Source organism: Amphiprion ocellaris, chromosome 24, assembly GCF_022539595.1.
Source record: "Amphiprion ocellaris isolate individual 3 ecotype Okinawa chromosome 24, ASM2253959v1, whole genome shotgun sequence".
In the NCBI taxonomy this organism is placed as follows: Eukaryota; Metazoa; Chordata; class Actinopteri; family Pomacentridae; genus Amphiprion; species Amphiprion ocellaris.
This window is the reverse complement of record NC_072789.1, coordinates 19,951,438-20,095,616: the sequence shown is the minus strand read 5'-3', so window position 1 is coordinate 20,095,616 and position 144,179 is coordinate 19,951,438. Positions and strand designations below refer to the sequence as shown.

The following is a 144,179-nucleotide window of genomic DNA, read 5'->3' as shown; positions in this document are numbered from 1 at the left end:
GCTTCATACTGGAACTCAGCAGCACGACAGCCCGCTTTGTGGGGCTGTTTATGGTCCAGGAATGTGAAATAGTTCAATGTTTTTCTGGTCACAGTGAAGCAAAATGTGGTAAAATAATTCACAAACAGAGAAAGAATTCCACAAAATGAATACGGACACACAAAATGACATGAAAGAAGAATGTAAGACCACAAAAAGAGAGAGGAGGAGAACATGAAATGACACAAAATGACCAACAGATGGCCACAAAGAGACATAAAATGGTCAACAAAACACAAAATGAAGACAAAGACACCTAGAATTATCACAGAGATGAAGAGCGACGACAAAAATTCACAAAAGGGAGACAAAATGGTCGCACACAAAACACAAAATGACTATAAAAGTTCTAAAAAAAAACAAAAAAATCACCACAAAGAGAAAGAAAATTACTACAAAAGAAATAAATGAGGCACTAAGGGACACAAAATGAGTACAAACGGAGGTAAAAATTACCATAGAGAGAGAGAAAATGATCCAAAAAAAACATTAAATACTGCAAAACAGATCCAAAAAGATGACAAATAGAGGAAGACTACAAAGAAACACAAAAGAATCACAAAAAGACCAGAAATGAACACTATGCAAAAAATGAAATTACTACAAAAATATATAAAATGTCTACAGAAAGTTCCAGAATGATTAAAAAACATGCAAAATCACTACAAAGAGAAAGTCCCAAATTGTCTACAAAAAGTCCCAAAATGACAACAAAAAGCCACAAAATCTCTACAAAAGCCATGAAATTACAACAGAAACATGCAAAATGACTAGAAAAACTCACAAAATGACTAGAAAAAGCCACAAATGACTCAAATTGATGGCAAAACGCCATGAAATTACTATAAAAAAGATGCAAAATAATTAGAACAAGTCCCCAAATAACTACTAAAAGCCACAAAATTAGTACAAAAAGATGCAAAATGACTACAAACAGTCCCAAAATGACGACAAAACAGATCGAATGAATACAAAAAAGATTTATAATGACTTGGAAAAAAGATGAGAAAAAGCCACAAATGACTACAAAAAGCCACAAAATGACTACAAAAGCCACAAAATTAGCATAAAAACATGTAAAATTACTACAAAAAGTCCCAAAATGACGACAAAACAGATCAAATGAATACAAAAAAGATTTATAATGACTTGGAAAAAAGATGAGAAAAAGCCACAAATGACTACAAAAAGCCACAAAATGATGACAAAATGACTACAAAAGCCATGAAATTACTATATAACAATGCAAAATATCTACCTAAAGTCCCAAAATGACAACAAAAAGATGCAATATGTATACAAAAGGCCTAAAAAATGAGTACAAAAGCCATGAAATTACTACAAAAAGCCACAAATGATTACAAAAGCAATAAAGTACGATAAAAAAGTTGTAAAATGTCTACAAAAAGTCCCAAAATGACTACAAAAAGATGTAAAATGACCACAAAAAGACAAAAAAAATCACTACAGAGAAGTAAAACAGCTACAAGGAAACACAGACAACAAAACAGAGCGACAGCAGCAGAGACAGCAGCTAAATGAGTCCGAGTTGTTCAGCATGTGCTGTTTGTTGTGTTTTCTCACCGTCCAGTCCTGACAGAGCGTCGTACTCCTTCTCCGCCTTCTTCTCCGCCTCCTCCGGCTGCTCGCTCATCTGGGACACAAAGTCCTCGCCGTAGTCCAGCGGGAAGTCCAGGTCCGGGAAGAAGGAGGACGAGGAGGACGAAGAGGGGAGGCCTGCAGCCGGACCTCGGTGGGGTGAGGAAGAGGAGGAGGAGGAAGGAGAGGTGAGGTAAAGGGACAGCAGGTCCTCCAGAAGCTGCCGGTCCCGGTCCAAAGGGCTTCCTCTGGTTCTGGACCTGGACGAGGGAAACGACGGGAAGCCGGCGCTGTCATCCAGAGAGTTGAGGGAACGTTCCTCCTCGTCCTGGTAGCCGTACTGCTGCTGCAACAACAGGAAGTGGAATTAACAACATGTTAGAGTTGGTATAGACGCAAAACAGACGACTACGGAGAGACCACAAGGAGACAAAAGTGACAAGAAGGAGGTTTAAACTGGTCATGAAAACACGAACGACAACACGACTGAAAAGAGACACAAAATAACTACAAAGAGACGCAAAATGACCACAAAGAGACACAAAATGACACAAAGAGAAACAAAATAACCACAAAGACACAAATGACCACAAAGAGATGCAAAATGACCACAAAGGGATGCAAAATGACAACAAAGAGACACAAAATGACTACAAATACACACAAAATGACCACAAAGAGACACAAAAAGACATAATATCACAAAAAGACATACAAGGACCACAAAGACACAAAATGACCACAAAAAGATATAAAATGACTACAAAGAGAAGTAAATTGACCACAAAGAGGCACAAAATGACCACAAAGACACAAATGACCACAAAGAGATGCAAAATGACCACAAAGAGACATAAAATGACAACAAAGAGACACAATATGATGACAGGGAGAGACAAAATGAGCACAAAGAGACAAAAGCATTCACATAAATTACCAAAACACACCAAAGACGACCACAAAGTGACACAAAATGACCTAAACACATTGAAGACTACCACAAATAGACATAAAAATGACATAAAAAATGACCACAAAGAAAAAGAGACAAATGATGATCTTGAAAAGACACAAACCACCCAGAGACAAACCTCCCTGTACCTTGTGGAAGCTGTAGGGGTCCAGTAGAGGCGTCTGCATGTGGACTGAGGACCGGGACGGATCCAGAACCATGTAGTCCAGGTACTGCTGCATCCTGTCGGGGTCGGCTGGACCTTTGACTCTCTGAGGACCCATCAGCCTGGAGGACCTGCAGGTAAAACACCTCAGTCATCTCTGGAGCACATTGTGGTTTGTTTTAATGCAGACGACTACGGCTTGTTTCTTACTGTTTGGACGACCTCTCAGGAAGTTTGGACCGCGAGCCGCCGACGGTGGGGACGTGACTCAACTCTCGGCCGATGATGGCCTGAGTCACGTCGTCCTTCCAGGTCAGACCTGAGCGGCCGCACACAGAAACACCAACCTGTCACACCTTTATTTTGAAGGTACACTGGGCAGGATGTGTTCATGGACTCACCCTGAACCATCAGGTCTTTGAGGACCTCCTGTAGTTTGTGCAGGATGGGTACTGAGACTTGGTACTGGACGGGCTCCTGCTGAGGGTCCTGGCATTGTCCGAACAAACCGTCTGCACACAGAAACATGGAACAGGTTCATTTATGCTACTTCTGTAAGTTCATTTACTCCGAACTCTAAGCACAGACTGAAATCACAACAATAATAATTTCTCCAACTTGTTTTTCCGTCTTTAAACCAAATCACAATCATCTTAGGCAGAGCAGAGACGAAGCTACAACGCCGCCTCTGCAAAAAAGCGTTGAGGCCCATCTTAGGACCACAATGTGACACAAAATGACTACAAAAAGAGACAAAATTACTACAAAAGATCCAAAAAGTTAACACAAGATCATACATGTGACCACAAAGAGGCACAAAATTTCCAAAACACACACAGGATGTCTGCAAAGAGATAAAAGAAAACCAAAAAGAGTAAAAAAAAACACAAAATGACTTCAAAGAGCTCTAGAAAGACCACACATACAAAAAATGTACAAAAAAGCATAAAATGATCATTAAGGGAGACAAAATGACCACAAAAAGACACAAAATAACAACAAAGAGACACAAAATGACTACAAAGATACACAAAATGACCACAAAGAGACACAAAATGACCACAAAGAGACACAAAATGACTACAAAGACACACAAAATGACCACAAAAAAATCACAGATTGTGTGTTGTGTCATTGCATGCTGTATTTTGCCCTCCTCTCCTTGTCTGTGTTGTATGAGGTTTCAGATCATATCCTGAGTGTGTGTTGTCCTACAGGACAGGGACTAAATGTTCCTGTTCCTGAACACTGGCCTTCTATCCTGCAACAAGTTCCACTGCTCACAATGGAAATCAGGAAAACATTTGGACAAAGGCAGAACTTTCTGTCTGGATTTATTTTGTGAAAGAAGTGCAGCTGTGTGGTGACGTTTGCCCCGTTTGCCCCATCTGCCCCCAGGCAGGACCAGCTATGTGGGAGTGTTTGTTGGACCAGATAATCCGGTAATGTGAGATGTGACACTGCGATGAGCTTTAAAGGAGCAGGACTGCTGCTGTGAAGTCTGTCTGGAGATTCTGTCTGGAGATTCTGTCTGGATGGAGCAGCCACTGAGAGCACTGGGAGCACTGGGAGCACTGGGAGCACTGGGAGAACTGAGAGCACTGGGAGCACTGAGAGCACTGAGAGCACTGGGAGCACTGGGAGCACTGGTCCTGCTGGCTTTTTGCAATGGAGCAAATTCAACAGATGAGTTCTGTCTGAATAAGAGCTGTCCTGAGTACACAGTGGTGGAGGCGAACGAGGTGGACACACACACACACACACCTACACACACACCTACACACACACACACACACACACACACACACACCTACACACACCTACACACACACACACGCACACCTACACACACACCAGTGTGTTCTGCTACAGCGTACTGCATGTAGAGTTTGGCTAGTCTGGCGTTTGTGTTGCGTTCAGGACTTTGAGGTGCGTCGCTACGCTGCTTCTGAATGGATCACCACCAGGATGGACGCTGACGGGACGCATGACGTCATGGCTGCACATTCCAGGCTGAAGAATGCAGGTACGTCAGCGTCTCTAACCACGACTTTCACTCATACTGTACTTCTGTTGTGCCAGCGGTTAATAGAAGAGTTAGTTTAACAGTACGGTTCATGGGCTGCAACAAAAGGGCAAAAAAATGAACTTAAAAAATAATTTGGACAATTCATGTGATGTTGAATAAAACTGAATCCTCCGTAACAGTGAATGTACTGGCAGCTCATTGCATGAACAATTTCCTGTAATTACACATTGAAATGTTTTGTTATGGGCGAGTCCTCGGTTTATGACCTACCTTCCATTGTTAGGTGGAACTAGTTGGCGAGCAGAGCGGATGAATACGTCGACATGTGGTGCTATTAGACCGCTTTGTTTACATTCACTGATTCACTGCTTGACATTAAACCGCATTTTTACTGAAAGGATTAAAAGCATTTTGTCTGTTGGACTCGTACAGTGAAAAACAGCCTGCAGCACACAATGATTCAACAAGTAGAGCTGGCAGAAAACTGAAGTCGAGGTCTACAGAGGTCAAATTAACACAAACAAACAAAGAAAGGGACACTAAATCACTAGAAGGAGACAAACAACGACAATAAAGGCATAGAAAAGGTGAAAAGACAGACAAAAGAGCACTTTGGAGGAGAAAAATTAGCACAAAAGTATGCAAAAATTACTAAAAAGTAAAAAATGAGGCCACAAAGAGACACAAATGCTCACCAAAAACCATAAAATTACCACAAAGAAACACAAAATTCCTACAAGGAGACACATATGACAATAAAGAGACAACAAAATGAAAATAAAGGGACAATGAAGTGCTAGAGACAAAAAGCGACCGGAAAAGACGCAAAATTTCCAAAAAGAATAAAAACAAGACCACAAAGACACACAAAATGGCCACTAAAACCATAAAGTTACCACCAGGAGACGTAAAATCATTACATAATGAAAGTAAAGGGACAATAAAGCACTAGAGAGATGAAAAGTGACCAGAAAAAGATTTAAAATGACCAAAAAGAATAAAAAATGAGGCCACAAAGACACAAAATGACCACAAAGAGACATGTTCTGTTATGGGGGGGGTCCTCGGTTTACACTGACGTTGTTCCATCGCTACATCAGAACTGGTTACAAGGAACTAGTTGATGAGCAGAGTGGATGAATACATCGTCACACGGCGCTATCAGGCGGCTTTGTTTCCATTCTCTGGTTGGACGCCATCTTGGATTGTGCTACATTCGCTAACTTTTAGTCCTTCATTATGGCTCAGTCAGACTCTTCTGATGGCAGCTGTACTGAAATGTAAACCGATGGATATTATGATGTACGAAAAGGCTGCTTGGACTTACAGCAAAAATCGTCGAGAACTTCTTGTATTTAACAGTGAGTCTACAGCAAAAAGAAAAATAACAAGAAAAAGAAACAACTGTTGGTGTACTTTTATTTATAATAAAAAAACAAACATTTGTGAGCAATGAATGGTGTATGTATGACATTTTCTGTTATTTAATGATAAATCTACAGTTTAAAAACTGAAAATGTTCAATAAATCCATAAAATAACAGAAAACGTGGTGACAGCTGATTAACATAAAAACTTCTGGTTTTCCTACTAGATTTTTTTCTAATGCTAGCGAGAACAAAAACTGTACTTGTGTTAAACATGTACTTCCTCCTCAGAAAGCTGCCTTTGGTCCTCATGCTTGCTGCTGTTTTGTATCACCTCTGTCTGCTCCAGGTTTTCAGTTCCATTCTGCTGCCTGGCCTGCACTGATCACCCACACTGAAGCTGAAGACGGACCTCAGTGGTTCCTGTCCTGGTTTGTTCCTCCAGACACCACAAAGCCTGAAAGCTCTGATCCATCAGTCACGCTGCAGAACAAACCTGCAGCCACCGTGTACGTCAAGTGAGTACAAACCACTTCTATTCTTTGTACCACCACTTTTATTTCATGCATTTACAGCGGACCAAGAAAAGTTTTGGGACGCTCCACACATTTGTGAAATATTGCATTAAGAATCACTCTTAGGTCTTCAAGTGTTTTCTTTTAGTACACAAAATGACCACAAAGAGGAAAAAATGACATAAAAAAGGCACAAAATGACGGCAAAGAGACACGAAATGATCACAAAGAGGAAAAAATGAGATAAAAAAAGGCACAAAATGACGGCAAAGAGACACAAAATTATCACAGAGACACAAAATTATCCCAAAGAGGAAAAAATGAGATTTTAAAAAAACCCACAAATAACCAGAAAGTCACAAAATGACTACAAAGACACAAAATGACCACAAAATGACCAGAAAGAGACACAAAATGACCACAGACACAAAATGAAAACAAAGAGACACTAAATGGCCACAAGGAAAAACAAAAAGATTACAAAGACACACAAAATCACCACAAAGAGGAAAAAGATTATAAAAGTCACAAAATGATCACAAAAACACACACAATTAGACAAAGAGACACAAAATGACAACAAAGAGGAAAAAATGAGAATCAAAAACGACACAAAACAACTACAAAATGACACAAAATGACCAGAAAGAGACACAAAATGACAACAAAGAGGAAAAATGAGACTAAAAAAGACACATAATGACCACAAAAAGACACATAATGACCACAAAAAGACATAAAATGACTACAAAGACAAAAAAGAGATTCAAAAAAAAGCACAAAATGACTAAAAAGAGACACAAAATGATCACAAAAAGACACAAAATGACCACAAAGAGGAAAAAATTTGAATAAAAAAGACACAAAATGACCACAAAAAGACACAAGAGAGTTTAGTTTTGTTAGTTTTTCTTGTAAACCACAAATAAATGAAAAACACAATTTGTGTGTGTTTCTTTCTGTCTAATGCAGTCACACCTTTTGAAACAAAAGAAAGATTTTTCCACAAATATTTCATGATAACGTTTGAGATTGTGTAAAATTTTAAGGGTGTCTGAAAACTTCTGAACTTTTCTTAAATGAGGACATTTCTGAGTGACTTCAGACTTTTGAATGGTAACGTTTATGTATAGATTTGTTTTTTAATGACACTCAGAACTAAATCGCACAGCGAATGATGAATTATGAACTAACAGTCTATGGTTTTGTTGCGTTGTTCGTCCTCAGGGTTTTCGACGGTACTCCAAGTCGTGAGCGTGGTCTGGAAAAGGCAAAGCTTCTTCAGAATGCCTTGGAAAAAGCTGGGAAAAGCTTTGATTCCAGCACTTATGTTGGGGCTGGCTATGAGAGCTACTTCTCTTTGTTCCACCACAATGAAATCTGGATCTACGCTGAGTAACAGCAGCAGACTGTCTGCTGCGATTGTTGTTTGCTTGTTGTAAAATGTCAGGAACATCCAGCTAAATCCCAAACACACTGCGCTCTTCTTACAGCAGCAAAGTGTCACTGATCTGATGCAGCTGCAGATAAATACGCTGCACTGCTTCTCCTGAACGACACAAACCAGTTTCTGGAATGTTGTGCCATTTACCAGCAGTCGCTTCCTACATACTAAAAAGAATTGGTATCTGTGGGCTACTGCTGCGCTATTGATGGAACCGTATCTCTGTGGTGTTAATGCAGATGATAAATGCTGTCCGATCAAAGTTTCTGCTGTCAATCAAAAAACGTGCCAATAAAGTTCAGTTCCTGCCTGAACCTGTGAGCTCCATGACAGTTTATCTTTGAATGCAAATGTGAAGACGTTACTCTGTGTGTCAACTAAAAAATAATGCAGTTATTGAGAGGTGACGCCACAGGAAACACAAAAAGATTACAAAGACAAAATGACCACAAAAAGACACAAAGCGACCACAAAGAGACACAAAATGACCACAAAGGGACACAAAATTACCTCAGACACAAAATGACCACAAAGAGACACAAAATTACCTCAAACAGACACAAAATGACCACAAAGAGACACAAAAGGACCTCAAACAGACACAAAATGACCACAAAGAGACACAAAATTATGACAAAAAGAAACAAAATTAACTTATATAAACACAAAAAGATTACAAAGACACAAAACGACTACAAAGAGGAAAAAAATTGATTAAAAGTGATGCAAAATGCCCACAACAAACACAAAATTACCACAAAGAGAGACAAAATGATCACAAAGACAAAAAATGATCATAAAGAGACACAAAATTATGGCAAATAGACACAAAATGACCACAAAAACACACAGAATGACCATAAATAAGCACAAAAAGATTACAAAGACACAAAACGACTACAAAGAGGAAAAAATAAACAAGACAAAAAATGGTCACAAACACAAAATGACCACAAAGACACAAAATAACCACAAAGAGAGAAAAATGATAAACAAAAACTTCCATTTTGTGCTTTTAGCATGCTAGTTAAAAGATTAGCATCCAAATATCAGATGGTTTCTGCAAAACAGACAACAAATCAGACGGTTGAGGACATTTTTAAGGTGTGTTTTTAGCCAGTGTGGCTAATCTGCTAGCATGACGGGGGCGGAGCTTATATTGTTTGTTTACATGCTCTGATTGGCTGTTATCAGACTGTAGCTGGGGTTCTCTTTGTCTACTCAGTGTCTCTGATAAAAGTAACACACATCTGCAGTGTATAGCAGGGATACACCACTACACACACACACACACACACACACACACACACACACACACACACACACACACACACACACACACACACACACTCCGTATATATGTACAGAAACAGAAACACAATCAGCTTCACACATGTGGACAAAAAACACACACACTCTGGTACTCTGTGTGTGTGTGTGTGTGTGTGTGTGTGTGTGTGTGTGTGTGTGTGTGTGTGTGTGTGTGTGTGTGTGTGTGTGTGTGTGTGTGTAGGCCGTGTGGTGAGTCATCACTCCTGCATCTCTTTCAAACACACATGAGGGAGACACACGGTCGTCAGGCAAGTGATGTCACTGTTGTCATAGAGACGGCCAGGGCGGGCTGTGATTGGCTGAGGGCGTGTGATGGAGGGAGACCTTGTTTACTCTTTTCCTCTCTCCTCGTTTCTGTGTTCACTCTGGAAAAGATGCTTTTTAATCTCACCAGCCGGTGATAAAAACGAGAAATAAATGAAAAGTAAAAACTCCTCACTCAGCAGCTCGTTTTTATCTCTTTTTTCCGTCTCCGTCTTCACGTCCTCCTCTTCCTGCCGCTTTATCACCACCTCCATCTTTCCATCTCTCCATGACGAATCTCATTTTTCACATTTCATCGCTCGCACACGTCACTTCCACAGATAAGTGTGAAAACACACAGTGACGTTCAATTCGGTCTAAAGAATTCAGAGATTCAACAAGAATTACAGCAGATTAGAGAAACAAAATAGGTGCTTTGTTAAAGCAGCTTATATTAGTGCTTTAATCCAGATTACAGATGTTTTAAGACACGATACTTGATGATTTGATGACCCACAATGCTCTCTGCTTGCTTGATAGTCTGCATAACTACCTCCTGTGGCTGCTCCAGCACCAAACAGAACAAATAAGCTGCAGTACCTGGAGGCTCCACCTGGTGGCGCCACCAGATACTGCAGCTAATTCACAATGACACGCACCTCCTTCGTCTTCTGCCTTATTACTCAACGCAGCTTTAATTTAGTAAATTAATAAAAGAGGCGAATCAATAAAGGAATAATGATTAGCATCCTGAAAGATTAGTGGCTGCTAGCGGACGAGCTAGCTAGCTAGGCTGTTAGCTTGTTAGTTAAAAGATTAGCATCTGAATATGCTAATCTGACTATCAGACACAAAGAGACACAAAATGACCACAAAGAGACACAAAATGAAAACAAAGAGACACAAAATGAAAACAAAGAGACACAAAATGACCACAGAGACACAAAATGAAAACAGTCACAAAATGACCACAAAGAGACACAAAATGACTACAAAGAGACACAAAATGAAAACAAAGAGACACAAAATAAAAAACAAAGAGACACAAAATGACCACAAAGAGACACAAAATGAAAACAGAGTCACAAAATGAAAACAAAGAGACACAAAATAAATACAGAGACACAAAATGACCACAAAGAGATACAAAATGACCACAAAGAGAAAAAAATTACCACAAAGAGACACAAAATGAAAACAAAGAGACACAAAATGACCACAAAGAGAAAAAAATGACTACAAAGATACACAAAATGACTACAGAGACACAAAATGACGACAAAGAGCCACAAAATGACCACAAAAAGACATAAAATGATCACAGACAAAAAATGACTATAAAAAACACAAAATGACAACAAAGAAACACAAAATGATCCTAAAAAGACACAAAATGACCACAAAGAGACACAAAATGATCACAAAAAGACACAAAATGACTATAGAGACACAAAATGACCACAGAAAGACACAAAATGACTTCAAACAGACACAAAATAACAACAAAGAGACACAAAATGACCAAAAAAATACACAAAATGACTACAAACAGACACCAAATAACAACAAAGAGACAAAAAAAATGACCACAAAGAGACACAAAATGACCATAAAGAGACACACAATGACCCCAAGCCATTTTGAATCTTTTTGTAGTCATTTTGTGTCTTTTCGTAGTTTTTGGAGTCCTTTTGCAGCCTTCTATAGTTATTATGTGACTTGTTGTAGTCAAATTGAAATCTTTGTAGTAATTTTGTGTCTTTTTTCAGTTATTTTGCAGCATTTTGTTGTCATTTTGTGTTTTTCTGTGGTCATTTTGAATGTTTTAGTAGTCATTTTGTGGCATTTTGCATACATTTTTAGGCTTTCGTCATCATTTTGTGGCTGCTTTGATTAATTTAGTGGCTTAAATTTTATTTATAGGCAGGAGAGTTGACGATGGAGGACTACTAAATGTTCCCGTAGAACAAAACATCCTGGAGACGGAGAAGCAACGATGCAGCTCATCGTTCAGACATCCTGGTGCTCGTTCTTATCATGGCATCATGTCTGATTTCCAGCTCCTGACCGGGTGATGGACAGAAGCCACGTCAGAGCTTCCTGCAGCCTTGACAGGAACCTGCTGCGATTGGTCCGTTTGCTATTCGCATCACGCTGCATTCAGGGACAATACGAGCCGTCGACGTCAGCCTCACGCAGGGAGTCAGACGCTGGAAAAAAGGGATTTTCTACCCAGCGGCAGCAGGAACTCCAGACTCTCCTCAGCAATGTGGCCCAGTTTCTGCTGGTCTTCCTGGGCCAGATGAGATATATAATCCCTCCACAGTGTCCAAACCACAGCAGCTTTCAGTCTGTTTCACCTTCAGTAGAAAATATTCTACAAAATCTGTGAAGATTGAGGGACGTGCAACAGTTCTGTCATTTATTTATGTGTTCTATTTGTGTTCTCTCCTACATGTAGACTCTTCCTTAGGATTTATACCGTCCTTCCAAATATGAAATTCACTCTATGAGGCTCTGGAATGAACTGTCACGTTTGTGAAAATAAACAAAAGCCCAGAGTTTAAATGATGCAAACCAACTGTACAGAAAAGCAAGCGACAAACCAACAGACTCCTCCTGACAAAGAAGCACAAACTAACTACAAACAGATACAGAATCAACAAAACTAGTTTAAAACAAAAACAGGAAAAACAAAAAAGGCCAGAAGATGCTGTCAGTATAAAATGTTCTACCTTGCTTGGATGGAGGCGTTTAACTAGAAAGATTTAGCAACAAAACTGATCTGACTCTGTAAAACGTGAAAAAAAAGAAACCAGTGTTGCATACAAGCCCCAAAAAAACAGCCAAAAGATGGAAAATTATGACAAAAAGTCCCAAAATGACTCCAAAAGCCATATAATGACTACAAAAAAATGCAAAATCACTACAAAAAGCCATAAAATTACTACAAAAAAGCCACAAATTTATGACAAAAAGACATAAACCAACCACAAAAGACATAAAATGACTACAAAAAGGCCTGAAAAGATAACAATGTTTGTGTTTATGGACTTTAAAAACAACACTCACCATCGTTGCACAGCTGACCTCGGGGACAGAGCTTCTTCTCAAACAAACAACCTGCAGAGACAAAATAAAGGAAAAATTTCACACAAACTGACATTTACAAGCAACCTCCTGATAAAATGAACATGAAGTTTAGAATAAAACTCAGTTTTACTAATAAACACATCAAATAAAGCGTTTCCTCCCTTTAAATCCAGATCTTTTAATGGCTTCAATGTTATTGTTTTTTTATTTTAAACCATTTTTCACATGAAAAGCAGCAATAATTTTGGACTTTAGGAGAAAATGTTGCTACTTTTCAACATGTTTGGTGTTCTTTTTGGAATTTAGGCCTCGTATATGAACAGGAACATGTCAGAATTAGCATTGACATTTGATTCCAAATGACTACAAAAGCCACAAAATGATGACAAAAGCCTGGAAATGAAAACAAAAAGGCAAAAAAAATGACTACAAAAAGCTCCAAAACAACTGCCAAAAATGCAAAATAATTACAGAAAAACACAAAATGACAATTGGAAGCTGCAAAATAACTACAAAAAGTCACAAAATGATTATAAAAAGATGCAAAACAACCACAAAAGCCACAAAATTAATCAAAAAGGCCATAAAATTAATCCAAAAAAGCCACAAAATGACTACAAAAAGCTCCAGAATGACTAGAAAAGAAAATAGGTGGAAAACCCAGACAAAAAGTCACAAAATGACTAAATGACAAAAAGATGCAAGATGACCACAAAAGCCACAAAATTAATCAAAAAAGCCACAAAATCGCTACAAAAGACACAAAATGACTACAAAAAGCTTTAAAATGACAACAAAAGCCATAAAATGACTACAAAAAGATTAGAAATGACAACAAATCACAGAATTAATGCAAAAAAGCCAAAAATTACTACAAAAAGCTCCAAATGGCCAAAGAAAAACAGTAAATGACTACAAAAAGGAACAAAATTAATTTAAAAAAGCCTGAAAACGACTACAAAAGTTACAAAATGACAACAAAAACATTCAAAATGACTACGAAAGGCATAAAATGGCACGTTGGGAACCCTTCAGGACGGATGCTGTCGTCAGTTTTGTGTTGCTAAGAGTCTGCAGATGGACCTGAGAGCTTGTGTTTGTGTTACTGCTGACCTTTTACCAGCAGCTGATCTGTCGCCAGGCAGTAAACAGCAGCCGCTCTCTTTATTTCACTTCATTAAGGTTTATGTAATCCTGAGATAACTGGAGGGAGGACGGCAGGAAGAACGAATCACCTGTTCTACCAGGATTCCTGCTCTTCAGTTCTAGTTACTGTCACAGAGGCTGAACATTTCACATTCCTTCAACAACAAACATCTGTAAAAACGCTAATAATTAAACGTGCAGCCTTAAAACGGAGACGTAGGTCGATCAGAAGCCTTTAGAGGAGAGTGTCGTTGGATTTCACAGGTTTGGACAAAGTGAAAGTTGGCCCAGTAACTGTTGCTAGACTTTGGTTTCAGTTTCTCTGTCTTAGAATTTCTCAACCAGAAGAGTTGGCTTCATTTTTTCAGAAAAGCCATAAAATGACAACAAAAGCCTAAAAATGTATGCCAAAAAGCAACAAAATGACTACAAAAAGCTCCAAAACAACTACAAAAGATTTAAAAAAACACAGAAAAACACAAAATGATGACAAGAAGCTGCAAAAAGCTATAAAATGACTCATCTCTTTGTCATTGGTTAGCATCTCTTTTTCATTGGTTAGCATCTCTTTCTGGTCTTTTTACATGTCTTTGTAGTCATTTTCCATTTATTTACGTTGGTTTACCAGCTCTTTTCCATGGGTTTGTGTCTCTTTCTGGTCGCTTTGTGTGTCTCTGCTGTTGTTTTATACCTTTTTGTATTAATTTTGCATCCCATTTAGCCAGTTTTAATCTCCTTTAGGTCATTTTTGTGTCTTTTTCAGTCCGTTTTACATCTGTTTTCATTAGGGAGGATGTCGTTCTGGTGGACTCCAGGTTCTGATCCTGGTCTCAGTAATCTGTCCCTGCTTGTGGGTCATTGTTGGAGATAATATGGAAAATGTTGCTTTGCATTGCAGCTGTTTTCTGAACCTCTGAGTGTTGGTCCCATTACATAATATTTCCAAACATTTGCTAAAAACCTGTGGAGAAGCTGAACTCCACCCTCAGATAATCATCTCCTTTTATCGTCCATTAACCTGCTGCCAGACTGATTCCAGAGCTGTTTTCATAGCGGTGCTGTGACAGGGTGAGTCAGCCTGGAGGGAGCAGACTAACGCCTGGACAGCGCTGCAGAGTGGCAGCCAGGTTACAGCCTCAGCTCGGTTAACCTTCCAACTCCTACCTTTATCTCGGCTCGGACTAATCGCTGTGACTGGAGTTCGCCTTGCAGTTACTTCAGAAATATAACCCAGTGCTGAAATATCACAGACCTCCACAGCTACCGAACAGATAATCTGGTTTCAGTTCCTGCAGGAGTCGTAAATGAATTCAAGAGACTCATTTTTTCTTTTTGCTCGCGGAGTTTCCAAATAATAAAGTATCAGGATGGTGGATCTGAAAGATTTAATATTATCTGTTGTTCACTGTCTGTAGTGCTGAAACAGACTATTTACTGTGGTGCTGGAACAGTCTAATGACTGGCTGTGGAGCTGAAACACTCTATTTACTGTCTGTTGAGCTGAAACTGTCTATTTACTGTCTGTTGAGCTGAAACTGTCTATTTACTAGATATGGAGCTGAAACAGTCTATTTAATGTAGAGCTGAAACAGTTTATTACTGGCTGTGATGCTGAAACAGTCTATTTACTGTCTATAAAGCTGGAACAATTTGTTTACTGGTTGTGGTGCTGAAATAGTCTATTTACTGAATATGGAGCTGAAACAGTCTATTCACTGAAACAGTCTATTTACTGGCTGTGGTGCTAAAATAGCCTATTTACTGAAACAGTCTGTTTACTGGCCGTGGTGCTGAAATAGTCTATTTACTGAAAGAGTCTATTTACTGGCCGTGGTGCTGAAATAGTCTATTTACCATGGAACTGAAACAGTCTAATTACCGTGGTGCTGAAACAGTCTATTTAATGTCTATAAGGCTGAGCCACTTGTCTATTTACTGGAATATTCTATTTATTGTCTATTTGCTGAAACGGTGTATTTGCTGAAGAAGACTATTTGCTGGATAAGTCTATTTCTTATGCATAAAGCTGGACCTGTCTATTTACTGAATCAGTCTATTTACTGTCTATAGAGATGAAACTGTCTATTTACTATAAAGATGGACCTGTCTATTTGCTGGAACAGTCTATTTACTGTCTATAGAGCTGAAACAGTGTATTCACTGAAGTAGTCTATTTACTGAATCGGTCTATTTACTGTCTATAGAGATGAAACTGTCTATTTACTATAAAGATGGACCTGTCTATTTGCTGGAACAGTCTATTTACTGTCTATAGAGCTGAAACAGTGTATTCACTGAAGTAGTCTATTTACTGAATCGGTCTATTTACTGTCTATAGAGATGAAACTGTCTATTTACTATAAAGATGGACCTGTCTATTTGCTGGAACAGTCTATTTACTGTCTATAGAGCTGAAACAGTCTATTTACTATAAAGCTGGACCTGTCTATTTGCTGGCACCATGCCCTTCCATGGAGGAGGAGGAAACCATCAGTGAGCAGACGGAGATCGGCTCTGACTCATATCTGATGGCTTTTATTTTGCTTTTAGTGATTTTATTGACAGTAACAGCAGCTGCACGTCGACTCACAACCAGAAAATACTTCACCTCTCCTGGAAGTGGGACCAGAAAGCACATTTTCAGATTGTTTTACTAGTTTCTGACTACCGGAGCAGCTTTCAACATCTCATTTTGGGTTTTTTTGGTCTATTTTTGGTCATTCCTTCTATTCCTGACTGTTTTCTGTCTGTTTTCAGCAGTAATTTGTCTATTTTCTGCTTGCTTTCAGTTGTTTTTGTCATCATTTTGTCTCTTTTTCATTATTTTCATGTTTTTGTGGATGCTGTGTGTCTCTGTGTGGTTTTTATGACTATTTTTGTTCATTTTGTGTCTCATCAGTGGGTCTTTTTAATTTCTTTTTCCTTCTGTGATCATTTTACATGTATTTTGTTCAGTTTTTTTTATTAGATTCTGCGTCTCCGTGGTCATTTGGAACGTTTGTGATTGTTTGCAGTTGAGTCATTTTCTCTCTTCTTGTTTGTTTTGGGTTTTTTTTTTGCATTTTTTGGTTGTAGCTTTACATCATTTCTCATCATTTTGCATCTTTTTCTAGTTTTTTGTTATCAGTTTGTATGTTCTGTCACATTTTTGAAACCTTTTGTGGTCATTTTTGCATTTTTTGGTTGTCATTTTCTCTCCATCAGTTTTTTTTTTTGCATTTTTTTGCAGTAATTTTACATCTTTGTGTAGTAATTTATGGGCTTTAGATATTCCCTTTTCAGCTTCTTGCAGTAATTTTGCATCATTTTCTTATCATTCTGCATGATTTTCTAGTTAGTTTTTAGTCATTTTCTATCTTCTGTCACGTTTTTGAAACTTTTTCTGGTCATTTTTGCAGCATTTAGTCATCACTATCTCTCTTTTTTCTCTTTTCTCATCATTCTGCATGTTTTTCTAGTCATTTTGTATCTTCTGTCACATTTTTGAGGCTTTTGCATTTTTTTAATCATAATTTTACAATTTTTTGTAGTAATTTGGGACTTTAGATATTCCCCTTTCAGCTTCTTGTACTAATTTCACATCATTTTGCATCTTTTTCTCGTCATTTTGTAACTTGTTTCACATTTTACAGCTTTTATTTGTCATTTTCTCTTTCTTTTTGTGTTTTGCTTTTTTTGTAGTATTTTTGCATCATTTTCTCATCATTTTGCATGTTTAGTCATTTCTTATCTTCTGTTATACTTTTGAGTTTTTTGTGGGTTTTTTTTTTGCAATTTTAGTCGTCATTTTCTCTGATTTTTGATTTTTTATAAACATTTTTTGTATTGATTTTCCAGCTTTTTAGAGTAATTTGGGGCTTTAAATATTACCTTTTCAGTTTTTTACAGTCATTTTGCATCTTTTTCTAGTCATTTTGTCATCACTACGCATGTTTTTCTAGTTATTTTGTCATCATTTTGTATATTCTGTCACAATTTTTAGGCTTTTTGTGGTGATTTTGTTAGATTTTTCAATAGTTTCTTGCAGTAATTTTACAGCTTTTGAAAGTAATTTGGGGCTTCAGATATTCCTTTTTAGCTTCTTGCAGTAATTTGCATCTTTTTCTCATCATTATGTATCATCTTTCACATTTTTGCAGCTTTTAGTCATCATTTTTTCTTTTGTTTTGTTGGGGTTTTTTTGCATTTTTTGTAGCAGTTTTACATCTTTCTATAATAATTTGCGCTTTAGAAATCACCTTTACAACTTCTTGCAGTAAATTTGCATATTTTTCTAGTTATTTTTTAATCTTCCGTCACATTTTCTTGCAGCTTTCAGTGGTAATTTTTCTCTTTTTTTGTGTTTTGCTTCTTTTGTAGTAATTTTCCAAGTTTTTGCAGTAAAATTGCATAATTTTCTCGGAAATTTGCATGTTTTTCTAGTTATTTTTTTAGTCATTTTGTATATTCTGTCACATTTTTTAGGCTTTATAGGGTCAATTTTGCAGTTTTTAATAGACATTTTCTCAGGTTTTTCATTTTTTTGTTGTAATTTTGCATCATTTTCTAGTTATTTTGATGTAATTCTGGGCCTTTTTAAAAATAATTTTGCAGCTTTTAGTAGTCATTTTCTGTCTCTTCTTTGTGTTCTGCTTTTTGTTGCAGTAATTTTCATGTTTTTCTAGTTATTTTCTAGTCGTTTTGTATCTTCTGTGGTCATTTAAGCGTCTATATGTCGTTAATAATTCATGTTTTGGCCTCGGGGCTCCTGTTAAACTCCTCCATCCTACACATTTACTTCCTGCTGCTGCTGTTCTCCTGTTTGTTGTTGCTCAGAGAACAACAAAATGATTCATCCAGACGCATCCAGGCGACCCTCGGTGACGCAAGAAGACAGATGAGCGGATAAACGGGAAAAGAAGACGCAAAATAAAAGAAGCTTGAATGAGAAGTCTGGAGGTTTGGTGCACAAAAAGCGACACGAATCACACATTTTGCAGGGATGCAACAGCAAAAAGGCAACTTATTGTGGTATTAAAATGAGAATTTTACATCCAGGTTGGTGTTTTTCTGCTATTTTACGCGTCAACAATCCACTTTAACGCACCGACATGCGGAGGAAAAACTGACAAATCCTGCAGGGGATTTAGGAGAAAACCTGTTTATCAGTTTATAAATGTTAAAACACGCAGCAGAAATGATAAAAGAGGCAAACTCCAAACTCTCCGGTGCTACAGGAGCACCGCAGCAGGGCTCAGCCGGAGGGCAGGTCGTGATTTACGCACCGCGCCTCTCCAGCAGGTTCATTAAGGAGGGGAGTCAATCCGTCTCCATCCGACCGGATCGGGGGCTTACCGTGTCGGGCGGCCGCGCACAGCCGGCAGGAGGCGGTGAGGAGGAGGCACAGAGCCGCCCAGAGCCGCGGAGACCGCATGGTAGCATCCAACATCCACCGGAGCGACGAGGGGGAGAGAAGCCGCCGCTGGAGCTCCTCTACTGGGTCTCCATGTCCGGGGAGACGCCGCTGCTGCTGCCGGAGGTCTGGAGGAGAGAAGAGGAGAGAAGAAGAGGAGGAGGAGGAGGAGGAGGAGGAGGAGGAGGAGGAGGAGGAAGAAGAGGGAGGACATGGACCACAGGGGGCGCTACAGCCGAGGAAACATCCACCATAATAATAATAATAATAATAATAATAATAATAATAATAATAATAATAATAATAATAATAATAATAATAATAATAATACATCCACTAGAATTAAAGACCGAACATTCCGAGTCCTTTAAATTCATAAATAACAAAAGCAAACCTATATAAATATCCTATTCTGTCCAGTGATAATTAATGATGTCCAGCATAGGGTTGGAGGACCTCCAAAAGGTCACCAGATAAACCTGAGGGGTCCTGAGATGATTAATAGGAGAGAAAATTACATTTTCACCCCCTTATTTGGGATGAATATTAAAAAATAAGCCACTTTAGGCCTCCAAAGTCAGAAGTCTAGAACTGAAATGTCTCATTGGAGAGTCTGATAATAACTTTTAGTGTTTTAACTAAAAATAAATGATTAATTTTTCTCAAACAGAGGGAAAATTTGTAAAAAATAATGCAAATGGCTGCAAAATAAATGAATTTTTTTGCTGATTTAAACTGAGGAAAAACGGTGTAATTCTACAGTCTTCTTGTAAAAGAGAAAATTACTTAAATAAATAAATCCCTTTAAAAAAAAAAAAAACTGTATCTGGCAGTGAGGGAGCCAAAAAAAATGTTAGGCAAAAAAAGGTAAAACATTGTAAAATTAAAACTGTAAAATAAAATAAAATAAAATTTAAAAAGGAAAAAGAATTCAAATATATGTTAAACATTTTGTTTTAGTATTTTCTAGCTGATTTAAATATAGTAAAACTGTATAAATGTACAGTCACACACTACAGAAAGTTACTGAAATCACTATTTTCCCAGGTTTGTTTACATATCTACATAGAAACAATTTAATATCAACTTAAGAATAAACAAATGGAAAAAACATTCCTTATTATGTTTTATGAGAGCCTCTGTAATGTATTTAATGCAGTTTTGCCACCAATATTGTCAAATATTTGGTAAAAATGACAAAAATGTCCAATAAGTTTTATCAACAACTCTGACAGTCTCAACAGCGTTATGATCTTTAAGTAAACTGGATTAATTGGAGGGTTATTCTTAAATTATGAGGCGATCTGTTGCTGTCATTTTACATTTATTTACGTTTGGTTAGCATCTCTTTTTCATTGGCTAGCATCTCTTTTCTATTGGCTAGCATCTCTTTTCTATTGGTTAGCATCTCTTTTTTATTGGCTAGCATCTCTTTTCTATTGGTTAGCATCTCTTTTTCATTGGCTAGCATATCTTTTTCATTGGCTAGCATCTCTTTTCTATTGGTTAGCATCTGTTTTTCATTGGCTAACATCCCTTTTCTATTGTTAGCATCTCTTTTCTATTGGTTAGCATCTCTTTTTTATTGGCTAGCATTTCTTTTCTATTGGTTAGCATCTCCTTTTCATTGGCTAGCATCTCCTTTCTATTGGTTAGCATCTCTTTTCTATTGGTTAGCATCTTTTTCATTGGCTAGCATCTCTTTTCTATTGGTTAGCATCTTTTGTATTGGCTAGCATCTCTTTTCCATTGGCTAGCATCTCTTTCTGGTCTTTTTGTATGCATTTTACACTTATGTTTAGTTAGCATCTCTTTTCCATTGATGAAAAAAAATCCAATAATGTCCATTTCATCAGAGTCTCAACAGTGTTATGATCTTTAAGTAAAGTGGATTAATTGGAGGGTTATTCTGCTAAATTATGAGCAATCTGCTTGTTTTTTCACTCTCTACATTCTTTATTTCAGTAGCTCTGCTGCTTTCTAAGATTAAAAAGGTGATAAAAGTCCAAGTTTCTCCTGTCGCTGCATCACGACGTGGCTCAGAAGTCCATCCTGTTCTGCCAAAAACCAGCCGAGGCGCTTGGCAGCGTCGACAAAACTGAGGAGGTGAAATTAAATTACTGCAGCAGGACGAGGATAGAGCAGCATTTCACCAAACAGAAGGAAGAAACAGAAAGCTTCAACACAAGAGAAGGATTTTAAACATTTTATTCTAAATGATTTCTGTTCATACGAAAGAAACTGGTGTTTTACATCTTTGTATGTGGATTTTATTAAAATTACAGCATGTTAAGTGTCGTCATTTTCATCACAAACAAACAGAAAATGACGCCTTTAATACTTTCTGTCCTTCGGTTGTGGTTCTTCTAGTCGACGACCAGCGAGCTCCTCACGGTGGGAAACAGCTCGAAGAAACCCTGAGGAGGAAGCAGACAGGAAGAGACAGCGAGGTTTAAAAAAATACACTTAAATAAATCGACATAAAAACAAGAAAAACAACAGTTCCAAAGCTGAATTCCTGAATCCTTCAAAGCTCACAGACCTGAGAAGAACAGTGAGAAAAATCCCCATCTGCTAAAAACACGTGTGATATAAATAAATAAACAGAATCTGAGAGAAATTTTATTTCAAATTCACACGACAGCTGGAAGCTTCATAACCGTAATGTCCTGATTAATGCTGCAGCTTGTTTTAATTGTTTATTCTGAGGATTATTTTCTTGAATATTCAGTGAATAATTCAGTCTAAACAATGCAGAACAATGACAAAGAGATAAAAAACTACAGAAAGATGCAAAATGACCAGAGATGCAAAATGTCCACAAAGAGATGCAAAATGACCACAAAGAGATGCAAAATGACCACAAACAGATGCAAAATGTCCACAAAGAGATGCAAAATGACCACAAAGAGATGCAAAATGACCACAAAGAGATGCAAAATGACCACAGAGATGCAAAATGACCACAGAGATGCAAAATGACCAGAGATGCAAAATGACCACAAAGAGATGCAAAATGTCCACAAAGAGATGCAAAATGACCACAAAGAGATGCAAAATGACCAGAGATGCAAAATGACCACAAAGAGATGCAAAATGACCACAAAGAGATGCAAAATGACCACAAAGAGATGCAAAATGACCACAAAGAGATGCAAAATGTCCACAAAGAGATGCAAAATGACCACAAAGAGATGCAAAATGTCCACAAAGAGATGCAAAATGTCCACAAAGAGATGCAAAATGTCCACAAAGAGATGCAAAATGACCACAAAGAGATGCAAAATGTCCACAAAGAGATGCAAAATGACCACAAAGATATGCAAAATGTCCACAAAGAGATGCAAAATGACCACAAAGAGATGCAAAATGTCCACAAAGAGATGCAAAATGACCACAAAGAGATGCAAAATGACCACAAAGAGATGCAAAATGTCCACAAAGAGATGCAAAATGTCCACAAAGAGATGCAAAATGACCACAAAGAGATGCAAAATGACCACAAAGAGATGCAAAATGCCCACAGAGAGATGCAAAATGACCACAAAGAGATGCAAAAAGACCACAAAGAGATGCAAAATGACCACAAAGAGATGCAAAATGACCACAGAGATGCAAAATGACCGCAGAGATGCAAAATGACCAGAGATGCAAAATGACCAGAGATGCAAAATGTCCACAAAGAGCTGCAAAATGACCACAGAGATGCAAAATGACCACAAAAAGATGCAAAATGACCACAAAGAGGTGCAAAATGTCCACAAAAAGATGCAAAATGACCACAAAGAGATGCAAAATGACCAGAGATGCAAAATTTCCACAAAAAGATGCAAAATGACCACAAAGAGATGCAAAATGTCCACAAAAAGATGCAAAATGACCACAAAGAGATGCAAAATGTCCACAAAGAGATGCAAAATGACCAGAGATGCAAAATGCCCACAAAGAGATGCAAAATGTCCACAAAGAGATGCAAAATGTCCACAAAGAGATGCAAAATGACCAGAGATGCAAAATGACCACAAAGAGATGGAAAATGTCCACAAGGAGATGCAAAATGACCAGAGATGCAAAATGACCACAAAGAGATGGAAAATGTCCACAAGGAGATGCAAAATGACCACAAAGAGATGCAAAATGTCCACAAAGAGATGCAAAATGACCACAAAGAGATGCAAAATGACCACAAAGAGATGCAAAACAATAAGAGATAAAAAAACAGACATGAAAAACAACTACAAACAGATGTAAAATAAAATAAAGAGATGCAAAAGAACTACAAATAGATGCAAAACAACAAACATAAAACAAAGATGCAAAACAATGACAAACATGCAAAATGATTGTAAAAAGGCACAAAGAGACACAGAACTACAGAGATTAAAAAAACTACAAAGACACAAAAGGCAACTACAAAGATGGTAAACACTATCAAAGAGCTATGAAACTATTGCTGCGATACGAAGTTTTCTTTTCCCGGCATTCATATTTTGCGAACAAGTAAAACAAACAAACAAACAAACAAACAAACAAAAAACAATAAGTTCTCACATTTGAGAAGCTGAAACCACAGGTTGTTTTGTATTTGCAGATAAACTAACTCACCTGAGAAATTTGTAATCAAGGACACATAAGGTTTAATCATCTACTGATTTCTTCTTATTATTGGATAAAACATCTGATTATTTAGTCCAATGATTAGTCTCAGTTTCTCAAAGTTGGCAGTGACTCTTCAAATCTTTAGACCAAAAGTGAAAATATTTTAAGGTTTGTTCCATTTCAGAAGCTGAGAAGAAAGTGTGGATTGAAATCACTGAAACGACTGTTGAAGTTTTTGTTGAGACTGTCAGAGAGTTGTTGGTTGAACACTTTCTGAGCGATAAAGTTTGTTACCTTGAAGAGGGCGGTGCTCTGCAGGACGCTGGAGGTGCAGCACATCTCCCTGATGGAGTGCATGGACAGCTGAGGAGCTCCGATGTCCACCACCGGGACGCCGAGCCGGGCGGCCAGGATGGGACCGATGGTGGTTCCACAGGGGCTGTCGTTCCGAACCATCACGTCCTGCACAAGACAGAAGGAAGTCTCAGTCTGACATACTCTGAAGATGGCAAAAACACTGAAAGGGGTTAAAAATGATTATAAAGAGACACAAATGACTACAGAGATGAAAAAACAAAAATATGCAAAACCAAAGACAGATACAAAGCAACTACCAGGATGCAGAAGAACTACAAAAAGATGCAAAACAACGACAAAAAGATGTAAAATAACTACAAAAAGACGCAAAACAATTTCAATGATGGCGAATGACTATAAAATGATGCAAAACGGCTGCAAAGAGATCCACAACTGCGGACTCAGAGATATTCCAAAGACAAAAACCATGGCAATGGTTCTAAATGGTTACAAAGAGACACAAAATGACTACAAAGAGACAGAACTACAAAGATGCAAAACTAGAATGGTGCCAAACCACAGAGAGATATAAAGCAACTACAGAGATGTAAAACAACTACAAAAAGATGCAGAACAACCACAAAAAGATGCAAAACTACAAAAAAAATACAAAACAACTACAGAAAGATGTAAAACAACTTCACAGAGATGCAAAACAATGCAAAACTACTTCAAAAAGATGCAAAACAACTACAAAAAGATGCAAAACAACTACAAAAAGATGCAAAACTATTACAAAAAGATGCAAAATTACAAAATGATGAAAAACTACTTCAAAAAGACGTAAAACGACTACAAAAAGATGCAAAACATACAAAAAGATGCAAAATTACAAAACGATGCAAAACAACTACAAAAAGATGCAAAACTACTTCAGAAAGATGTAAAACAACCACAAAAATATGTAAAACAATGACAAAACAATGCAAATTACTTCAAAGCTGATTTAGGCGTGTAACTTTTTAACCACACCAATAAATGAGGTACTTTTGGCTGAGTTCCACATCCAGAGGAATTTGAATATTCACATGGAAGAAACAGTACTTTTGTGTTTTTTTTCTTCAATGTTTGCTGCTGTATGAATGCAAATTTATCCACTGTGGGATCGATAAAGGCTCATTATCACATCTATATTTTATAAATGTCTGCCAATTTGGGTTTTAAAGTTTTAAAACGACTCACAGGCTGCAATTTCTTTCCAGATTTCACCAAATCAGGCAGATTTTTGATTTTTCGAGTCAGTCGAATTGGTGGTGAAGCTGCAAAACAGGAAGTAAGTTTGGATGCTTTCATCCATCGAAAACAAACATCAGGATCCAATTTTGAAGAGGAGAAGCAAAAGCCAACGACTGCTGAAGGTTCCAGCGTGAAAAAGAAACTGTTGCTCACACATTGTTTAGTAATCCTGTTGATTTCTTAGCTCTAAGTTACTATCAGGAACCTGGAAGAACGTTAGACGATTTTCTCAGTTTGGAGGCACCAGATAAAAATACAAACAAGATTAAACAAACTTATGTGTTCACAGTAGATGTACAGTAAATTACCATCATCATTTAACTCGCTGCTGACGCTCTTGTTATGAAACTTTATCACCTCCCTCGTTCGCCGTCTTCTTATCACAGATGGCATTTAGAAGCTTTTGTGCAAGACTGAAAGAAATAATCATCTGTCACTTTCTGGCGCTTTCACAGGAACACAATGAAGAATTCAAATCTCACTGGTGTCCCATCCTATTTCTGTGTCCAGAGATGTTACGTTTAATATCATTAGCATCAAGACGTCTTTTTTTCCATTAAAACATGTCATGTTTCTGCCATCAGACTGAAGCGGATCCCATCGTGTCAAATAAACTATGATTAAATGCCAACTAAGAGAGAAACCTTCCTCGCTCGTTTTTTCTTATATTCGCTGCCCCCTTGTTTTCCTTCATACATTAATTCACACGTTGCTAGGAGATCTGCGTTCGCCTCCGAGCGACTCAAGACACACAAAGAAATTAAAATCTTCCGTCTGTAACCACCTGAAGGGGCACGTCGACCCGACTGGCGACCTCCCTGACGACGGCGGCGGTGACGGCGGTGGTGGCGTAGCGCTGGTTGCTGTTGAACTTGATCACCGGGCCCTGAAATGAACAAAAGTCACATTAAAAACAGCCAAAAAACTCAAATAATGTGGGTCATTTCAGCTCAATTCAACAGATTTTAACTCTGCATACATCGGTTATTATGTAAAACGTGTAGTTACAAATCTTTAAAGAAGTTGGAGTCATGTTGATTTTTGCGTCATTTTCTTTGCACCAATGTGTGAATCAATGTTTGAAGAGAACATAATGAGAAATAATGTAGTTAGAGTCCTGAAATTTGGCACATCCATTGATATGAACATGAGGTCTTTAATGGTTCAACCCTGCTTTGATAGAATAATACAAACCAGTTATATGAAGGTGCAAATTTGATAAAAATGTCCATTTGTCTGTCTAATCCGATGTTCCACCAACCATAAAACCTTTATTTTTCACCCTAAGAGGCTCAGATTGTTTCCTGTCATTGGCACCAATAGGAGCTTCAGAGTTTGGTGCCATTCAGATGCTACTTCATGAAGAAAAACAATGGTTGAAACTATGTTTTTTGCATTTATGACCAATATTTGAACATTTATTGAGTAGGTTTGATGGTGAAACCACTTCGATAGAGTTCTATAATATTGTTACTGGGATAGTCCTTCAAATAACTTTATGTACCAGAAGCAATGACATTCATGTTTATTATCTAAATATTTCAGAAGCAATTATCCCAATAATACAAGTTATCACTATATAGTGTAGAGTAGTTTTGTGGAGGTTCATTGATATGAACATGTGGTCTCTAATGGTTCAACCCTGCTTTGATAGAACAATACAAACCAGTTATATGATGGTGCAAATCTGGTTAAAAATGTCCATATTCCTGTTTAATCCGATGTTCTACCAACCATCAAACCTTCATTTTTCACCCTAAGAGGCTCAGATTGTTTCCTGTCATTGGCACCAATACGAGCTTTAAAAATGTAGAGTTTGGTGTCAGTCAGAGGCTCTTTATGAGAAAAAAAATTAAATTAGGAGTTTTGTTTGCATTTTTTTCTGCCATTTTGCCTCATAGTAGATATTCAGAAAATAAAAACCCAAATTGTATGATATCTTTTAAATATCCAGGAAAATCCATCCATTATGTAACAACATGGGCACCAAGATGCACAAAGAGGAAGTGAACTGGGAAACTTTTCCATCTATAATTGAACAACTTCAAAAACAGCTTCAATGCTGACATCAGTTCATCATGTATTATTAACTTTATTACCAACTTATCAACTTCCCCAACCCAGTGTTTCTGTGTGACTCTTTGCTAAAGAGGTTATAATGAATTAAAGCAGATCTTCATAAAGGAATCAAAAACAAGTTAAAATATATAGATAAACTTGAATGAAAATGCTTCTGGCAGAACATTTCATAAAAATGATTTAAAGCACTTTGAGTTGGAAAACCAAGATTTTTCTTTTAGCCCAGCAACAATATTATAGAACTCTACTGGAGTGGTTTCACCATCATACCTGCTCAATGCATGTTCATATATTGGTCAAAATGCAAAAAACATAAACATTTTTCTCATAAAATATTCCTCTGCCTGACACCATCCTCTAAAGCTCCTATTGGTGCCAATGACAGGAAATAAACTGAGCCTCTTGGGGTGAAAAGTGAAGGTTTTATGGTTGGTGGAATATCGGAATAGACAGATATATGAACATTTTTATCCAAATTTGCACTGGTTTGTATTTTTCTATCACAGCAGGGTTGAACCATTAAAGATTACATGTACATATCAATGGATGTGCCAAATTTCAGAACTCGAACTACATTATTTCTCAGGTTATGACTCTTCAAACATCAATCCAGAGATTGGAGAGAAGAAAATGATGCAAAAACTAACATGACTCCAACTTTAAGAATATTTAACTCAATAACTAATGAGGTCAGATTTTTCACATCATCAACTCAATCAATATTCACTACTTTAAAACATTATTCAGTAAGTAAATGTCGTCACCTTGTGGAAAGCTGGTCGGTGGTTTTCCTCGTGCTTCTCCCTGACAGAAAAAGGTCAATAAAATTAAAATTAAACCTGATAAAGTTACACTCAAATGAGGTGGCTTTAATTAAAGTAATCACTCCATGGAGCTTTTCTTTGTACATGCTTTCTTTAAACACAGCAGGAAGTCCTAATATCTCCAGATATCCTGTGCTACATCCATCCATTGTGCTAGACACACCTCAGGAAAAGAAATTAAGCTAACGAGGCTAACAGGTAGAGAGCACTCAGTTTATCCAGAGATAACATGCAGAATTTTTACTGGCTGGTCTGAATTGTATAAAATGTAACAATAATAAAAACCACATGTTTTCATTCAACAGTGACTGATGTCGCTGGTACTGACTGGTAGTTGGGGTGCACAGCGTGAGCCATGTCAGCGCTGATCATGAAGGATCGCGGCGCCGCCTGCTGGAAGGCGGTGAGGTTGGAGGGGGAGGCGGCGAGGCGGCTGAGGATGAGCTCCGTCAGATTGGACTGAGCTCCCTGAGCGCTTTCTGATCCCACCTGCAGGGAGAAACACAACAAAAAGCCTCAGAAAGTCACCAGAGAAATTAATAAGCTGCATCTTCAATCATTAGCAATGTAGGGTTCGTTTTCAGGTATACAAATGCTCTCTATTGCTGAATTTCAGATTTAATTCATGATTAGATGTAACATCTCAGTCACTAGAAAAAAAGTCCAAAAAGTACATTCTGAATATGTTCACATATAAGGAATTATCTTTGTAAAAAACATCAAGAACAACCTGAAATTTCTAAAGAATAATAAATTAAATTTCACCAATATTATGCCTCAGTTTATCATTTCCACATTACAACTTCCAGATCACAGTGTGTCTACAAAGGAACACAACATTTAGTCATCTGGAACTGAACAATACAGTATTTGACTTTAAAAGAGACAAAAAACAAAAAAAACAAGACAGAATATTACAAAAACAAGACACAAAATGACAAAAATAAGAAACAATATGACAAAAAAATGAAACAAATGACACAAAACAAAAAAGAGACAAAAAACCTTGACAAAAAAGTTGAAGTGACAAAAAATGGACAAAGACAAGGCAAAAAATTACATATATGACAAACCGGACAAAAAAAGGACAAACGTGAGAAACAAAACAACAAAAAAAATAGACAAACACAAGATAAAACAGACACGCAAGATGACAAAAATGAAACAAAACAAAAAACATGAGACAAACGACAAAAGTCGGACAAAAAACAAAAACAAGGCAAAATATTACAAAAGCGAGACACAAAACCACAAAAACGAGAAACAAAATGATAAATGACACGAAACAAAACAAAGAGACAAAGAAATTTAGACAAAAGAGTTACAAAGCGACAAAAAACTAAAAATTACACAAAAAATTGCACAAATGACACAAACAAGACAAGAAAAGACAAAAGCAAGAAACAAAATGACAAAAAAAATGACCAACAACACAAGCAAGACAAAAAGAAAACAAAACGACAAAAATGAAGCATAAAAACATGAGACAAACTACAAAAATATGACAAAAAAACGACAAAAACAAGGCAAAATATTACAAAAACAAGACACAAAATGACAAAAGGGAGACAAAAAAAATTTGACAAATGACAAATGATGAACAATTTGATAAAAAATTTACAAAGCAGCAAAAAAATGGAAAAATGACAAAGACGAGACAAAAAATGACAAAAGCGAGAAATGAGAAAAAATAGACAAACGACAAAAGTCAGCAAAAAAGTCAAGAAAACAACAAGAAAAAATATGACAAAAACAAGACAAAACGACAGGCAGCAAAAAAAATGGGACAAATGACATGAAAGAGGCAAAAAATTAGACAAAAAGTAACAAAGTGACAAAAAACAAGAAACAAAATGAGAAAGACATGAGACATGTCAAAAGTCAAACAAAACAAACAACAAAAACAGGACAAAATGTTACAAAAATGAGACACAAAATGACAAAAGACCAATGAACAATCTAGTATTTTACTTTCTGATCCAAGCAACTTGTCATGGTCTAGAAATGATTTTAAATTTATAGTTTTACTAATTTACAATCTGCAGTTAATGTCTTCTCTGTAATTTTTACACTTGGAGGACCGGATTGGACCCTCTGGAGGGCCGGTTTTGGCCTGCGGGCCTCGTGTTTGACACCCCTGCTTTAAATCATTGAATTTTGCAGTTTCAACCCAAATCAAAGCGCTCTCTCATTTTCCACAAATGCTTTGAAGCTTTTGATGCAGTAGCAGCTGTGGTGAGACGTTCAAAGCCACCTTCAGGATGAATCTCAGACTGATTCTCCTCCATCAATCCTCACCTCCTCGTTGTCATACAGAGTGATCATCCGGATGTTGGGATCGTTGGCCAGAGAGTCTCCAGAGCAGGACTCCAACAGCCCCTGAGCGAGAACAGACAGAAAGTCTTCAAAATACTAATAAAAAAGACAGTTTATTTACAAAGTGCAATAAAAAAGCTCATTCTGCTTGTTGAGAAAAGATAAAAAAATTCAGAGAGAAGCAGAAATTGCTGCCAAGTTGATTTAATTTAATGTTTTGTGACTTTTTTGTGCGAGTAAAAACGCTGAAATTACTTTTAATTATTTCAGTTTTAGGGTTGAGGCAGATGTTCACCCAAACAGTGCAATATTAGGGTAATAAAACAACCATTTTTAGTACTTTTTAGGACAAAACACAAGAAAAAGAATTCGGTTGCAGCTAATTGCGATGCTTTTTTGAATAAATGAACCGAGAATGTGCCTGACAGAAGCCAAACAGCATGAGTGAAATAGAGGAAAATATCACAGGTTTTTCCAGGTATAAAGAACAGAATTATTATTATTATTTAAATGTACGAGTGTTAAATGTGACCTTTAGGGCGCAGTAGCAGCTGTGCAGATTGTCCAGACGAGGAGAGTAGATGAACTCCTCGTACACGCCTCCCAAAGCCTGCAGAAAAGAGAAGGAAATAACCAAATAATACCAAGACATTTATCTGGCTGCGGATCCCTCATGAATATAAACATAATTACTGATAATGCAGTTAAATAAAGGAGCTTCTTGTTTTGTTTCTCATTTCCATCTCTGAAATTATCACATTAATGCAGTGTTAATCTGGAACCAGATATTCAAAGGCTACACAGAAAGTATAAATTAGCCTCAAGCTAACAATGCTAGCAGGTAGAAAGTACTGCGGCTCATTTAGTTTATCTCCAGGTAACCTTCAGATTTTCTTTACACGCTTTATAATGCATAATTAACAGAGTTTTAATTAAAGTAATCACTGGATGGAGCTTTCATTTCTACATTCTTTCTACTGGCAGAGTGTAAACGCAGCAGGACGTCCTGATTTCTCCAGATATCCTGTGCTACGTCCACCCACTGAGCTACAGCAGAATCTGTCACCAGATAAAAAATATTCCTGTGTGTTTTTCTGTGTGGGAAATTCAATGCCTGCATTGGTTTGCGCACAGAAAGCATGAATTAGCCTCAAGCTAACAATGCTAGCAGGTAGAAAGTACCATGACGCATTCAGTTTATCTCGAGATAACCTGCAGATTTTTTTCCCAGATAATTTATAATTCATAATTAATTAAAGTAATCACTGGATGGAGCTCTAATTTTAACATTCTTTCCATCAACGAAGTTTAAATACAGCAGGAAGTCATGATTTCTCCAGATATCTTGTGCTACGTCCGCCCACATTTAAGACTACTCCGTTCTAACAGTGGTTTTTAAATCACATCACAAAAACTTCAATAAAAACAGTTGTAATTTTTTCATTTTTAAAGTCGTTTACCATCAAAGTGTCGGTTAGAAAAGACAAATGTCAGTGTAAAAGTGTTCCTGTGTGTAATTACACCTCGTAAATATGAGTTAGCACACAGTGTTTTTAAGTTAAATAATGATATTTCAACATATAATCTGCTCTCTTATCGTTTCACTGCTACTCCAGACTTTCTTTTTACATGATTTAAACGCCTCTGTGTGTGTTTCTCCAGCGGGTTTAACCAGATTTCAACAGATTTCTGCAGCTTCAGAGGGTCACAGTGGATTTTTTACCAGCTCCAGGAGGTGAATGTTTGACTCACCGCCGGCTGAGTGTCGGTCAGACAAAGCTCAAAGTCCAGCAGAGCTTCCGGCTCGACGCCCAGCTCCGAACACAAAACCTTCACCAGAGCCGGGTGGTGCTTCTCAGCCTGAGGAGAAGAAAGACGCAGGAAAACACTCTGATTTTCCCATTTCATCGCTTCATTTTAAGAGTCTGTGATAGAAGCAAATTCAATCTCTACTGAGATTCTTCTAATCCGTCTTCATCAGAAAATCTAAAAGACTATGAAACTTTAGCTGCAACTTTAACCGCTTTGATCTGATTTCAGTATTTTTTGAAACGAGCTTCTATTTATTTTGCAGAATTATTCCTAGTTTTAAATGCAACTTCTGTTCTTCTACAACTTTTATCATATTTTATCTGCTTTAGTTCAGTGTAATTCCACCTGTTTGTGCTTTTTTCTCTTTTCTTTACATTTTATTTTATTTAATAATTAGAATTTTTATATGTACCTTCTGAGCTACATCTTTTTAAATTTAATTTTAAACATCTAGCATTTGTCTAAATAATAGTTTCCATTTCCAGTTTCCGGCTTAAAACTTAGATTACACAATACAAAGAAATAAAATATTAATAAATGGTGAGAAAACTGTTGAAATTATTTTAAAAAGAGCAACACTCACTCTTGTTTTTATTCTGGAGAATTTGGAGAATTCTAAGTGACAAACATTTTGAATAATTTTTTTTTCATATTTTAAGACATTTGAGGGAAACAAATTGTACCATTTAGAAGATTTCTTAAGGTATTTGATCATTTTGGATAAGGTTGGAGTCATTTTTGTCAATTTATGTTATTTATTATAATTATTACTTCATTTTTTTTCTTTTTAAGTTATTTTGAAATGATTTTTAATCATTTTGGGAGAATTCTGAATCATTTTGGAAAAGTTTTGGGTCATTTTAGAAAATTGCTGAGTAGTTTTTTTCACATTTGTAGTCATTTTGGACATTTTTTCCACCACTTTTTTAAAAAATTTAGTCACTTTGGAAACATTTCGAGTCATTTTGAACAATTTCTAAATCGTTTTGCCAATTTTTTTTACTAGTTTGAAGTTTTTCTTGAGGTTTTTAATCACTTTGGAGAATTTTGAATCACTCTGGAAATGTTCAAAGTCATTTTAGAAAACTGTTGTCATTTTTTTTTGGTCAAAGTTTTGACTCATTTTAGGGAATTTTAAGGCCTTTTGTCAAATTTTAAGTTGATCCCAAATAAACAGAAGAGATAATTTAATCTCTCCTGTTTCTATTTTGTAGAATGTGGAGAATTCTGAGTGACTTAGGAAACACTTTGGTCATTTCTTTAAATTTTTAAATCATTTTGGAAAAAATTTCCAACCATTCTGAAGAATTTTTGAGTTATTCTGGATAATTTTGAATCTCTCTGGAAACATTTTGAGTCATTTTTTCAGACTTCAAGTCACTTTGAAGAATTCTTTACCTTTTTTTAAAAAAAACAAGTTACTTTGGAAAAGTTTCGAGTCATTTTAGAGCATTTTTAGGAGTATTTTTACAGTTTTTTACCGTGTTGGCGGCAGAGGAGGCGTCTCCAGAGGACGTACAGCCGGTCTCCAGCTCCTCCTGGACGGCCGTGGCGATGATCGGCACGCTGAAGCACAAACCAACAAAATGTCTCTTCAATGTTTGACAACAATAACATTTTCCTGCATTCACAGTTAAATTTCACAATATTCTGTTGTGTATTCAAACTTGGCCAAGCTGTAATATTTGAATAAAGTCCTTAAAGTGCGGAGTTTGTGGACGTACAGGTGGTTCTCCTTGTTGGGGCCGAAGGAGTCGTTGATGTCGCGCTGCAGGTGGATGGCCAGGTGAGGGATCCTCAGCAGAGGTCTGGAGATGTGGACCAGACGGTGGACCAGCCGGCCGTCCGTCTGCAGGAAGAAAAACACGTTTCTGTCACTTCAAAGGATTTCACATTTAATTTACTGGAGACTCACATTAACTGGAACCAAACTACTACTTAAATGACATTTTATGGATTTGAATTAAGTAACAAAAAGGAAGTTTAGGCCTTCAAACACACAAAAGGAAAATAATGAGACGGGGAAACTGCTTAAATCACATGATATGAAGAATTTATCTTGTCAACTTGAATTAATCAGTCAATTCTCTTTTGGTACCCCTCAGCATTTGGTTTTCTCTTTATAAAAATACTAGAATCCCAAAAAAATAAAAAGGCATTTAAAAAAAGCATAAATATTATTAAAATCTATTCAACATATATTTTTTTAAAAGACAGATTTTTTGGGAGGTCATTTATTTATTTATTTTTGTTAAAAGAGCAAAACTCAAAATTATTTTCTTCCAGCCACAGGAGAAAAATAATGAAATACAATAATTAGTTCACCTGCAAAATTATAATTCCATTTTCAAGCTATCATTGATTTTATATATGTTTTTTAAATTAGTTTCTGTGCAACTAAAATAATACAAAAATAAATTAATAAATAAATAAAATAAATATATAATATTCTTTATTTATGGAGTCCCTTTTAGATTTTTTTATTTGTCAAAAGAACAAAAATTTGAATTATTTTTTTCAGGTCACAGGAGAAAGGAAAAAAAATTGTAAAAATTGCAAGACATTTAAAATAAAATAAATACATCAAAATTATATTCAAGTTTTTTTAATTTTATTTTATATATTTTTCAAATTAGTTTCTGTAGCCCTAAAATACATAAATGAATAAATACATGATGTTATTTATTTATAGAGCCCTTTTCAAAATCCACACAATTAAAAAAAAAGAGTGTAAAATGACATAAAATAAAAATATAAATATCCAAGCTTTAGTTTTTATTTTCTAGTTTTTTTATTAGTGTATGTGACACTGAAATAATTTTGTTTTTACAGTTACTGAGCTTATTTTAATTGATTTATTTTGTGCAATTTCTTTGCAGATTTTATTTATTTTACTTGTGTCTTCGATTGCTCTTTTTAAGATTATTTTAACAGTTTTCTCACCATTTATAAATATTAGATTTATTTGGATTGTGTAATCTCAGTTTTATCAAATGGAAAATATTATTAGGAGAAGTGCGAGACGTTTAGAATTAAATTTCTAGTTTTAGCTACCTCCACACCAGCAGCTAAAACTGAAAATGGTAGATTTTGTTTTATTTTTATTGAACAGATCCTACTTTAACCATGACGCGGCCGGCGATGGTTAAGTCTCGGTCGAACCAGGTGTTCCAGATGCCGCCGCCGTAACACTCCACCCCGACCTGCAGACAGCCCTGCTTCGTCCTCTTAGACCTCGGCTTCACCTGGAACCGCAAACAGACCATAATAAACATGACACCAAACTGGAAACACATCATGTTTCCGGCTGGATTCCAAAATAAAAGTGAAATTATTGCTAAATTAAATGCTCAACAGTCGGCATTTAAAAGCTGAATAAGAAACCAGGAAGTGAGCTTCTCTCACCGTGTGTAATGCTACGCTAACAGCTAATGGCTAGTTGATAACGGCTAGCAGCTAATAGCTAGCGGCTAAGTTAGCACAGATTAACGTGAAACAGAATCTGGAAAACAATAATTAATAATGCTTTAAAATGGTAGAACCATGAAATACTAAGAAAATACAGAAGAAGAGCAGAGGTTTAATCAGTCCTGCTTATATTTTACAGAATTTGGAGAATTCTAGGTGACAAACATTTTAAGTCATTTTTGTCAATTTTAAAATCATTTTGGAGAATCTTTTTAACCATTTTGTCAATTTTTTGCAAGTTTGAAGAGTCTTGAGTCACTTTGGAAACGTTTTGAATCATTTTAGAAAATTGTTGAGTCATTTTTGCCAGATTTTAAGTCATTTTGGACAATTATTTAAACTTTTAAAAACAACAAAAGGAGTCACTGTGGAAAACTTTTAAGTCATTTTAGAGAATTTGAAGAATTTGGAGAATTCTAAGTGACTCAAGAAACATTTGGAGTCATTATTGTCAATTTTTAAGTCATTTTGGGCAATTTTTTAAAGCACTTTGAAGAATTTTTTTTAGGATTTTCAGCATTTTGGAGAATTTTGAATCATTCTGGTAAAGTTTCAAGTCATTTTACAAAGTTTTTAAGTAATTTTTGTCAGATTTGTTGTCACTGGAAATTTTTAAAGGTTTTATCTCTTTGGAAACGTTCTGAGTCATTTTAGAAAATTGTTTAGTAATTTCTTTCAGACTATTTGATCAAAGTTTTGGGTAACTTTAGAGAATTGTAAGGCATTTTGTCCTGTTTTAAGTCGATCCCAAATAAACAGAGGACAGAATTGAATCTGTCCTGTTTGTTTCACGGAATCTGGAGAATTCAGTGACTTAAGAAACATCATTCAGTCATTCTGAACCATTTTTCGACCATTTTGAAGATGTTTTGAGTTATCCTGGAGAAATCTGAGTCACTTTGGAAACACTCTGAGTCATTTTTGTCAATTTTGGAGTCATTTTGAAAAATTTCTTTTTACCATTTTGAAGATTTTTTTGAGGTTTTGTTTCTTTGGAAATGTTTTAGAAAATTGTTGAGTCATTTGTGTCAGATTTTAAATCATTTTGGCCAATTCTTTAACCGTTTACCTTAAATTAAGTCACTTTAGAAAAGTTTTGGGTCCTTTTTTAGAGAATTTTAAGTCATTTTGGAAACTTCTTTTGCCAGTCGATGCACATAAACAGGAGATAATTGAATCCCTCCTGTTTCTATTGTACATATTCAGTTCTAGTCTCCCTCATTAATGGAGAATGTTTATGAATGGCAGCTTCTCTGCTCTCACATGCAGTTCAAACATCACATTTAATGCATATCGGCTCCAAATATCAGTTATTTTCTTGATGACCAATAATGTGCATTGGTATCGGCCCTAAAAATAAAAAAATGTTCGAGAAGCAGATTTTCTATTTAGTTTTTCATCCCAGCTCAGGCGTTTCTTTTGGTTTCTAAACGGTTTCAGCGTGGCGTCTCTCTGCCTCCTCACGTTTCAGCTCCGCTCTGCTCTGACAGATGTGCAGGTGTGTGATTGGCCGGCAGGTGAGGTGGGCGGAGTCTCACCCGGAGGCAGGGGCTGTCTGTGTGGGCGCCGATCATGGAGAAGCCGTTTCCCGGCAGGTAGCGTCCGCCCACGGCGAAGGCGATGACGCTGGAGAAGTTCCTGGTGACGAAGTACTGCAGAGAGACGCGTCTGGCTCATTTAACATTTTAGATCATTTATATTTATTTCAGATTTATTTTCACTCTCAGTCCACTCACCTTGTTCGACGGCGTCACGTTCCACGACTCCGTCTCCTTCAGCTCCACGAATCCGGCCTCCAGCAGACGACGTTTACATTCTTCAACCACTGCAGGGAGAAAACAATTAAAATCACCAAGTAGATAAAAGATAAACGATCAGATTTAAGAACACTGAACGTCAGCAAAAACAACAATTTATCAGAATCCACAACAAGTTACTCATTTACCCTAATTTAACCTGGATTTTATGACTCATTCGTAGGTTTTTGTTGGCAGTAAAATGTATTAAAATCATAATCTTTAACTATAGAGCACTTTTAAAGCACACATTAGTGTTTTATCCTTTAAATTTTTTTTTTAAAATTTACACTGAGTTCATTTTACTATTTTGCCATTTTCTGTCATTTTTATAATTTTTTCATTCATTGGTTTTTATAATTTTAACTGTTATTAAAGTGTTTATCTTGATTTTGTGATTCTTTTATTTGATTTAGTGGCACTAAAATGTATTAATATCATACTAATCTTTATTTAAAGAGCAAGTCCACATTAGTGTCTTTTGCTTTTAATTATTTTTTTAACATTTTTTGTACGTACTCAGTTCATTTCACTGTTTAATTGTACGAATTTATTTTGGGGATAGTTATTTTTAAATGATTTTTATTTATTTATTTCTTCTTTCACTGGTCTTTATTTACCTGTGATTGAAGTGTTTATCTGGATTTTATGTTTTTTTATTACTTTTTCTGGCACTAAAATGTGTTTCATAATTTTATTTATGGAGCACTTCTTAAAGCAACATTATTTTAAAACGTTCAAATGGCTTTTATGCAGCGTCTTTCCTTTAAATTATTAAATAATATTTTTTACATTTTTATCTAATTTTATTCCTTTATTTTGTTCCAGGTTTTATCATTTTCATCTATTGTTTTTTGTTATTTTGGAAACATTTTGAATAATTTTGTCCAATTTAAAGTTATTTAGGACATTCTTTCAACCATTTTGAAGAATTTGAATCTCTGGAAATGTTTTAAATCATTTTAGAAAATTGTTGAGATATTTTTGTCAAATTTAAAGTCATGCTGGAAAATTCGCTTTCCCTTTTCTTCTTTTTTTAATCAAGTCACTTTGGAAAAGTTCTGGGTCATTTTTAGAGAATTTTAAATCATGTTGGAAACTTTTTTGTTCCCAAAACATGGAAATTCTGTCGCTCTGCTTTTGGTATCAGAAGTCATCAATCCTGTTAATCTTTTCACCTTATTATTGTTTCTACTTTCTCACATATTTCCTGAATAAAACACTGTGTGACCAGTTAAGTAGAATACAGAGTTTATTCGCAGTGCAAAGGTAGGACGGATTATCAACGATCTGTTCCATGTTAATCTTATCTCAGCCTCAGAGTCGTCACTTTTTAACGCTGACACAACAAGAATCTCAAACCAAACTCCAAACAGCTTCTTCCTTATCAAACACAACCTGCTATCTTATCTTAACTGGACTTGTAATAATAAATAATCAGCTTTAGTATGTTCTGGAGAAAAAAAAATAATTATAAAACTAACGAATCTACCAAGAAAAAAAAGACAATAATTAAAATATGTGCACTTCACTTATTCTATTAGCCAGTCATCAATAATCATTTCAGTCCTTTTTAAAGCAAAAATCTTAATTATTTGCTTTTATTTTTACTTCTCACATGTTTTCTTTGTCTCTGATCATAGTAAACGTCTTCCAGTTAATCATACAACACAAGGATATTTATATTTGTACTCTCTGATAATATCTAAGATGAGAGTAATACTGAAAATGAATTAGAAGCTGACACAACTGCCTGTGTCTACGCTGCAAAACTCATTTTCGTAATACAGAATAAAACCGTATCTGGTAGAAATCTTTGCTTTTTCAACTATTCTCACTTGACCAATGCACTACTATATGCATGTATATTATTATCTAGATGTGTAAAAATATATAGATTTCTTATTTTATTATTCTCGTTACATTATTCCTAGAGCGGGACCAACAGCCCAAACCAAGTTCCTTGTACATTTTGTGGCCTTTTAAGCTGATTCTGATTTTTTACTGCTGAATATCGAAAATATAATCGACAACAAGTCATTTTTACTGAACTTTAACAGTTTTAGCAGAGTATATTAAAAGTCTGGCATGTTTTCAGTACACATGGCTTAGTAATTAATACAGAATAAAAACCAAAATCTCTGCTTTTTGCATTATTCTCACTTTGGGAGTTGTCATTTTGCACAACTATATGTTCATATATTCTCTACTAGATGAGTAAATATCTCTATAATTTTTCTATAATTATTTTACTATTCTTTTCTTATTCCTGTAGCGACACCAACAGCCAGAACCAAATTTCTTATATGGTTTGTGTCCATTAAAGCTGATTCTGATTCTGAAATGTGTGCTGAGAGGCAAGCGGACTTTAAATTTAAAGATTTCTGAATGGAGTTTGGTCTGATAAGTTCTGCAATAACATAATATATACTGTGTATATACTGTGACAAAGGAGTTTGTAACACTTAAAATGTACTGAACGTGTATTTAAGTACATTTAAATGCATCCAAACAGCGAATCACCACCATTCGCCAAACAGAAATCTATATTAAGACACGGATTTCACATAATTTACGGGATAAAGTCTCATTTTTTTCCTACTTTACCGTGATATGGAGACACTCCTCTGTTGACAAACTGCAGAAACTCTCTGGCAGCTGACTGCACCGCGTCCTTGGAGCTCTTCATGATCAACGACTGGAGGAAAAACGAGCAAGAAGGTGGAAAAAAAATTACACAACTTAAGACTTTAGCGATGAGACAGCGAAGCTTGCAGCGACCAGCTACCGGCTACTAGTTCCAACTTCGGACACTTGGGAAGAGACTCTGGCGATTGCTTTCACATTAGCAAATAAAAAGGTGACATACAAAGAAAGCGGAAACAATCATAAAAACATAACTACTTCACAGCTGGAGTCAACCGTAAACAGGAAACAGGAGTGTAAATCAGGTACTGTCCGATAAAGGAAGCACCGGCTGCTAGCTAGCCTGTGCTAACGAACCTGAACCGGGACACTCGAGCTTCCTGCCTCCGTCTTCTTCTCTCCTCTTCCGCTGACGGCTAAAGTCAAAGCAGCTCTCAGTCACGGAGCAACACCTCCACATACTGCCCCGACAATAATCATTTTTATGGCACTTACCTGCATTAATTGGACTTTCAAACTCCGCCGCGGTGACCCAGTCTGGAGCTGACAGCTTCAGATCGGTGGCAGCACCGGAAACTCACCGTTTCTGATTTCAAGCGCGAAGCAGCAGCGACATCTGGCGGCCAGGAAGAGAATTACACCCTCTACAGAAATTCAATTAGATTAAGTTGGTGCCTTAAACTTTACTGCTTTGCAATTTCTATTTGAGTAAATAATAATAATAATAATAATAATAATAATAATAATAATAATAATAATAATAATAATAATAATAATAATAATAATAATAATAATAATAATAATAGTAATAATAGTAATAATAATAATAATAATAATAATAATAATAATAATAATAATAATAATAATAATAAACAATACTACAAATAAAATAATAATAATAATGACAATGATCATAATGATATCAAAATAATCACAAGAATAATCATAACAATAATAATAAATAATATTTAAATGTAATAACAATATAATAACAATAACAATAATAAACAATAACAACAACAATAATAATACCAATAAAATAATAATAATAATAATGGTAAAAAATGATAATTATGATGACGATAATAGCAATAATAACAATGATAATAATTCCTAATAACAACAATAATAATAATAATAAAATAAAAATGATAATAAAAAGAATATACAAATAAAATAAAATAATAAAAACAATAATAATAATAATAATAATAATAATAATAGTTAAAAATGATGGTGATGATGATAATAACACCAATAATAACAATGATAATTATAATAAAAACAATACTACTAAAAAAATGGTAATGTTTATAATAATAATAATAATACTAAAATAATAATCATAATAACTAAATTCTTATTAATTTATGTGACACTAAAAGTAAATAAAATAAAAGTAATAGTAACAAAAACAACAGCAATAATCTTTATCTATGGAGCACTTTTATCATTTTAAAGTTTAGTCTGTCTTTTATGTCGTATCTTTGTCATTTTTATCATTTTCTTCTATTTTTCTGTATTTTTTTTAAAATCACTGAGAGTTTTTTACAGTCCCTCTATTCATTTTAGAACTAGTAAAGATGTGAAGCTTCAACTAAATGCTTCTCATCTCGACTGTTTGCTGGATTATTTAACAACGTTGTGATTCTTGTGACGCCAGTGATGAGAAACGTTTCATTAAAACAGAATAAGTGAAGCAGTCGTGCCTCATTTTGTTCTCCTGCAGGTTCATTTTCTACCTAAAACCTTCAGTGTTTACTCTAAACGTCCCCTGGAGCAGGAACCGGCCTTATAAAGTCCTGAGAGGAGGAGGTGTTTACTCCGGCTGTCGTCTCTGCTGCTCCTGAGGAACTCCAGAGGGATAAAAACCTGCACAATTCACTTTCTATTATGGGATGTGAGACTTACAGGCTGCTGTGTTGAACATGTTGAACAATATCGTACATGAATTTCTTCTTAAATTACATTATAAATACTAAATAAGTAAAAAATTGAGGCCAAAAGTCTCTCAGCTTGGTTTCAAGATCTATTTTCAGGAGCTGATCACCTGTATTCATCATAAATTGATTATTATCCAGTGTATTAAAATCTACAGCTGCTGTCTGTGGTGACTTTTGCATCATTTTAACAATTATAAGCATTATTACAGTACTTTCTGTGTTTTAGTCTGTATTTGTGTGATATATTTGGACATTAGACTGTATTTAATATAATTTACTGATGGGTTTTACATGTGAAATTTAAAAATGTCATCTTTTACAATCTTTAAAATATAACTTTAATAAATGAAACTGAGTCATTTGGAGGTATTAATAAGATTTCAGTCACGGTGTTTGTGCTGGAAACCTGTATCATAGTAGATGTAGTGGTTTTTTAAAGCTACCAACTTGTAAAAAATAATAATAATAATAATAATAATAGTTAAAAAATATTTTAATCAAGACTATCAAGACTTCCGCACAGAGCCCCCTGTGATGATGAAACTATGTGAACTACTCGCTCACATATAAGACTTGTAATGATTCCACCAGAACTTTAAACTCATTCAGTGCAACAAGGGCTGGAAGTTGCAATTTATTCCAAGCATCAGGTGCAAAAAATTTAAGGGCTTTCTTCTCCAGTTCAGAACCTATTTTGGGGACAACAAATTGCAGAGTATCAATAGATCAGAGATTGTAACTTCCATGTTTCCTTGTTAAAAGACAAATAGGAAGGAACAATACCCAGAATGGTTCTGTAAATAAACACCAATGACTGAGACGTCCAGCACTTAAAGGTGTCCAGTTAACTTTAGAATAAATAAGGGGACCACATCTGATAATGAATCTCAGTTCCCCATAGTACACACTATCCACCATGCTAAGACGGTTAGCAGGAGCCTTCATAGACAACATATCACCATAGTCAATGACAGGATGAAAAGCTTGTTGCAAGACTTGCTTCTGTAATAAAATCCTAATAAGAGTTTCAGTTGTTCAACCATATACTGAACGGGCTCCTTATAAGACAAATGGTCGTCAATTAAAAATCCTAGATATTTAAAAGTAGGTGGCTCAATATATAATTAAGGGACTTTTTGTAACATAGTTGGCAGGTGTCATAGTTGATATTTTTGCTGTTTTCAGGCCTAAAATCAACCAGAAACCACATGGCATTTTTACAGAAAGATTCTTCTAAAATATTATATATACAATTGAGCAAAATTGAAATGTAAAGTTATTTATGAAGATATTGTAGTAAACCTGTTGATTACTTTATATTAAATAACTCAGAAAGCCTTGGAGTCTGGCCAGTCTTTTCTTCAGGAGGAAATGACATCATGTGGAGCAGGTCATGTGATCTGGAATTAACACACTTCCTTGAGAGGTGTTTTTGTAACGGGAAATTTAGTTGAAAGTGATTTCTGGGACACAGATACAATTTGTTAATTTCCATTAAAAAAAATGATATATTGACAAAAAAGAAATATCTGTCATGATTATCTCAACAATAAAAAGAACACAATCAAAATAATTTCTGAATAAGCTCATTTTATTATTGTTTAGCTAATTAGAAGATGGTTGTTATTAAATTGGGATGGTTATTTAGTTGACTTTTTAGTGATATCCAGTCATTTTTTATTAAAAAGTGATTGTTTCCATAATAAATAATTATGGAATTTGTAGACATGATCATAATGAACATAAAAACATTACTTTTTTATCATTAATAAAAATGTATGCAAGATATATCCCATGGACTTAAAAAGTCCCTAAACTGCATATTAACTTAGATACCAACTCACTTTATTGATCATTTCTTGTTAAAATGTTTCCAGACAGTGCCGATCTCGCAGTTGTTGAAGTAGTAAAGAACATCCATTTTGTTTTGTCTGCATTTAAAAGAAGTTGCAGATGACAAAGTTGTTCCTGGACTCTATCAAACACAAGTTGTAATGATAATTGTGAAGATGGCCATCCTTCCCATGTTCGACTACAGTGATGTCATCTATAAAATGACCAATAAGTGTGCCATTAACAGGCTTGATGTCCTCCATCACTCAGCCAATCGTCTTGCTACCAGTGCTAATATTCTGTCAGAGATTATTTCTGTAAATAGTGAATAATAATGGGCCCAGCACAGAACCTTGAGGGACGCCCTTTTTCACTTGGAATACCTGAGAGGAAGAGCCCTCCATTTAAACAGCCTGGGTTCTGCTTAAGATAATTTGCAAACCACCCAACTGCTTGTTGAGAAAGACCAATAGCTGAAAGATGTTTGATTAAAGTACCATGATCAACAATGCCTTTGAAAAGTCAGTAAAGAGGTACAAACAGTATTGCTTCTTGTCGAGAGCTTCAGTTCGATCATATATAACCTTCATGGCAGCAGTAACAGCACTATTTTTTGTGAAAACCAGACTGAAATGGTGACAGAATTCTAAATTTTAGATATTCAATGACTCAGACAGGTTTATTTTTTTTTGAGCTGGCAGCGTGTGTGCTGCAGAGGGAAACCTCCCTTTAAACTCCCTTCCCTGTCAGACATGCTAATGACATCATCATTAATGGCACACATTGTTTGTGAATGTGGGCTTCCTCCAGCTCTGGGAGGGTCTGCAGTCTGTCAGGATGGGATAGTTTTCCTTTTTAAGGCAGGTTAGTCGGAGCTCTTCCCACCCGGCCGCCGTCATTAACAACCTGGGACGCCTCGCCATGTGAGGACGACGCAGAGCTTTGAAAGCCACCGTTCTCGCATCCTCACATTGTTATTGCATGAGATCACAGCAGCAAGAGGAGAGCATTTTTTTCATCAAGCACGATTCTGCAAGTCCTTTACACAAAATGACCAAATATGTAGTTTGTCATCGCTTTCCAGAACGATCCATGATTGTGTTCACTGATCTGTCATCCATCAGAAAGGACCGTTTTCTACAAATAAAGTTTGTTTTAAGGATAAAATGTGTAGTTAGAGAGAAAAAGACTCCAAACAACCACAAAGACATACAAAATGATCATGAAGAGACTTAAAATAACCTTAAAATCACTTTAAACGACCACAGAGAGATGAATCACAACAACAAAGTGACTAAATGATCCAAAAGAGACTCAAAATATCCTTACGCAGACTAAAAAACAACCACAAAGAGATCAAAACAACAAAAAAGTGACTCTAAATGACCACAAATAGATGCAATGTGACAACTAAGAGACTCAAAACAAGCAAAGAAGGAGCAAAACAATTACAAAGAAGCTGAGAACCATGACAAAGAGATGCAACACAGCAACAAAGAGACTCAAAACAACCACAAGGAGATGCAATATTATGATAAAGAGACTCAAACTGAATACAAAATGAGGCAAAAAAATAGACTCAAAACAACCACAGAGATGCAAAATTATGACAGAGAGACTCAAAACCACCACAAAAACACACAAAAATGATTAGATAGGGACTTAAAACAACTACAAAGAGATACAAAATGATTACAAAGGGATTTATAACAGTCACAAAGGGATATAAAATGATCAGAAAATGACTCAAAGCAATCAAAAAGAGATGCAAAACAGGTACAGAGTCTAAAAACAACCATAAATTGAGCAAAACATCTACAAAGCGACTGAAATTGAACACAAAATGAGGCAAAACAATTAGATAGGGACTCAAAACAACTACAAGAAGATGCAAAACAATTACAAGGACACCCAACATGAGGAGAAAGAGATGCAAAATGATGGCAAAGATACCCAAAACCACCACAAAGCCACACAAAATGATTAGACAGGGATTCAAAACAACCATAAAGAGACTCAAAACAACCACAAAGAGATACAAAATTAGCAGAAAATGACTCAAAGCAATCGAAAAGAGATGCAAGAAAGGTACAAAGAGACTCAAAACAATCACAAATTGATGCAAAACATCTACAAAGGACCACAAAATTACCACAAATGGACTCATCACAACCACAGAGACGGAAAACAACAACAAAGAGTCTCAAAACAACTACAAATTGATGCGAAACATCAACAAAGACACTCAAATTGAACACAAAATGAGGCCAAAAAAAATGAGCTGGGGACTCAAAACAACCACAAAGAGATGCAAAACGTCAAGCAAGACTCCAAACCACAACATAAAATTGCAAAATAACAACAGCAGAGATTTAAAACGACAAAAATTCACAAAAAGACACTAAATCGATGCCAAACAACCCCAGAGAGAAGGAAAACGACTACAAAGGGACTCACGGTTTAGATTACGGTTTAAAGAAACAACAAACTGTGGTCTCCTGTGTTTAGGTTCAATGTTTTGTTGACCCATCCATCCACCCCAAACTAAGATATGTTGTGTTGGTGTCTTTTCTGAAACGACTAAGGATGTCTAGAAGTTGCTTAACAATAAAACGTAGCTATAATATACAACTCTTTAAAAAACAAAAGCAATGTTTGCAATAACATCTGGCAAGTAGAAACATCGCGTTGCACATATCTGGCGATAGTTTTGCAACGCTGACTGGTGAAAACTTTAGCATTAGCAAAGCTGCTAGTATTGTTTATACAAGAAAATAATATTGTGCCTTTGCCTCGAAGACTAAAATGTCGCAATCTGCACGACCACCAGAGGGCCTTGGCGGGTAAATTCAGACATCCGTTCTTCGTCACGGTTCTTGTTTTGCATTAATTGTATCAAAGCTTGGTTAGATAGAAAATTCAACCTTTTAGAAGCATAAATGTGTTCTTTGAAGTTCCTTCTTTGATTTTTAGTTTTTGTGTTGTGCTTATTAGGGTGCAGATAATATGAAAAGAAGAACAAATTAAAAAGGAAAGTATGATAACGTGATGAGAAAGACAGAGGAGTAAAGATTAGGAAGAGGGAAGAAGAAGTAGAACAAGAAGAAGAAGATGATGGACGAGGAGAAGAAGTAGAAGTAGAAGAAGAGGAAGATGGAGGAGGAAGAGAAGAAGATACAGAAGGAGAAAAACAGAAGGAGACGAAGAAGAAAAAGAGCAGGAAGAAGAAGATGGAGGAGAAGAAGAAGGAGAAGAAGAAGGAGAAGTAAGAGAAAAATAGAAGAAGGAAAAGAAGAAGAAGGAAAAGAAAGAGAATAAAGAGTAAAAGAAGGAGAATAAGGATGAAAAGAAGGAAAAGAGGAGGGAGAAGAAGAACAAGAAGAGGAAGATGGAGAAGAAGAAGAAGATGGAGAAGACAAGATGATGAAAAAGAGGAGGAAGAAGAAAAACAAAAGGAGAAGAAGAAGAAAAAGATGATGAGGAGGAGAAGAAGGACAATAAGGATGAAAAGAAAAACAGAAGGAGAAGAAGATATAGAAGAAGGACAAGAGGAAGAAAATGAAGAAAAAAGTGAAGAAGAAGAAAAAGGACGGTAAATAAAAAGGGAAAGGTAGAGCGATAAACCAGAGGGAGACGGAATAAAGAAGTGAGCTGAGAGTCCAACAGGGAGGGTGAGGGCAGTTCCCAGGGAGGAGGGGTAACACTGAGGGTAACTACAAATATGTGGGGGCAGCAGCTTCTCCTTCAGTGCTCGTCTGTGCTGCAGCCCTCACCAGACTCCTCCAGCATGGCCTCCTACAGCTCCTCCGCCCAGACCGCCTCCTCCTACCGCCGGACCTTCGGCCACGGCGCCTACGCCTCGCCCTCCCTCAACCGCTCCCTGCTGGGGCACGGCGGCGGCGGTAGCGGCGGTCATGTGACCTCCAGGGTCTACGAGGTGACCCGGAGCAGCTCCGCCCCGGCCTACAGGGTCTCCTCCAGCTACTACGGCCGGCCCCTGGCCACCTCCAGGGCCTCCGTCGGGCGCTGCTACGCCGGCATGGGCGAGACGCTGGACTTCAGCCTGGCGGACGCCCTCAACCAGGAGTTCCTGACCACGAGGACCAACGAGAAGGCCGAGCTGCAGCACCTGAACGACCGCTTCGCCAGCTACATCGAGAAGGTGCGCTTCCTGGAGCAGCAGAACCAGGCGCTGGTGGTGGAGGTGGAGCGTCTGAGGGGCCGCGAGCCGACGCGCATCGCCGACCTGTACGAGGAGGAGATGAGCGAGCTGAGGAGGCAGGTGGAGATCCTGACCAATCAGAGGTCGCGGATAGAGGTGGAGCGAGACAACCTGGTGGACGACCTGGACAAGATCAAACTCAGGTGGGCGGAGCTACGAGGGGGCGGTGGGTCTTTAAGAGGGTATCAGGAATGTTATAGATGTGAATGATTTTTGCTCTAAAACGTTCCAGTAACGTTTTCAGCTGTTAGTCCACAGAATGCTCTTATTAAAGGCAGGATAAAAATCTGTAAAGACACTTTAAGAATGTTTTCAAAATGTTTTACTTTCAAACATCATACTAAAAAGGTTAATGACTGAAAACAGTGAGACTAGGAACAAAAACAGAATAAAATATTCAAAGCCAAGTCAGTATTTAAGTCATGAAACTAGAATCTTAAGCTCTTCAGGATTGATTAGAACTCTAGAATGGAGAAAAACATCCTCAGAACGTTTGCAGATGTTCTGTCTTTGTTAGCATGTCAAATCACATGAACATTTTCTGTCTTCTGAGGCCTTGATTCCATTTTTTAAAAACATTTTGTTGCGTTGAGAACGTCCCCAAAACATCCTCAGAACATTCGAGACAAAATGTTCTACCTTCGTTAAGATTTTCTAACAACACTTTCTGTCTTCTGATTCCACTTTTTTAAAAACATTTTCCGAATGTTGTGTCGAGAACATCCCCAAAACCTTCTCAGAACGTTGCAGACAAAATGTTCTACCTTTGTTAATGTCTTCTAACAACACTTTCTGTCTTCTGATTCCACTTTTTTAAAAACATTTTCCGAATGTTGCATGGAGAACGTCCCCAAAACATTCTCAGAACATCCCAGACAAAACGTTCTACCTTTGTTTACATCCTCTAACAACACATTCCATCTTAAGAAGCACTGATAACACGTTGGAGACATTTTTTAGAACTATGTCTGTTGGTTTGAGAACGTTCTTCATCCTCTGAATGTTAGAACGTTTCGTCTACGTTAACTTCCAGCAACACCAGCAGACGGAACGTTCCCACAACATTTGCTAACATTATCTACAAGTTCTATTTATATGCTAAAGAAAACATTTTAATTTAAATACTGTTTTTATTTCAAATAATGTTCCTGCAATGTAAAATGTGAATTAAGTTTTCACTGGAACATTCAGAGAACGTTTGGTGGTGAACTTATGTTTCATGATAACAAAAAAAGTTGTAAAACCGAAGTTCAAGAAATGTTAAAGAGGACTCAGATTTTTTATTCATAAATGAACATTTTATAATTGGTAAAAATGGAAGAACATTTGGCAGATGTTTAAGAATAAATGCATATTTTTGGAATGAATTTGGACTTTATTCCATTTTTAAGCAAAAGTTACCCCTGAAAATGTTACTGGAACTTTACAGAACATTTTTTTTCAGAGCATTTTTGCCACAAACATGATTTAAAATGATAAATATCCTTAAGACGCTCTTTGAACATGTTTTCTTTAAAACATCAGTTGAACTTAATGTTAGCTAACGTTGTGGAAACATCGCCAAAAGATGAATGTGAGTCAAAATAATGTACTTTGACTTTAAGGAAAGAAGGTGTTTGTGTGTATTTATTTATTTCTCTCTGTGTTTTTTAATAATCAAATTTGTAGGATGCATATAATTAGTTCTGTTAGATGGAAAATTGTGATTAAAGGATATAAAATATATATATTTTTAAAAAGACAGGGCTTGTGTTTTGCTAAAAGGGAATCTGCAGACATATTTGTGATTAAGGCCCAGAAACAGGAGAATATGTGTCTGGAAGTTAGTTTAAGGTGAAAATAAAGAGAAAGTGAAGCATGTTAATATCTGAGCGAGCATGAAGCGGAGGATGAATGAGGCTGATGGATTTAACTGGCCGTGTGGGAGACGAGGGAGGTGTTATCTGCTGTTTGTTGTAGTTACAGGAAGTATTTTTAAACCCTGACAGATAATCTGCTTTTTAGGGGATCAGCCAAATGTTTCTGCATGGGTTTGGTTCCACAGGCTGATAAAGTGAACATTTCACTCTGAATATTATAATATTTATCATAAATTTTGATGTGAAAAGATAGAAAATAAGATTGCAGATGACTCAGTGTTGATGCAGTGGGAGGAACATTTTGTCGAAGCTTTAACTCGTCTACTTAGGACTCTGACTGTGAACGCTTCTTATAGAGCGGGTTTTTGGTAGGAGGCAAATAAAATTGCTAAATAAATAACGCCTGAGGAACATAGAAAGTACTAGAGGTGTGAAAATCATGAAAACACAGAATTAATGATAATAATGATAATGATACAGCTAATTTTGCTGCAAAAACTAAAAAACAAACATTAAAATTAGTATTTTAGTGTGTTTGATGGATATTAATTATAACATATAAGATCTACATCAGAATATAAACTCTTAAGAATTCCTAAAAAGTAAAAACTATAAATAATATATTCCACAGACCATATAAAGACGTAATGCTAAAAAGGTTAATAACTAAAAACAGTGGAACGAGTAGCAGAAAGAACATATTATTCTTAGCTAAACTGATATTTAAGTCATAAAACTATAATTTTATTCTCTCTAAGGTTGATTTTTAATTAGTATAACTGACTTAGCACAAAACTTAAATATAATGCGACTGTTTCAGTCTAAAGATTGCGGAGAAAAACGGTATTAGCAAACAAAATATGCTCTTATTTTAGTTTGTTTCTGATTTGAAGTTTAATAAATGCATCTTCTAATTGAATCAATTGAAACATATAATCTAAATGTAGCTCAATAAAATAAATCACATATATTTCATTAGAAGAAACGTCAGCTATTCCTACTCCACTAAGCTAGGCTAATTAGCTTGTAGCATCACTTGCTAACTGCTAGCTCAATATCTAGTGTTTTCTTTTTTCATCATTGTAATTAGATTCAGCGATTATTAGAATTAGATTTAGAATTAGATTCAGTGATTTAACATACTTAGATACTTATTTTGTTTCAAAAACAAACCAAAAAGGTGAAAAATGGGCACATTAGCTCAAGCTAACACTAGCTCACCAGCTAGCTCTAGCTAGCCAGAGCACAGCTGCTGCTGTTTGGTTTTTACAAGCTTTTTTTCCTATAACAATCCCATATGATGAGATTAAATATAAACAAATTTGGTTCAGTTTTGCATTTTAGCTTTGCAGGACAGTGTTGAAAGTGGTTCCAAAGCTAGTTATCCTGCTAAAGTACTAATTTAAATGTTAATGAGTCAGTAGGCCTAAAGATAGTTCAATATATCAATAAAACACTCTGAAATCGGCTTCTTAAAATTATTAATTATTTGTAATACTATGAAATTTGCTGATAATTACATTCTTTTAATTCTACAAGTGATGCTACAAGCATCATTTGCTAACTGCTAGCTTAATATCTAGTGCAAGATTTTTATTTTTATATATATATATATATATATATATATATATATATATATATATATATATATATATATATATATATATACACATATACTTTTAAATCTGTAAATTTAGCTGATGATTACATTCTTTTAATTCCACTTTGTGTAAGACTGTAAAAGTGATCAAATTAATGCAGCAACATAAAATCAGATTTTCCTGTATAATTATTCAGGATGAGGTTGATTTTCAACTCTTACAGTCTATTTAAAGTAAAGACATGAAGGAATAACAGACCCTAATGCAAAGATTTAAAACAGACTGATAATTACGGAGACATTCTGCATCTATAAATACACAAACATATGCCGCAGTTTAAATTTAGAGCTGACAGTGATGCTCAGTTTGAAACTGGACACATGATGAAGCTCTGACTTCTGCATCAGCTGTGTTTTTCTCTAATCGTAATTAGTCCTGAGGTTATTTGTTCTGATCTGCGGTATGAAAGGACGATGACTCTGACCAAAGTTAGTCGTCGTCCCTCCATGATGTTGATGCTGCCGTCTTCTATAAAAGGAGAGGAAATATCTGGAGGATCTGCAGCGATCTGTTCTTCCTCCGTCTGTGGTTTACATCTGAAGTGCCAGTTTTGTAGAAGACGACGCTTCAGATGTAAACATCAAATAATCATCACAATGAACTAAAAATGCAGCTTGAACTTGCTGTCCTTCAGCACATTCTGATTTAAAGATGTTTTTCTGCCTCAATAAACAGAAATAAACACGTGTTCGCTTTTAAAGAGCACCTGTTTGTTTATTATTTAGCATAAATGCATTTATTTTCCGAATGAATTTGGAAAAAAAATGTGTAAATTATCTTTTAACGGGGATATCTAGGGTTTTGTGTGTGTAGTTGTGTGTGTTGTTTTGTGTGTGTTTTTGTGTGTGTATGTTGTTGGGTTTAGTTAAAGTTCTAGTTAAAGTTGAAGTTGCTGCTGAATCAATCAAGTTGTTTTCTCTGTTTCCAGACTGCAGGAGGAGATTCTAGAAAAGGAGGAAGCAGAGAACAACCTGGCTGCTTTCAGAGCGGTAAGAGATGACATCACATTTCAGGAATCTGGCTAACGACAAGTTGTTGGGTGTTGTTGTTGAGTGTTGTGTTTTGTTGGGTGTTGTTGGTTATTGTTGTGTGTTATTGTGTATTGTTGTTGGGTATTGTTGGATATTGTGTGTTGTTGGGTATTGATGGGTATTCTTGGGTGTTATGTGTTGTTTGTTGTTGGGTGTTATTGTGTTGTTATGTTTTTCTGACTTGGTTTTCTCAGATTTTTTTCTCTGAAGTCTCAAATTTATGATTTTATGAGAATATTTTTTCCCCGTAACTTTACAGTCTTCATCTTAGAGGATGTCTGAGTCGATCTCATAGGATTTTCCCATTTTCATTTGTACAATTTTTTCTTAAATAATTTTTAATAATTAATCAATAATTTGTTTGTGAGTTTAAATGCTTTTTTTTACAACATTCAACAGACAAAAAGATGAAAAATGGGGCACCTTACTGAAAACAAGCATTTTGATTGTAAGCTTTGGACTTAAAAGGAGCAAAATAAATCTACACACACTTAAAACTCTTCATGTCAACATTTAGTCCTGATAAACGTCTAAACATGTGTTTAAAATTATTTAAGGTCTAATCTTGTTAGAATCAGATATGATATGTGTGCAGGAAATATGGAAAAGGTTGATTGAATTTCAGTTTTTTTTCTCATAAAGGTAAATTACAGCGTCAAGCTCAAACACAATTAGACGGTTTTAGAGTTTAGTCTATTTTCAGTCACCTTTTAAGCACCTTAAAACTACATTTCTGATAGTTTCTTGCTCCACAGGCTGAAACTGAACCTTTGTTTGCTTCTTTCAAGGTTGAATAGTTTCTGATCTCAACTCACTCTCTGAGTATTTTCAGTTATCTGATATCTGCTAATCTTTCCAGAATGTTTAGCTGTAAATCTGAATCCTCTGTAGGACGTTGACGCTGCCACTTTGGCCCGTCTGGACCTGGAGAGACGCATTGAGACGCTGCAGGAGGAGATCGCCTTCCTGAAGAAGATCCACGAGGAGGTTATTATTTACGCTGCATCCTTTAAAAGTTAAAAGACAGACGTTATCATCCACCTCACACAGAAATATCATCACTTTGGTGCAGAAATTAGAAAAATGTGGCGATCTGATGGCAAAAATTTGTTTTATTTCCTCAACTTCACCATGTTTTTTGCAGTTTTTCTACATCTTTGTTGGCGTATTCCAGTTCCATTGCAGTTTTTACGTTGATTTTGAGGCTTTTATTACAGACAGACACTGAGCTAATCCCTTTAATCTGTCTCTGTTTTACAGACAAATGCACATAAATCCAAGCAGCACTCTGTCATTGCACTGCACCAACCTTCCTCCTCCTCCTCCTCTTTATCCTCCTGCAGGAGATCCGTGAGCTGCAGACCCAGATGCAGGAAACCCAGGTCCAGATCCAGATGGACATGTCCAAGCCGGACCTGACGGCGGCGCTGAGAGACATCCGAGCTCAGTACGAAGGCATCGCCGCCAAGAACATCGCCGAGGCTGAGGAGTGGTACAAGTCCAAGGTCAGAGACGCATGTTGTCGCCATTAACTGCAGTTTACTGCAGCTGCTTCACTGGTGGAGCCGGAAGTTTTTACTATTAAACATTTTTCAGGGTCAATGTCATGTAGTTTTTTGATTTAATGTGTCCTATCCAAACATGAAACCGCTTGAGAAACAGTTAAAGACTTAATAGCTGGTTCCCCATCCTTAGTGTCTGTTGGCAGGTAATGGAGACTAACAGTAACAGTGGTTTAAAACATCTCTTATCATTTCTTCCATCAAACAACTATAAGAGAAGCCAAATGGTGCCAAAGCAGCATCAAGGAGATGTATGTTGACCTGAAACATACGCAAAATAACCATAAAGAGGCAAAAAATAAATAAATAGAAGATAAACAAAGCAAAGAACAACCTCAAAGAGACACACAAAACAATCATAAAGACCCGAAAACAACCACGAAGAGGCAAAAAACAACCACAAAGAGGCAACAAAAAAATCACAAAGAGGCAACAAACAATCTTGAAGAGGCAAAAACAACCACAAAGAAGTAAAACACAACCACAAAGAGGCAAAAACAACCGTGAAGAGGAAAAAACAATCCCTAAGTGGCAAAACACAACCACACAGGGGCACAAACAACCTTGAAGAGGCAACGACAATCTCAAAGAGGCAAAAAACAACTACAAAGAGGCAAAAAGAATCTTGACGAGGCAACAAATAATCATAAAGAGGCAAAAAACAACCCCAAAGCGGTAACAAACAACCTCAAAGAGGCAAAAACAACCCTGACGAAAAACAACCATGAAGAGGCAAAACACTATCTCAATAAGGAAACAATCACAGAGGCAAAAAACAACCTCAAAGACGCAAAAAACGACCTTGAAGAGACAACAAACAACCACAAAGAGGCAAAAAAACAACCTTAAAGAGGCAAAAACAACCACGAAGAGGCAAAAAACAACCTTAAAGAGGCAAAAAAAACCACGAAGAGGCAAAAAACAACCACAATAAATTAAAAAACAACCTTGGAGAGGCAAGAAAAAACCTTGAACAGCCTAATATTGTTTTTTTCTTCAACAACAACAACAACAAATCTGATGGGTTTTTTCTTCATGTTTTGATTTGGAATTAAATGTGCAGCGTTCCTAATGCATTTGCGTGCATGGAAACAAAAACTTTGATCAGGATTTTGAGCTTTACTCGCCTTTTTAAACACACTGCTATTGCTTTGAACTTGAAGGCTGCAACAGGTGGCTATAATAGAAAAAGCTCTGACCTTTTGTCCTGCAGGTGTCCGACCTGAACCAGGCGGTGAGTAAGAACAACGAAGCTCTGAAACAGGCCCGACAGGAGACCATGGAGTTCCGGCACCAGATCCAGGCCTACACCTGCGAGATCGACTCACTCAAAGGCACCGTACGTCTCACCCGCTACTTCCTGTCTGAACGCCGCTGAGCTCAGATTAGATCTAAACGCTTCCTCTCCCTGACGATCCCCAGAACGAGTCCCTGATGAGGCAGATGCGGGACATGGAGGACCGCCACGGACGCGAGGCCGGCGGCTTCCAGGACACCATCGCCCGGCTGGAGGCCGAGATCGCCAACATGAAGGACGAGATGGCGCGTCACCTCCGCGAGTACCAGGACCTGCTCAACGTCAAGATGGCGCTGGATGTGGAGATCGCCACCTACAGGAAGCTGCTGGAAGGGGAGGAGAGCAGGTGATGCTTAGAATATTCATTTAAAACGTCTGTGACTGTTTAAACGTCGGAACCAGGCTTCAGACTTAAACGTTGCTTTCAATAGTGAAATTTAAACACTTGATCCGTGTTGACAGGATGTAGCTACTTCTCACAGGTGGGATCAAAATCTCAGCTTTCAGCTCAACAACCATGAACATTTCTTTTGTTTGTCAATTAGATGCAAGAGACACAACATGACAACGCATATTGGCCTAAAACACATGCAAAATAATCACAAAACAGACGGAAAACAACCATAAAAAATGAGTATGGCCACAAAATAGATGGAAAACAATCACAAAAGATGAATATGACCATAAAAGAGACCTAAAACAACCATAAAAGATGAATATGACAACCACAAAGAGGCAAAAAAAACGACACAAAGAAATGCAAAACTGCACTGAAGATGAACAAAACAGAAACAGAACATCCCCAAGGAGATGCGAAATGACTCGAGAGACACAGAAAACAATCAAAAAGAGGCTACAAACAACCATAAAGAGGTGAAATATGACCCCAAGACATGAAAAACTACATAAAACAGAAACAAAATGATCACAAACAATGCAAAACAACTCAAAGAAGATGCAAAATGACTCAAGTTACACACAAAACAATGATAAAGAGATGAAAAACAATCATAAAGAGGCAACAAAACAAACCAAAAAATGTAAAAATAACCACAAAGAGGCAAAAACAAAAAAAGAGGCAAAAAACAACTATAAAGAGGTAAAAAATAACCATAAAGAGGCAAAAATAAACAACTATGAACAGGCAAAAAACAAAAAGAGGTAAAAGCAATCATAATGGGGCAAAAAACAAACAAAACTGGCAAAAATCAATCACAAAGGTGCAAAAATAACTATAAAGTGATAAAAACAACCATCAGGGAGCAAAAAAAACTAACAAAAAGAGGTTAAATATGACCCCAAGACATGACAAACTACATAAAACAAATAGATGCAAAACAACCCAAAGAACATGCAAAATTATGTAAAAGATGCACAAAACACAGAAATAATGGAAGCATCTATAAACTAAAACAAGTGGAGGAGGTTCAGTGGTGCAAATGTCTGCAAAGTTGATGAAATTATGTAAATAAACCGAAAACGTAGAACAATATAAAGCAGATCTGGTCTGTTGGTCCCTGATCGCTGATGAATAACTGAATGAAACCAATTAAAAAATGAACTATCAGTAGACTTTGTGGCTCATTTGTCTCATTTTTTGGTATAGAAAGTTAATTTTATGTAATAAAATGAAATAAAACTTCATAAATAAACAAGTAAAGGATGATTTTCTCCTAAAACGTGAACTAAAACGTTCTGAAATAACAACTGTGGGATTGTTTTCATCCAGATTTAAGTAAAATAATTCCAGATTTACGTCATGTTTCAACATTTTCTCTTACTTTTTTTATTGCAGGATTACCTTACCTGTGCAGAGCTACTCCACCTTAAGCTTCCGAGGTACGAACTCAAATGCTGTTACCTGAACGCACCACTAGAGGGCGCACATTCTACATCCACAGGAGGAGTTTTTACACCCTTCTATTGTTTAAATATGTCGTTTCAGATCAGATTAACGTGTAAAAAGTGAATTTTTGCACTTCATCACCACTGAATCTCATGTTTAAAACCATTTATTTCAACTCACTTTCAATAAAAGTGGATGTAGAGTATTTTTTCATCCAGCTGTTACCTAAAATCTGTCATTTCTTAAAATAATCTAAGCTCCAAATTTCAGTTTTCACCAGTTATTCTGTGCTTTTCGTGAACATTTTCACACTTTTAGCTGTTTTTCAACGATTTATTCACTGCATGTGTTCATTCCAGCTGTTTATTTCAGGTATTTTTGGCCAGAATGTGCTTTTTCTTTCCTCGTTACCTTTAAAAATACCAACATTGTTGATGATACGAATGTTTTGTTGGATCAGAGACGAGTCCTGAACACCAGCAGCGCTCCTCTGAGATGCATTCCAAGAAAACCGTCCTCATCAAGACCATCGAGACCCGCGATGGAGAGGTAAAAAACACTTCTGATGTTGAACATTTTATCTATTTTGGAACTTTATTGGCTCCTGAACTTGTGCAGCTGCAGAATCTGAGAGGAATTACTCAGATTTCTAACTTTTAGGAATTTTCTTTGCACTGTCATTTAAAGATCTCACAAACTTAGGTGACTTTAAAGACAAATAATCTGGGTTCAAGCATCTTTTAACTTGATTTTCTCCCCATTGATCACTTTATATAAACAGATTTCCTCACTGACAGACTGTTTTTTTGTTGTTTCTCAGGGTTAGTTGATATGCAACATTTAAACCACTTTGTTTTTCATGTATCGATCAAAAACATACAACCATAAAGAGGTGAAAAATGACACCAAGACATGAGAAACTACATAAAATAGACACAAAATGATCACAAACAGATGAAAAGCAACCCAAAGGAGATGTAAAATGACTCAAGACATACATGAAACAATCAAAACGAAATGAAAAACAACCATAAAGAGGCAAAAACAACACTAAAAGATAAAATATGACCCCAAGACATGAAATACTACATAAAACAGAAACAAAATGACACGAACAGATAAAAAGCAACACAAAAGAGATGCAAAATTATGTAAGAGACACGCAAAACAACCACAACAAAATATACAACCTTAAAGATGAAAAAAATGACCCCAAGTCATGAGAAACTACATAAAACAGAAAGAAAATGACCACAAACAGACGAAAAACAACCCAAAGAAGATGCACAACGACTCACGAGACACAAAACAGCAACAAAGAGATAAAAAACAACTATAAAGAGGAAAAAACAACCATAAAGAGGCAAAAAAAAATCAAAAAGAGGCAAAGAGCAACTAAAATGAGGCAAAAAACTATCAAAAATATCCAAAAAAACTATTGAAAATATGTTTTTAAAAAAAAACAACCACAATGAGGCAAAAAACAACCAGAAATATGCAAACAACAACCATAAAGAGGCAAAAACAACCACAATGAGGCAAAAAACAACCAAAAATCTGCAAAAAACAATCATAAAGCGATGAAATATGACCCCAAGGCATGAAAAACTACATAAAATAGACACAAAATTATCACAAACAGACGCAAAACAACCCAAAGGAGACACCAAATTATGTAAGACACACAAAACAATCACAACCAGCATGTTTTAAGTTGATTTTCTCCCAGTTTGTGGCTTTATATGAATAGATTTTGCAGCAGCTGTTGCAGTTTTCTTGCTTTTCCCCTGGCAGACTGTTCTCTAAGTGTTTGTTTTTCACGTATCGATGAGTTTAACCTGCGTCATCCCTGAACCTAATGGTCCACATTGATCAGTAATCAGAGGAGCTCATTCTGCTCCAGATAGTCGGGTTCACCTCGTTATCTCCTGTCCTCATTAAAATGACCTTTTTTTTCTGGAGTTTCTGGTGATTTCAGGAGCTGATTTAACTCTTTGACCTCAGCCGTCAGGGTTAAATAAGATCTCCTCGATGTTTTCCCATCAGAAAACATTCCTGATCATTCCCAGGAAAAGCATGCAGCGACTAGTCGAGCCAAAAACACGTCACGGGCGAGTCGCAACAAGTAAACAACAAAAACAGCTTTATCTTCACAGTCCAACAGAATCCACCTCGTTCTGCACGTTCTCTCAAAATCTGATAATTCCAGCCGCATACAAAGTCAGGTTTCTGATCATTTTTTAGCTGAGACGAGAAAGGAAACTTAATTTACTAGCAGATGTTCCTGTTTCTTTTAAATTCACAGAGAATCAAGCACATAAAGAGCAAATTTTCTAACATAAAGACAATAATTATAATAACATAAGCATCTTTTGACTAGATTTTTTCCCAATTTATCGGTTTATATAATTAGATTTCCCTACTGGCAGACAAAGGGGGTCAGTGTCAGGTGAAACATGACGACAAGAAATGATAAACTACATAAAACGGGAAGAAAATGATCACAAATAGATGCAAAACAACCCAAAGGAGATGCAAAATTATGTACGAGACACACAAAACAATCACAAGTTCAAGTTACAACAAGATTAAACAGATGTAAAACAACCCAAAGGAGATGCAAAATGACTCGGGAGATACAGAAAACAATGAGAAAGAGATGAAAAACAACCATAAAGAGGCAAAAAACAACCATAAAGAGGCAAAAAACAACCATAAAGAGGCAAAAAACAACTACAAAGAAGCAAAAAACAATCAAAAAGAGCCAAAAAAACAACCATAAAGATGTAAAATTTGACCCAAAGACATGAAAAACTACATAAAACAGACAAAACAATCACAAGAGGCAAAACAACCATGAAGTACAAAAAACATCCATGAAGAGGAAGAAAGTGACCATTAGACGACACAAAAGAAACCCAAAGGAGACGCAAAATGACTCAAGAGACACACAAAACAATCAGAGAGGAAAAAAACAACCATAAAGAGGTGAAATATGGTCCCAAAAACATGAAAACCTACATAAAACAGACACAAAACGACGAGAAACAGTTGGAAAACAACCCAAAGAAGATGCAAAATTATGGAAAAGACACAAAACAATCAAAAAGAGATGAAAAACAACCATAAATAAGTTAAAAATAGTAGATTTTTGTGTGAATTATTACACAAAACAACGCCTTTAACCTTCTTGTACTCAAGACAAGATCTGATGAATTTTCTGTTGGTCAACTGAACAGTTTGATTTTAGCTGATCTGAATTTATTTACTTTTACTGAATTCTGACTGTTTCTTGTCTTCAGGTCGTCAGCGAGTCGACGCAGCATCAGCAGGACATCATGTAGCCGACCAGAAGAACAAACGCAATCAGAAAAAAAGAGCGCAAATAATAAAACTAAGCAGAAAGATTTTCCAAACTTCCTGTTCGTGTTTGAATGTATGTGAACTGAAAGCAGGTTGGTGGTGAATTTAGCATCATCTGGGTTTATTTATCTCTGCTTTACTGCCATTTTTAAGCTGAATACATGCATCTACCTGCTAAATATCCTGTTAATTCTGCAAAGACATCAGAAGAAAGTATGAAAATGATGAATTTAGAGGAAATTAGCAGCCTGAAACACAAATGTATTGTGTTTAAAATTGGCCTAAAATGTTATTTTCTGCTGCAAAATATGAGTCCCAACAGCAGTGAACAGGTTTTTCAGAGAAGATAGAAATGTTTATGGTCATAATTTAAAGAAAAAGCTTCTAACGTTAAAGATTCTAAAGTCTTCAGCAATTCTTCTTATTTTTCTCATGCTGCTTTAAAAGTGAGCCATCACCCAAATTACCAGCTAGGCTAACCATCTGGCTAGCTTTATAACAAAAATGTCCATTTCTGTTTAAAATATAAGTTAGAACAATCAGCTAGGCTAACTAGCTGGCTAGCTTTTTAACAAAAATGTTCATTTCCATTTAAAATATAAGTTCCAACAATCAGCTAGGCTAACTAGCTGGCTAGCTTTTTAACAAAAATGTCCATTTCTGTTTAAAATATAAGTTAGAACAATCAGCTAGGCTAACTAGCTGGCTAGCTTTTTAACAAAAATGTTCATTTCCATTTAAAATATAAGTTCCAACAATCAGCTAGGCTAACTAGCTGGCTAGCTTTTTAACAAAAATGTTCATTTCCATTTAAAATATAAGTTCCAACAATCAGCTAGGCTAACTAGCTGGCTAGCTTTTTAACAAAAATGTTCATTTCCATTTAAAATATAAGTTCCAACAATTAGCTAGGCTAACTAGCTGGCTAGCTTTTTAACAAAAATGTCCTGTTAACTCTGAAAAGACATTAGAAGGAAGAATGAATAGATTGATATTTGAAACAGTCGCACATTAAATCTCTAAATTACAGACAAAAAATGAAGCTTTTCACCGTGTATCACCAACAACTCACAACAAAACAAGCTGAATATTTTGTGCATCAAAAAGAATAAAAGCCCTTCAAACATCCTTCTAAATAAGATATTCTGCTGCTGCTTAGAGTTCCGGCTCTGCAATTTACATTAAAGGTCACAGAGAATTTACTTTAGCATCTCATTTCCTGATTGATTTTCACCACTCAGACTGTGTACATCAACTGGGATCTGCAATGAAAATGCAGCAGCATGGATTCTTCTGTTTTTCTTGCACACACTGCAGCTTTTGCTGTGTTTCTCAAAGTCGGAGTCGCTGCTTTTTCCCCCCAGTCAGGAGTGTTGTGAGGATGACAGGAAGAAAATGATCACAAATAGATGCAAAACAGCCATTAAAAGGTCAGAAAAGGACTATAAAGAGGCAAAAAAAAGTATTAAGAGGAAAAAAACAACCATTAAGAGGCAAAAAGCAACCATAAAGAGTAAAAAAATAAATAAAAAAATAATAAAGGGGCAAAAAAAACATAAAAAGGTAAAAAAAAAACCATAAAGAGGCAAAAAAACAAACATAAAAAAGCAAAAAACAACCATAAGGAGTCAAAAAACAACCATAAACAAGCAAAAAACAATCGTAAAAAGATAAAAACAATCAAACGGCACAAAAACAACAATTAAAAGGTAAAAACAATCATAAAGGGCAAAAAAACAACTATAAAGGGGCAAAAACAGCCATAAAGAGGTGAAAACAACCATTAAGAGGCAAAAACAACTATAAAGGGGCAAAAAACAACGATAAAGGGGCAAAAAACAATCATAAAGCGGTGAAAAACAACCATAAAGAGGCAAAAACAACCATAAACAGGTGAAAAATGACCCCAAGACATGAAAAACTACATAAAACAGGAAGAAAATCACCACAAACAGATGCAAAACAAGCCAAAGAAGATGCAAAATTACTCAAAAGATGCAAAACAACCATGAAGAGGTGAAGATTGACCCTATTTTTCAAAGCAGTTTTTGTGCTGCTCCAGAATCTGAGAGGAATTACTCACATTTTCATTTTTTAGGGACTTTCTTTGCACTCTCATTTAAAGATCTCACAAACTTATTCGACTTTAAAGACAAATAATCTAGTTTCAAGCATCTTTTAACTTGATTTTCTCACAATTCGGGGCTTCAGATGAACAGATTTTGCAGCAGCAGCGTGGATTCTTCTGGTTTTGTCGTGTGTCTGAAGGTCGGAGGATGACGTGAAGTAGAGATAAAGGAGGAGGAGATTAGATGGTGTCTGGAGATGAAACGAAGATGTGTGGAAATACGAGGAAGGTTGGCAGGAAAGATAATCCGCTGTGACTTTCACATATTATTGGCTAATAAAGTGGATTTCATGCTGATTGACGTCTTCATGTCTTTGCTTTGAAGAGAAAAACACACAGAGAGACGGCATTCAGGCCCGTAGGAACACATGCTTTAATAATTATAGTCGGAATTCAGTTTTTAATTAAAAATAAAAACAAAAAGCATGGAGCTTCCGGCCTACAGCGGTGACGTCACACTCTCCTGTTACAGAACCAAATAAATAAATCAGCAAATAAATACATCCCACCGGAAAAGAAATTAGAGCGCTATGAAAAGAAAACAAAGAAATGGTAAAAAATAAAACAGAAATAAAGTTAGTAAGTGCTGTGTTTTATGTACAAATTTCACATCGATGCACACAGAGGGACTCGACCAGGAGGTGGTTTCATGCATTGACAAATAAAAAACCCCACCGCCCTCCCCACCACATCGGTTCCCTTTAAAAAGGTAAAGACGGTAACAAAGTATTCACATTTTCACTGAATAAAGCAAAAATCAATGCACATGATGGAAGGAGTTGGTCTAAGTACAGGTTGTTATGGCCACTAGTCCACTTTGTTCATTCACATTCACGTCTTATTTACACTGGCGCCTCATTGCAGTCAAAAAAAGGTGCTTTTTTCAGGTATTTAGCCCCAGTGCTTCAAAAAAAGAAAAAAAAAACAGGTCTAGAAAGAGATCTCCTCAGAAGAAACTGAGCTAAAAGCCGACACACAATGGCTAACGAGTAAAACATGTCCCAAAATAGTGAATTTAGAGGAAATAAGCAGCAAGAAACACAAATCTATTGTGCCTAAAATTGGCCCTAAATGTCCATTTCTGCTGCAAAATATGAGTTCCAACAACAGAGAACAGGTTTTAAAGGAAGAATAGAAATGTTTATGGTTATAATTTCAGAAAAAGCTTCTAACTTTCAAGACTCTAACGTCTTTAGTGATTATTTTGGTTTTCTCATGTTGCTATTAAAGTGAGCCACCGTGCAAACTGGCCAGCTAGGCTAACTCCCCAGCTAGCGTTATAACAAAAATGTCCATTTACGTTTAAAATGTAAGTTCCAACAACCAGCTAGGCTAATGAGCTGACTAGCTTTATAACAAAAATGTCCATTTCTGTTTAAATTGTAAGTTCGAACAAGCAGCTAGGCTAACTAGCTGGCTAGCTTTTTAACAAAAATGTCCATTTCTGTTTAAATTGTAAGTTCCAACAACCAGCTAGGCTAACTACCCAGCTAGCTTTTTAACAAAAAAATCCATTTCTGCGTAAAATATAAGCTCCAACAAACAGCTAGACTAAGTAGCTGGCTAGCTTTTTAACAAAAACGTCAATTTCTGTTTAATATTGATTCCAACAGCAGTGTATATGGTTTTCCAAATGGGATAGAAATTTTTTTGGTCATATTGTGGAAAAAGTCTATCTTTTCTTTTCTTACAGTGTTCAGCTTTTAGAAAACGTCATGGTGCAACTAAGCTTGACTTGGAAAACAAAAGCTAGCCAGCTACGCTAACTAGCTTATACTCGGAATTCAGCAGCTACCTAACAGACTCCACATGTTGTAGTTAGCAATTAACATTAGCGTTATTAGCATTAACATTGTCAAGCACCAAAAACTCTGTTTGCTAATTACTATTTCACCCATTTTAGGTCATAACAAACCTCACAGATCTATCTATGTGGATTTCATAGCAAAATTTAACTTCAGTTTGGCCTTAAATCTTGACTTTTTCACACCCTTGCAGATGTTAGACGAATCTTTCAGCTTTGATTAGCAGTGTAAATCATCTCCTGGAGATTGTTTTCCACTGCAGTGATGAAATTCTCAGTAAGTTGTGTTGAAGGTTCTCTTACTACGTATGTCTGGGGTGAGATTTCATGAGGTGCCAGTGTAAACAAGTCTTCCTCCTTGTCAGCTAAAAAGCTAATCCTCCTCGAATATCCAGGCATCTGTGAAGACAACAAGCCGACTCCAGAAACTTTATACCCTGCTTGTTGTAGCTCCGCGGCTACATCCCTCTCCTCCCCTGAAGAATCCTCACGTTTAATGCAAAAACAAGCCACTGATGGGAGATCTGCCAGTAACCCCCCTCCTGTCGCTGAGTGGCGCAGTCCGAGGAGGGGCAAGGCACCCGTTGAAACAGATTCCCGGGGCTTCAGAGAGCAGTTTGACGCTTGAAGTAGTGTATCGTCCAGCACCAAGGGTGACAAAGGGTTTCCCCCTCTTTAAAAACGACATTAAGTTTGTAGTCCAGATGGCACAGAACGCAAATAACGGATCCCGGTTTGCATTGGACGGCCCTTACCCCCATTCATGGAGGACTTCTAAGGAGGCCAAGGAACTTGCTGCTTCTGCAGCATCGGTTGAGGAACGGTGGTCGAAACAGCAACGAGGGTAAAGTTGTGTTTTGAAGCCCATGACGGAACCTGAGGCAGGTTTGCAGTCCGATCCCTGATCTGTTTTGACATACAGGTCGGGTCCAGCCAGCTGCTTCTTGTTCCCACGCGGAACTCTTAAGATTGTAGCTGCAGAATGTGTTTGTGTCAAGTACATGCATGCATTTAGTGCATTTGAATCTACGGACAGACAGTGAAATAGAGGTCGATCAAACCTCTGCACCAAACCGACGGCTCCAACATTTAATAAGTAAAGGGCTATTTTTTTCCTCTAAGGTGTGTGGCTAAACCCAGAATCTTTGCATCTGAACCCAGTGGTGGTTTGTTCTAGCACAGGTGTGGGGTAGTGGTTGTAGAGTCACATATCTCCCTGGTTCAGTGGAGTGTTCGGGGTGTTGTGGAGGCATCAGACCCGTAGTGAAGGTCCTGCTGCTCCGGTGAGGGGCGTCGTGGAGCTGCAGTCGTAGCCCATCTCCACCACGGCATGGGAGCCTCCGACCAGCCGACCCGGGAAGGGCTGAGCCTGCACCTGTCGGTCCCGAAAACTCTGGATGTAGCTCTGGAAAAGTAAGGAATTAAATATGAATTTAAATACAGCAAAACTTCAAAAGGCTGGCGTCCACTTGAGTTGATGAGTCGATTTAACATTTTACTTTACAGATCATCACCAAATTATATTCAGCAGATGTCTGAACCAACAGAACACGCAACAAAAATTTGTCACACTTTTGCAAAGTCAGATATCTACCCTACCTTCAAAAAGTGAGGGGTCGAGCAATTAGCATTAGCTTTTTCAGAATTAGCGCTGTCAAAACCAGATATCCTGTTGGGTAATTCCAATTTCTAGCTAGTGTTCAATCGGGAAGCAGCAGCTAATTAGCTCTGCATGCTAGCATCAACTCCAAATACTCCTCGTTTAAGGTCACTGTTGTCAAACACCTGCAAACTCAGTCCCATTTAAAACAAGGAGGGAGTTAGGTATTAGCATGAACATTGTCAAGCGCCAAAAATCCAGATTGGTAATTCCAATTTCTAGTTAGCGTTCAATCAGAAAGCAGCAGCTAATTAGCATAGCATGCTAGCATCAACTCCAAATACTCCTTGTTTATAGTTACTGTTCTCACACCTGAAAACTCAGTCCCACTTAAAAAAAAATAGGAAGTTAGCTATTAGCATTAACATTGCCAAACTTTAATTTGACCTTAAATTTGGATTTTCGTTTGAAAATCTGTCAAGTTTTGCACGCTGACTGCTTTGATTCTCCATGTAAATCATCTCCTGCAGTGATGAAATTATCAGCAAATCGTGTTTTCCAGCACTTGAAAGTTCTCAAAAATCGTCCTAGATATATCTTGGATGAGATTTCATGGGCTAAAAGCAAATCCTCCTACAAATTTGCAGGCATCTGTGAAGACACCTAATCTCCAAATTCTGTTTACCAGATCTGTGAACCAACAGAAAATGGAACAAAATGATCAGTCAAACAACGTCGTAGAGGTTCCTCACCGGCGAGAGGACATCAGTGTCGTAGCGGCGGATGGGGTTGGGTTTGCGGCGGTAGGCGGGCTCAGCATGGAGCTGCTTGGCCTGGTGGTGATGGTGGGAGGTGGAGCCCTGCTGCTGCTTCTTCTTCTTCTTGTTGCGGTAGCGGTCGTCCCGCTGACGGATCCGCATCACCTGCATCCTCCTCTGCTGCCGGCTGATGATCACTGTGAAGTACAAAGGGAGGTCAGTGAAGGCAACATCTGGCAGAAAGATGGTTTACTGTGAGTTTCAAGGTATAAATAACCTCTAATGACAACCAAGAATGGGTCATCTTCATACAAACTCACCCATGAAGGTGCCTTGAGGAACTCCCTCAAGGCAGAAAACCAGACAAACATTTTTTGAGATGATTCTTCAGGAGACATTTAGGTGGAAGATTAAGCATTCATTTAGTGAACTGCAGGTCAAAAGAAGTCTGGATACTGAGGTTATAACTCTAGAATATATTTATATAACTCTGAACTGATGTGTAAATCACTTCCTTATACGTATAAAAATAATTGGGAAAACTAATAATTTTCAGGAAATGGTCCATTTTTTAAAATCAGTTTGGTGTGTTGACTGCCAACAGTGAGATTCTACATCTCACCACTAAATTCCACAGTATATGAAAGTCTCATCACTCATCACTACCAAAGCAGAAATGCCAGCAGTTATCGGTTGTTGTAGTAGTTAGGATCATACCAAAGTTAAAAACCCCTAAGTGACCCAGTGACAGACTTCATCCGGCAGATTTTCACTTTTTCAGTACTTCAGAGTTGACTACATCTCTGTACACAAAGCTATCAGCAGAAACCAGCACCACAGACAAGCATCCAGCCGGCTGTCCTCACCCTTGGTGTGGGAGTATCCCTCGGCGGTCACCTTCCACTGGACCATGACGCCCAGCAGGGTGAGGGCAGGCCACACCCCGAGCACCACCCAAGTCAGCCAGCACACAGGCTTTCCAGATTCGGCTTTTATCCGCTCGTACATGTACAACACGAGGGCGAAGAGCTCTACGAAGTAGTCCAGCGCCACCGTGATGACCGCCGCGCCGAACACCGCCGTGGACAGCGTGGTAAAGAGACGCTGCCACTGCAGGGTGAGCACGGCGAACAGCATGCCCAGGCCAAGCAGCACGCCCAGGGGCACCCAGACGGAGCGCGGCGGGCTGTCGGACAGCTCCTCCATGCCCACCAGGGTGGCCACGGCCACCAGCAGGCCCAGCAGCAGGCCCACCATGAAGAGGCCCACGCTGCGAACCAGCATGGTGACCAGGCCGCAGAGCGTCCCGATGCCCAGGCCGATGCCCACCGAGGCCTCCACGCTCAGCTGGGTGTCCAGCACGCGCTCCTTGTAGCAGAGCATGAAGATGACGACAGAGCCGAACATGAGGCCCGTCAGGAACATCACCGCTTTGAAGCAGCGATAGCCTGAAAGAAGAGGAGGAAACATGAACATTAACAGGCCTAAACCAATAAATCAGTCACATGAGATGAGATGAAACGAGATAAGATGAGATGAGATAAGTTGAGATAAGATAAGATGAGATAAGAGCAGATGAGATAAGATGAGATGAAATAAGATGAGAGGAGATAAGACGACATAAGGTAAAACATGATGAGATGAGATAGGATGACACAAGACAAAATACAATAAGATGAGAGGAAATGAGATGACATAACACAAGATGACATAAAATATTATACAATAAGATGAAATGAGCTATGATACCATAAGAAAACATAAGATAAAAGTTCTGCTGGTTGAACTGTCAAAAACAGTGAATTTCAGGTTTCCGACTCACCGAAGAAGCAGTAGATGATGCCGAAGAGGCAGCACATGGAGCAGACGATGGAGGGGACCACCTTGTATCGACCGCCCGAGTCCAGGCAGCCGTCCAGCCGCTCGGGGCTCAGCTCCTGGTCCGGATGGGCTATCGTCTCCAGGGTGGTCGTCATGGCGACCAGGGAAGGAGGAGGAGTCAAGGTGAGGAGCGATGGAGGAGGACAGGTGATCAGGTGGGAGGCGAGGGACAAGGAAGGCTATGGAGCGCTGCCCAGGTGCATGGCTTTACCTATGGATGGAAAAGAGGAGGGAAAAGGGTTAAATAACAGAATTAACTCTTAACTTAAATATGTTTTCTAGACACAAATGGTGAATAAATCATCAACAATCAACAATAAAATGTAAAAGAGCTTTGAAACAGCAATAGCCTGAAAGTAGAGGAGGAAACATGAACATTAACGGGCCTAAACGAGTAAATCAGTCACATGAGATGAGACGAAACAAGATAAAATGAGAGAAGAAGAGATAAGTTGAGCTGAGATGAGATAAGTTAACATAAGACGAGGTGAGATAAGATGAGATGAGTTGAGATGAGATACTATGAGACAAGTTAAAACAAGATGAGATAAGATGAGACGAGTTAAGATGAGAAGAGAGTAGATGAGATAAGTTAAGATGAGATATGTTAAAATAAGATGAGGTGAGATAAGATGTGATGAGTTATGATGAGATGAGAAGAGATGAGATATGAGATGAGATAAGTTGAGATGAGACGAGATGAGATGAGACAAGTTAAGATGAGCTACGTTAAGATGAGATATGTTAACATAAGATGAGGATAAGAAGAGTTAAGATGAGAAGAGATGAGATAAGATGAGATATGATGAGATGAGTGAAGATAAGATGAAAAGAGATGAGAAGAGATGAAATAAGAATGAGATGAGAAGAGATGAGATAAGGTGAGATAAGTTAAGATGAGAAAAGATGAGATATGATGAGAAGAGATAGGTTAAGATGAGATGACAAGATAAGTTAAGATGAGTTAACATAATATGATGTGAGATACAATGAGTCAAGTTAAGATGAGCTGAGATATGATGAATGAGAAGATGACATGAGAAGATGGGATAAGATGGGATTAGATGAGATAGGGTGAAAGAGATAAGATAAGATAAACTCAGCTGAGACGGGAAAAGACAAGATTTGAGATAAGAAGATATAAGTTAAGACAAGATGAGATAACACAAGACGAAATACGATGAGGTAAGATAAGATCAGATAAAAACTTTTTCATTCTGAAATGAAAATTCTTGTGCCAGACAACAAATGACATCAAATAAGAAATGCATCGCCTAAGTACGATACATTACTGAAATAAAATAAGTGAGATAAGACTAGAGTAGAACAGTAAAAATGAATGCCGGCAGTTATACTGAGGTAATATCACACATGATCATGAAAAAAGTTTAGATTATATTGCACCTGAAAAACTGAATGAATCATCAGTCAGCAACAAAATGTAAAAGAGGTTTTTAATTTCCTTAGTCATCAAAGAAAAAACACATTAAGATGGCGTTTTATTATTATTTCTTATTAGAATAGAACAGAAATACTTTGGTAAAGAGTACAGTCCCCACCGCCATAAATACAGATAAATAATCAGAAATGTGCAGTAAATAAAAACAAACATTAAGAGAAATATAAGATGCACAATGTCCCATGTAGAGAATGTGGAAGAGTGATTATTATTCTTATTATAGAGCATTTTTAAAGGCAAAATCTGCCTTTTCAGTCTGACTGATTTTATTATTATTTTAGAATTATTATTTTATAGATTTTTCTACTTATTACTTTCTTACACTGTTTCCATGAATTTTGACTTCTATTTTGTCCTTTGTCTATCCTTCTTTCTTTTATTAAGAGATATCATATTTTACTTTTACTTTATTTAAGGAGACATGCTGAATGCAGTGATTTTAATTAGATATTTAGATTTTAAGCTCAGATTATGTTATTTTTTCAGAATAAAGGACACATCACACAGGAGTAGTTAAAGCACCATCAAAAAACTGAAAATATGGTGATTTTTGCTGTTTTTACAGTTTCGGGCTCAGTTAAATGGTGTAATTTGGGTGATTTTCAAAATATTTTGCCTTATTTAATCTGGCTTATTGCATTTATTATTAATAATAGTGATTTCTGAGCCTCTTTTCAAAGGAATTAACACAAACCGATAAATCAGTGTAAAAAAGCAGACTGATTTTAATATTACGGGTTAAAACCTCCTGCAGCAGATCAGAAAGCAGCTCTCAGATCTGCAGCAGATTCTGTTTTGTGCGACACAGTTTGGTTTCCCCCCGACGGCGGAAACGGAGGATAAGAATAGATCCGATCACAGCGGGTGTTCAGCCTCTCATCAGCCTTCGATCACGAGGCGTTCGAGGCCAACGGGAAGCTCCGGCCTCCAGGCCGACCGGCACAAACACCATTTTCCATCAGTCATGTGAGGTCAGGAGATAAACTCAGACGATGTTTGTCCTCGTCTGGACCACAAGTCTTCAAAGAGCAGCAGCAGATTTGGCTTCAGCTGTTGATCTGGATTTAATTTAGTCTACTTCAGTCTTTTTGTTTCTGCTGGTCTGTGGTGCTTCATTCTTTAAGTCTTTGGGACATCGTTCACATTTTTGATGTTTGTGTAGAATTTTTCACAATATTCATTTCGATGGCACTTTGATGTTTTTGTGGCATTTTTGTGGTATTTTAATGACACACAATTCTATGGCATTTTTTGTTATTTTTTATGTTTTTGTGGAAATATGTTTCCATGACTTTTTTTGCTACTTTTAATGTTTTTGACATCATATGTTTCTATGGCGTTTTGTCATTTTTTTTACATTTTTTGACATCTTACGATTCCATGGTGTCTTTGATGGTTTTGTTTTTTGTGTTTTTGACAACATACAACTCTGTAGTATTTTTGACGTTGTTGTGGCATTTTTGACAAATGTGTCTGTGGTGTTTTTGCAATTTTTGTGACATTCCTGTGGCGTTTCTATGACGTTTTTGCGGCCTGTTAGACAACATACGTTTCTGTGGCGTTTCTATGACGTTTTTGCGGCCTGTTAGACAACATACGTTTCTGTGGCGTTTCTATGACGTTTTTGTGGCATTTTTGACATCATATGTTTCTATGGTGTTTTGACTTTTTTTTTTTTTTTTATTTTACATTTTTGACATCTTACGATTCTGTGGCGTCTGATGTTTTTGTGCCATTTTTTACAACATACGATTCTATGACAATTTTGACAGCATGGTTTGTTTTTGACTTTTTTGTGTAATTTTCGATAGTTTTTATCCCACTGTGACATTTTTGACATCATATGTTTCTATGGTGTTTTTGTCATTTTGCGATTTTTATAACATCTCTGTGATGTTTCTATGACGTTTTTGTGACATTTTTGACGTCATACTATGCTATTTTTTGCAATTTTTGTCATTTTTGATGTTTTTTGTAGCATTTTTGAAGCTTTTGTTACATATTTTACATGTGTTTGTATGGTGTTCTGTAATTTTCTTTTTACATCTTATGATTCTATGGTGTCTGATGTTTTCGTGATATTTTTGACAATATATGATTCTATGGCGTTTTTTGTTATTTTTAACATGTTTGTCACATTTGCAACGAGATCCATTTCTTTTGCATTTTTGTGGCTTTTTTTATTTCGGCAATATACAATTCAATGGCTTTTTTTTTACATTTTTGTGAAATTTTTTACAACATACGATTCAATGGCGTTTTATGTTGTTTAAAATATTTTTGTGACATTTTTGACGTCTGATTTCATGGCGTTTTTGTCATCTATTATGTTTTTGTGGCATATTTGACATCATATGATTCTATGAGGTTGTTGTTATTTTTGACGTTTTTGTGACCTTATTTGGCGACATATGTTTCTATGACGTTTCTATGACGTTTTTGCGACATTGTGTCCCGCTGTGGTTAATAAAGCACTGATCTTGCATTTCTCCTTGCTGTTGCTAAGCTAACAGCTAACATCCCTTCCTGCAGCCTCATCTGTATTCCGGTGAAGGCTTTGGTTTAAATTGCTCTATAAATAAATCCGCCTCGACTTTCACCCTGATTGTTCTTTGTGGTGCAGCTCAGCATCTGTCGCTGAACACCTGTCGACGGACTGCTACGTCTCACCTTGTCTTCCACCTCGCCGCCTTCATTATTCAGACGTCTCTTCTTCTTTCATTCCCTCAGAGAACAAAGGGATCTGTCTGCTTTACAGACCAGAGAATTAACCCATATCTGAAAACTGGCCCTTCGTTGCATTAAAAAGTGCAAACGAGGATAAAAGTGAGGAGAAAACAGCAGCATGAGTGAGTTCACCTCCTTCCCACGCCTCCCTCTCCTCCCTCCGGCTGTTTTCCTTCATGTCGGGGTGAGTTCAGTCCAACTGCTGGAGGTTTCTGGGTCACAGCTTCTTATGCAACTCCTGTCTGGGGAACTTTACTCTAATATTCATGCACTGCTTCCTCTCTCCTCCTCGTCCTCAGTTTCCTTCTTCGTTACAAACTCCCTCCCTCCGCTGTCTCTCCTCCTCGTTTTCTGCTTTTTTTCCACCCAGCGAACAGAAAATGTTCCCACGACAACGACCAACGTTACCGGCAAGTTCTAACAACGTTCTGAAGGAAACGTTTTGATTTATGTCACAGACAATACGAAGACTTTATGTGACATTTTTAAAGGTTCCACAGTACAATGTTTTTGGGCCATTTTTGACACTTCTTTCTTTTTGACAACGTTTTTGTAACATTTCGGAGCTTTTTGTGACTTTTTTGACGACATGCTGTACTGCAACATTTTCATGACATTTTTGATGTGATACGATTCTACGGCGTTTTTGTCATTCTTGTTGCACTATTTGACATATTTGTTACATTCTAAAAAATTTTGTGACATTTATGACAGTTTTGGAACATTTTTGATGTTTTTGTGACATTTGAGACATTTATGATGGTTTTGTAACATTTCATTTTTTTTGGGACATCTGCAACATTTTTTGTCACATTTATGAAAACATTTGAGCCATTTTTGATGTTTTTGTGAATTTTAAATTTTTTGTGACATTTATGAGGGTTTTGTGACATTTTTGTAAAATTGTGACATTTTTGAGGTTTTTTGTAACATTTTAAAATTTTTTGTGACGTTAGGTTTTTGCGACATTCATAGGAATTTTCGATTTTAAAAAATTGCAACATTTTTGATGTTTTTGTAACAGTTACTTTTAAAATTGTGACATATGAGGTTTTTGCAACATTTATAAAAACTTTCCGAGACATTTTTGATGTTTTTGTGAAAATGTTTTTATGTTTTTGTGCCATTTTTGATGCGTTTGCAACATTTATTACAAAATTGAGCCATTTTTGATGTTTTTGTGACATTTGTGATGTTTGCGACATTTGCAAAAATTTTTGATTTTAAAAAATTGTGACATTTTTGATGTTTTTGTAACATTTATTTTAAAATTGTGACATGAGGTTTTTGCAACATTTATTAAAAAAGAGACATTTTTGATGTTTTTATGAATTTTTCAAAAATATTTTTGTGACATTTTTGATGATTTTGTAACTTTTTTAAAAAAGTGACATTTATGAGGTTTTATAAAACCTTTTGAGACATTTTTGATGTTTTTGCAACATTTCTAAAAAAAACTGAGACTTTTTTTGTCTTTTTGTGACATCTTAAATGTTTTTGTGACATTTTCAAAAAAAATGGAGACATTTTTCATGTATGTGTGACAAATTTGTGACATTTTTGTGATACGTTTGACATTTTTCTGACATTTTTGTCATTTTGAGGTTTTTGTGACATTTTTAATGTTTTTTTTAACCTTTTTTATGTTTTAGTGACACATTTGTGACATTTTTGATGCACCAAAACAGTGGCAAAAATCAGACTTTCAGCCAAGCGTAATAAATTCCTGCTCTTTTGCCTCCACAGACACAGCAGGTGAACAGTCGAGTTTCTCACTTTCCTGTAGGGAAGGTGGTTTAAAAAACAAACAAACAAAAAAAACAGCTGGACAGATGCAGCCAGTCGACCCGACACCTATTAAAATCTGAACAAGAGTCCAGTCAGTTTAGACAGTGAGGATAAAACTTCCTGAGCTGAAATGTTTCTCCAGCAGAAATATTCAGGGATGTTTCTGATAAATGAACAAATTCAACACGTGACTGTTTGTGTGTTTGAGACAAAGACGGATAAATCAAAGCGTGTTTATCCCCGTTTTCCATCCCAACATGTCGTATTAATAATCATGTTCAGCTGCAGGGATTAGCAGGTCCAGACCAGCTGACCCTCAGGGTTGCCGTGGCGACGCTTTAAGCCATTTTGTGCTGCAGATGATGAAAAAAAAGAAAAGCACAGCCTGCAGACGGATGATCCTCTGGAATAAAAACAAATAAACACCAGGAGGAAATGAACGACAGACCAGTTCCTTCTTCTTCTTCTTCTGCAGGAATCAGCAGCAGCAGCAACAACAACAACAACAACAACTCCGTTCTTCCTCCTCTTCCTGTCTGTTGCCGTGGCGACGGAGGGATGCTGACAGACAGCCGGCAGGTCGATCCCGGTCCAAAGCCCGACCAATGGAGGAGCGGCTTAGAGCACCATAGCAACAGCGCGGGAGCCAATCAGGAGCTCCGTCCTGGTGACGCTCCTTTATGAGGACAGACGTCTGTTTGAGCGCTTCAGTCTGAGGACAAAACCCAAGACTTCACCGCTTTTAAGGACAAAACCCACGACTTTACAGCTTTTAAGGACAAGATCTGAAGTTTAAGGTCACGATGAGGCGATGTAAGGTTGTCTCTCTCTAACATAACCACAGTTTTCACCGTCTAGACGTCACATTAGCAGGATTTCTGAGCCACAAAATGGAAAAAATGGAAATTATAAACCATGTTGTGCACTTATCATGCACCTTTTCCTGCTTTTAGGTGATTTTTTTGGACAATTTTAGTCATTTTTCAACACAAATTTAATACTTTCCTCCTTGAAATACAAATCAAAGTGTGCACTAACAGAAAAAGGTGGTTAAGTTCCTGCTATCTGGCATAAAGTGTATAAATTAGCCCAAACTATTGTCACGTTCTGAGGACTGAATCCATTTTTTCATAGGTTTAAAGTCATGATAAGTCAATGTAATCTCCTTTCTCTTGCATATTAACACAATATTTTCATATTAGCAGGATTTCTGACCCACAAAATAAAAATAATGCTAATTATAAACCATTTTATGCACATTTTATGCACTTAACAGCCTTATTATGCACCTTTTCCCTGCTGAATGCTAATGTATGATGATGAGATGGGTTTTGTGTGATTTTTTTGGACAATTTTGGCAGTTTTCAGACACAAATTTAACACTTTTCGTCCTTGAAATACAACTCAAAGTGTGCACTAATTAAAAAAAAGGTGATAATGTTCCAGTTATCGTGCATAAAGTGTGTAAATCGATGCAATTCTTTGATGATTTTTGGACAATTTTAGGAGTTTTATGACACAAATTTAATACTTTTCCTCGTTAAGAATTCAACTCCTTTAATAATTAACATGTAAAATACAAATCAAAGTGTTCACTGAACAGTGCAGAAAAAACAGAAAAAGGCAAAGTGTGTAAATCAGCCCAAATGTATTATTTGTTAGATTTTTTTTGTAAATGGTTTTGTAATTATTTTTTTTTTTTTATTTTGTAAACTGAATTTTATTTAATTTTTTTTTTAAAAATTGTAATTACTTCATTTTTTAAAATATCACTTCTCTTTGTTTTTGCATTTTTTTAAATGTATACATTTTATTTTATTTTTATTTGTAATTATTTTGTAATTTTTTTGAAATTACTATTTTTTATTTTATAAATTGAATTAGATTTTTAATTTAATAAATTTGTATTTATTTTTTGCATTTTAAATTTTTAGATAATTCTTTGTAATTACAATATTTTTATTTTATTTTATGAATTTTATTTTAATTTAAATGTTTTTGTAATTTATTTTTTAAAAATTTTTTGGGAATTACTATTTTTGATTTTATAAATTGAATTTCAATTTAAATGTAATTAAATGTTTTTTTTAAATTACTTCATATTTCATTTTTTGTTAGTTTTGTTTTTCACTTACTATTTTTATTTCATAATTTAATTTGATTTTTAATTTTAAACATTTGTAATTATTTAATTTTTTACATTTTTAAATTTTAGAATTTTTTGTAATTTTTTTTTATGGAATGAATTTTATTTTGATTTTAATTAAAATTCTTTTGCAATTATTGTATTTTAAAATTGCTTTTCAATTTATTAATTTTTTCATTTTATTTATTAACAACCCTACTGTATGCGTAATTAATCACTTATAATTGTGGCCGAAATAAAAACCAATGCAGTCTGACACTAGAGGTGGTAAAATCAGAACGTGTTGAATAAACAGCAAAAACCTGCAACTGAGGTGCAACTCGTCCACACGTCTAAAAGTGACAGAATCCCAACGTAATTCTTGTCACACCTTCAGAATTAAAGAGTAAAGACAATAATCTTTATGACACATCCAGTCTGACGTCTTTAAATTTGCTTTTTATCGTCAGCAAACAAACCCAGAGCTGAATTTACCAAATTAAGAGACCAGAGGAGCAGAAATCTTAACTTCGGAAGCAGCGGAAACGGATTAAATCAGAAATTACACAGATTAAAGTGCAAAATTTTGGCCTCTAAAATCCAAATTTTCTCACATTTCTTGACCAATATGACAAAAAGTGAGAGTAAAAAAAGAAAGAAGCAGGAAGTTTATCGGGTTCACGCTGCTCCAGACACAGAGTCTGGAAAGGAAGCGTCCTCATGAATAAAGAAAAGCCGCTCTATTAATACGCAGCTCAGACTTCTGGCTCTTCAGCTGCTTCTCTCTGCAGCAAAACAAGACTTCACCGCTGCTTTCTAGTGTTGTAAACCACAGATTTATGTCATTTTCAGAGCATCGTGGAGAAAATCTGCAAGAAGTTCAGTAAAAAAAAGGACCAAATGCATTTCAACTGATTTTAACTCAAGTTTCCACCTTTAAACTTTATAAAACAAACACTTAACACACTAAAAAAAAGCATCAAATCGCAGAAATGTCGCTGCAGAATGTAGAGACGGCTGCTGTTTTCACATCTTCGCTGCTTTGTGTGGGACATTTTTACACCAAACTTTGCAAATTTCCTACATTTCCTGAATGTTTGCCGTGTCTCTGCTGGTGGAACTCTGCAAATTTAAGGCTTCTCTTTTCTTATCGTGACTGAAATTCTGACTCTAAAGCCTTAAAACTCGGTTAACTACATTTTTTTAAAGGCCAACACCAAAGAAAGACCAATATTTGGAACCAAAATGCATAAAATTAAATGATATATGATGTAAAAATAGGAGTGAGAATCAGCCCCAGTAGCTGGAATATAAACCTGATGAAACAGATGTTTAATGCTAATGTTAGCTTCATCAATTTCATTTTAAATAAATTAACTTTCTGTCTCAGTAAACAGGTTTTCTGTTTGGTTTTAAATGCACAACATAATGTATACATTCTTATTTTTTATTGTATGTGATCTTCATTCTAGTTTTTATTTTTTTAGAATAACTTCATTCTTTTTTGGTAATAATTATACTTACATACTACAATTTTTTTATAATGAATTTTTTAAATTTCATTTTTTTAACTAGATTTTTTTGTACTGACTTCATTTTAAAAATTTTATTATTATTATTTTGTAATAGTTTTATTTTTAGTACATCAATTTTTAAAATTAAATTATTTTACTTGAATTTTTTGTAATGACTTCTTAAAATGTTAACTATTAATTTATTTTTATTTAATTTTGGGGGTAAAGACCTTTTTAAATTTAATTTGTCAATTTACTATTTATTATTTAATTTTTTCTTTAATCTTCTGTACTGACTTTTTTGTAATGACTTTATTCTTTTTAATTTAAAATGTTTGATTTTTTTTTGAAATTACTTTTTGGAATTTTATTTTTAAAAAATTCCAATGATTTTTATTTTTTGATTTCTTTTTATTTAGTATTTTATCAGAATTTTCTGTAATGACTTTCTTTTTTATTTCTTATTTTATTAAAAAATATTTAGTTACATTTTTGTTACATTTTGTTTTGTTGACTATTTATTTATTTTAATTTTACATTTTTGGGTAATGACTTTCCTTTTTCATTAATTTTAATTTTATTTAATCTTTTGTGATGACTATTTTTTGTCATAACTTTATTTTGTTCATTTTTTTAAATGCAATTTTTAATTTTGCTTCATTTTTTGCAATGACTTTGTTTTTAACTTTTTAAATTTAACAAAATTTTTCATTTGATTTTATTTTTTGTAATGAGTGTATATTTTAAACATTTGTATTTATCAAATTAAATTTCATAAATACACTTCGTAATGTTTAAATTATTTATTTATTTTTATTTTTTATTTTTTGCTGCTCAACCATAGAGCTGCTAAACTGCCTTTCACTGTTAAACAATGACAATAAAGATCCATTCTATTCTATTCTATTCTAGTCTCAGGATTTAAACTATTTAACAACGTTTGACTTCATTTTTGTCCTAAAAGTCGAGACATCGAGTTTATTTTGACTTAAGTTTGGATTTTCTGGAACATTTTGCACATTTTTACTGTTGTTATTTTAACAGCTTTGTTACTAGAAAGACTCGAACAGCTGCGAGAAGAAAAGCTTCTCGATGCGTCACGCAGCAGATTCCACCGACACAAAGACGACGACAACAACAACAACAACAACATGTGAGGTCCAGTCGTGACTGAAGCCTCAGTGAGAAACGAGACGATCTGCTGCTGATCACAAAAACACAGAAAACATCTGAGTCTAATTTAATACCAGAACCGACGCATGAAACCTAAAAATAAAACAAGAAGGACAGAAAATATCGATAAAAAGTCAAAGAAGCGACTCGAAAACAACAGAATCAAGACAAACGTGAAAGAAAAGATGGGAATTAATGGAGAAAACTGAAAAATCTAAGTATAAACAACCTCAGAAATGAAATAGTGTCAAAACTAAATGTTATTTGAGCAACATTTAACTAATTACTTGATCTTGTAAGGTCGCTTTCTAAAAAAAAAAAAACTATTCAGGAACTAAAAAAAGACAAGAATTGATGAAGAACACTAAAAAATCTAAACAAAAAATACCTCAGAAAGGCCTTAGTGTAAAAAAAAAATGTTATTTGAACAAATTTACTTCAAATTTTCTCTATTTGCAACAAAATTTTGCTAATTATTGAATCCTTCTTTAAAAAACAAACAACCCAGGAACTAAAAAACGACAAGGATTAATGTAGAAAAATCAAATGAAAAAATACATCAGAAAGGGTACTTTAGGGTAAAAACTAAATGCTGTTTCAAGAAATTTACTTCAAATTATCTCCATTTACAATGACATGTAACTAATTATCTGATCTTTCTTAAAAAAAAAAAAAACAACAACTCAGGAACTCAAAAAGACTGAATTAACTCTGTCTGCTGTTTCCATTTGGTTAAATAAAAACCAAATAATCTCCTAAAACTACTCTAAAACTGCAAGAAAACACTTCCAACGTGTAGAAAATACCTAAAAATTCAACAGTGATACTGAAAATAAACACGCAGACGTCCCTAAAGTTGATGAAATGTGATTTTTACAGCACAAAATGCACAATAATGTTAAATAAGTGGCTGGTTTTCATGCATTAATGAGGAAGAATTAATATTTAGTTTGTATTTTAGCTCCCAGTGAGCAACTGAATAACAATTAAAACCACTAATTATGTTTTTAACCGACGCCAGGAGACAAATTATTGATGCTTAATGTTTAGTTAAGAGCTAGAAACAAAAGAAGATGAAAAGCAGCAGCAGCCTCCGTCCTGCTGAAATGTTACACAACAGAAAGCATGAGTCACTTTAAATGACTCACAACAGGAAGAACAGCCTCTGAACAGGTGCATCATGGGAAAAAATACACCTGCAGCTGCTCACATTCATAAAAACAGAACAAACACAACGATGACCAAGCTTCTTTATGAACACTTATTTACCCTCATTCATTCTTTATGAATGAATGAGGGTAAATAAGCTGTATTACTATTATTATTATTACTATTATTAATATTATTATTTTAATCATTTTTATTATATTACATTAATATAATAATAATAATAATAATTAGTATTATTATTAATCTGGCAAAGTAAAAACACACTTTTAAAAATGTAAATGATATTTAAGTTAGCTACCACAACAAAATTTAATTGATCTTGTTGGAAAGAACATTTTTTTAGCAAATTAATCAGTAGTTAAATAAAAATTATCATCTGTGTCCTGTTAAGTCTTCATTATAATGTGTTAAATTTTTAAAATTTCATTTCATTTAAAACACATAAAATGGCAAAAAAAAAACCCAAATATAAAATTCTAATTATTATTAAAATTTACATTATGAGTGTGAAAATTTGTGAAAATATAGGAGTATTCAGTAAATCTGTCAAAATAAAAGCACATTTTATTAACGTAAATGATGTTGCCACAGGAAAATTTAGATTTTTTTTGGTTTTCGTCATACAAAAAAGCCAAAATTAACACTAAAACCTAAAATAAATGAATGTAAACAATGCAAACTGATAAAAACAGTAAAATTCCATTAAAAGCTGGTGAATTATTGCTCAGGCCTAAAGCATCGCGGTCAAAGCGAACGTCTAAAGGAGCGTTTGTTTCTCCGTCACTGACCTGAGGAATCTCACCAAGGTTTCAACATCGTCCAGAGTCTCTCCGTGTCTGAAGGTTTAACACAAAGTGAAGCCGACAGATTCCCTCTCGGCAGCTGAACAGAGACTCTGTCAGCTTCCGGCTGGAGGTTGTTGTCGCCGATCGGCCTGCCGATAACCTGCCAGCTGATCAATACCAGCTGGAGCTGCTGCACAAACGTGACGCTTCGTGGCATCACACGTGTGAGTCAGGCAGGAGGACGAACTGGGAAGGTTGGACGCTAACAAACGGAACGTTCAATTATAGGTTGTAAACGAAGGAAAACGAAGCATCAACTGAATTTTTAATAATAGAAATCCAAATATTGGACCATACAGGGTTTACGTGGGATAAGCTGCACCTTAATATGGACACAAATGTTTCAAAATGGACAAAAAAATCTGTTTCCCAACATTTATCATGGGCTGGCAGCTAGTTAGCTTAGCTTAGCATAAAGACCAAAAACACGACAGGACAGGATGAATGAAACTGGAATTTAACATTTTCTGTTTGAGTGGCTAATAATGCTAAGCTAACCAGCTAAACTGAAGCTGGATTTTGCAGTTATGCTGTTATTTCACGTTATTCCTTCAACACACTCTAAAATGTGAACCTTGACAACCAAAAATTCTTTAATTTCTGAATTAAAACGAACTAAAACATTGACAGAATTTCCCATTATTTGAAAAAAGAATACATTTGTATAAGGGAAATTTTTATTTTTTTTTAAATTACTTATTTTATAAACTGATATTCTACTGATTTTGTTTTGTTTACTTACAGATAATATACATGTGACCAGAAAATACAGTTTTACTGGTTTTCACATCTAATGTCAGCATTTTTAGAAATATTGTGTTTTTACATATTTCACTGTCGAATTACACTTTTACTGTATTTAAATCAGAAAAAAATTTGATGTCATCTGACAGAAAAAATATGTATTAAGGATTAAAAAATATAAATAAATATAAATATAAAAAATATAAATTGTTATTTTACAGATTTGGTTTTGTTCAATTCCAGACATTTCAAAGTAAAATCAGAGAAAAAACATTTTAATTTACACATTGACATGTAGAAAAAACAAATCTGCAAATCAAGTCCACATCAAAAATCTGTGTGACCATAAAATTACACTATTTTTTATTTTTATACTGAATTTAAATCAGACAAAAATCTCATTATTTTACATATATTTGCTGTTATTGAAAAGAAAAATTCTGCATTAAGGACTGAAAAAAACAAACTGAAGCTGGATTTTGCAGTTACGCTGTTATTTCATGCTATTACTTCAACACGAATAAAAATGTGAACCTTGACAACCATAAACTATTACAATTCTGAATTAAAAAGCCAGAAATAAAACAGAAACAAAGACTCATGCTTGTTTTTCTGCTAAAGATTACAAAAAAAGCTGCTAATTATCGGGTAAATTCATAAAAAGTGACATAAAGAGGAAAAAATCCAGCATGAGAGGCTCCGTCATGATGGATATGAGTGCATATTTGTGTTTGTTGTTTAATTTTTAATGCAGCTATTTCACATTTTCTGTCAAATGCTGCTGTAAAGGTGACATTTATTGCATGTGGGGGACTGAAACTGAAGCTGACTCTCGTCTTACATGATTTTTTCTGTTTTGTTTTTTATCTAAGACCGACGTTACGTGATTCGCTGAGACTATTTTCGTCCGTCACCCACGACTCCGAGGATCAGGCAGGACGACCGGCGACGCCACGAGGCCGAGGCGTCTTCACACCTCCTCAGACGGCAGCAGGTTACGCAACGCTGACACTCAACCAGCTTACAGGACCATGTGGAAGCTGCTGTTTCCTCTGATTGGGAGAAATGTGGGGAATCTGCTGATGGGAGACGGGAGGAGGACAACACCCAGGTCTTTGTCTGACGGACGGATTTTCATTCTACTCAGGCAGAAACACTGACAGGAGGCAGGCAGGAGGACAAAGACTAACCGGGAACGCTGGATGTCCCCAAATAGAAGGCCGGGATGCAGATTCATGGGTATGAAAGCAGGGAAATGAAGCAAGAAACTGATTCTTAATAATAGAAATCCAAATATATCACACTATATTGTTTATGTGGGATAAGTTGCACCTTTATATGAACAAAAACACTCCAAAATGCACAAAAACAACGATTTACAACCTGTTTCCCAACATTTATCATGGGCCTGCAGCTAGTTAGCTTAGCTTAGCTGAGCATAAAGACCAGAAATACGGCAGGACGGGATTAAGGCCAGGATTCAGTGTCATGGTTCTAAATGCAGGAAAATGAGGCACAAACTGGATTTTTCATAATACATATCCATGCTACAGGGTTTATGTGGGCTAAGTTTAGTAACGTAGCTTTTTTGTGCACCCAAATATGGGCAAAAACGTTCCAAAATGCACAAAAACAATCAGTTTCCCAACATTTATCATGAGCGAGCAGCTAGTTAGCTTAGCTTAGCATAACAAATAATTTGCTGCGTTCTCTCCGTTCACCAGAAACTCCTGAAGATTCTTCAAGGACGTGAACTTCAAGAGAGGTGGACGTCTGAAAGTGGCGTCTGGTTCAACAGATTTATTGAGGATTTCTATTTGGTGCAAAATGAGGAAAATGTCGGAATTTTAGCTGAAAAGCTGATTTCAGAAGCTAAAGGTCAACAGATTCCACCTTCACTGAGTCGCTGCTGTCTGAGGTTTGCTCAGACGATGAGTTTGGAGGTAAAACCAACACTTCCTGTCAGTAAACCTACATGTTGTTGAACATCTTGAGGAGGAAACCAGCAGCAGAATTTCTCCTGCAGGTTCAGATCAGGTTCCATCAGACCTGCAGCAGCTTGTCTGGAGGCTTCAAACCCTGAATACCTGCAGCTTTCTGCCTTATGTAACCTCCAGACTATCAGCGATCTGTCTTCCCAAGGAGGAGAAACTAAGCTCTGGAGATCTCAGCAGACCAACAAGACAGCTGATGGTAAATAAAAACATTAAAAGACAGCTCAGTGTTTATTTTCTAGGTGTGATATCAGGAAATCTGTCAAGTTTTACACCAAAAATCTGAAGTTTCTGTCTCCAAATGCAGCGGAAAGCGAGAAAATCCGGATTTTAATCACATTTTTAACAGAAAATTTACTATTATTTAACAGATTTACCAAGTTTTGTTAAATTACAGAGAAAAAGTTTCCATCTAAACCCTAAAAAAATGGTTAAAAATGAAATAAGCATCCACATTAATCTGTATTCTTAAACGTTTGAATGTAAAAATTACACTTTAACTGTATTTAAATCAGCATTATTTTACAGATATTGGAAAAAATACATTCACATAAGGGAAACACAGTAAATTATTTTTTAAACCTGTTCACCAGCCTGACCATAAAAAACAATTTTACTGATTAAAAATCGAAAATAAATTGCATTATTTAACAGATATTTGCTGATATTTTCACTGTTTTTACTGTTTTTGAACGTAACAGGATTCCACTGTTGACATTTTTTCTGGCATTTTTGCCCTAATCTAAAAAAACTAAACAAAACAAATGGTTAAAACTGAGAATAATGTCCTCAAAAATTTGTGTTTTAACACATTTGACTGTAAAACTATACAATTCCAAAAAAACTAAATTATGTATATTAATGAAAAAATGGTAAATTATTTGATAGAAATAGAAAACAACATTGATTTACATTTTGACCGTAGAACAAACTGGGTAAAACTGTAAATAACATCAAAAATGTGCAACTACACAAAAAGTAATTTTTTCTTCTATAATGTGCAACAATAACATTAGAGTTTTACTATTTTATATCCAATAAATACAATATTTTAAAGATATTTGCTGCTATTTTTACATTATTTTTTTAAAATAATAAAACAATAAAAAGAAAAACAAAAAAATGGCTAAAACTGTAAATCTTGTTATAAAAATGCATTTTATATTATGGACTATAGAATGTCATTGTATTTAAATCCAATAAAAAGATGTAAATATTATATATCAAAATATTATCGTAGACATTATACAGTTTTTTTGTTTATTACATTATTCCACCATTATTTGACATATTTTTTTCCGTCACTCTTGCTACCACACTTTTACTAGTATTATTGAAAATGTTCTTTATTCATATTGGAGTCTGTAATTTCACAAATAATATAAATTATGGTTTTACTGGATTTAAATCTAATAAAAATCTAATGATTTGGTCAATATTTGCAGTTATTTTCACCATAAAATTATTTTTTACTGTATGTAAAACCAATAAAAACATGTAAATATTATATTTCAATATATTATTTTACATATTATACAGTTTTTTTTTTAAATGACAGTTTTTCACCATTTTTTCCAGATTTTTCCATCACTCTTTGTTGTCACACTTACACCGTTTTTATCAAAAGTCTGTAATTTCACAAGTAGTATTTAGTTTTTCTTTTATTTTTACAGTGTGTGTCAATAAAATTATGGTTTTACTGTATTTAAATCTAATAAAAATCTAATAATTTTACAGATATTGGCAGTTATTTTTACCGTTTGTTGACGCTATTTCACCATTTTTATGGATTTCTGTAATAAAGTCGAAGTGGTTTCCAGCTAATTTTCTGTCACTGACAAATGAAACAAAGCTGTAAAGAGTTATTTATGCCGAATACAAAGTAAGAAACTACAGCTAAATGTCAAAATGCTGCTGCGGCTCGTTGCTGTCGTCAATCATTTGCTGTAAAATGAGTCTAAACGTGTTTTTGTTTGGCAGATATTCACTGTGATTCAGTTGGTTTGTGTTGGTGGAGAGCAGCTGGTGTCCGAACAAACACGAGGCAGACGGAAGACGGGTGAGGATGAGGATGAGGATGAGGGGTGAGGATGAGGGGTGAGGATGAAGGGTGAGGACGAGGGTGAGGAGGATCTGAAGTGACGTGTTGTGGCATTTTCATTCCCCCGGCGGAGCTCGAGCCGAGACGCCTGAATGCACCGATCGGACGGCAGCGAATCCACAGAGAAGATTCATGAGAGAAACGCTTCAGTTTCACCCACAGAACGAAGACGCCACAAACACAGGGACGTTATCAAGATGCTCCGATCAAAACTCAACCTGGCCCGCAGCCGCAATGCATGCTGGGATGTTTTCCTGCCGTAAATAAGACGCTGCTCATAAACAACGAGACACAAAAGAGATGTAAAATGACCACAAAGAGGTAAAATGGCAAAAAACTTGTCAAAATGAGACAAAAAATGTCCCAATGTGACTCAAAAGAGAAACAAAACCACCAAAATTAGACACGAAATAGATGTAAAAATGACCACAGAGACAAAATGGAAAACGAGAGTTAATAATTACACACAAAATGTCAGAAATGTGACACTAAACAGGCAAAAACCACTAAACTGAAGCACAAAAAAGGTGGAAATGACCACAAAGAGATAAAATGGAATGAAAGAGTTCAAAAGGAGACACAAAAGAGAAGCAAAAACAACCAAAACGAGACACTAAATAAACGTAAAATGACCAAAAGAGAAAAAATGGAATAAAACAGTTAAAAATTACAAACAAAATGTCCGAAATGTGACACTAAATAGGCAAAAACAACCAAAATGAAGTACAATTAGACGCAACTGAGATGTAAAATGACTACAAAGAGATAAAATGGCAAAAAACTGTTAAAGAACGAGTCACAAAATGTGCCAGTGGGACACTAAAGAGACACAAAAAAACTGAATTAGACAAAACTGAGACGTAAAATGAACATTAAGGGGCAAAATAGAGAATGAAGAGTTCAGAATGACAAAAAACAGGTTCTAGTGAGACACAAAACAGATGGAAAATGATCACAACAGGACAAAAATGGAGACCAAGAGACCAAAATTACACACAAAATGTCTGAAATTAGACACTAAATAGGCAAAAACAACCAAAATGAAGCACAAAAATGTGGAAAATGACCACAAAGAGATAAAACGGCCAAAAAAATGTTAAAAACGAGACACAAAATGTCGCAAATGTGACTCAAAAGAGACACAAAATGACCAAAATATGACACTAAAAAGACAAAAACAACCAAACTGAAGCACAAAGAAGATGGAAAATTATCACAAAGAGATAAAATGACAAAAAAAATGTTAAAAACGGGACACAAAATGTGTCAATGTGACATGAAGGAGATGAATAGACAAAAATGGACAATAAAGAGTTCAAAATGAAACAAACAGCTTCCAGATGTGACAAAAAACAACCAAAATAAGACGGAATAGAGACGTAAAACGAACACAGAGGGACAAATCCAACGAAAGAGTTCAAAATGAGACACATGTGTGAAATGAGACACACAACCACCAAAATTTGGCACAAAAAAGATGGAAAATGACCCAAAGAGATAAAACAGCAAAAATCTGTTAAAAAAACGAGATAAAATGTCGCAGATGTGACTCAAAAGAGACACAAAACAACCAAAATAAGACACAAAAGGGCCAAAAAATGACCACAACAGGACAAAAATGGAGGCAAAAGAGGTGAAAATAAGACAAAATGTCCCAAATATGGCACTAAAGAGACACAAAAAACACAACCAACCTCACGTAGAGACACAACCGAGACGTAAAATTAACATTAAGAGATAAAATACAAAAACTGTTAAAAAACAAGACACAAAATGTGACACTAGAGACACAAAACAACCAAATTTAGACACAAAATAGACGTAAAATGACCACAAACGGAGCCATATAAATAAAGTTATTATTATTATTATTATTATTATTATTATTATTATTATTATTATTATTATCATTATTATTATTATTATTATTATTGATGGCAGCTCAGAGCAGAGAGCAGCTCTTAGAATAAAACAGATTATTAGATTAGGTTCAGATCTCCAGACCGGTTCTGAGACGTTCAGGGACCCTGGGACAGTTCAGCTCCACTCATACACATTTAACAGATCAACTCCATCCGACCCGAACCAGCGATCCTGGAACCGACCGGACCAGAACCGGACCAGAACCGGCCCATCCACCACACACGGCCCGTTAGAGGCCGAACCCCGCGGACCCCGACCCGGTGCCGCTGCCTACAGCCTCCCGGCCTGCGGTAGATCCCGGTTCGGCAGCAGGTGTCGGAGACAAAAGAGACGCACGGTGCGCGTGGACGGACACTCACCATCATCCCCGACAGGTTGACGCGCCTCGTCCGCGTTCACATGACGGCCGGAGGAGCCTCCGGAGCCCGAAGCGGCGACCATCTCCCCCCGCTGTCCTCCCCGACCTCAGCGCGTCTCCGGCGGCGTGGAGCTCCGCGGATGTCCGGTCCAGACCCCCACAGAAGCCGGGCTCCAGGTTGCAGCCCTGACCCGGGTTACATGCCGGACGCACGGCGGCGGTTCGTGCGTGAAGCCGTGTGGGCTGCGGTCCTGAGGAGGATGGAGGAGCCGCGGAGAGGAATGACGAGTCCGGAGCTGAGAGGCCCGCAGAGCTTCATCCGGCTGGAGGGGAGTCTGGGAAAGCAGCAGCGCCCCCTAGAGGGGGAGACAGTGAACACATCAGGAGCAGCAGGACACAGAAGACACGCAAAGCTAGCAAAATGAGACACAAAGCTAGCAAAATGAGACACAAAGCAAGCAAAATGAGACACAAAAGAGACACAAACCTAGCAAAATGAGACACAGAAGACACAAAGCTAGCAAAATGAGACACAAAAGAGACACAAACCTAGCAAAATGAGACACAAAGCTAGCAAATTGAGACACAAGACACACAAACCTAGCAAAATGAGACACAGAAGACACAAAGCTAGCAAAATGAGACACAAAGCTAGCAAAATGAGACACAAAGCTAGCAAAATGAGACACAAAAGAGACACAAACCTAGCAAAATGAGACACAAAGCTAGCAAAATGAGACAGAAGACACAAAGCTAGCAAAATGAGACACAAAGCTAGCAAAATGAGACACAGAAGAGACAAACTAGCAAAATGAGACACAAATGAGACACAAAGCTAGCAAAATGAGACACAGAAGACACACAAAGCTAGCAAAATGAGACACAAGAGAGATTTAAAATGAACACAAACAGACTAAATGGAAAAAAATGTTAAATATGACACAAAATGTCCTGAAATGAGACAGAAAAGAGATTTAAAATGACCTCAAACACACAAAATGAGACACAAAAGAGACACAAAACTACCAAAATGAGACACAAGAGATTTTAAATGAACACAGACAAAATGGGGAAAAAATTTTTAAATATGACACAAAATGTCCCAAAATGAGACACAAAAGAAATTTAAAATGAATAGAAAGAGACTAAATGGAAATAAAAAATGTTAAATACGACACAAAATGTCCCCAAAATAGACTCAAAACTACCAAAATGGGACGGAAAGAGATTTTAAATGAACACAAAGACACAAAATGGAAAAAAAAATGTTCAAAATGTGACACAAAATGTCACAAATGAGACACAAAACAGATTTAAAATGACTCCAAAGAGACAAAATGAGACACAGTGTCCCAAATAAGACACAATAAAGATCTAAATGACTCCAGAGACAAAATGAAAGAAAAACTTAGAAATGAGACATAAAATGTTCCAAAATAAACACAAAACCACCAAAATGAGACATAAAATGGAAAAAAATAAAGCTAATTAACTGCAAACAACCTTAAATGGATGCAAAATGATCAAAATAAGAAACCAAATGTTCCAAATGTGACACAAAAGACACAAAACAACCAAAATGAGACACAAACTAGATGTCAAATGACCAAAACAACACAAAATAGGGGAAAAAGAGAGAAAAAATGACACAAAATGTCCAAAAAAGTCCACAAGAGTAACAAAATAACCAAAATAAGACAAAAAAGACACGTAAAATGACCACAATGACAGAAAACAGTTAAATATGACTCACAAAATATCCCAAATGAGACATAAAACAATCAAAACGAGACACAAAAGAGATTTAAAATGTCCACGAAGAGAGAAAATGGCAAAAAATTGTTCAAAATGCGACACAAAGGACATTGAAAATGACCACAAAGAGAAAAAAGAACATTATTTAAAATGAGACACAAAACCAGACAGAAAATAACAACCAAATGTGTAAAATGAGACACAATCGACATGTAAAATGGCCACAAGGAGACAAAATTTAAACAAAATGTCCCAAATGTGACACAAAACAACTAAAATTAGACATAAAATAGATATAAAATGACCAAAATGAGACATAATGGCACAAAAAAAGTCCAAAATGTGACATAAAATAGAACCACAACTACCAAAATGAGACACAAAAGAGATTTAAAATGATGACAAAGACAGACAATGATAAAAATGTGAAACAAAATGACCAAAATGGGCAAAAAAACATCAACAAATGATGCAAAATGAGCATAAAGAGGTGAAATAAACACACTATTGCAGATATATTGATTTTCCACACATACAGACGTATCGATCGATTTCCATTCAGGTCAACCGTCGTTCTGCAGCTGCTGTCCTACTTTGATTTACTTACACACATGTATTGACTCAAAAGAGACACAAAACAACCAAAATGAGACACAAAAGAAACACAAAATGACTAGAAAGAGGCTAAATGTAATGAAAGAGTTAAAATGAAAAGCAAACTAAATGTAAAATGACCCCCAAGTGACAAACTGGGGGAAAATGGTTCAAAATGAAACAAAATCTCCCAAAAATTCCACAAAAGAGACACGAAACAACAAAAAAACCCACAAAAAGACAGAAAATGACCACAAAGAGAGTAAAAGGAAACAGTTAAATATGACTCAAAAATATCTCTAATGAGACACAAAACAATCAAAATGAGTCACAAAATCGATGAAAAATGATCACAAATAGACAAAATGGAAAAAAAAGTGAAACGTGACACAAAATATTTACAATGAGAAAGAAAATGTTCTAAATGTGACTCAAAAGAGACACAAAACAATCAAAATGATACACAAGAGAGATTTAAAATGACCCCAAAGAGCCAAAACGGGGAAAAAAATGAAACGTAAAATGTCCCAAAAAGGACACAAGATTTAAAATGAACACAAAGACACAAAATGAGGGGAAAAAAATGTAAAACGTGACACAAAATATCTTAAATGTGATCCAAAAGAAACTCAAAACAACCAAAATGAGACACAAAAACGACCACAAAGAGCCAAAACGGGAAAAAACTGTTCAAAATGAAACATAAAATGTCCCAAAAAGGACACAAACAAGGTTTAATGGGGGGAAAAAATGTGAAACGTGACACAAAATATCCTAAATGTGACACAAAACCACCAAAGTTAGACATAAAATAAAGCTAATCGATGCAAAATGATCAAAATGATGAACTAAATGTCCTAAATGTGACACAAAAGACACAAAACAACAAAAATGAGACACAAAAGTGATTTAAAATGAACACAAGGACAAAAACGGCAAAAAAATTGCTCAAAATGAGACACAAAAGACACAAAACAACCAAACTGTGACATAAAGAAGATTTAATATGACCACAAAGAGACAAAATAACATTTTTTTAAATTAAAATGGGACACAAAACAAGACACAAAAGAGCAACAAAATGTTCAAAATAAGACACAAAACAACTAAAATTAGACATAAAATAGATATAAAATGACCAAAAAGTCATGTAATGGCAAAAAATGTCCCAAATGTGACGCAAAAGAGACGCAAAACAACAAAAACGGGACACAAAAGTGATTTAAAATGAACACAAAGAGACAAAACAACCAAAATGAGAGAGAATAGTCATAAAATGACCAATTACAGACAAAACAGAAACAAACTGCGGGACATGAGACAAAAAACCATTAAAATTAGGCACAAAAAAGATTAAAGTAGACATTAAAAATCATTAAAGTAAGTCAAAATATAAACTCTAACATAAAAAATGTTTAAAAATCACAGAAATCACCTTGTTTATTTTGTTTAGCGAAGTTCGATCATAAAATTAGTTTAAAGCCATAAAATTACTCTGAAATATATAAATCTATGTTTGTGCATAAGCTTTTTAAACAGTTAAAAGACAGTAAGAGCTCAGTTAGACACATGTAGAAAGGATGGTGCTTTCTGAGAACCTTTTCTTGGATTTAAACCCATTTTTAGATGATTTCTGTTGTTTCCAGCAGAGTGTAGTTCCTCCTCAGTGCCAGAAGGGGGCAGAATGTAGCCTTTAAACCTCAGTCCTGCTCAGATAAAAACACAGGGACATTTGGGGACTCTGCTCGATGTCATGAAACAGTCTGAGGTTTAAAGTTGGTGTTTTCTGTCGTCATGCAGCTCTAATCGTCTGCAGAGCCTCAGAGACGAGTCGTTCTCTGCTCCTGGAAGACAAACACAGACGTGGAATTACTTCTAGAGGCAAAACAACTGAAAAACGCTGAGATACGTCACAGGAAATGTCTCAGGGAGATTCAAAAAAGACGGATTGAGTCCAGAAAGAGACACAATGACAGAAAAAACGACAACAAAATGTACTAAAATTAGACATCAAGGAGATTTAAAATGACCAAAATAGACAAAATGGCAAAAAAAAGGTTTGAAATGAGACACAAAATATGTAAAACGTGACACAGAAGACACAAAATAACCAAATTGTGACATAAAAGATATTTAAAATGACCATAAAGACAGAAAATTCCAACAAAGGGATGTTTAAAAGGTGACACAAAACAACTAAAGTTAGATGTGAAATAGATATAAAATGACCAGAAAGAGATAAAATGGCAAAAAATGTCCCAAATGTCAAATGTGACACAAAAAAAGAAACAAAACTACCAAAATGAGACACAAAAGTGATTTAAAATCAACATAAAATGGGATGTAAAAGAGGAGTGAAATGACAAGAAACAAAATGAAAGAAAAACTTCAAATTGAGACATAAAACATCCCAAAATAGTCACAAAACAACTAAACTGAGACATAAAGGAGATTTAAAATGGCCCAATAAAAGATAAAACGACAAAAAAATGTTCAAAATGAGACACAAAAGAGGCAAAAAGCAACTAAAATGAGACACAAAGGTGTTACAAAAATGTCAAGAAAAAGATAAAATAGAAACAAAGAGCTCCAGATGACAACAGCTGAATTCATTCATCATAACAATGTTTAACTGAACATAACTGGAGAATTTCTACTTCCTTAAAGAGCCCGTAACCATAGAGATGTCACCCACCATCCCTCACAGCCCGTAACCATGGAGACGTCACCCACCATCCCTCAGTTTTAGACTTTCTACTTCCTTAAAGAGCCATAACCATGGAGACGTCACCCAACATCCCTCAGTTTAAATGAGTTTCTACTTCCTTAAGGAGCCCGTAACCATGGAGACGTCACCCACCATCCCTCACAGCCGTAACCATGGAGACGTCACCCACCATCTCTCAGGTTCTGGGATGGAAGCGAAGGTTGATGGGACTTGCTGGGATCATCAGCGTCCGGGTTTTGGCCTCCACAGTTGGAGAGCCATCCTCAGGCTGGACCTGGTAGTTCTGGATCAGCTGCAGGAAGAAGAAGACTTTCAAAATAAGAGTCTTAAATGGGACTTTTCAGTCAGGTCATTGGAAAGACACCTAAAATACTGTGAAAGTTTTTCTAGGGATTATTACTATTATTATTATTGCTATTATTGTTATGATTGTTATTATTTTTATTATGATTATTGTTATTATTATTACTATTTTCGTATTTGCACATTTTTTGACATCATTTTTTAAAGCTCCAGCTATAAACTTTCTCGCCATTTCCAGAGAATAAATGCACCTTAACACTGAGTTATGTTTTAAATAAACTGTGATACTATTATGGAGAAAATTAGCTTGATGCCCTATTTTTGAACTGATTTTGCTCTGCAAAAAAAAAAAAAAAAAAAGAGGGTTAGGATTATATTAAATAAAAATAATAAGTAACATCCCAATGACATTTGTGATTTTTAAAATTTTTATATTTATTTTATTTATATATATATATATATATATATATATATATATATATATATATATATATATATATATATATATATATATATATATATATATATATAAATAAAAATATATAATTTTTTAAATTTTTTTTTTGTTAAATGTTTGAAAACCTTTGCAGACTTAATTAAAAAAAAAGACTTTTAGGACATTTTCGATAGATAGAGACTTACTTGTCTTTATGTAAATCTAACAAATAAATCTAATAAATAATATTATATTATTTTTAATTAATTTATATGTAGTTTTTAACATTTTTTGAAATTTTTATGGCCTGAATTAATGAGGAAAAGATTTTTAGGACAGTTTAGATAGATAGAGGCTTTTATTTGTCATTGTGCAAATCCAAAGAAATTTGCAAGTTTTTTAAAATTCAATTTATACTACTTTTTATTATATTAAATAAATAGAGTAAACAGTATTCCAATAAAACTTTGTGTTATTTAAAATGTTATTTATATTATTTTTTTATTATTACATTCAATAAATATAACAAATTATATTATATTATTTTTATTTATATATTATTAATTTTTAAAATTCTGACTTTTTTTTACGGCCTCAATAAAAAATGTTTTAGGAGATTTTAGATAGAGGCATTTATTTGTCATTGTCTTAATCCAATGAAATTTGTGAGTTTTTAGGGTTAGGGTTTAGCTTATATTATTTTTTAATTTTATGTTAAATAAACATAATAAATAATATTCCAACAAAATTCATGATTTTTAAAAATGTTATTTCTATTATTTTTATTACTATTATATTAAATAACAATAATTAATAATATATTACGTTTATTTACATTTAGATATCATTTTTTACAATTTTTGGTAATTTTTATGGCCTTATTTTAAAAAAGGCTTTTAGGACATTTTAGATCGATAGAGGCTTTTATTTGGCATTATGTAAATCCAATGAAATTTGTGACTTTTTATAAACTATATTTATAAAAAAAAATATTATATTAAATTAAAAAAAAAAAAAATATTATTTTTACATTTACATTCATATCTAATATTTAATTTTTAAAAAATTAATTCATGGCCTTTATAAAAAAAAGTAAGACTTTTAGGACATTTTAGATAGATAGAGGCATTTATTTGTCATTGTGTTTATCAAATGAAATTAGTGATTTTTTAAAAATTGTCTTCATGTTCTTTTTTATTTTTAAAATAAATAAATAAATATAGAATATTGTATTATTTTATTCATATTTATATATTTTTATGGCCTTATTCAAAAAATAATAATTAAAGACCACCTTTTATTTATTAATTTCATTGTATTTTATATAAATCTTCCCGTAAGGTGCACTTGGAGAGGAAATATTGACTCTATTTCCCTTACAGGTGTAATTACGAAGGTAAAACATTGCATCCTGCGGGTTAATTATTACATTTTCAGTCATTTAAAAGCTGAATAAATGAGAAAGCAGAGGTTTCCACAGCAGTGAACTGCTATTCAACAAATAATGTGCAGCTGTTGCATGAATAAAAAGCCGAGCAAAAGACATGATTCTGTGATTTTCTGTGTTTTTCTGTGATTTCCTGTCCTCCTCACCCTGGACAGAGCGAAGTACATCTCCATCTCGGCCAGCCTCTTCCCCACACAGGCCCGGACGCCGACGCCGAACGGGATGAAGCTGTACGGGTGGTGCTGGTAGAAGCCGGGCCACGTCCGGCCACAGCGGCTGGCCGGCGGGTCGGCACGAAGCCAACGCTCCGGGATGAAGAGCTCAGCATCCACGAACTCCGACTCGTCATGACAGGCGGCGTAGTGGCACAGATGGAACTGCGTCTGAAAAGCAAAGTGTAAAAAAAAGCCAGAAACTGTGTTATTTACTGGAAATCATTAGTTTAATTAGAATTAATTATACACATTATATGAATATATTTTATTCTGAAAAGCTAGCCGGTTCACAAACTGATTCCTTTTAGCATCTCTGAGCTTTTACTTTGAAAGTGCACCAATCAGCCAATCAGCTGCGAGTCACCGATCGGTTGCAGTGAGCAGAGCAGCGAGACTAAGAATTAGACCCTCAAACAAACCCTCAGAGCTTGAAAACTATACATTGGATTGAAAAAATTCTTTCAGTGTGTGAAGTAGAATCTTGTTGTGAACATTCTGATGTATTTTCATGTAAGTTCTGTCTTTTATACGGATTTGGTGGCAGGTTAAAGAGACCCCCGTTTCGGATTTTAGAGCTCAGATATAATGGGAGTCTGTGAGAGTTCTGGTCGACACTCTTTGATCTCTGAGGTGATTTAGGAAAAAACGAGAAATCCGACAGCAATGAGACCAAAATTGAGTGGAAGAGGACAAAAATATCAACATTTTTATGTATAAAAAGTTCATGTAGAAGAGAAATTATGAGCAGGACAAGAGGTTAACTGCATTTTTTCATATGATTTTTCTAGTCACGTGAGAGCTGAAGAAAAATTCTGGACAAAAATTCACAAAACTCAAACTGCGACTGTGTAAAAACCATAAAGGATATCAAAACAGGAATTTACAGGGATAACATCCAAATCCTTGTGATCACATTAAACTTAGAATGAAGTTTCTACAGCGAAATATGCCAGAGTTGCAGGGGCCCAAATTTGGCTGAGTTTTGACCAACTTACCATTAATTTCAATGGGGATTTTAAATGCAGTTTTTTGGGAATGTCGTAAAAAAAAAAAAAAGTACAATCAGTTGCTACCAAAAGACAAACCACTCCTGATTGAGACGGACAATTTGATATGTAATATACACAGTGTTTCTAAAAGCTTTGTGTTGGAAGAATCTGAGCCTGAGCAAAAACAAACAGTGAGCTCCAGTCGCTTAATAAAGTTTATCTAATGAAGACGCTGATGTTTAACTGTTCTAGGTCTGTTTTCCCACCTTCTTCGGGAACCAGTAGTTGTCCACAATCACCTCATTCTCTGAAATGAAGCGTCCATTTCCAGGAACAACAGGATAAAGTCTGGAGGAGTAAGCACAAAGGGAACAAACCAGTCAGGACGGACATGTTGTTCTTGGCTGATAAACCCAGACCAAAGCTGGTGGGAGATAAAGAGAACTCACATCATATGAGGACATACAAGGTATTAAAAGATCCTTTACTCAAATTCCCTCTGACTCACTGGTGAGACGATGAGCAAATGTCCAACACAAATGGTGCAGAAGAAGCTGGATGAACTGTTGCAACTGTCCTGTTTTACGAACTCTAAAAGACACCTTAAATTGCAAAAAGAACGTCGCTCAGGGCAGCGTTTTCTTTTATCACAGAGGACTGCAATGACAAAAGCTCTGCAGACGATGGTGCCTGAGGCGGCTGGAGACGAGGAATTTATCATCTGTGCCAGTTATAAATCAGTTTGACAATCTTTCCAGTCCCTACTGATGACGAATCTAATAGAATCCTTCAGCTGCTGCCAGAAACAGAAGAAACTCCCACAAAAAAACCTTGGAGACGCCCCGTTTGTCCGTCCACGCTGCTGACAGATTTGGGTTTGGTCGGTTTTGCTCGACGAGAAGTTGCAGCTGTTTGAATGTTCGCAGAAAGTACAAGGGTTGATATTGGAAAACAGACAGATTTTCCTCCTACACAGGCTGGAAACTACGCAGAAAGAGCTTTTAGTGATCGATTTTCTGGTTAATTTTAACAAAATTGTTAAAATGCATGAGTGCAAGCATCAGGATGTGCTATTGGAAGGGAAATCCAAGCCAGAAAGTGCACTCAGAACAAGACTGTGGACATTTTAATAGCCAAGAATCTTCATTTTTGCACAAAATGTCCTTCAACAATGCACATGCAAAAAAACGTGACTTATACTTATTTTTTAAAAACAAAAACATAAGAATACTATCAATATGAAAAGTAAATAGCATAATATTGAAAGTGAACAGCAGAGGCCCCAGGATTGATCCTTGTGGAACACCATTAGCAATCAAATGCCTCTAAATGGCGCCCAAAGGCTAAAGAGTCGAAGCTTTATAAAATGTTAGTATAATCCAAGATGGAGAAAAAAAATTGCCTCAATTGCCCTCCTTGGACAAAGCACACAAAACATGGCTTATTCCTGTTTTTAAAAATCAACAAAAACTGAAATATATTCCATAATATTAAAGGTGAACAGCAGAGGCACCAGGATTGAGCCATGTGGGACACCATTAGCAATCAAACACCTCATAAAGATCGATAAAACGAGTTGCACAACGTTTCCTTCCAACTAAATCTGCAATAATATCATTTAAAATAAAAGAAGCAATAATTAGCTTGATTATTTACTAGAGATTGTAGTATTTATTTAAGGTATGACATTTTTGCTACACAACGTGATCTGGAACTTCCTGCTTTCGTATCTCAAGTTAGCAAATTCTGTCACGTGTCTAAATCACTCCTTAAAACTTAACTAGCTTAATTTAATGCCCATTTTATGCCTATTTTTACTAAAGAAAGATGCAACAGGCTGTGATTTTGGAAGTGAAAGCAGAAAATCGTGTTACAACAGCCAAGAATCATAATTTCTGTGGTTTATCTATTTAAAACCACCCGTTGCGGTCTATAAACGGTGGTTCTATAAAATGCCAGTATAATCCAAGATGGAGAGAAAACTTTCCTCAATCGCCAGCAATGTGGAGATACGAGCAGAGACTGATTGGTTTATTGCGTCACAAACCAAAAGAAAAGGTCAGTCTTTCAGGCGTGGAATGTACGAGGTACTTGAGTATCGATGGTTCTATCTTCCCCCACTAGAGTTGAGCTGTTCCATGTTGGTCGGTGGTGGATTGGTAAAGATGTTCAAGATTCCCCAACAGTTCTCAGTTAGGTTGAGGTCAGGGGACTTTGGTGGCCATTCCTCCAGAAAGCCAGGTAGATGCTCAGAACACCGTTGTTGAGTCATACGACCAGTGTGAGCAGGAGCACCATCATTTTTAGAAAAAGTTGTAAAAGCTGTGAATATGTTTCAGGAAGAACACACTGTACCAATTGTAAAAAAGAACAAATGTTGATGTCTGTGTAGATTCTCAGTCATCCAGGTCGTGGTAATCGTAGAAGTTTCAGTAGAAATCAACTGGACTTCTCTGATAGGTTCTTGAAGATGCTTTCACCTCTCATCCAATTTCATTGTCTGACATTGTCTGAGAGGTGAAAGCATCTTCAAGAACCTACCAGAGAAGTCTAGTCTCTTGAAGGACAGGTGACATGTCTTCAAGAACCTATAAGTGCTTCAGTAGAAATCAAATGGACTTCTCTGGTAGGGTCTTGAAGATGCTTTCATCTCTCATCTTGGATTTCTCTGGCAGATTCTTGAAGATGCTTACTGGACTTCTCTGGTAGGTTCTTGAAGACATTTACTGAACTTTTCTGGTAGATTCTTGAAGATGTTTTCACCTCTCATCCAAGATGAGAGGTGAAAACATCTCTACAAGATCTTATCTTTATCTCATCTTTATCTTATCTTATCGCTCACCGCAGCGTCTCCTTGATGACGGCCTTCAGGTACGGCATCCTGCTCAGGTCATCGGTGGTCGGTTGTCTTTTATTGGGACAAACCGAGTTCAGTTCTCTGTGCAGGAGGTCCTGAACCCTGCTGTCCCTCGATAAATGGTACAAAGCCCACGACAAGGTGTTGGACGTCTGTCGGATGTGAGAAGAAGTAGATAAACTGATCAAAGGTGACAAAAAAACACTTGAAAACAGTCGACTGTCAGACAATGAAATGCACGTAGAGTTTACACCGACCGCAGCTACAGACCTCTGCCGTTGTTATTTCTTTCTGAGCATAAAAGTGTAAATCTACTTAGAGAACAATACCTCTGGTAAACCATTTTTTTTACTGCTGCAGACGCTGAGAAACTAAAACCTTTATTATTTCCTTTGCCATATACTAGAGAAAACATTAGTCTTGCATCGAAATCTCTGTGAGATTTCGATGCAAGAAAAAAAAAGTTTTTCAACAGCCAATAATCTTAAGTTTTGTGGTTTATCTATTTAAAATCACATTTTATGGCCTATAAACGGAGCCCAAAGTGTCGAAGCTGTACAAAATGTTAATATAATCCAAAATGAAGAGAAAAGTTGCCTCAACTGCCCTCCTTGAACAATGCACACACAATATGACTTACTCCTGTTTTTAAAAAGCAACAAAAACTGAAATATATTCCATAATAGTAAAAGTGAACAGCAGAGGCCCCATGATTGAGCCTTGTGGGACACAGTTAGCAATCAAACACCTCAGAAAGATCAATAAAATAATTCCAAATAAATCTGCAATAATATCATTTAAAATAACAGAAACAATAATTAGGTTGATTATTTACTCGAGATTGTAGAATTTTTATAAGGCATGAAACTTAAAGAAGCACCTGATTTTTGCTACACAACGTTATCTGGACCTTCCTGCTTTTGTATCTCAGGTTAGCAAATTCTGTTGCGTGTCTAAACTGCTCCTTAAAAAGTAATTTTACCAACTAGCTGTTTTTAATGCCCATTTTATGCCCATTTGTACCGAAGAAAGATGCAACAGGCTATTATTTTGGAAGTGATGACAAAAAATTGCATTACAACAGCCAAGAATCTTAATTTTTGTGGTTTATCTGTTTACAACCACATTTAATGGCCTATAATTGAGGAGGAAGCAGGAAGATGAAGGTGCAGATAATGGATCTGTCTACTGGAGTTTGTTTTCCCATGTAGGCAGGAAAGGAATGCAGCGTTGTTTTCATGTCACCATCGAGATATCATTGCCTGGAGTCATTGTTTCACCAGATTTTAGTCAGTTCTACAAATGAAAACTTCCAGATCTGTCCTTGAGAAGCAAAATCACGTTTAAAATCAATCATCCGGGAGCTCGTTTAGCATCTATTTCGTCACAGAAGGTGAACCTTTGGTGTGTTTCCTCGTCATGTGAACGGTATGTGCTCGTCGGCTTATTATCTCTGCTGACGTTGTGATCGCAGGTCTGTCCGTTTCACAAACCCACGATAAACAAGCCTGAACCTCACCTGGGAATGCAGCCAGACGGGCTCTGCGACGGCTTGAATCTGCTGCTGGAGGTTTTGATGGCCTCCAGCCAAAGCAGAGTCTGAAAATAATAATGTTTCCTACAGACAAGAAACAAGACATTCCTGCTGCTTATTTTCCTGACAGATAAAAAGTGGGTCAACTGGCAAATCTCTCAAAAATGTTATCTTGGAAAGATATTTCATGTACCAAGCTAAAATGTGACCGATATAATAAATATCACATTTTATGCTATAAAAATTTCATGCAAATCAGACATGGTTGAGCAGAAATCACTCTTACAATCAGATTTCAAGAACATGCTAACTTTGTTAACTCGCTAAATATCAACAATTTGTCTCCACAATCTCAGACTGAACCTATAAAATCTGCTTTTTAACAAAAATATTAGTAGATAGCCTGATCCAAGCACAACAGAGTTTCATATTTAGTTATATTCTGGTTCTCAGAATATAACTAAATGGGGTTTTTTTTCAAAACATGGACATATTTTCATTTTCAAACTAAATATTGTTTCCTTGTCTGAAAAATCCAAAAATTCTGCAAAAAAATCCCCAAATATCTGAAAATTTGCAAAACCTTCAGGAAGAAAATTCCAATAATTCCTAAAAAGTTTCGCCTAAAAATTTTATTTTAAAAAAATCCCCCAAATATGGCAAGAAAATTCTTGTAAACATTTACAACATGTAAATATCCTAAAAATATCCAAAGTGATTACATGTATATCAGTAAAACTTCTAATATTTTCTTTAAGAAAATTCACAGAAAAATCAACCAAAATCCAGCAAATTTTGTTGGATTTTGGTTGATTTTTTTGGTGAATGTTCTTAAGAAATGTTTTTTTAACATTTCTTTTTTTCCACCAAAAAAATGTTCAAATGTTTCCCAAAAATGTTGAAAATGTGGACATCAGAAGTTTCACTGTGAAAATATTTTTTCCCATATTTTCAAACTTTAAAATGGGTCAATTTGACCTGCAGGACAACACGAAAAAATTCAGCAAAAAAATTCTCCAAATTTCTGAAAATTTTCAAAACCTGCAGGAAGAAAATTCCAATAATTCGTTAAAAGTTTCCCTTCAAAGTTTTATTTTAAAAAATCCCCCAAATTTGGCAAAAAATTCTTGTACATATTTTTTTTAAAATGAGTAAAAATCTTACAAAAAAATCCTAAAAATATCTAAAGTGGTTACATATATAGCAGTAAAACTTCTAATATTTTCTTAAGAATATTCACAGAAAAATCTAACAAAATCCAATGAAATTCACTGGATTTTGGTTGAATTTTTTTTGCAAAAATTCTAAAGAAACTTTTTTTTTCCACCGAAAAATGTTCAAAAATTTCCTAAAAATATTGAAAATGTGGACATTTCACTGTAAAAATATTTTTTCCTCACATTTTCAAACTTTAAAATGGTTTAATTTCACCCGCAGGATGACATGAAAGAATTCAGGAAAAAAGTTCCCCAAATTTCTTAAACTTTTGTAAATAGTTTCAAAGAATAAGTAAAAATCTTCCAAAAAATGAATAAAAATACCTAAAGTGATAACAAATATATCTGTAAAACTTATATTGTTTTCTTGAGAACATTGACCAAACAAATCAACCAAAATCCAGCGAAATTCGCTGGATTTTGGTTGATTTGTTTGGTCAATGTTCTCAAGAAACATTTTTTTGAACATTTCTTTTTTTCCACCAAAAAATGTTGAAATATTTCCTAAAAATGTTGAAAACGTGGACATCAGAAGTTTCACTGTGAAAACATTTTTTCCCCACATTTTCAAACTTTAAAACGTATGACAACACGAGTGTTAATTAAAATGACGGACTAGAAAACTCTGGAGGCGTCTAATAAAGCTTCCCACCGTGTCGACGCCTCCCAGCATCAGCTCGGTGACGCTGATGTAGACCTCGTCTCTGCTCAGCTTGTCAGACGCCAGCAGGTAGGTCAGGTACATCCCCTCTGCAGCGTCGCCATCGACCGCCTGAGCTTCCATCTCAGCCACTCTCCTGTCGATGAGCGTCCGAGCTGCGAACACCAGAAAACGGTTTACTGACGTGGACACGGAGCTGCAGGGAGGTGTTAGCCGCCTCCGGGGCTACGTACCGACGTCGTAGAGGTCGTCCCAGGCCTGGACGAAGCGCCTCCAGAAGGGGAAGACGTCGCGGCTCCAGCGGGGAAGCAGCAGCACCGTGTCGGACAGACTCAGCATGTCGTTGACGGCGGCGACGAAGCGCAGGGTGTCGTGAGGAATCTCCTCCTGGAGGCAGCCCAGCCGGGTTTCAAACAGGACGGCAGAGATACCTGGAGGGGAAAACAGTCAGGAGATACCTGAAGGTTTCTATCAAACCTGTAGCTGCAGGTCACAACAACACAAGAATAAATATCTTCTTAGCTATATCTAGAGAACCATTTGAACTCTAACCTACTAATGTTTGGCTTTGTGGAACAACTATACTCAGATTTACTGCATTTATTTCTATCTAAATATAAAGATCACCTCATTTCTTGGCCATTTTTTAAACATCTGGATGAACATTTTATCCAAATTAAACCATGAAATGACAGCAAATCAGCTTGTTGTGCTTTCAACTGGTCAGAAACGGTCCAATAAGGGCTCTGAACAGCTGAAGAATTCATATTTTTATGAACTATAAGGTGACTCTAATCTAAAATTAGCTTATTTAAAGGAGTTTATGATCTTTGGAGGCTTTATAGATTAAATCGGGGTCATATTTTTATTTTTAGTTGCAGCTCGGTGTCTGTTTCTTTAGTTTTTAAGCCAAAATAATAATAAATATTTAGATTTTCTCTCACATTTCAGGTCATATTAACAGGGATCCTCAGATTATCCATCTAAAAGTACACACGACCTCATTTCTTGTCCATTTTTTCAACATCTGGATGAAAATTTAACCCAGATAAAACTATGAAATGACAGTAAATCAGCTTGTTGTGGTATAAATGAATCTAACAGCAGCAGATATTGCGTCTCGTCATGTTCTTTGTTTTCTTTGAGCCACTTTGTTCCAGTTTTAGCTGCAAATTTCACACGTCTGTTGAAGTAAAGGTGGTTTAATGCAGAACTTCAGCATCACAGACTCTTTAATATTGGAGCTGGTTCAGGTTGGATTTGGTTTTTGATCAGCGTTTTTCCATCTCAAACCATCAAATCTCTGCTCGACCGTGTCTGATTTGTGTGAAATTTTTTGGTCAGAAAATGGAAAATGTGCTCTTTTTGAAGCTATATTTAGTTATATTCTGAGCACCACTTTGAAAATGTACTTCTTGGATCAGAAAAATCTTGGATCAACAACATTAGCATGTTCTTGAAATCAAATTTTTGGAGCAATTTCTGCTCAGCTGTCTCTGAATTTACATGCAATTTTAGGTGCATAAAATCTAACTATTTATAAAAATATTAGTGAAACTTTAGCTTAATATATGAAAAACATTTTTAAAAAATTTGCCAGTCTGCACTTTTTTTACAACACATTTTTCATGCGTTGAAATGGGTCAGAAAATTAAAAATATGCCTGTATTTTGGAAAAACATTTATATGCAGTTATATTCTGAGAACCATTTTGAAACTCTGTTCTACTTGGATCAGATGATCTTCCAATATTTTAGTTAAAAAGCAGATTTAAAGGTGCAGTCGGCGATTGTGGATCTTTCTACCTTCGAAGCCGAACTTGTAGAACTCCGAGGCCACGTCTGGGACGGTGGCCTGGTCTGGGCTGCGACGTCGCAGCAGCTCAATGCGCTGCAGCAGATCTGAGACCACCTGGTGGACGACCGGAGCGAAACTCATCACCTCCCGAGGCTTCAGCATCTTCGGGTTCAGGACGCTGCGGATCCGGTACCACTCTGGTCCGGTGCTGGAAAGTTTAACAACAGCCTTCAGGGATTCTTTACACATTTTAATTTCCTCATTTCACTGCAAAGTTTTACTAGAGTTCATTTGTGCACTAAGATGTTTCACTTTAGTACATATTTTACACTTTATTGTGCATTTTTTTACTTTTTTTTGCATTTGTGGTTGCTGTACTCATTCTGCTTGTACTGTTACTACAGGATTTCCCTTAGCAAAGTACTTTTTATTTTATTCTGTTCTTCTGTAAAGTAAGCAAGGGTACCCATAATAGAGCCCTGAGGAACTCCTTCAATTAAAAAAATAATTATTTACTAATAATTCCCATAATAAAGTAAAATAAAATAAAATAAAATAAAACAAAATATAGTTTTTATTTTTTATTTTATTCTCTTCTTCGGTAAAGTAAACAAGGGGACCCACAATAGAGCCCTGAGGAACTCCTTCAATAGATTCTCATTTAGTTGTTTCAATTATATAAAATTACTAATAATAATATCAATAATAATGTTTGTTTTTGTCAATATTAGCTAAATGACGTCTCTGGATACGGCTGTTTTTCTGAAAATTCTCCATCTGCTGAGTAAAAATATCAAATCAAACCACACTTTATTGCCATTTTGCGTTAGAAAACAGAATAAAATGCTGAAATACAGGCTTTAAAAATGCGCCGTCACATCCTGTAGCATGAGGACGAGCTACGTTGCTGTTAAAGTCCTGATACTTCCACTCACTCCACATGCAGTCCGTAGGCCTGCCCCCTCAGGTCCCGGTACTCCTTCCAGTGGGGCAGCTCGGCCCGGACCGGGTACCGGCCCTCCTGGTTAATCACCTGAGCGATGAGGTCCGGACTCGCCACGTTGACCAGGTCAAACGGGCCGAACCTGGAGCGCCAGATGGGTCCGTAGAGATTCTTCTGGATGCCCTGGAAGATGGAGGTGAAAGAAAGGGAGCGATTATATCTAAACTTTACAACCTTCTGCTCAACCATCTCTGATTTAATTCAACCTTTTTATCATAAACTATGAATATTTAAAAATGTTATCTGTGGAATTTTAGCTCCATGTATCAAATAACTAATTCTTAAATTTTCCTTTGAGGCAGTTTGAACGACAACATCTCTGAAGGTGAGGTTAAATGGAGGAATTTTTAGTAACTACAAGGTGACTCTAATCTAAAATGATCTTATCTAAGTAAGTTTATGATCTTTGGAGGCTTTATGGATTAAATCAGGTCATATTTTTATTTTTAGTTGCAGCTCAGTGTTTGTTTCTTTAGTTTTTAGGCCAAAATAATAAGAAATATTTAGATTTTCTCTCACATTTCAGGTCATATTAACAGAGATCTGCAGATTTACTGCATTTACTTCTAACTATAAAGATCACCTCATTTCTTGTACATTTTTTTAAACATCTGGATGAAAATTTTATCCAAATAAAACCATTAAATGACAGTAAATCAGCTTGTTGTAGTTTAAACTGGTCAGAAATGCAGTTTGCAAGAATGCAGGTGGATCTAATAATGGTTCTAAACAGGTGAAGAATTAATATTTTTAGTAATTATAGGGTGACTCTAATCTAAAATAAGATTATTTAAATGAGTTTATGATCTTTATAGGGTTTATGGATTATATCAGGGTCACATTTGTGTTTTTTGTTGCAGCTCAGTGTTTGTTTCTTTAGTTTTTAGGCCAAAATAATAAGAAATATTTAGATTTTCTCACACATTTCAGGTCATATTAACAGGGATCCTCAAATTATAAATCTTAAAGTAAACATGACCTCATTTCTTGTCCATTTTTTAAACATCTGGATGAAAATGTGATTGACTGAAACTATTAAATAGTAATATGTGATATGTTCGCAGATGTCCTTTATTTAAAAACTGAATGCAAATCAGACACAGTCGAGCAGAGATTTGATGGTTTGAGATGGAAAAACGCTTTATTTACTGTTATTTGATTTTTTTTTCTGAATGAAATTTTCATCCAGATGTTTAAAAAAATGGACAAGAAATGAGGTGATCTTTATATTAGACAGAAATAAATGCAGTAAATCTGTGGATCCCTGTTAATATGACCTGAAATGTGAGAGAAAATCTAAATATTTCTTATTATTTTGGCCACAAAGCTAAAGAAACAGCCACCGAGCTGCAACTAAAAATAAAAATATGACCATGATTTAATCTTTAAAACCTACAAAGATCATAAACTCATTTAAATAATCTCATTTTAGATTAGAGTCATGTCATAATTACTAAAAATATGAATTCTTCAGCTGTTCAGAACCAATATTAGACCATTTCTGATCAGTTTAAAAAACAACAAGCTGATTTACTGTTATTTAGTGGTTTTATTTGGATTATATTTTCAAGAAATGAGCTGATTTTTATATTAGATAGAAGTAAATGCAGTAAATCTTAGGATTCCTGATAATATGACCTGAAATGTGAGAGAAAATCTCAATATTTCTTATTATTTTGGCCATAAACTAAAGAAACACACACGTTTTAACTGCTATTAAATTCTTTGTACCTTAACAAGGTGATTTATTACTGTTTAATAGTTTCAGTGGATCAGATTTTCATCCAAATGTTTAAAAAATGGACAAGAAAGAGATCATGTTTACTTTTAGATGGATAATCTGAGGATAATGTTAATATGACCTTGATTTAATCCATAAAGCCTCCAAAGATCATAAAGTCATTTAAATAAACTCATTTTAGATTCGAGTCACCTTATAGTTACTAAAAGTTCTTTCATGTAATCTCTGGAATAAAGACAGTAAATCCCTGGATGTATTTTATGCAGCTTCACATCCAGGAAAGACTTTTTAAGTCCCCAGTTTGAGGAGTCAGTCTGCAGCTTCCTGTACCTGCAGGAGGTGCGTCCTCTCCGAGTATCCCTTCACCAGCAGCCAGTACAGGCTGGTGGTCAGACTGGGCCCCGGAAGATCATCGATGCTCTTCAGCTTCGCCTCCGTCGTCGCCGCCTGGACGTTCAGCCTCCTGCAGGCCGAAGCTCCGGACGCTCCTCCGTAGGGTCGCAGCAGCGGAGCGGCCCGAGGCGGCCGCAGCGTCCGGGGGAGGAGCGCAGGGAGCCGGAGAGGCCAGGCTGCAGCCGCCGGGGAGCCCATGGTGGAGGCTGTGCGTCTGCTTTTATCTCATGAGTTGAAGTACAAGCTCAACTGCGGACGTTTGTTTTTGTCTCCGTCCCCTGTAGGTGACTTTCGGTACTGCTGAAACTATGCAGCCGAACAACGACCGTCCAAGAACAACAGCAGACGTAGGACACTCCTGCAAAACCACACGAATGTCATGTGACTCAAAACTTCTCTAAAAGTTCCTCTAATGTACATTAAGAAACAACTAGTTCAGAGACAAAAGAAAGTAATGCAACAAACCTGTGATCAACGAAGCTGTTGACACTGAAACTTCCATTGGGCTTCCAACCACAAAAAGATGTAAAACAACCACAAAAAGATGCAAAAGAACCATAATATGATCAAAAAGACACAAAACTGCAAAAAGACATTAAAGAACCACAAAAATATGCAAAAGAACCACAAAAAGATGTAAAACAACTACAAAAAGATGCAAAATATCCACACAAACACATAACCACAAAAGATGCAAAACAACCACAAAAAGGCATAAAACCACAAAAAGATGCAAAACAACCACAAAAGATGCAAAACAACCACAAAAACATGCAACAGAACCACAAAAAGACATAAAACAACCAAAAAAGACATAACCACAAAAAGATGCAAAAGATCCACAAAAAGACATAAAACCACAAAAAAGATGCAAAACAACCACAAAATATGCAAGACAACCACAAAAACATGCAACAGCACCACAAAAAGACATAAAACAACCAAAAAACACATAATTCAACCACAAAAAGACATAAAACCACAAAAAATGCAGAACAACCAAAAAGATATTAAACAACTACAAAAAGATGCAAAAAAATCCACAAAAAGACATAAAGCTACCACAAAAAGCTGCAAAATAATCACAAAAAACATAAAACAACTATAAAAAGGTGCAAAACAACCACAAAAAGATTTAAAATTACCACAAAAAACACAAAACAACCACAAAAAATAAAACAACCACAAAAAGATGCAAAAGAACCCCAAAAAGACATAAAACAACCAGAAAAGATGCAAAAGAACCACAAAAAGACATAAAACAACCACAAAAAGATGGAAAAGAACCACAAAAAGACATAAAACAACCATAAAAATTTGCAAAAGAACCACAAAAAGACGTAAAACAACCACAAAAAGATACAAAGGAACCACAAAAAGATGTTAAACAATCAGAAAAAGATGCAAAAGATCCACAAAAAGACACAAAACAACAACAAAAAGATGCAAAAGAACAACAAAAAGATGTTAATCAGAAAAAGATGCAAAAGATCCACAAAAAGACACAAAACAACATCAAAAAGAGGCAAAAGAACCACAAAAAGATGTTAAACAATCAGAAAAGATGCAAAAGAACCACAAAAAGATGTTAAACAATCAGAAAAAGATGCAAAAGATCCCCAAAAAGGCGTGAAAAAACACAAAAAGATTCAAAGCCACAAAAAGATGCAAAGCAACCACAAAAAGATGTAGTGCAGCTATACAACGACCATAAATGGTGCAAAACAACTACAAAAAGACAAAAAATGACCACAAAAAGATGAAAAATAGTGGGGTTTGTGTGAACAGTCGGTGTGAACCTGATTAGGACTACCACAGTGGATGCAGAGTCCTGACAGTGAAGAACGGAGGTGGGAATGATGATGATATGGAGCTGGATGAGTGGAAAAGATGTGGAGATGATGAATGTCTGTGGATGAACCTGAACACTGTCTGATTAGAGGACTTCCAGTCTTCAGAAGTGGGGAGCATACGAATATTCCAGCATGAGAACCATCCAAAAAACAAAACAAATCATTTGAACCCTTTGATGCACCACATGGGTCAAGAGAAACCCAGTTTATGTTGAATATGGGTCACCTTTGACCCATGTTGTGTATCACAGGGTTAAAGAAGAAAAAAAGTGGAAACTACGACCTGGACAAGCATGTGGCCGGACCTGAATCTCAAATTTCCTGAGATGTGTTTCGTCCAGGTGAATCATGAGTCAGGCTGCTGATTTGGATCGCTGTACGTGCGATTCAGAAATGCCACATCATCTGATTACTGAGCCACAGATTAAAAAAAAAAAAAGAGGAAACTATTCCGCCAAGTCTAGTCAGGTTGCAGAAAACCTTGCAACAGAACTTCCACAATCTTCTTGTTTTGAAGAGCAGCGAACCAAACATGTAAACAAGTTGCATTAAAATGACTGTAGCTCAGCATTTCTGCTTTTTTTAAAGGAGCTGATGTGTTTTACAGTGAGTCAGAGTCTGATTTCTCAGATTTTATCCATTAAAACAATAAATTAAGAGAAATTAAAGCTCTTTTCCACTGATGCCTGATATATATTATTTTCAGTTGTTTTCTATGAGGAAGAATTTCCTCCCATGTTTATGTGGTTTTCTTTTCATTTTGCAGTGAAATAGACAGATATGTGTATTTTACTACATGTGTTGGGAAATAATTTTCTTATCTGTAAGGTTTAACTCAAACATGCGGCCCGTGGGCCAAAACTGGCCCTCCAGAGTTTGTTTCTTTTTTGTCTCGCTTGTGTTTTTTGTCTTATTTTTTGTAATTTTGCTTCTTGCTTTTGTCATTTTTTTGTCTCGTTTGTGTCATTTGTCCAACTTTTTGTCTTGTGTCGTTTGTCCATTTTTTTTATTCGCTTTGTATCTTTTTTGTCCAATTTTCTGTCCCTTTTTTGTTTTGTTTCGTGTCATTTATCTAATTGTTTGTCATTTTATTTCTTGTTTTTGTAATTTTGTCTAATTTTTGTAATTTTCTGTCTTGTTTTTTTGGTCTTTTTTTGTCTGACTTTTGTTGTCTCGTGTTTGTCATTTTGTTTCTCATCTTTGCTTTGTGTTTCCTTTTTGTTTCACTTGTGGTTTTTGTCAAATTTTTGTTCCTTTTTTGTTTTGTTTTGTGTTGTTTATCAAATTCTTTGTCATTTTGTTTCTTGCTTTCGTCATTCTGCGTCTCATTTTTGGAATATTTTGTCCTGTTTTTGTTTTTTGTCTTTTTTTTGTCTGACTTTTGTCATTTTGATCATAAAATAAAATACAGTATCATTCAGTTCCAGACAGGTGTGACTAAATGTTTTGTGCCTGTGCAGATAAACTGTGATCTAGAAGTTGTAATGTGTAAATGATAAACTGAGGCATAATATTGTTGAAGTTGAACTTGTTTTTCTTAAGAAACTTCAGGTTGTTCACAATGTTTTGTCAAAAGATAATTCCTTAAATGTGAACCTTTTCAGAATGTACATTTCTGCACTGAAACAAACGAAGAATTTGGAGTTGTGGTTATTTATAGGTTATTATGCTGTGATTTTACTGGTCACTGGAAATCAAATTGGGCTGAATGTGGAATTAATCTGAACTAAAATGAGTTTGACACCGCTGGTTTAACTGATCCCAGATGCTGAGTAATGTTTGTACAGGTTTATGTAATTGTCTACGCAGCTGTTGGTCAGTTTGAGTGGAAACTTGAGCGTATAGTTCCAAAGTCAGACACGATCGATCACACTCTTACTTCCGGTGAGGACTAAAAAAATAAAAGTTTCAAATCATAGCTTCCAGTCAATTTTGGCATATTTATGTAAAAAACACCAAGATTACAACACCTGTGTCCTGAATTATGGATGTGGATCGCAAGAAATCTATCACTGGGAATGAATTTGTTGGAAAAAACACACAGAAGGGAGAGTAAAACAACAGATGAACCCGATGTGAAATAAATATCTTTTATTGTTTTCATCATAGTCATAATTGTCGTAATTATGAACACCGAGCTGTCGCAATACTCCAGAATTTTGCCAAAAAACAGCAACCATTCGACGGCACCGCTGCGTCTCTCAGGACCCAACCATGCATAAAATCTCCCATTTAAAAAAAAGTAAAATAAAAAATATATATTAAAAAATTATGCGTACCACTGATATACAGATCTGATATAAACAGGCGTATTGGTCACAAACCAATTAGAATTATAAACATGGCTTCTTTTACAATACACAGAACAAACATGTGGGATATAAGTGTACTTTTCTTTTTTAAAAAAAGGGTACAATTTCATTTTATACATCTGTACATGATTTTTTTTAAATTCATTTTATTTTTTGTTAAATTCATTTAATCGTTATTTTTAATGTTCTCATCCCCTACAGTCGGAACGCTCGAGGCATTTCGGGTGCAGTGAGCACAATCTGCAGTAAAATGCACATTTATAAACTCACACAGTCGCATACAAATATCACAATCGCACACACACGGGAGTGGCAGCAGTGGCTTTAGACGCTAAAGAGAGAACTACGGGTGTATCTTGGCGTTTGCAGGTGGCAAATACTGGTAACCGGAGAGTTAATCCACTGTGGTGAACGAGGCCACCTGACGGCAAAAATGACATTCATGTAAAGGCTGAACCGAACCGTCGACACACACACACACACACACACACACACACACACAACTGCTTTCACACACGAAGCAGAAATTTAAAAAAACAAACAAAAAAACAGTCTTTAAAATGTGCAAAGAAAAGGTCGCTGAACCGAGCTGCACGAGCGACGAGGAGCCGTGAAGAAGCATCAGTGAATAGTGCATAATGGTATCGAGGGTCACCAGTGCTGGCGCCGTCCGGATGGAGAGCTGTCCGGACGCCGCCTCAAACTCAATACGGTCATCAAACGCTTTCATGACGACAGCCAAATTATCGCTTCTTCTTCTTCTTCTTGTGTGAAAATGCATAATGTGAGGATTCCACCACCTGTGTGGACGTACCGGCGTTTTTTTTGTTTGTTTTTACCACAGAATAAGAGTTTAAGTGCCTTCAGAGACGTGAACGAATCCGTTTCCACCTGCCTTTAAAGGTGCAATCAGTCGACTCTTTTGCAGCACCTAGTGGCCACCGGTGGGAACTGCAACAACAACGGGTCGTACCAAATTTGGCTCAATTTTACGTACCGTTAAAATATCTGTTTAATTTCATCCCAGCAAGAAATGGAAGAAGTGGCGTCACTCAAGCCAGCAGCAATTTATTTTAACTTCAGATTGCGTCGCGTTCTTCTACTATTAAAGATTTTGGAGAAGAGTAAAACTAACAAAAAAAAAAAAAAAAACAGGACAATTTTGCAGATTACACCTTTAAAAAGCAGAAATATTCCCATCACCTGGTCTGTAAAGATGCTCAACGGAGATATGGTCTGTTTTTTAATCTGACTTTCCATAACCGTGGATTGTTTTGCTGACAAAGCTCCATAAAATTATTCCTCTAAAACCAGAACAAGTGGTGAACGTGAGACTTAAAAGAAGTGCCTTCAGAGACGTGAAGGAATCAGTTTCCACCTGCCTTTAAAGGTGCAATCAGTCGACTCTTTAGCAGCACCTAGTGGCCACCAAGGGGAACTGCAACAACAACGGGTCGTACCTAAGTCGGCTCATTTTAAGGCTAATTTATGCGTCTCAGCACGAGCAGTGAGTGCCAAAAAAGTAATCTCGCGTACCATTACAATCCTAACGTGTTTAATTTCATCCTGGCTAGAAATGGAAGAAGTGGCGTTGCTCAAGCTAGCAGCGATTTATTTCAGCTTCAGTTCTTTTACCATGAAAGATTCTGGAGAAGAGCAATGTTTTGCAGATTGCACCTTTAAAAAGCAGAAATATTCCCATCACCTGCTCTGCAAAGATGCTCAACATAGATATGGTCTCTTCTGTAATCTAACTTTTAATTACTGTGCAGCGACACTTCTATGATTTTGTATTTCAAGCTTGTGTGATAAGTGATGACATCTTCAGTGTGGGACAGTTTGGCCGACTGCTGTTTGCCGACAAAGCTGCTCAAAATTATTCCTCTAAGAACCAGAAGAAGTGGAGAACGTGAGACTTAAAAGACTGAATCCTGCCGTCCAGTGTGTGCATAGAGTTGATGCTGTGGTTTGGCTAAAGTGACAAGTTAAAAATGGATGATTTGGCAAGAAGAGCGACCGCGGTGCTGACTGTTGACGGGAACGGAGTTCTGCGAGGCTGTAAACACGTTCGGATGTGGGCAGGCCGAAAACACAACACGGCACCGCGATGGAGAACACGAAGCGGAGACGTGCTAACGTTAGCGGCCGGCTAAATGACGAGCAGCTCTTCGTGTTTGGTTTGAAATTAAGTGGACAACAGAGAACAAGTCGAAGTGGTTCGTCGCGTCCAGAGACGGAAAAATTCAAGTACTTGGTCTTCTTGAGGAGACATTTTCGCTGTCGATCTATCAGCTGTTCAGATTACAGGAGGTCCTCAGTTTATGACGTCCTCGACCTACGGCGTTTCATGGTTTCATCACCGTCTCTTGTTCCATCATTCCGTTGTACGGTGTTTACGACGTTAAAACAATTGTCGTGTGAAACTAGTTGGCGAGCGGACGAATACACCGCTATACAAGGAAGACGGCTTTGCTTACATCCACAGGTTGCATGCCACATGTCATGGTCTGCGAGTTCCGACTTATGGTAAAAATCGAGCTCCATCGCGCCGTAGGAACGGAATTTCGACATAAGTCTAGGACCCCCTGTAATCGTTTAGTCTGATCGTATGTTTCATGTTTTCACCCTCAACAGTAAATGTTCACATGAGCAAATATGCAACTTTTACTGCTATGCTGTTATCAAGTCCTCAATCTCATGACCAAATGTTAAACTTGTGTTTCAGGATGTGGTTGAAATGAAACGTTCTGCCGGAATCTGAGTGACATTCACCTACTTTATGACTCAGTCCGCCAAGATGACAGTTGAACCGAGTGAACACTTTGAGAAGAACAACCGATCATCCTCCTTCGTTCTGACGCTGGCAGGTCTGAGGGACATTTGCTACAGCAGGCAAACAAACTGGATGAGCGGCTCAAGGTCTCGAGTCCCTGTTGCAGAAAAAAGGCAGAAAACGGACGTTACGGCTGAACTGAGATCAGCTGCTTTTGGGCTAAACGGTGCGAAGGCAGTTTGTCCGGGAGGCGAAACAACTCAAGACTCATTCCTACACTTGCGTTTCAAAACAGAAAAGGCACACAGCAAAGAACGGAGATGGGGGGCTGAAGAGGAGGGAGGGTGGACACGACAGCAGAGCTTGATCAGAAGAACCGAGCGGATAAAGACGAGGGGTGAGGGCAGGCGAGTGGAAACTTTTCGGGGAGTGTTCTCTGCATCTGGGGTTTCGTTTCATCTATAGCAGCGGGCCCAGGTCATCGCCGTCGCTCTGGGTTTTGGCAGGAGACTACATTCTGGGTCGGGTCAGCGAGATGGGGGGGCGGGGCCACTCCAGAGTCAGGCATCACTTCCTGTAGGTCCACAACACCGACACACTCCGAGAGAGAAACCGTACAAACATAAAAAAAGGAGACGTTTCCAAAGAGTCTCTTTCCGAGAGGAAGTGCTCGACAACCTCCGTGTCCGAGAAATTAAGGTGCAACTTGCGGAGAAAAATAAAATAAAAATTCGTGTCCTCTACGGCCGTCTCATACAAACAGAGACAGGAGGAGCGTCCAACAGCCTGAACGCCTCAGCGTAGGGGTGGAGGGGGCGGGGCCAGAGGCAGGACCGCCACATCAGGTAAGGCCGTGTTTGGCAGTTCGGCAGGCGGTTGAACTTAATGTACAAAGATATGCCTCAGTAGCTCATCTGCAGACGGCCGCTGCTTCGTCTCCACAAAGATCCGCTTGAGAAAGTCTCGGCAGTGGTCCGACACGTGGGCGGGCAGAACCGGGTTCGTTGGCTGGGTGGCAATTTTAAAAATGGCCGCCATGGCCTCAAACTCCGCCCACGGGGGTCGTTGTGTCAGCATCTCCACGACGGTGCAGCCGACGCTCCTGTCGGGGAAAATACCAAGAGTTAAAAATCAGCACAAGCAGAGGAGGAAGATTTATGTTACACGAAGTTCTGAGATCATCGTTACGTACTCTACCGTTCTAAAGTTTGTGGTCACCCAGACAATTCCATGTTTTCCATGAAAACTCCCACTTTTATTCATGTGCTAACATAACTGCACAAGGGTTTTCTAATCATGAATTAGCCTTTCAACACCATTAGCTAACACAATGTAGCATTAGAACACAGGAGTGATGGTTGCTGGAAATGTTCCTCTGTACCCCTATGGAGATATTCCATTAAAAACCAGCCATTTCCAGCTAGAATAGTCATTTACCACATTAACAACGTCTAGACCAGATTTATGATTCATTTCATGTCATCTTCATTGAAAAAAAGTGCTTTCTTTTCAAAAATAAGGACATTTCTAAGTGACCCCAAACTTCTGAACGGTAGTGTATGTGCAGCTGTTCAAAGTCAGAATTAATCATTCTAGCTTTGTCCCAATTCAGAGGTCGTGTCCTTCGAAGGCCGATTACGTCAAATCATTCAATCAAATCAAAAATTTATTTGCAGAGCACTTTCCAGCAACATAGAAGAAGGCCAAAGTGCTTTCCAGACAGAATAATAAACAAAACAATGCAATTTTTGATTACTATAAAACCATAAAACCCATAAAAACACAAAACTAAGAAAAGCATAAAACCATAAAAACCATAAAACAGTCCTAGGATTCGAAAGCACGTCTAAATAAATAGGCGTCACAGCGGCGCAACGAAGGCCATCCCATTGAATTAAGACATGAACTCTTTCAAATGCGTCCTTTTGGGTGGCCAACATATCCCAAGATTCACTGGGTGCACTGGTGATGGTTCGATCAACTGCCGGACTTTTAACTGCTCACAACTTTACTGAAAGGATGACGACAACATCTGAGCAGCCTTGGCGGAGTACTGCGCTCTCTGAGTGCTGTTCTTGTTTGTACTGTAAAAAAATGGATGTTCCAATAATAGTCCCCCCCCCCCCCATTTTGACATCAGTTCCACATTAACAGAGTTCATCATTTTAAAATGTCTTCTCTCATTCACAAAATGGACCAAACTACATATGCAGGTCGTCTTGTGGTTTTCGAGTGTCCTTTGTCCTTCGTCTGTTAAAAAAAAAAATCATAATTTCATAACTTTTAAATTGCTGTAAATATAAAGATCTTTAAGATGGAATTCAGAAGATTACAGGTTCAACACAATGCTGTGCCACACCAAGTCTTTTGGGTGGACATGGTGAAAGACAAACCAGATGAACAAATACGTCATACGGTGAAACAATTGCCTTTAAACTACAGTTTACCCACTGATATGACCAAAGAAAGTTTAACTATAACTATTGTTGGAGCTGTTTGGATGCCATCAAACTTTGGTAGAGTTCAAACTGTAGACACAAACAGTCTATTTTCTAACTAATCCGAGTTAATGCCGCTTTTAAACTACATCTTAATCCATTCATTTTCCAGACATAAATCAAGCTGAGAGGCGCAAGGTAGAATAAACAGAGACGACTGAGTAGTCTCACCAGATGTCGGCCTTCCTGCCATAACCTTCTCCACTGATCACCTCCGGGCTCATCCAATAAGGAGTCCCGGTCACCGACTTGATGCCTGTTCCCGACAGACAGATGGTCTGCAGCCGCCGACTCGCCCCGAAGTCTCCGAGCTTCACGTTTCCCACGGAGTCACGGAGGATGTTGGCCCCTGAATGAAGAACAAACACTCAATCTCCTACACCGTTTTACACTTTCAGAAGGCGACATCTTTTCCTGTTTCCTAGAAAACAAGCTATTATCTTGGAGTATTAGTTTGGAGATACATGAAGGTAAATAAAGAGTCACCTTTGATGTCCCTGTGGACGATCATGTTGCTGTGCAGGTAGGAAACCCCCTCCAGGATCTGCCGGGTGTAGCGCCGCGTCACGTTTTCCGTCAGCGCTCCGTACGACTTCAGTTGGTCCTTAATGGAGCCCTGAGCAACACGAGATTCATCGAAAAATATATCAATACTGGCAGCAACGAGCCTGAGTAACTCCTAACAGAAATGTCTGTTCAACATGGAGCTCATTTACTCCCTAAATATCAACATGGGCTTAAAAATGCTTCAGTAACGTACATATCCGCACAGTGTTTGAAATTATAAACACCGACAGCAACAGAAAAATTTAATATTCCTCTTTTGCTTCGGCACAAGTACTAATTCACAGCCGAATAAATTAACAAAGCAAATAAATGAGCGTTTAGGCTGTAGAATCAAGTGAAGATTAATTGGCGTAAATCTGACACTGAAACTCCTTATTTCTCTTTGTGGAGACTAGAAGCTTCTCTGTGCACAGCCGCCCAGCTAGCATAATTAGCATGTGAGGTGTTCAGGGGACATCTATAAGTTACAGTTGTGTTCAAAGAGCAGTGTGTTTTAAAAAAGTGAGTAAACCTCAAAATCCTTTTTAGTTCCGTTCGCGCAAATGCATTGACATGCATTTACAGAAAGTGAAGACGAAGGGATATTAGGCTGTTCAAAAAAACAGCAGTGACTTCATTTTCTCAAACATTTACCATATAAGCTGAAAACTGCTTGAAGATTCAGCCCTCCCGTGAATCACTGGACTAATATTTAGTTGTAGAACCACTGTTTCTGAGAACTGCTTCGCATCGGTGGCATGGAGTCGACCAACTTCTGTCAACAGGTGTTCCAGCCCAGGATAACTGGACTACACTCCACAGGTCCTCTGCATTTCTTGGTTTTGCCTCAGAAACAGCATTTTTGATGTCACCCTTCAAGTTTTCTATTGGAATAATGGACTGGCCACTCTGTAACGTTACATTACGTGACAGTTTCGCCGAAACTGTCACAGACATCACCATCTATCTATTCCTTTATGTCTGAACAAAAGAACTTAAAACTACCACAAACTGATCCATGATTCCTGGTATGTGATAAACAGGCCCGAAACCACAGTATGAGAAACACCCCATATCATGATGCTTCTACCACCATGCTTCACAGTGAGGACAGTGAAGCATGGCGGTGGAACCATCAGGGTGGTATCTTCCGGTGAACCACCGGACTAATATTTAGTATTTTGAAAAAGTGCCCTTTCAATTAATGATTCAGTTTAATGTTGTGACTGTTGGTTCTGTTGGTTTTCTATTACTCTGCTACACCTGCTAGTAAATTATTTGCCGTGTGGAAATATAATTTCTACCAAAAAAACCGACTGATCTGGTTGGTGATGTTGGACTGCTATTATTTTGAACCCAACTGTATCTTCTGTCGACCAGCAGATGTTCAGGAAGCGAGGTGTTTTGGCTCCAGGATAAGAAGAAGAACTGTATTTTCGGTCTTATTCCAATGCACAACGCTGAAGTGAAAGTTCCATTTGATTAAAGATAACAGCAAATATGTCATATTTCAAAACTATAGTGATTTAGGAATAACCACGGAGGCCTGCTGAGCGCTCACCCCGGGCATGTACTCCATAAAGATGGACAGCGTTCGCTCCATGGAGTCTCGCAGACAGCCGTAGTACTGGACGATCCGCTCGTGGCACAAGTTCTTCAGCAGCTGGATTTCACACTCTAACGCGCTCACCTCCTGCAGGAGAAAACAAAGGAACCGTCACTTTCACCTCTTCCTGTCGAGCTGTCATTCTAACACACAATCATCAGCATGTGAACGCTCGGGAAGCCGACACATACCTTGCTGGTCTCGGGACTCTCGGGGTCGAACTGGACCTGTTTCACTGCCAGTTCCCGTCCGGTGTCAGCGTCGTAACACAGGAAAACACGACCGAACGCCCCCTGACCCAGAAGCTTCCCCAGCCGCCAGTTGGTCGGAGCGCGAGGAGCTAAACACAAACAGACATCAGGTATCAGAAGAAACATCCTGGTCATCAGAGGGCCGGACTACGAAGAAAGATCAGTAGGTTAGCAGGATGTTGAGCTTAAAGGCAGAGTTTTCAGTGTCATGAAGGTGGCTAGATCTCCATGGTAACTGATGCTGTGGAGCTAGATCTCCATGGTAACTGATGCTGTGGAGCTAGATCTCCATGGTAACTGATGCTGTGGAGCAGGTTCTGTTCAGAGTTTAGATCTAAATCGACCAGACGAAACGTCTCCCTTTAACCAACTCGTTTCCTAGCGAGTATTTATGAGCGATACAGATTCTCAGCTGAGGAGAAAGTTGTGCCTGTAAACATGTTGAGCTTTACATTACTAAAACCACTAAATGAAGCCATGTAGGTCCCATCGCGTTGCCATGGGTACCTATATGTATTAAGTTTGTGATGCCGAAAACATATAAATATGTTAAGTTTCGTCCGTTTACTGCAGCTGAGATAGCACAGATTGGAACACTGATTATTCTATTGGTATTTATTACACAGAATATTCAAACAGTAACAATTTCATTTTGATTTGGCAACAAATTAAAGTGATTTCCTGCATTATGGGATGGTGTCAGACCTAAATGCACTTCAATACAATATGATGTTTAAATATATTAATTTTAAAGTTTCATAATTTTATTGTGCAGCTGCATTGATCGGTAAAATAAACACATTAAACACGTCTAACAATTTTCTATCAGCATTCCTGTCTTGCATCATTTACAGAAGCAGCTTTATACTGTCCTAATTCTTTATATTCTGCATTGTTCTTATTAAAACAACCTGTTGACAGAACTCAGTCTGAAGCAGAAAGTCTGAATCAAGGTCGGGTTTAAGGAATCCAAAATATACACAAGATTAAATTGTGTTTAGTGCCTTAAATACAAACAGTTAAATACATAATGACATGAAAAAAAAAAGAATTCGACCATGTAGTCTGTGAAATTGATGCATCATGTATTTAATATAGATTCTCATAGAAAACAGTTGATATCATCTCAGCTCAGTGGAGCACTTTGTTGTCTTTCAGCTCATTTTAAAAATGTTTTTAATCTACTCTCTTAGAATTGTCAAGCTGGGTTGGTAGTTCAGGTGTACTCACAGCGGCTGGGTGGGCTGATGTCCATGACTGACAGGGTGGGAGCGGTGGTTGGGTTGGGGTTTGGCTCGATGTCGCTGCCCCTCCGCGGCCTCCTGGCGGGCCCCGGGGCCTCCTCCAGGTCGGGGGTGAAGACGCTGCTGCCGCTGCTGGTGCTGGGCGACTGCTCGGTCGGGCTGAAGCTGACCGGCGAGCGGAAGCCGTGAACCTGCGTTCGCCGAGCGCGAGGGAAAGTCTTCCGTCCTACAGGGGCGACCAGAAACAATCATGTCTGTGTGGATTCTCAGTCACGGTAATAATTCAGGAGAAAGCAACTGGACAAAGAAGGTCAAACATCTTGAAGAACCTTAAGGCCACAACACACTGTGTGATTTTCAGCCGTCCTAGACCAAAGATAAAAATCGTGAGAGAATCGTGGCGATATCTTTGTTCTTGGCTCTAAATCGCTGGTCCTACATCGCACCGTGAGACAGGTTCAAGGACAGCCGTTGTCATGGTCTTGCAACCAAAGACAAGCTGCGATAAAATTCTGACAGCGTCAGAAATTTGGAGTGATCATCTCACAGTGTGATGCTGCTGCGACCTATGACAACTAACTAACCAATAGAAATGCAGCATGAAATGATGTATTGATCAAGGCAAGACTGGCGCTAAACCCAAATAGATGATTTGCGGCGACAAAACGCATCAAAAAAAGTATGTGGGATTTAAACAAAGAAGACAGTCTTGTAGAGTTGTGGCAGCAGAAGCCTTTTGACGTGTCCTCCAGCTCGTACCACAACCGCACAAAAAAGGACGAAGCATGGAAGGATATAGCAGTAGAATTGCAGCTCCCAGGTTAGTAATCTAGCATTAGCGGCTAGCAAACACACACAAACACAGCTGTAAATAGTGGCCACAGCCCTTAGTTTATGTTATTAAATCAATAAAAATTAAATCTGTTCATGTTTCACTAGTTTCCCTGTGATTGTAGGAGCTCCGTTTATGCTTAGGTTGTTTAGTTTTCATGGATGGACGGCGCACACTTTTTGCACGTTCACGTCAACTCATGTACATCGTAGGCTGAGATTCAGCTGCGTTTCAATCGTACAATCTGCACACAGCAAACTTCACGTCATGGCCAAAGATTATTAGATTCATGTCATACAGTGTAGCAAGCTGTGACCTTATAAGACTGCTAAAATCGCACAATGTGTAGAGGCCTTTGAAGAGGTGCTTTCTACTGTTTGTGTCTGACTGTTAGTGTCGCTAAGAACAACGACTCACCATCACTATAATCTTGAAGGCCAAAGGGAATGCCGTAGCGGCGAGGATACGTCCCCCCTTTCCCCGACTTCTCGAACACTGGGATGTCATATTCTGCAGAAAAAAGGATTGAAAAGATAAATTCAAGGTGAGACACATTAAAAAAAAGCGTGACATACAGCAGCTGCAGGTGGGTGGCTAGAATGTGAAGTGTTTTTACTCGGGCTGGGACTTTTAACGTGTTAATTTCAAATGATTAAAAATAACGCGTTAAAAAAAAAAAAATAACGCATTTAACTGCACCTTTCTCAGTTCCCTCATTTCTGGCACACCAGTAACACTGATGAACACTCCAGCCCAGTAGGTGGCGGTAAGGAACCTAAAATCTGTGTTGCAGCCATTAAGAAGATCTACAGGCTGCACTGAGTGATGTCAAGAAAGTTTGATGAACAGTGAAGGAAAACGAGACCACATTAAGCTTGTTGGGAGGAAAGTTTTGTTTTAAAAATCTTCCCAAAGTCAACGCTCACAGGGTCTAAGAATCAGACTAATTCCTGGGTAGGCTTTCTGTGGGTTAGACAAGGAAGAATCTGGGGTTGCCAATTAAATCACAATGTGAGGAAAAAACCTCCTTAAACACAGTGTTCATTTTTGACAGTTTGGTCAATATTAGTGCAATACTTCTGTCACTGAAATAGGAAATGCTCTTTAAAGATGCATTTTTACATTGAATTTTTTACACAAAGGTTATGGTTATTGTATTGCACAAAACCATGCTGGATGAAAGCGTGGTTGTGCGCTAATTGTCCAACAAAGAGTTTTCTGATCACCGCAGCGCTTCAAGCCGACGGTATCATCTCAATGCAAAACATGTTGCTGTTAGCACCAGAGCTAACGTTAGCTATGACAGTCCTGGTACCAACAGTGTAGCCATCCCATAATAATACATTTTATTTGTACAGCGCTTTTCTGGGCACTCAAAGACAATTTACAGGCAAAAGGCAAATAATAAAGCAAAAAATTAAGTCTGATGCTGATGCAGAAACAATAAAACCTGCAGCCCTAGTGCATCATCTCTGCTCTAAAACTGTTTAAAAATGTGTTTGCTCCATCAAAATCCCTCTTCTTCTTGAAACTGAATATTTTTGATCGTCCTGAGTAAACTATGTTTCTTGTAGTTTGAGAATACTTTTAATCAAAACAGGAAACAGTCTAAATATGTGATTTCAGCTTCCCAAATGTGAACATGGTCTCCTTCCTCCTCTGTGACAGCAAACTGAAGATCTTTGGACCAAACGAGACATTTTGACAAAACTACATTTAAAAGTAAATTAAAATAAATTTTAAAAACTAACAGCAGACTGCAGGCCCAATAAGTTTAAAAGCTGAAAGCTGATTAAATGAGCAATTAAATCAGTTTTTGCATTAATAAATAATCAAAATTATGCACCTGGAGTCAATGAATCTGCAGTAGAAATGATTGTACAGTCAGCTGTTAACTCTTTAAATTAATCAGTCAGTTTGAGAATATTTTTTAATTAAAAAATAGTCTAAATTCTGTGTCTTTGTGTTAATAAAAGAGTAAAAGTTTAAGAAAAGTTGGTCCAGATCGCCTTATTTAGATGAAATATGAAGGAAATAGAAGAAAAACTAGCAGCAGACTGCAGGTCCAAAGAGTCTAAAAGCTAAAAACTGATTAAAATGAACGATTAAATCAGTTTTTGCATTAATAAAATAATAACAGACCACTTTCAAAGATGTTGGAAGTGCTTGAGTTTACAAAAAGTCTTAAAATGTTGAATATAATCGCTATAATTGCACTTTAAGTTTGCAGTGATCTGTGAATGTAGTGGGCAGATGAAAAATGAACATAAATCTAAATGAAACAAACATTTTTGTTGTTTAAGTTCACGTATATGTCTATTCATCGATTCAGTCATCAACCAGAATTTATTTGACCTGAAAAACTTTGCTTATTGTGTCAAATATCACGATAATTAATTACATTATTATTTTTAATCCCACTGGTTTTTACGTATTGAAGCTACAGGTCGTCTGTTTAGAAACGTACGAGGACTGATTAGCTGCGTCATGTTACCTGTAAAGTCCTGGTGGTTGTCTGGGTAACTCTGAGCTCTGGGCATCCTGGACTTGGGGTAGTCGCTGTACAACATAAACACAGAATCAACACCAAGTATCCGACTGTATTTTAACGGAACATTAAATGGATGTGTCCAATTATATGACTCTGCATTTTAAAAATAAAGGCCTGACCTGTCCAGAGGGCTGTCTAAAGAGGGACAACTTCCAGATGCCGAGTTCTCCGGACTGCTCATAGACAACGGATCCAGCATCTGAAGAAAAGAAGGAGATTCAGAGACACGTAACTTTACAATCCTCCCCTTAGATGAATCCAATGTAAAGAGCAGTGACAAGATCAGATCTATTCTCTAAAACAACAAATGTTGCCACCTTCACTGACTTTTCTGCAACTTCCTTGCAAATTTAAGACCTTCTAGAAGCTACATCGCCACATTACAGTTCTTCCTCACTGTGATAAACTACCTGGTCCATGCTCTCCGGGATGAACTCCCCCTCGCTGTTGATGCTGGTGAAGGAGCCGTTCCTCGCCACCTGCTGGAGAGCATCGGGAATATATCCTGGAGGAGGAGAGCTGCGGTCCGTCGAATGGGAACCTGAAGTCGGTAGGAAAACAGCAACGGTAGAAACGATTAACTTCTAATGGATGAACTTGCGTGAGGGATTAACAGAAGATCCTAAACTGTGAGACGTTCACCTATCAAAGCCAGCATGCTCTTCTTGTCTGCCACCCTGAACCCCGTGTTGTCCAGCTCCTCGTGGGACGGCAAGAGGTCCATGTTGGAGGAAGAGTTCTGGAGGGAGAATGAAGCAAAACACTTTAAGATATAAAAATAAAATGTTTGCACGCCAAAAGAGACATTCCTATTACATTATTCAGTAGGTCCACGGTTTACGACATTCTCGACCTACGGCGTTTCCTGGTTACGTCGCCATCTACCCATAAATTTATTAAGAAAGTCTTGTTCCATCATTCCTACGTATGGCGTTAGTAACGTTAAAACTAATTTCGAACTAGTTGGCGAGTGGAGTGGAGGAATACGTCGTCACGCGGCGCTGTACAAGAAGAAGGCTTTGTTTGCATTCGCCAGTTGTACCCCACATTGGATTGTGCCACATTTGGAAATTTTCTGCCCTTCATTATGGCTCCCAAGCATAAGTCAGACTCTTCTGATGGCAGAACCATGGCAGTTACCACTGTGTTAGCATAAGTAAATGACATTGGCACCTACATATGTGAGTTCCAACTTGTGGCGGAAATCATGTTATGTTACACTGTAGGAATGGAACTGAAAAGTCAAGACCTCCCTGCATTAATAAAAAGGTGAAAAACATCACATCCTCTCAGTTTTATTGTATGTAATTTCACTTCGGTGGAGATGGCTTTCCTTTTCTTTGAAGCACTGCCATCAGAAGAGGCTGACTTAGACTTGGGAGCCATAATGAAGGGCAAAAAGTTTCCAAAAAAACAACACAAACGACAGAAAGCGAATGTAGCACAATCCAATGTGGCATACAATTCGAGAATGCAAACAAAGCCATCTTCCTCGTATAGCACCACGTGACGACGTATTTGTCCGCTCAGCTCATCAACTAGTTCCCGCACGAAATTAGTTTAATGTTGCAAAGGCCATACGTCGGAATGATGGAACAAGACTTTCTTTATTAATTTAAGGGAGATGGCGACGTAACCAGGAAACGCCGAAGGTGGAGGACGTCTCAAACCGAGGACCTGGTGTATTGTGTGATCTGTAAGCTGTAATGTTTAAATGATAAAATGAGGTTTAATGTGGCTGAAACTGAACTTATTTTTCTTCAGAAATTTCAGGATGTTCATAATGTTTTGTAAGAAGATAGCTTAGTAACTGTGAACATTTTCAGAATGTACTTTTTTGCACTAAAACAAAGGGAAAAATTAGTTTATTATAGGTTATTATGGTCTGATTTTAACTGGAAATGTGAGCTTAAACTGGGCTGAATGTGGCCCCTGAGGGTTTTCTTCTGTTTGTCTGACCTGAGAGGACATCTGGAGCACCAGGAGGATCTTCAGGCTCTTCATGTGAACACTGCGATCCAGCAGCTCTACGGCCTTGTCCAGGTCGTCCTGAGTGGTCAATGGAATCACCAACTGCGAGGGGACAACAAAACCACAGTGTAGACATCAGTCTTTTCAGGATTTCCTTCAATATGCGTCATTACTCAGGACCAGTGAGCTTCATACCTCGTTGTTAGTGTAGTGAAGGTCCATCGCCTGGCCGAAAGCCACCTTAGCTTTCGCCTTCAGGTCTTCCAGCTTGACAGGTCGGGGGAACTGCAAGATCCTGCAGAGAAGAAAAGCCAGAGTTCAGGAGGTCATCGATCTGTACTGACAACATTAAGGTGATGAACCTGAGCACAACCTCACCTCTTCTCCCCTTTGAACTCGAACTTCACTCTCACATCGTTCTGTCGGAAAGACAATCGAGTTCAGCAACAAAACAACAAAGAAAAACGCTTAAAAACGCTTCCTGTTGTTCGCCTCCTCAGGATTTCGAGCGGTTACCTGATTCTTGGGCGAGGAGGCTTTGGGTTTGCCCAGGTCCGACAGGAACATGGCAGGACGGCTGGAGCGGTGCAGTTCGGCCAAGTCCTGCATGATCGAGTTCAGCGCCTCCTGCTCATCTGTGAGGCAGGATTTTGGTTTATTTAACAGACGTTACTCTTAGAACTGAAAAGAAAATTATTTAATGAAAATAACAAAATCCTGACAGTCGCAAAAAAGCTTCACTTTAATCTAAAATACACTTCATACAGTTTTGACTTCAAGGCAAGTAGTCTAATTTCTCAGACTGGGAGAAGCATAAGAATCTAAATTAGTGCCACTGCCTTAGAACTTGCTTTAGCACTTCTCTTGTAAATGTATAACTTTTAAAGAGCTAAACACACACATGACAGAAATACTTTCATTATCTGCAGCAGCGACACATTACATGCCCAGAACACAAAGGATTACTGTGAGGCAAAGATGTCAAAGAACCATTGTTAGATGAGAGAGAAAAAAAAACATTCCTTGAGTTGTAGGGTTGACAAAAGATAAGGCTGGCCGTCTGCCAAACAGAAACGCTGCCTCAAAGCACACACACATACGTACCCATCATCATGGCACGGCGATTGACCCAGGAGGCCAGGAAAGAGGATTCTCCCATCAAAGGGATTCCTTTCTCCTGCAGCAGCAGAAAGACAACATAAATCCTGACATGCAGTTGACTGGGACACAAGTTGAAAAGGCCTGAAGTTGCCACTGACTGATCAGCAGATCTGCAAACAGAAGTTCCCTGAACTGGCTGAGAAACAGGGTAAATAAATGGTAATCAGAGAAAGTGGAGATCTTTTAACCAACATTCTTTTAATCACAGTAACTGCAGCAAAAAGTGGTCAGAGTGGTGCCATTACAGCGACCTGCAGGACAGCAGAAGGGGGAGTTGTTGTTGAAGTGAATAATGTATCTATCTATCTACCTACCTACTGTACCAACCCTGTCTATCCTAATTATAAACCTATCTTATCTACCTAACCTCTTATCTTTCTGGTTCTGATATCAGAACCAGAAAGTCTTTATTGTCATTGTATAAGAACAACGTAACTGAAAGTGCAGTCTCCTTAAAGTGCATAAATAAGTAAAAATTATTACAAAAAAATACACATAACATGTAAGAACATCAATATAAAAAGATTAATTAAAAAAACATTCATAAAACCATCCAATAAAAAACAATTAAACATTAGAATTATTTAAAGTGTCCTGAATTTAGTGCATAATAATACATTTACATAGAAACTATTTCTGGGTCTATTCTGTCCAGCCTGTACAGATAAATTAGATTTACCTGTTCCGTTTGTGAGCCTGACCATAAATTACGTATTAAATCACAGTCTTTAACGGGAAAGTAGCGAACAATGCTGTAAAAAAATTAAGTCAGAAAAATGTCAAAAGTAGAGGAGTACTACTACGTTAAATTACTATTTTCTTTATGCAGTAATGTACAATCAAAATAAAAATACAGCTGAACCAAACACAATCTCTTAATCTGCAGAGTGATTTGAAGCTGTAGCTCTCAGATAAATAGAAAAACAACCGTTTTATAAAGCAGGATCTGTAATTGACACAGGTCATTAGTTGTCTCCCATTTAAAAACAAATGGCCACCATTTCTACAAAATAATCCTGACGAGTTGTCACTACATTGGTGCTACATGTTAGTTATTAGTGGTGGTACTGTGCAGTCAATCTTGGGATTTAAGTCCGTTGATTTAGACCAGGGGTGTCAAACATGCAGCCCACGGGCTAAAACTGGCCCTCCACAGGGTCCAGCGGCCTGTGGGACGATTTTGTGAAGAGTAAAAATTACAGAGAAGACATTAACTGCAAAGTGTAAATGAGTAAAACTATAAATTTAAAACAATTTCTGGACAAGCTGTTTTGATCATAAAGTAAAATATTATATTGCTCATTGTTATTTTGTGTCTCATTTTTGTCATATTTTGTCTTGTTTATGTTGTTTTTTGTCTGAGTTTTGTCATTTTGTTTCCTTTTTGTCATGCTTGTATTTATTGTCTTATGTTTCTCATTTTGTGTTTAGCTTTGTTCATTGCTTTGTGTAATTTTTTGTCTTGTTTTTGTCATTTGTCCATTTTTTGCCTCATTTTTTGTCTCTTTTCTGTTTTGTTTTGTCGTTTGTCTCATTTTTTGTCATTTTGTTCTCATTGTTGTCATTTTGTCTCATTTTTGTAATATTTTGTCTTGTTTTTGTTGTTTTTTGTCTGTTTTGTCACTTGTCTCATGTTTTTGTTGTTTTCTTTCGTTTTTGTCATATTGTTTCCTTTTTGTCACGCTTGTATTTTCTGTCTTATTTTTCTCATTGTGTTTCGCTTTATTCACTGTTTTGTGGGGGTTTTTTGCCTCGCTTGTGTCGTTTGTGTAATTTTTTGTCTCGTTTCTGCCGTTTGTCCATTTTTTTGGCGCTTTGTAACTTTTTGTCTCATTTCTGTCTCTTCTCTGTTTTGTTGCGTGCCGTTTGTTTCATTTTTTGTCATTTTGTTCTCGTTGCTGTTATTTTGTGTCTCGTTTTTTGTTGTTTTGTTGTCTTTTCTTGCTTTCTGACTGTTGTTTTGATCATGACTAAATGTTGTGTTCCTTCGTAGACACTGTGATCTGTAACTTGTAATGTGTAAATGATAAACTGAGGCATAATGTTGCTGAAATTTATTTTTCTGAAGAAACTTCAGGTTGTTCATGATGTTCATTAAACGTAAACATCTGAAGAACATACTCTTTTGCACGAAAACAGGAAAAATTTGGAGTTTTATGAGTTATTATGCTCTGATTTTAATGGTCCTACTCACTTAGGGTCAAGTTGGGCAGAATTATGATGAACTACAATGAGTTTGACACCCCTGGTTTGGAGTATATTAGATATTGATGATGAGTTATTGATAACCACTTATTGATCACTGTCTGTTGTTATCATCAGAGAGTGTTTAATATTTTTCTGACAGCTAACCTCCCTGTCTGTGCTGTTTGGCTACAGATCCACTGTTGACAGTAAAGTTGACACCAACAACAGTGACAGTGTCGTGGCCTCCTCTGGTCGATAATTAGCTAGCTTTAAATTAACTTGCTAGCGATAGCGGACTAGCCCCCTGCAAGCTAACAACTGTTGCTAGCATGTTTGACATTTGAGACGGAGCCAAAATGTGCTCAATGAATGACCTGTCGTCTTGAAATGTAAACCAGAACACACTTATCGACACGTACAGGGGTGATAAGGGAAGCTAACTGGCTAGCGTTAGCCGAGAGCTGCGTTTCCAACGAGCTGTCAGAGCAGGGAAGTTGACAAGCTAAGCTAATGCTAAAGTTACCTGCTAGCAGCATAGCTATTCAAAGCTCGCCTGCTGAGCACGACCGTAAGAAAAAAACACAAGAAAAAAACGCAATCACACGGACAAATGCCGCGTTTGAAACCCAGCGTTCCGTGTTTATCCGCCTACCTGGGGGCTGATTGGGTTCGTGGTCACTTCCTCATCCACAGGGCCGGTGACAGGAGCCCCGGGCCCCGCGGAGAGCCGATGGAGGAAGCAGAAGTTTGGCAGTCCGCTCCCAACTTCACTCGAGTCCTGCTGGGCCACGACGACGAGGCCCGATGTGTGTCAGTTTAGCCCGCTAGAAGCTTCCGGGGAGAAAACCCACCCGACGGCGACTCGTCCACCAGAGTATCTCCGTGTTTGAGCGGCGACAAAAGAGCACATTTAATCCACGGCCGTCATTTTGTGCTACTTTACGAGCAGGTTAACGGTAGCTCCGCTCGCTGTTGACCCCACAGCTGCGTCAAGCTAACGGGTGTCGGATGAATCACTACCGGATGTGTTGCGATTTTACTGACAAAATAAAAGCACTGAATGTCCCACACTAAGAAAACGCACGTCGGGTATTTTATGACGACGGGTGCAAACCGGAAGTGCTCTTTTTATTTTGGTGATAGTGGCAGGTTTTAACCCCCAGCCGCGTTGGAAGAGTCCAACAAAAATACAGCCTGTGATGTCAGAGAAATGTTTCCTGGATTACGACTGTCAAATAAATAAAAATGCTATATTCCTTTATTTCACATCCTAACTTTTGCTCCCAAAAATGTCATGTTGTTATGACTGTGTTTGTCCATGTTGATGAATTAGTGCACACTTCTGTGTCTAATAAACTTTAACTACAAATTACATAACTGAAAATGCTAAATAGTGACCAGAGGAAATGGGAACAGCTATATAAAAAGAGGTTAAAAATTAAAAGTGCATCAAATTATTGTTTATATGTACTAATAAATAATCTAATAAACGTGTATTATTGTGTAATGTACAGTTTCCATTTTTTTTTTGTATTAGCTAGTATTGAGTAATTTGTAGAAAAAGCACCATTATATTAACATTTACATTGGATTTAATTATTGGGTACTTACTGTACATTCAAAAAACTTCTCTCATAGCTTCAAAGCATTGAAAAAAAACACAGGTTCATTTTTACAAAAGCTACACCTTACTTAAATAAAATAAAAACAATAGTTCGGTATGTATGCTGTGCAAGATATTTAATGAAAATGAAGTCATAGATCAGTGAAACACAAAACAATCGGTTTAAGAAATTAAAATTAATCCTTGAATTTGTTGGCTTTCCAAGCATATTTCTGTGGGGCTATAACTGTAATTCTAAAATTAGTCAGGGTAAGCTTCATAATTAATAATACGGTCTGATTTTAACCTTAGCATTAGAATTATTCAGCGCAACATCCATAATTTATAATACTGTATCACAGTCAGATGAAGCTGTATTTTATTGTGGGTTTTTATCTGTAATATCGATGGTTTCAACCTAGATATTTAAACTTGTTAGGTCAAATCCAATCTAACGTGTTCTAACAATAATAAATCAAATTAATTCATTCCAAAGTCAAATTAAATACTCGAAAATGATTATGTGAAAAACACACTGGTTATTTTTTATTTTTACCTTTTCTTTTTTTGCAGAAGTTACACCTTACATCAGTGAAATAAAAAACAATAGTTGGGTGTATATGTATGTATATATATCTAGATATCTAGATAGATAGATAGATAATCATAATAATAATAATAATAATAATAATAATTTGTAGTAGTAGAAAAAATCTCCATAATTAATAATGCTATATGGTTTTAACCACAATATTTAAATTAGCTGTCTAATTAATTAATAATACTGTTATTCCATAAATACCTTGTATCATTTTCAGGTATAGTTTTATTTTATATAAGTCTTTGTGGCATTTAATTAGGAATATTGATTGTTTACATTTATTACGGTCGTTTTTCTCATGGAAAAAAATTAAATGTGCTGAAAAACAACAGAAATTTCAATTAACTGATTCTAAAATAACGTAATTTTGGATTTGTCTCTGATTAATATGCTTTTGGAATCAGTACTATTGAGACAATAGATTGTCGTTTGGAACTTTTTGGATTTTTATCCTCAAGATGATTCACTAAAAATACTACCTGAGATAATATTAGAAGTAATCATTCAGTAAATGTGTGTTATAAATAATTTAACTGTAATGACTGAATTAATACCGTTTGTAGACTTGACTGCATGCTGTGAAGTTGTGCTGTTTCGAGCTTTAACGTTGTTTACGAACTTCCACGTCCGGATGCTGTGGAGGGGAAAACCAAAAAACACGCCTTTCGCTGCGTCACTTCCGGCTGCTGTCGAGCCCTCATAACATCCACTGGAGACGCGGCTGAGAACTAAGCGCTGCATCTATTGTCAGGACATTTTCCCTCGCAAACACAAAACATAAGCATGTCGGACACGGTAAGGACGGCAGCTGCGGAGGGTCGGAGTCAATTATTATCACCGCGAAACGGAATTGAAACATGTAAAGGCTGCGGTGGTCGCTGCCTCGTATCTGGTTATCTAACATGCTAACTGTTAGCTCGTGTTGTTAGCCTCAGGCCCACAACTCCCAGCTTATTTAGCCGCTAGCAGGTAACAGCTAGCAGCTAACGGCTAGCTTCGGTTTCTAGTTTACACCTGAAGTTCTGCCGTTGAATATCGATCTCTGTCGGCCTTTTATAACCGACTCAGTCAGGATTTAGTGTGAGAAGTGTGTGAAATATAGCTTTCGGGCCTTTATTCTTTAAAAAGAAAAAGCTGTGTTGCGTTCAGGTGCTGCTTCAGTGTTTTGTGTGTTTGTTGTTGTTTAGGAGACAAAACCATCCAGCCAAGACGGGGGGGACAAGAAGGATGGAGAGTACATCAAGTTAAAAGTGATTGGTCAGGTGTGTGAGTATGCTTAGGAGTATTTACAACTAATTATTGATTATTGACATGTTACTCATCTGTTAGACTCAAACGTGGCTGTTTACAAACATCTTCGGTTGACGGATCTAGTAAATATGTGTCAGCTGTAAATGTTATAGTTGACCTGCACTTAATAGAATTAGAATTTATTAAATATTCTAGCTGTTATCCTAGAATAGAATACAATAGAAGATCCTTTATTAGGGGAAATCTGCAACGTGACAGTAAGAAAAGCAAGAAAACAACTTTAAATTAAAGAGGTTACGTATACGCGCTATAAACACAATGTAAATAAGAACAACAGAAGAACACAAAGATACTAAGAACACAAATTTAAAGAATATTTCCAGCAGGGGTGTCAAACATGCGACCTGTGGGCAAAAACCGGCCCGATTTTGTAAAGTTTCCAGAGAAGACATTAACTGCAGATTGTGAATTAGTAAAACTATAAATTTAAAATAATTTCTAGACCATGACAAGTTGTTTTGATCATAAAGTAAAATACTAGATTGTTGCTTTTGTTTTGTCTCGTTTTTGTAACGTATTTTTGTAGTTTTTTGTCTTTTTTGTCTGACTTTTGTCGTTTGTCTCATGTTTTTGTCGTTTTGTGAGTTTTTTTGTCCCACTTGTGTTGTTTGTCTATTTTTTTGTCATTTTATTTCTCGCTTTTGTCATTTTTTGGTCTCGTTTGTGTCACTGGTGTAATTTTTTGTGTCGTTTGTCCATTTCATTGTCGCTTTGTAACTTTTTTGTTTAATTTTTTTGTTTATTTGTTTTGTTTCGTATCATTTGTCTAGTTTTTATCATTTTGTGTCTCATTTCTGTAATATTTTGTCTTGTTTTTGTTGTTTTTTTGTCTAACTTTTGTCATTTGTCTCATGTTTTTGTTGTTTTGTGTTTCCTGTTTGTCCCGCTTGTTTTGTTTGTCTATTTTTTCTCATTTTGTTTCTCGCTTTAATCTCTTTTCTTTCCTGCACGCAACATTGTAATTAAAGTCTTTTTTAAGACGTGCAGTGTCGATATTTATCTGATTCCATTGAGAAGAAGCAAATTAAGCCAATTAAAAGTTGATAAAGGTGAGTATTCATGCATTAATATAACAGGTGAAATAAATGATGTATTTGTAGTATTTTCAAAGAGCTCTTGAGTGTTTTCCAGCTGATTATTTGTCTGTTTAGTGTGGTTTTAGTTTTGTTTCTCTCCAGTAATTTTAATGCCTCATGCTGCTCCTCATCACTTCCTCTTTCCGCCCACAGGACAGCAGTGAAATCCACTTTAAGGTGAAGATGACAACACATCTAAAGAAGCTGAAAGAGTCTTACAGCCAGAGACAGGTACAGGAGGAAGTCGCACTGAGAAATCATCTCCTTTTATGAACCAGGAAACACTTTCCTCACTTTGTTGTGTTTTTCTCTCAGGGCGTTCCGGCCAGCACGCTAAGGTTTCTCTTTGAAGGACAGAGAATTGCAGACAACCAAACTCCAAAAGAGGTAAACTTGTCTTTTCTGACTTTACCAACATCCGTGTTGATTCAAAGAGTCTTTTGTGTTCCTGTTCTGCTCTTCATTAAACCTGATTAGACAGACTGTTTCACCACGACGGCTAGAAGTTCTGACAATTTAGGAAAATCGATGCATTTTCGGCGTCATTATCGATTTGTATTGGGGTTCGTTTTCTTGAACAATGAATGTATCTGTGGAAAAGTAGCAGAAAAATGCAGGTTAGAGCACAAGAATATGTTTCCAGACATCTGTTTTTATTCAACAAGTCAAGACCCAAGTAGATTCAGCTTGGAGGCAAAATGATTGAAACAATTCATCAATTATAAATCACCGGATGAATGTTCCTTCTGCAGTCATTTTCTCACTCATACACCACCATTCAAAGGTTTGGGGTCACTCAGACAACTTCATGTTTTCCATGAAAACTCACACTTTTATCCATGTGTTAACATAACTGCACAAGGGTTTTCTAATCATCAATGAGCCTTTCAACACCGTTAGCTAACACAATGTAGCATTAGAACACAGGAGTGATGGTTGCCGGAAATGTTCCTCTGTACCTCTATGGAGATATTCCATTAAAAATCAGCCGTTTCCAGCTACAATAGTCAGTTACCACATTAACAATGTCTACACTGGATTTATGATTCATTTAATGTTATCTTCATTGAAAAAAAACACTGCTTTTGAGTCACAAATAAGAACATTTCTAAGTGACCCCAAACTTTTGAATGGTAGTGGATGTACTGTGTACTGCACAAGGAAAATGTAAAAAAAAGAAAAAAAACACAACAAAAAAACCCCCAATCTATTAATTCAGAACAGTCACAGATTTGTTTTTTTTTTTTTAAGTTTTAAACTGGTCTCAAAAGTCTGATGTAGCAAGGGTTTGCCTTGCCAAAATACCAATCTTTAGGCCTTTGTTAGCTGTTGGCTAATTGCTAAGCTAGCATTAGCATTAGTCACACATAGCCAAAATCGCTGCCAGACATGATACATTTCCTTATAAGGTCATTTCGGGTCAAGTTAGCATGCTAGCGTTAGCATGCTAATATTTAGCATGCTAACATTAAATTTACATCAGTAAAACAAAACAATATACATCAAAGTAACACTGGAGCCTCATGTTAGCATTAGCAGTTAGCATTAGCATGCTAATGCTAACAAGCAAAAATTGTTAAGATTCAAACTCACCAGTTCCTTATGATCACAAAGCACAAAACATGGTAGAGTCCCAACACAAAAGTACAGGTCTGGATTCTACAAAAAGGTACAAAACAGTAGTTTAAGAATTGTGCAAATGGATAGGCTTGAAAAGTCAATATGTTGGAACTGACCTGAGCAGCTGCTGTCTCTGGCTCCTCTCCCACACAACTGAGGAGAGTGGAGTCAGAGCAGCTTATATAGGGCTAGAGAAGTCACCGATTGGATGATTGCTGTCATGTGACCTGGTCACATGTCATGAGGCATTCATGGGCAGGGAAAATGTGGGAAAAACTAAAATCGAGTGGAAAAATGTATTTCAACCTCAGTTTTCACCCCGGTTACACTGAGTTTTGCCGAGTGATCTGAATCATTCTTAGACAAATACAGAGATGACTAAAAGCCGATTTTAATGGAATATGTTACTATCGACACACATCCACGTGAAAGTTAATGACGACATTGTGAGAGCAGCTTTCAGACGGCATTTTTTTAAGATGTACGGAAAAGTTCCTGCAGATGACGGCACTGCAGATGGGTTCAGAGTGGGGCTGCAGCTATCAATTATTTTAGTAATCGAGTATGCTATCAATTATTGTGGTGATTAATCCAGTAATCGGATTCCAAGCTTGCCGTCGCAGCATCAAAAGATGAAGTGAGTGCAACAGAAATAACCATCCTGGTGTAACATGGGCGGACATCTGTGGAGTTTAGTACATATATAGTATAGTACAGGTATATTATACATACATAGTATAGTACAGGGGTATTCAACTAAAACTCAAAGGCATAGGAACCTGACATATATATATATATATATATATATATATATATTTTACCGTCATAATTTTTATGTTCCTCGTTGTACTCAAAACAACCTGTTTACAATCTTTTCATTTTGTGGAAAACGAGTCAAATGATCGTTAAACGCTCCTCTCTGTGTGACGAGTTTGAAGCAGAAAGTCTGAGTAAACAAAGAAAGCTGAAAACCTCCTTCAAACCTGTTTACTCTGACTGAGGTTTTAGTTTTTGTCGAGTCACACAGAGTCTGACTATATTGAACAGTCTTCATAGTTCAGCCTCTGATCTGCTAAATGCCGTAAACACTAAAAAAGCTGCGCCGGTTAAGATAGAAGCATCCTGTCAAACGTAAAATCCCCTTAGAAGTTATTGATTATAGGTCCGTATAGGATGAAGTCGGGGTCCAGTTAGTGACCTGGGGTCTAGGATGGAGTGGATTAAACAAAGCCTCCATTCAGAGATTTTTGCCTCTAGGAATTTTAGTGATCTAATTACTCTAGGAATCGTTTCAGCCGTAGTTTAGTGTGACTAAAATCAGGAGGAATCCTTCGAACTGCGTCACTAGAAGCGTCTCTGTATTGTTTTGCAGCTGGGCATGGAGGACGAGGACGTCATCGAGGTGTATCAAGAACAGACTGGCGGACTTTGGAATGATTAAGCCTCCTGCGTTTTTAAATCTTTTTTTTTCTTTTTCTTATTTTGTATTTTATTTTGTATGTATGTACGTATTTTTTTCATTCCGTTTCAAACCATCTGGATCAAAAACGGACTCAACCAGGGCTTCCATGTTGTTGTGAGGGGGGCGAGGTGAACGGGCCGAGGCGAGGCTGAGGACGGTGCCGAGCGGAGCGACAAAATTCACAGACCAGCATCTTTTTCTGTTTGTTGGTCTTCGACAACCACACCGTGTTGTACCAAACTGAAGGAACAGTTCACTCACAGCTGAACATGTGCAGCTTCGTTTCAGCTCCCGATTAAAAAAAAAATAAAGAATCAAAGTGGCTGTGCTGTTAAGGTCCACAGAGTTCAACTGTTGATCTTTTAGATCTTCAACTTTAGAAGCCGTTCTTGCAGAAATGCAGAATGACCAAAATAGGACAAATAACACGAAACAAATAAAAAAAGACAAAATTCTACAAAAAAAATTGACAAAAATACGAAAAAAATTACAAAAGCAAGAAACAAACTGACAAAAAAAACCCCGACAACACAAGCGTCTCTGCAATTTTTATACTTTACAAAGTCGGGCCAGATTGGACCGTCTGGAGGGCCGGTTTTGGCCCGCGGGCCTCATGTTTGACACCCCTGCGGAAGCTGAAACGAAGCTCATCAGCTGATCTGGAGTTAACCTGTGATGTCTGGTCTGTGGGTCTTTATGTTTTCTTCACTGCTGAGTCAAACTGTCCCATCTCAGTGCACAGGCGTCAAAATGACAAGAATTGAAAATATGTTTTATTTTTTATTAATTAGAATTTCATTTCCTCAAACATGGCAGACATTTTTGATGATCAAGTGCTCAAAAATGACGGGAAGAAGCATCGATTTCTGTCAAACTGCTCCCAGATGCAGATTTCTGGATGCACTCTTCCTTCAATCCAGTTCTTTTTTCATTATACTTTGAAAACCAAGTTAGACGACAGAGCTGGAGTTATTTGTCTTGTGTGTTTGGTCTGGGGCATTTAGCGGCTGTGGGTTCTTAAAACAGCCGGATCGAGCTCTTTGGAACCTGAAACCGTGGCAGGAAAAGCAGCGCGTCGACATTCATGTCTGTAGATTTGAATAATTAGCATTTTCTGCCTCTGTACTGCGCCCTCATGAAAGTGTAAAATCCTGATGATAACTGACCGTCTTTGGTGACATTTGAGGCATTTTTTTTTAAAGATAATAATTGTGCTTTACTTGTATATGTTGTATTCAGTATTAGAGTGTTTGAATGATATGCCTTGTTCTCTCCAGTGTCGTCTTTTATTTATACTCGAGGGTTTCATTCTGTAACGATATATCAAAGTGTAAAACTCGTTCTAGGAACCCTTCGCTCTCTGACACTCACATGGTGTTTTTTTAAACCTGTCGGAAGTCTTTCAGATCGCTCGTTTTTTTAAAAAGCTTTTGTTTTTGGAATGAAACTCTCGATGTGTGTCCTGTACGAAGTTCCTCGAGGAGGTTGGGATCAACACGTTTTTATCTTGAAATCGACTCCTGAAGGAGGAAATAACCGCTGAAAGGGGAAACAGGAAGCAGACGGTTGTTTCTCTCTTCACAAACATCAGGTCGAAGTGGATTGTGATCGAATCGCACCTCTGGGACTCAAAATCCAGCTCCTAAAGCAAACTTACATGTTGGCAGGTGACAGCTGTCACTTCCCAGAGGTGCGCGCAATAAAATAAGAGATTTTAAGACGTCTTTTGAAACGTTGCCTCAATTGGATTTCCTCAACCCGACCTCAGCGAGCAGCTCAGGTGGACGACTGTTCATCACTGGAGGAACGTTGATACAGATGGTTTGAAATTCTGGAGATGAGGTTTTTGCTTTTTTTGAATAAAATATTTAAGAAAAAAACGTGACTGGTGCTTCTTATGGGAACGAATGACACCTAAATATGTTCAGATCCAACTAGGGCTGGACCCGAATATTTGGTAGTTTCTGAATATTAATTTTGAGATCTGAATACCCGATATATATATTTTTTTGTATTTATATAAATAAAAATTGCTATTTGGACCAGCCTTAGATCCAGCATGAGTTCAGTTTGAATATTGTACAATTATTAAAATGGTAATAATTAAGTTACATCTTATACACTAGGGATCAATAGTTTCAGAACATTGCAGTTTTTTCAGTTTTTTATTGAAATTTAAGCAGTTCAAGTCCAATGAGTAGCTTGAAGTGGGACAAAGGAAAGTGGTAAACTGCCAGAGGTAAAAAAAATAAATAAATAAAAAAATTCTGAAAACCATAAAATAATGTCCATTTCAGAATTATCCATAAAGGCCTTTTTCCAGGGAACAAGACGTGAACTTAAAGCTGTTCTGCAGCGATGGAGGTTGATCAAGCCTTGAAAGTTGGAGCTACCAAATCCTACAGATGTCCCAACTTTTCTAGATTCCTTCCAACCCCTCTGTCTGCATAAAGTAGTGCTGGAACACACTGTGGCTCCACACCCTCCAGAGTATTATATGAACAGTGTTGTACTGCAGACAGCAGTGTGTTGCTATTAAAACAGAGAGGAAAAGGCAGCCTCTAAAAACCTGCAGCAAGTTTAAAAAATAAAATCACCATTAAAATCACCAAAATGACACAATTTTTTAGAGCTACAAACTGTAAAAACAGAAAAATTACGCGAATTTTTAACTTTTAAGCAGCCTTTAAACTAATAATCTGTGACATGTGACTCCATCAGGAAAATTATCCAAATCTAGACTTAAGCATTAAAATTTAGTCTGGTTTGTAACTCTAAAAGACCTCCGGTGAGTTTTTAAAAATGTGTTTTCATTTAAAAACATCAATTTGCACCATATTTTAGAGCTACAAACTGAAGATTTTTGACAGCCTTTTAACTAATCAGAAAAATTAGGCAAATCGAACATCAAACATGAGAATCTCTAAAAGCCTCCAGCAGGTTAAAATTGCATATTTTTACCAATAGAAGAGAGACAGACCATCAACACTTAAAATGTAGGTCTGTCCTATAGAGTGGAAAGACAAAGTGTCAGTCAGTCCAGTTTTCTTCACCATCAAAAGGTTCAGAAACTGGAGGAAACTCTGACAGGAAGAGGTCTGGAAGACCCAAAGCCACAACCGAACCAGAAGACAAGTTCTTGAGAGTCAACAGCTTCAAGCACAGCTTCATAATGGTCTTAGTAGGAAGTCTCTGTTTCAACTGTGAACAGAAGACTTGGAGTTGCAGCAGAAAGCCATTGCTCAAACGTCAAAGTAAGAAAAAGAGGCTTACCTGAGCCATGAAACACCACCAATGGACGACTGAAGACTAGAAGAAGGTATTATGGACTGAAAAATCACAATGTGAAATCTTTGGTTCATCACTAATTTCTGTACGTCGTCGAGTAGAAGGGATGGTTCCTCAGTGTGTAACGTCAGTGTCGTTCTTGTCACAGCTACAGCTTAAGGCTGTGGGCTGTGGTAGTGCTTCCTGTTCTCTCTCTCCTAGGTGTGTTCTAGGTGAAGCTGGCAGCAGGTGTGCTGCATTGTAACCAGCAGACGAGCTGCAGGTGGATCTGAGTGACTGGTCTCTGGGCGTCTCCATAAAAGCAGATGGCAGCCGTCATTCGAAGCTGGACCGTCGTCTAATCTCCAGTTAGTGCTGGGAGTAGAACTGTCTTTGCCACCAGCCTAGAATTGCCAGTAATTCTGTTTTCTGTGTTCAGAAAGCTGATTCCTGCCTGCTGAGTTGCCTGGGTTCCTTCGTCTGCTGGTTTTCCGTCCAACCACGGATTCTGGCTTCTTCTCCGGAGGATCTCCACCTGTCGCCAGCTTAACCTGGGAACATCAACGTACACCTGGAAAGAGGACTTTCTCTGGAAACACCTACCACGACCGGGTTCTACTGATACCAACTTACCAAGCACATGGTGAACACCTGGAGGGAGAGTTCTGGATGAAGTCAAACCAAAAGGACTGTTCTCAGCTCATCAGTTAAGTCTCCAAGCCCTAGTATCACCAGACTCTTTGTATTGTTAATACGTCGAATTAAATAATCAGCGTTCTGTATTTAACTTAATGTATTTTATGCTCTGCATAGGATAGCTGTAGTCTGGGGTTTCAGCTCATAATTACTGGTAGTTTAGGCTGGGTTAGTTTAGTATTTTCAGTTGTTTCCCTACCTTGGTGTTGCCATACGTGGGTTAACCTTAGTTTCAGTTTCCATGTTCATGTAGTTATTCCTCCGTACCTCTAGATGGTTTTTGTTTTTTAGTTCTAGTAGTAGTTTAGTTCTTCTTTGTCTAAGATACTAGTTCCGGTTCCTGTATTGAGTTTCTTGTTGTGAATAAAAACATTTTAAAATGTTTACGCTGGTGTTGTTTCATTTCCTGCTCCTGAGCCTTTTGAACTTGCCGTAACAGTTTTTGGATCTTTTAGAGCCATTTTTCCATCTTTTAGTCTAATTTTTGGATATTTTGGGGTAATTTTTGGATGTTACGGGTGAATTTTGTTTGTTTTGTTTTTTTTGTTGTTTTTCGATGTTTTACTGTCTGTCGATAAATGTAATTTTCCTTCTTTTAGTGTCATTTTTGGATCCTTTAGTGTCGTTTGTGTCATTTTTCCATCTTTTAGTGTCATTTTTCGTTATTTTGGGGTAATTTTTGGATCTTTTGGGGTATTTTTGCAGGTTTTAGTGTCCTTTTTCCATCTTTTAGTGTCATTTTTCAATATTTTGAGGTAAATTTTTGGATCTTTTGGGTTAGTTTTGCATCTTTTAGTGGCATTTTTGGATCTTTTAGTGGCATTTTTCCATCTTTTTGTCATTTTGGATCTTTTAGGGTAATTTTGGCATCTTTTGGCATCATTTTTGGATGTTTTAGTGTCATTTTTGCATCTTTTAGTGTGTGACTGTCAAACATGGAGGCGAAAGCGTGATGGCCTGGGGTTGTTTTGTTGGATCCGGGGTCGGTGACGTGTACAGTGTGAGAAGTACTTGAACCTAAACGGCTACCACAGTATTCTGCAGCACCATGCAGTACCCTCTTTTATGTTCCTAGTTGGTCAGGGCTTCATCCGACAGCAACATAATGACTCAAAACATCAGTCCAAGCTCTGCCAGAACTACCTTAGGGGAAAAAGCTCAAGATGGTGAGCTTGAAAACATGGAGTGGCAGCACAGTCTGCAGACTGAAACCCCATGGAGCTGGTTTGGGATGAACTGGACAGAAGAGCGAACGCAAAGAACCACACATTTATGGGAACTTCTGCAATAGAGTTGGGAAGAACTTTGTGAAAAATATTTGATTTTCATTGTGGAAAGAATGCCACGAGTGTGTTCAGCTATTATATCTGCCAACGGTGCTAACAATGTTCCCTCTAATGTTTCCTGAGTGTGAGCAAACACACAAACTCCCTGAGCGTTCCTTGGACCACTGTGAGCAACATCAGACGTGTGCACTGTGGTCACACCAGCATCACATCCATTCAAGTTACATGGTTCATTAAAAGAATCACATTACAGCATTTACATTTCTGTTAAAACACTTTGTCAACAGGAGCCAGTTGAAGGCTGCAGTGATTTTAGTGACACTACAATGTATAAGAGTGAAGTTATTGAATATTTGTCTCTCTTTACTGTTGCAGAGGTTTTGCAAATTGCAGACGGACCCTGTTCACTCCATAGACACCAATGTTATTCCTGTAGCTTGAAAGACAGCTACTTTTGATAAAACTGGGCTTGTAGCACATTGTCTGCCTTGCAACAATGGGAAAGAGGCACCGTTTATGTTTTGACAACCTATATCTAATGAGTTATTGATGCTGGAAGTCTGAATCTGTGAATATCTTTCCAACTTTACTGAACTTGGGGCCACTACCACCTAAGGAGTGATATATTTAATTTTGAAAAAAGC

General features: G+C 36.9%; 8 protein-coding genes across 14 annotated transcripts in view; 3 read left to right on the top strand and 5 right to left on the bottom strand.

Annotated features, from left to right (window-relative positions):
- Window positions 1-19,503, bottom strand: part of LOC111562628 (receptor-type tyrosine-protein phosphatase-like N) — a 25,334-nt gene extending 5,831 nt beyond the window's left edge. For 2 of the 3 annotated variants that reach the window (XM_023261259.3, XM_055008648.1), the window contains exons 1-6: window positions 19,259-19,503; window positions 12,758-12,808; window positions 3,158-3,268; window positions 2,967-3,075; window positions 2,740-2,887; window positions 1,624-1,984 (exon numbers count right to left, since the gene is read on the bottom strand). In XM_023261259.3, the coding sequence (XP_023117027.3) occupies window positions 1,624-1,984; window positions 2,740-2,887; window positions 2,967-3,075; window positions 3,158-3,268; window positions 12,758-12,808; window positions 19,259-19,352 (874 nt within the window). In that variant the 5' untranslated portion in view covers window positions 19,353-19,503. The remainder of the gene's footprint in view (window positions 1-1,623; window positions 1,985-2,739; window positions 2,888-2,966; window positions 3,076-3,157; window positions 3,269-12,757; window positions 12,809-19,258) is intronic. The other variant, XM_055008647.1, reaches the window with a different exon arrangement.
- LOC111562631 (heme-binding protein 2-like) lies at window positions 4,268-8,424 on the top strand. The gene is made up of 4 exons (XM_023261264.3): window positions 4,268-4,498; window positions 4,677-4,782; window positions 6,501-6,669; window positions 7,894-8,424. Exons 1-4 carry the CDS (start codon window positions 4,292-4,294, stop codon window positions 8,063-8,065), a joined length of 654 nt encoding a protein of 217 aa, XP_023117032.2. The 5' UTR covers window positions 4,268-4,291; the 3' UTR covers window positions 8,066-8,424.
- A 2,004-nt stretch (window positions 19,504-21,507) lies between the features above and the next one.
- On the bottom strand, window positions 21,508-41,058 carry dnpep (aspartyl aminopeptidase). Of its 2 annotated transcripts, none has more exons than XM_023261262.3 (15): window positions 40,945-41,058; window positions 40,411-40,501; window positions 37,744-37,832; window positions 37,546-37,659; window positions 35,659-35,784; window positions 34,264-34,388; window positions 34,021-34,105; window positions 32,480-32,587; window positions 31,260-31,337; window positions 30,710-30,790; window positions 28,740-28,900; window positions 28,352-28,391; window positions 26,293-26,394; window positions 24,210-24,377; window positions 21,508-21,733 (listed from the first exon to the last, which is right to left on the bottom strand). In XM_023261262.3, the coding sequence occupies exons 1-15, from the start codon at window positions 40,948-40,950 to the stop codon at window positions 21,683-21,685; spliced, it is 1,425 nt and encodes a 474-aa protein (XP_023117030.2). In that variant the 5' UTR covers window positions 40,951-41,058; the 3' UTR covers window positions 21,508-21,682. The 2 variants fall into 2 exon arrangements, with proteins under 2 accessions (XP_023117030.2, XP_054864083.1); XM_055008108.1 differs by lacking the exon at window positions 40,945-41,058 and adding an exon at window positions 40,807-40,944.
- Window positions 41,059-47,967: 6,909 nt separating this feature from the next.
- On the top strand, window positions 47,968-63,491 carry desmb (desmin b). Its single transcript, XM_023261255.3, has 9 exons — window positions 47,968-48,590; window positions 52,896-52,956; window positions 53,890-53,985; window positions 54,342-54,503; window positions 55,774-55,899; window positions 55,983-56,203; window positions 57,653-57,696; window positions 58,164-58,252; window positions 61,006-63,491. The coding sequence occupies exons 1-9, from the start codon at window positions 48,013-48,015 to the stop codon at window positions 61,045-61,047; spliced, it is 1,419 nt and encodes a 472-aa protein (XP_023117023.1). The 5' UTR covers window positions 47,968-48,012; the 3' UTR covers window positions 61,048-63,491.
- Window positions 63,492-63,543: 52 nt separating this feature from the next.
- Window positions 63,544-89,298, bottom strand: tmem198b (transmembrane protein 198b). Its single transcript, XM_023261266.3, has 5 exons — window positions 89,160-89,298; window positions 69,179-69,448; window positions 68,223-68,804; window positions 67,351-67,553; window positions 63,544-66,403 (listed from the first exon to the last, which is right to left on the bottom strand). The coding sequence occupies exons 2-5, from the start codon at window positions 69,330-69,332 to the stop codon at window positions 66,251-66,253; spliced, it is 1,092 nt and encodes a 363-aa protein (XP_023117034.1). The 5' UTR covers window positions 69,333-69,448; window positions 89,160-89,298; the 3' UTR covers window positions 63,544-66,250.
- Window positions 89,299-92,491: 3,193 nt separating this feature from the next.
- Window positions 92,492-109,120, bottom strand: si:ch211-113j14.1 (sterol 26-hydroxylase, mitochondrial). Of its 3 annotated transcripts, none has more exons than XM_055008133.1 (11): window positions 108,766-109,120; window positions 106,627-106,817; window positions 105,700-105,899; window positions 104,128-104,325; window positions 103,886-104,049; window positions 102,002-102,100; window positions 100,468-100,634; window positions 97,892-97,973; window positions 96,568-96,804; window positions 94,368-94,527; window positions 92,492-93,351 (listed from the first exon to the last, which is right to left on the bottom strand). In XM_055008133.1, exons 1-10 carry the CDS (start codon window positions 109,024-109,026, stop codon window positions 94,411-94,413), a joined length of 1,716 nt encoding a protein of 571 aa, XP_054864108.1. In that variant the 5' UTR covers window positions 109,027-109,120; the 3' UTR covers window positions 92,492-93,351; window positions 94,368-94,410. The 3 variants fall into 3 exon arrangements, with proteins under 3 accessions (XP_054864108.1, XP_054864109.1, XP_023117028.2); XM_055008134.1 differs by having other exon boundaries at window positions 94,405-94,527; XM_023261260.3 differs by lacking the exon at window positions 102,002-102,100 and having other exon boundaries at window positions 108,766-109,118.
- A 3,637-nt stretch (window positions 109,121-112,757) lies between these two features.
- Window positions 112,758-131,627, bottom strand: map3k2 (mitogen-activated protein kinase kinase kinase 2). Its single transcript, XM_023261257.3, has 17 exons — window positions 131,266-131,627; window positions 128,370-128,442; window positions 127,782-127,900; window positions 127,644-127,684; window positions 127,461-127,560; window positions 127,254-127,367; window positions 125,937-126,033; window positions 125,705-125,835; window positions 125,414-125,493; window positions 125,238-125,302; window positions 123,161-123,253; window positions 121,898-122,137; window positions 120,608-120,756; window positions 120,372-120,503; window positions 118,751-118,880; window positions 118,436-118,613; window positions 112,758-116,868 (listed from the first exon to the last, which is right to left on the bottom strand). Exons 2-17 carry the CDS (start codon window positions 128,422-128,424, stop codon window positions 116,649-116,651), a joined length of 1,944 nt encoding a protein of 647 aa, XP_023117025.1. The 5' UTR covers window positions 128,425-128,442; window positions 131,266-131,627; the 3' UTR covers window positions 112,758-116,648.
- A 1,849-nt stretch (window positions 131,628-133,476) lies between these two features.
- On the top strand, window positions 133,477-142,633 carry sumo1 (small ubiquitin like modifier 1). Of its 2 annotated transcripts, XR_008600722.1 has the most exons (6): window positions 133,477-133,612; window positions 134,005-134,079; window positions 135,358-135,435; window positions 135,520-135,591; window positions 138,197-141,921; window positions 141,993-142,633. XR_008600722.1 is itself a non-coding variant. In XM_023261265.3 (5 exons), the coding sequence occupies exons 1-5, from the start codon at window positions 133,601-133,603 to the stop codon at window positions 138,263-138,265; spliced, it is 306 nt and encodes a 101-aa protein (XP_023117033.1). In that variant the 5' UTR covers window positions 133,477-133,600; the 3' UTR covers window positions 138,266-142,633. The 2 variants fall into 2 exon arrangements, 1 of the variants encoding a protein (XP_023117033.1); XM_023261265.3 differs by having other exon boundaries at window positions 138,197-142,633.
- The last annotated feature ends 1,546 nt before the right edge of the window (window positions 142,634-144,179 follow it).

Coding starts and splice junctions, on each gene's coding strand:
- tmem198b (XM_023261266.3), bottom strand. CDS start 69,332: ATGACGACCACCCTGGAGACGATAGCCCATCCGGACCAGGAGCTGAGC. Junction 68,805..69,178: donor CATCATCTACTGCTTCTTCG/GTGAGTCGGAAA, acceptor CTCTTCTTTCAG/GCTATCGCTGCTTCAAAGCG. Junction 66,404..67,350: donor ACACTGATGTCCTCTCGCCG/GTGAGGAACCTC, acceptor TTACTTTTCCAG/AGCTACATCCAGAGTTTTCG.
- si:ch211-113j14.1 (XM_055008133.1), bottom strand. CDS start 109,026: ATGGGCTCCCCGGCGGCTGCAGCCTGGCCTCTCCGGCTCCCTGCGCTC. Junction 106,818..108,765: donor AGAGGACGCACCTCCTGCAG/GTACAGGAAGCT, acceptor TCCATCTTCCAG/GGCATCCAGAAGAATCTCTA. Junction 104,326..105,699: donor CTACAAGTTCGGCTTCGAAG/GTAGAAAGATCC, acceptor TTTCCCCTCCAG/GTATCTCTGCCGTCCTGTTT.
- sumo1 (XM_023261265.3), top strand. Junction 134,080..135,357: donor AGTTAAAAGTGATTGGTCAG/GTGTGTGAGTAT, acceptor TTCCGCCCACAG/GACAGCAGTGAAATCCACTT. Junction 135,436..135,519: donor AGTCTTACAGCCAGAGACAG/GTACAGGAGGAA, acceptor TTTTTCTCTCAG/GGCGTTCCGGCCAGCACGCT.
- LOC111562631 (XM_023261264.3), top strand. CDS start 4,292: ATGGAGCAGCCACTGAGAGCACTGGGAGCACTGGGAGCACTGGGAGCA. Junction 4,783..6,500: donor TTCCAGGCTGAAGAATGCAG/GTACGTCAGCGT, acceptor TGTCTGCTCCAG/GTTTTCAGTTCCATTCTGCT. Junction 6,670..7,893: donor GCAGCCACCGTGTACGTCAA/GTGAGTACAAAC, acceptor GTTCGTCCTCAG/GGTTTTCGACGGTACTCCAA.
- dnpep (XM_023261262.3), bottom strand. Junction 31,338..32,479: donor TGACCGACACTCAGCCGGCG/GTGAGTCAAACA, acceptor TCTTTTCTGCAG/GCTTTGGGAGGCGTGTACGA. Junction 28,392..28,739: donor GCTGTGCACCCCAACTACCA/GTCAGTACCAGC, acceptor TTTTTCTGTCAG/GGAGAAGCACGAGGAAAACC.
- desmb (XM_023261255.3), top strand. CDS start 48,013: ATGGCCTCCTACAGCTCCTCCGCCCAGACCGCCTCCTCCTACCGCCGG. Junction 52,957..53,889: donor ACCTGGCTGCTTTCAGAGCG/GTAAGAGATGAC, acceptor AATCCTCTGTAG/GACGTTGACGCTGCCACTTT. Junction 56,204..57,652: donor CTGGAAGGGGAGGAGAGCAG/GTGATGCTTAGA, acceptor TTTTTATTGCAG/GATTACCTTACCTGTGCAGA.
- map3k2 (XM_023261257.3), bottom strand. CDS start 128,424: ATGGGAGAATCCTCTTTCCTGGCCTCCTGGGTCAATCGCCGTGCCATG. Junction 127,685..127,781: donor CCTCCTCGCCCAAGAATCAG/GTAACCGCTCGA, acceptor TCTTTCCGACAG/AACGATGTGAGAGTGAAGTT. Junction 120,504..120,607: donor AGAGTCCCGAGACCAGCAAG/GTATGTGTCGGC, acceptor TTTCTCCTGCAG/GAGGTGAGCGCGTTAGAGTG.